The sequence below is a fragment of the Rhinopithecus roxellana genome, chromosome 21, assembly GCF_007565055.1.
Source record: "Rhinopithecus roxellana isolate Shanxi Qingling chromosome 21, ASM756505v1, whole genome shotgun sequence".
In the NCBI taxonomy this organism is placed as follows: domain Eukaryota; kingdom Metazoa; phylum Chordata; class Mammalia; order Primates; family Cercopithecidae; genus Rhinopithecus; species Rhinopithecus roxellana.
Window position 1 is genome coordinate 33,965,326 of NC_044569.1, and position 138,093 is coordinate 34,103,418.

The following is a 138,093-nucleotide window of genomic DNA, read 5'->3' on the forward strand; positions in this document are numbered from 1 at the left end:
AAGATGAAGGCAGAGACTGGAGCGATGCTGCCACAAGCCAGGGACACCAAGGGTGCCTGGAGCCACAGAAACTGGAAAGAGCCGAGGAAGGATCCCCCAGCCTGCAGCCTCCAGAGGGAAGCACTCTGCCAACCCCTTGATTTTGCACTTCTGGCCTCCAGAACTGTGGGAGAATAAATGTCTACCATGTTAAGCCACCCAGCTCCCGATCAAGTGTTATGGCAACCACAGTCAACTAACACAGAAACCAAAACATGAGTGGCATTGGGCAGTGACAGGAAAGCAGTGGCTTCTGCTTCAGAGGCATCCAGGATTGAAGAACAAAGCGGGCATTCCTGGAGACCATAAGGGGCATGTTCATGGAGCAGAGGAAGCGGCGTCATGAGGGATGGTGGGTGAAAATCCACATTAGCTGAAAGATCACCCTCCCAACAAGTTAGGCAACCAACAGGAGGAACCAGAAGGGACAGACGCCAGGAGTGTTTGGGAAAGTCAAGAAAAGGATTTTAAGGTAGCAAGACCTTTTTATACCTGAAGGCAGCAAAAAAGTCACACATACTTGCCCTAAGAATTGTAAAACTCATAGAATTGTCGGTTCAGATGGCCATATTCTTGGAGCAAAGATCAATTTACACTTCTCTACTGTACCATAAATTTTGTTAGGTTATAAAACCAAAGCCGTTTTCTTACTGTGGCCACACATGGTCGGCCCTCTCTGCATGACTGTTTTCTAATCTCCTTATTTTAAGGACACCCATCAGATTAGATTAGGGCACATCCTAATGATCTCATTTTTCCTTCGTTTCTTCTTTAAGGCACTATCTGTAAATACAGCCACTTTCTGAGGTACTAGAGAGGAGAACTTCAACACTCAACGTATAAATTTCACAGAGGAGGCCCAATTCGGCTCATCAAGTAGGAGAATGTCCTCGTTTGTAGAAAGTACACACTAAAGGATGCGGAAGTAATGTAGGATCATATCAGCCATTTATTTCCAGGTGATGTAGGAAAAAACGGGTTTTTATAATACACTTGCAATTTTCCTGTAAGTTGGAGATTGTTTTTTAAAAATTGTTTTTTTTTTTTAAAAAAGCAATCCGTGTGGGACAGTTAAAATGTGGGTCAGTTAAAATACTGGGTAGGTGAGTCGACCACATTTAATCAAAGGCTGTGACAGCGCTGTGAAATCTCAGCTCTGAATGTATTCGAGCTCTTTCTCTCCATCTTTGTCCTCGGCAAGCATGCCACTCAGCATGGCATTCCTCCCGCGATCCATTCTCAAATGTTGGCATGAATTCTTAATACTCTGAAAGAAAATGATCCTGGAAAGTATAAAATATTTACAGCCTGCTGTCTGTTCTGCCTCGCTTGAGGAAAATTCTCATCTGTACACAAATGTTCTTCAGCTTTTGAGACCAGATGGCAGAAAGTCATAAAAAGACTGAAAAATTAGAAGGCGGGAAGTGAAACGCGATGCCCATCAGAGAGCGGCCGTTCCCTGCGGGGCCAGCGTCTTCACGTTCTTCAGATGAAGGGCTTGCCCCGACGCGGCAGTCTCAGTCTATCGGGCTCTGTCCATTCCTCTTCGTAATTTCATATAAATCTCCTTTCTGTCCCCTGCACATGACCGATACCCAGGGAAAATGCCTCACTGCAAACGCTATCATCCGGTGGGGCCACTGGACAGGGGTGGGACGGCTGTCGCAGCACTGATCCCCCTGCAGGGAGGCTGACCTCATGAGGAGGTCTGTGAGCCTCCATCACCATCTTCTTCATGGGCTCTAGGCTAGGAACTGCCCACAACCTCACTGGAAGGCCTTCTGTCTCTCACTTTCCTCGGTCCATCTGACCTAATCATGCTACTGTGATCATCACAGGCACAGGCATCAGGAGACCCTGCCAGCACACAGCAGCCCTGCTTGGGGCCTCGTAGGTTCACCTCGGGCAGTGCTCCCAAGCACACGGGCCAGGCGATGCCCTTCAAGCCCGAGCCAGACGCCCTCCTGCTCTTCAACATCACCTGTCAGTCGCCAAGGCCCTCCACGTGAGATCCTCCAGAAGCGGACGCTTAGGCTATTGGGGAGGTGATCCCAGAAAACGCCAGGAAGGGCTGGGAAGCAAGACAGGAAAGGAGAGGAAGGCGACCCAGGGTGGGAAAGCAGGGGGGTCTCCTGGGCTGCTGAGCCTCAGCTCGGGGCCACGGGAAGACACCCTGGCACCTGCTTCTGAGCCATCCTCCCCAGAGCTGGGCTGGGCTCTCCAAGGGGCAGCCTTGCAGGGGCTCTGCAGGACCCTCCAGTCCTGGGGCCTGGGTCAGCGACTGCTCTACATGAAGGTTAGCTTATGCATCTGGAGCTTTCTCCCAGGAAAGATTTGTCCCTAAGCTTGATTCAGCTGCACTCACGCCTCAACCTGTGCCTGATTCACCTCTCATTACAGTTAATATAACTTAGAAAGGTTTTCTCCCAGGAGACGGTCTGCATAGATGACTTTCTGCTTAAAACAATCAGCTGGTCCATCAACCAGGAGGCTCACCTGGTGCCTCTGTGCTGCATCCTCCTGAGTGCCTAGGCTCCTGGAGGCTGTCCCTCCCCCTGCACCAGCTCCCTCCAACTCCCCTGCTCCTCTCCCCTGCCTCTCCGTGTATCTTCCCCACAGGTCCTCCACCACTTCTCTCCCTCTCCCCATCCTCTCCCCTCCTCTTCCCCACCTCTCCCCTACTCTTCCTGACCTGTCCCCCCGCCCTTCCCTCCTCTCCCCACCTCTCCCTTCCTCTCCTGGACCTCTCCCCTCTCATCGTCCCCCACTCTCCCTCCTCTCCCCAACTGCTCCCCCACCTCCTCCCCTCCTTCTCACCGTCCCCCCACCTCTCCCCTCCTCTCCCCAACCTGTCCCCCACCTCCCCCTCCTCTCCCAACCGTCCACCAACGTCTCCCCCATCCCCCCCCACCCATGTCCCCCACCTCTCCCTCCTCTCCCCAACATCCCTGTCCCCACCTCCTCCTTCCTTTCCTCAAACCTGTCCCCCGTGTCTCCCCTCTCTCTCCCCACACCTCTCCCCACCTCTACCTTCCTCTCCCTGACCTTCTCCCCGTCCTCTGCCCTTCTACCGACTCCTCTCCACTCTCCTCCCCCCCCCCCCACTTCTCCCTCCTGCTCCCGACCTGCCACACCGTTCCCTTCTCTCTCCACCTGTCCCCTCCTCTCCACTCCACGTGCCCAGCAGCCCTTCCTGTTCTACACACAGATCCTCCTTTCACTGGGCAATTCAATCCCTTCTACTCCCTGCTCTCGTCTTACACAGAGGAAACAAGAGCATCTGTGCTTCACAGTAGACATGAACTTCAAAGAATGAACCCCACACATGTGTACACTAACATTCCTCTGCTTATTAACACCAATAAAAAGTAGGCACACCCTAATACATTCACATTCCTTTTTGGTACATTTGAGATTAGCTTTTCTTTCCAAACATCCTTACAAATTCACAGGTCTGCAAAAACTGACCTTACCTGAACTAACGTCATTTTCTTTTTAAGCTCAAGTTACTGCAATGAGACCATCAAAAGTTTCTTTATGCCAGTTCCTTTGTCGTGATATCATTGAGAGGTCCGATATGTGGAATGCATTTCCTCCAAGAGCACTGTCTGGAGGGGTGGAGAATGATGCGGGAGAGAATCGTGACTCAGGCAGTGGGAGCACACAGGACCCGGAGAGGCAGTGCCATCATACTCCTTAGGCCACATTTCCCGAGGAAATCAGGGAAAAACATTTTTTTAAAGCTCATAATGTCACATTATGTTAATTAAAGTTAATAAAAATGGAAATGAAGTAATTTAATTTAAACAATTTAATTAAAATGTTTAAAATTTCTATTTTATTTCCACTACAACCTATCTGCTTTAATTTTTAAACCTGTCTTCAAACTGTAATTATGCCTCTTTCTCTTTAATAAGTTCCACATTACTCATTAACCATCTTTCTGTCTCAGTTTGTTGAGAGTTCCATTTAAGAAGCCCATAGTGTGTGTGTTTGGGAAATTCAGATCTTCAAAGTGCAGGAGCTTAGAACGTGACCTAGAAGGCACAAGCCAGTGGGTAGGGAGGTTTTTGGGGGCTAGGACCTTTCCATTTCCCTACATTATTACTCTGCCCACCACCACTTCAGAGAAAGGTTCCAAGCTCACCCCCTAAAGCTGCCATCTGACTTAAGAAGGTCAGTCTACAAGGTATTGTTTGTCTTACAGAAATTTAGCAATGGTCCTTTTCTTTGGTTTCCAGAAAGCCAATGTAGTAGGTTTCACTGCTCATGTTTTTTAATGAAGGGAAATGGCTTTAGGTTTTTGTAAGTCTTTGGTGACAAGGGGCTAAATTTCACTAGCAGTATTTCAGAAGACCTTAACCTGCCTCATTACTCTTTAGCGCATACCTATGAGCCTTGATTCTTACAATAGGAAGAAAACTGCTCTTCTGGGGTGTTGACAGCTGGCAGACTTGGAAAGGGCAATTTACTTTGCTTTATTTACCTCTTTTATTCACTGTTCTTCTATAAAGAAATACAAATGTGCCAATTAGGGAGAAAATACAAATGTGCCAGTTAGAGAGAAAAGATTTGCGACACAGGAGGATTCCTCCATTCACCAAAGATTCATCTCAGTTTCTTTTCAAGAGCAAGACCCTTAACTACATTTAATTATAATTTATATATTCTAGGACAATATTAATAATCATACAGACACACTAATCATACAGAGGTATTAATTTTTAAAGTTCCAATAACACAAAAGGTGGAAAATGCGGGTTTGACTGGTATCCCAGGTGGTACAGGGAGCAGCTGCCATCTCACCTTTGTCGAAGGCACTGGAAATCTCTCCAAGGGCCTCAAAGCTGGCCTGTAGTTTAGGGCTCTTTTGAGGCCCATGAGAACCAAGCGGGGGTGGGACAGGTGAAAATCGCATACCCTCCTGTGTGGGACAGTAAATGTAGGTAATCTGGAATTTTTGAGGTTTGGCCTCGGGCAACTAGTGAAGCAGTGTCATTGTCTGGGGTAAATACCAGAAGTTCGTTGTGTCACGCAAAGGGAATCAAGGACGTGGACACACTAGAAGTGAGTTTACAGCAGAGGTTCAATAGGCAAAAGAAAGAGAAAAGAGAATAGCTCTCTCTCTTGCAGAGAGAGACGGGCCTCCAAGTGGGACTTCTGGTCCACGGCAAAGTGCACCGGGTTTTATAGACTGCCTTGAAGAGGCAGTGTCTGATTTACATAGGACCCAAAGACTAGTTGGACCAGATGTGCTATTTACACAGTGTGCAAAGAAGCTGGCCACCCCACCTTAATCTTTTATTATGCAGATGGGTTCTCTACCGGGCCAGCACCATGTTGTCTGTTCCTTATTGTACATGTGGTTGACAAAGAAAAGGGAAGATGGAGCCTCCGTATTGAACATAGCTGCCCCCAGGTAGACTTTTCCTATTGGCACAGCTGCCAGTATTCACCTGTGCAAGCTTCCAGCTTGCTTATCTATGTCTGCAGCTTGATTTTAGAGGCTGCTCTCTGGTAGAAAAGAAATGATTTGAGGGCTGCTTTTCATTAAAAAGAAAACCTTACTGAGGACACTCCTACCCTCACTATTTGCCTAAATCATTTCCTTTCAACTCCTGTATCACTAGGGCTGCTTTGAAATACTGGAAGGATCATGAGCTCATCCTGGGACTGGAAGGGAAACTGAAACAGCAGGAAACACGAAAAAGTTTGGAAACAACTCGGAGTGAGGCTTGGGCAAGACTGTGTTTCCACAGGATTCTGCCAGGTAACCAAATGCTGTCTAACTGATTCCACAGCAATAAACAGCATATGTTGAACATTTAATACAGGTCAGCTGTTATGCTGACTTGCTTTTTATGCATCATCTCATACAATAGTTTTTTAAAACAGATGATGTCGGCACCATTATCATTTTACTTTACAGATGGAGAAATCAAGGCACCCAGTGGGAAAGCAGTCCATGCAAGGTCCTGGAGCAGCGATTGTAGAACACAGCCCAGGCTGTGGCTGTACCACGGGGACCAGAACCCATCCTCATCACTTTCACAATTGATGCAAATGTTACATAGGCCAAGGTGCTGACCATGCTGTTGAGATCTGCCGCATCTCTGCTGGACTTTGGTCTAGTTACTTTATCACTGTTTGAGAGAGGAATATTAAAACCTCAAATCATGGCGGTGGTAGTGTGTACCTCTCTCTTTAATTCTGTCATTTTTGCCTCATGGATTTTGAAAATCTGTTATGGGGCACGTATACATTTATGATTGCTATGTCTTCCTGCTGAACTGATCCTTTCCTCATTATGAAGTGCTTATTTGTCTCTCATGATTCATTTCACTTTGAAATGGACTTTATCTTACATTAATGCATCCACTCCAGCCTTCCTATTTGCCTCCTCTGTTTTTAATTCCTGTGTCTCTCCTTTCCTGCCTCTTTTGGCTTATTTTGATTGTTTTAGAGCATTTACTCAAGGCTGTTAATGGCGAGTCATGAAACAGATGCAGATTTTCTACAGGTGAGAGTCGCAATTGGCACAAGCTTCAAGGCAGAGCATCTCGTTATATATTAAGGGTGTTGAAACTCTTAACAATGCGCTTTTCCTTTATCCCAGCTGCACCACCTCTGCACATTTATGTTTTTAAAAAAAATCAGGCTGGGTGAGGTGGCTCATACCTGTAATCCCAGCACTTTGGGAGGCCAAAGCAGGAGGATCCCTTGAGCCCAGGAGTTCGAGGTTACAGTGAGCCATGATCTCAGCATTGCACTCCAGCCTGGGTGATAGAGCAAGACCTCCTCTCTTAAGTAAATAAGTAAATAGACAAATAAATCACTCGTGGCCCTCCCCACCCAGGCCCCAGACTTATTTTTCTTCTGCCAGAGTAGACAACAGTGCTCTTCCCACAACTTCTTGAGTCTTCAACACCCGGCCTCCCTTCCTCTCTCCTCCTTGCCACTTTACCTCTTTCCCTCTGTTCCTCATCTTACTGTCTGGTTGACGTAAAATTCACATTATACATTTTAAATTAATCTTCACCCTTAGAATTCCACACATTTAAAAAAACAAAGTTTTAGAATAAGTGATACATTATTTGTCTTCAAACTATTTCATTATGAAATCTTAAGGCATATAAAAATGTTATAACAAACACCCATGTGCCCATCATCTAGCTTAAATAAAATTATTCCTCAGTCCCTGCTCTTCTTGATCCACTCTATTTAGGTGTTTGTTTTTGACAGGGTCTCACTCTGTCACCTAGGCTGGAGTACGGTGGCTGAATCACAGCTCACTGCAGCCTCGACCTCCTGGCTCAAACAATCCTCCTGCCTCCAGTCTCCCAAGTAGCTGGGACTATTATGCACCACTACACTTGGCTAATTTTTTTTAAAAAGTTTTTGTGCAGACGGGGTCTCACTCTGTTGCCTAGGCTGATTTTGAACTCCTGGTCCTCAAGCTATCCTCCTGCCTTGCCCTCCCAAAGTGCTGGAATTACAGGCATAAGCCACTGCGCCCAGCCCCATTCAGTTTTCTTTCCTTGCCATTCCTGTCCCCAAAATCTCTTGTTATGGTCACCAGCACCCTCTGTGTAGTGAAATCCAGTTATCACCTGTCTGCTCACATTATACTTGATCTACTAGTGTTGACAGAGGCTGGTGACAACTTCTTGAGATGCCATATGCTCTTGGCCTCCAGGGTGCTACCCTCACGGCCTCCTCCTACCTCTCTACTGTCCTTGTTCATCACTCTGGCTGCTTTATTCTCTTCTCTCTGAACTTTAAAGGCTGAAAAACTTCATGCCTTGGCCCAAAGCCCTCTCTCTTCTTTGTCTGCACACTCTCCTTAGTTGATCTGTTTTGGTCCTGTGTCTTTTAATAACATCAATATATGACTTACCTTCAGCACTGAGGCTGCCTTTAACAGCAGATTATATGACATCTCTGCTTGGATATCTAATGGGCATCTTCAATCTTTGTACATCAAAGCAAAACATTGAATTTCTCTCACTCAGGAACTTCCCTCCTCCGGCCTTCTCCACCTTGAGAAGTAGTACCACCATCCTCCCTGTTTCTACCTCAGATCTAACATTTCCACAGGTTTTACCAGTTGTACCTTCCAAATCTCTTCCTCTCTCATTATCTCTGTTACAGGAAAGGGGTCCCAATCCAGACCCCAAGAGAGGCTTCTTAGATCTTGCACAAGAAAGAATTCAGGGCGAGTCCACAGTGTGAAGTGAAAGCGAATTTATTAAGAAAGTAAAAGAATGAAAGAACGGCTACTCCATAGACAGAGCAGCCCCGAGGGCTGCTGGTTGCCCATCTTTATGGTTATTTCTTGGTGATATGCTACACAAGGGGTGGAGTTTTTATGCCTCCCCCTTTTAGACCATATAGGGTAACTTCCTGACATCGCCATGGCATTTGTAAACTGTCACGGCGCTGGTAGGAGTGTAGTAGTGAGGACAACTGGAGGTCACTCTCGTTGCCATTTCGGTTTTGGCGGATTTTAGCCAGCTTCTTTACTACAAGTTGTTTTGTCAGCAAGGTCTTTATAACTTGTATTTTGTGCTGACCTCCTTTCTCATCCTGTGACTTAGAATGCCTTAACCATCTGGGAATGCAGCCCAGTAGGTTTCAGTCCTCATTTTACCCAGCTCCTATTTAAGATGGAGTTGCTCTGGTTCACATGCCTCTGACATCTCCACTGTGACCTCTCTGGGCCAAACCACCAACACCCTTTGTCTGCAGCAAGAGGGCACCTCTGGTCCTGCCTGCCTGGTCCTGCCTCTCTATCTGTTCTCCACACAGCGTTGGAAGGGATGCTTTTAAAGTGTAAATTAGACCACCATCCCCCCATTTAAAACCATGAAGTCAGACAGAAGCTACTAAAGAAATCACAGTCCGCCTGCCCCTCTGCTGCACCTCCGGTGAAGATTTAAAATTCCTGGACAGACTACCGTGGGTAATGACTCAGAGGAACAGTGAAGCATCCTAATTAGCAGCCCAGCTACTTGTCCAAGAGCCTCCTTTGCAAATTCACAGTTTGCCTCCTTATCTTCTGTGAGGAGTCCCTAATTGGTTCTTGTTAGGTAAAAATTAAGTTGCCATTCTGATTTGTGATGCAGCCTCTGGCAAGTCAAGCATTTTGTTTAAATTCTCTGCAATATGTTATTTTCCACTGTTCAACCTACTTTTGAGTATGCAACACAACAAAGTATTTCCTACAAAAAGAGAGTTACCTTTAAGGACTACCCTCAGGTTCAAACAGTCGTTATTTGTTGAGCTTAAGGAGTTGAAAATTTTTAGTATGGTTAGAATGGAATCTATAAACTTTAAGCATTTTCTAGTGGTTCCCAAAAGATAAACAACTTGCTTATTTTCCTTTTGAGTACGTTATTACCCTACTCAGAAATATGCTGTGGTACCAAATTGCCTCTCAAAGTCAATTTGCAACCCTTTACCTCATACTTCTAACATTCTCTAACTCCTTCTCCCCTACATAATCGTCTGTTTCCCACAATACTCTGTCTTGGAGTCAGCTATGATCCAGCCAGCACATTCATGCGCCTTCTCCATGCAGGAGAGAGCTGCCTTCTCCACCCCAGAATACCAGGCCTCCAGCCAGACTGAGCACCCTCTTTGCATTTTAAACAGAAAACTCATTCCAACTTTCAAATCTATGTTTCAAGAAGTGCCTTCCTTGGATAACCTCTCCTCTCAGGTTGCTTCAGCAGCCATTTTAGCATGTATACCTGCAAAAATGCCTTTGTCTCTGTCTGTGTCTCTGTCACACACATACACACGCACACACATGCGCACACGCACACACACACATCTCTAATATCTAAGACAAACACACATGCTCTACTCCAAAGAGTCAATTGTAAATCATCCAAAACTGGGGTCATGGGGTGGGGGAAATATAATGCTTCTATTTCCAAGATCATAGAATTCTTGATGTGGAAATAATTATGAAGTCATCATTCTATGCTATTTAACTCATCATCATAATAGAAGAAGGAGCAACAGAAATACCAACCAGAGCTTTTCCACTAATTTAGACTCTCACTCTGCAACCACAGGGCCCTTTGAGATGTGCTATTAATGTCTCCCTCCAGTCTGAGGAGGAAGCTGAGATTCAGAGATCTGGTGGAGTGGCTGTTCCAGGTTCCTCAGCAAGTAGCCCAGGTTTGTTGATCCTCCCAGTCCATGCTCTTCCTCGCCCTCAATGGATGGCAGTTTTTTTTGTTTGTTTGTTTTGTTTTTGAGATGGAGTCTCGCACTGCTGCCCAGGCTGGAGAGCAGTGGTGTGATCTCGGCTCACTGCAACCTCTACCTCCCGGGTTCACGCCATTCTCCCTCCTCAGCCTCCTAAGTAGCTGGGACTACAGGCACCTGCCACCACGCCCGGCTAATTTTTTGTATTTTTAGTAGAGATAAGGTTTCACTATGTTGGCCAGACTGGCCTCAAACTCCTGACCTGATGATCCACGTACCTCAGCCTCCCAAAGTGCTGGGATTACAGGTGTGAGCCACCGCGCTCGGCGATGGATGGCTCAATTTTAAAAACATACAGTTGCAATTCCAACAATCAAAATCAAGGAAAACATTTCACAATCGGAGAAGACTAAGAGGCTAAACACCAACATCCTCAAAAAATGGTGAAAATAACTAATAATAAAAGCCATTAATCAAAGTGAAGTTCTTTCTGGTGATGCCATAGACTGAAATTTCCTTCCTTCATTCCACGAACTTTGAGTTCCTACTTTGCACCAGGCTCTCGGTTAGGCCCAGGGGATAGGAAGCCGAGACTCAGTCTCCATCGTGGAGGAAACTGTACATTACGGTGGGGGCAACAGTTGGGCGCCTGGCAGCTACCGCCGAGTGTGACACATTCCCCAGGGCGGGCAGGGGAGTGAACACAGACAGGGTGCCGACAGCCAAGCTGCGTGTGCGAGAAGGAGCGGGGCAATGTGGGTGGCAGAAAGACGACATTTCGGGTGGGAGGTACGGCCTGTCCAAAGGCAGAGGGAAGGGAGCTGGAGCCAAGGCACACAGTGAGCGGCGCAGGCTGCAGGGCATGTGGCCTCCGCCCTGTACGCTCAGGCGCCATACCTGGAGGCACCACGCCTCTTAGGCGCCACCTTGTCATTACGATAATTTTTAATATTATTACTATCATTTTGTTAACCCCAAAGATGGCATTTTACAATATTTATAACAGTTTTCTGGCAGATGGCAGTAAAAGGTGTTGTTTTCACAAAAATTTAATGTATTATGACAAGTTTCTGATGATTGAAATAAAGCATATTATTCTAAGAGGATTGGTATACAATATATACATACATATACAAAGAGAAAAGTTCTGCTTCAAGTCACAAAAGATAACTTTGGCAAATCAAAAGATTTGATCAGCAAAATATTTTAATGATCATCAAAATGCTTTATTGGTATAGTAAGATCTAAAATTGCCCATGTTTCTAAACAAGAGCTGCTATTCTAGCTGATGTACTGATCAGCAAACATTTTAAAATTTAAAAAGGAACCCCCAGCCAGGCATAGTGGCTCATGCCTATAATCCTAGCATTTGGGAGGCCGAGGTGGCCTCCCAAATCACCTGAGGTCAGGAGTTCGAGACCAGCCTGGCTATCATATAGTGAAACCCCATCTCCACTAAAAACTACAAAAATTAGCTGGGCATGGTGGCACACGCCTGTAATCCCAGCTACTTCAGAAGCTGAGGCAGGAGAATAGCTTAAACCTGGGAGGCAGAGGTTGCAGTCAGCCAAGATCACACCACTGCACTCCAGCCTGGGCAACAGATCAAGCCTCTATCTCTCAAAAATAAAAATAAATAAATAAAAAGGAACTCCTATTGCTATTAGATCACTTGATAAAGTTAATGTTTGCCATTGTATTCCTTATGGGTATTTACCAGAATGGTATTGCTGAGATGACAATTTAAGCCTTCTACTTCTTTCACTGTGACATTTATTATTACTGTGCAATAATATATTTGTTTGCCATGATAACCCACAATGTAAGAATTGCATATAAATAAGTTTGATATATTACATAATAATGCAGAAATGTAGCAATTGTTTATAGTTACATAATTTTCATCAGAATGATAGATGCTGTTAAAATTTAGATGCTTCTTGCCTATTTTTATGTCACTATTTCTAAGACAAAATACTTCTCAGATGTCAGAAAATAAAACTTAGAGTCAGAAATAAAAACACTGAAACCTATGAGAGAAGAAAATGAGGGGAAAATGTACTATTGAATAAATTCTTGGAGGTAAATAAAATGTCAGAAACAGGGTACAGACTTAAAGCTCCTAGGTTTCCATGGAATGTCGCAGTCACCACACCAGGGACACAGAGTGTTGCATTTACTACCATCTACCTCCTTGTCAGCTGCAATTTCACAAGTTGCATGAAATACTGGAAAGGGTGCTATTATCGTAGACTTCAAAGCATACGGACTACTATTATTTTGACTTTTAACAGCACATAAAATAAATCAAAGGCTTTATTTTCTTTAGCTTTTCACCAGAAAAAACCATGAGCACATGGGGGTAGCAAAAGCAAAGCAACAGCTGTTCATTCAATGCATATTCTACGTTCACATCAGGCGTAGTATTCTATGCCAATTAGTGTGTAATAAATATGAAAAAAGTAGAGATAGCATTTGAAAAGCTATTTTTCAGCAACATCAAATGTCCCACTGCGTTGGCCGGCATGTAAAGAATATAGTGGAATCTAGGACAAGGATTCTCCAACTGAGCCCAGCAAACAGCATTAGTGCGCAGAGGCTACTCCAAGAGGCGCAGAGACAAGGAAGGTCACACGCACTACTGTCCCCTCCACCAGCCCCCCTCCATCATCCCCCTTCCTCCACCCCTCTTCCATCACCCCCACTCTGCCACCCCCCGTCCACCACCCTCCACCACCCCCCTTCACTACCCACCTCCATCATCCCCCCATCCACCCCCCTCCACCATTCCCCGCTCCACATGAATGGCTTCCATCCGTAGTTTCTCTCCTTCTTTGGAGGCGTTCCGTGCAAAGGCAAGCACGAAGGCTTCCTTTCTCCTTCTTGACTATACCCCCTCCTTGCCCCTTCCTTTTTTTCTTTGGATTGTTATTGGAGATCACTCCATGGAAGCTGTCCCATTCCCGTCACCAGCTGCTTCACGGTGCTTTGTCTGAACACATATCCTGGTCCCTATCAGAGGTCTTTGCCAGCCTTCTGCTGTTTGAACGAAGTTGCACTGGTTGTTTCAGCTTTGATTTCTCTGCAAACAGTGAGGCTGCCTGCTGCGCCAAGGCTCTGTTCCCGATGTCACCCACCAGCAGGTGCTTCCTCCAGGCCGTGGCCCTCTTGCTCCACCGGCTAATACCTAATCCTTAGTGTGGACTGAGGAGTCCTCGAGAGGAGGAGGCAGCACCACTGTACTCTGTTCTGCCACCTTAGCACTGAAAATGCCTGGGGAGGTTTAAAGACAATATGTCCTCTTCACCATAGTTGAAAACCTCTCACCTAAAGTCAGAATCATTTTGAGGAAAAAAAGAAATATTATAGTAAGATGAAATAATAATGTTCTTCACATTCCTTAATGAATTTTTTCATTGTAGATGGACAAAGACTTGGAAAATCTTTTCTTTCAAAAAGATTTGGAAGTGGCATAGAAATATTAACATCTGGGGGAGTGGCTGGGACTACTAAGGGAGATGGTAGAATGAGAAGAGGAAAAGATCAAAAAGAGAAGGAATCAAGGTGTCCACAGGGCTGAGAAACTCTGCAGGTTCTCGGAAAGGATCTGTTTCCTTGCTCATTTGGGTTACAGGTGAATTCGGTTCCTCGAGGTTGTAGGACTGAGGTCACTGGATATTCCTCTGGCTCTTTTACCATCTTTTTCTGCATCTGAAGGGATAGCTGATAGCAAACACCGTCTCTGTGGCAGGGGATCTGTATTTCTGCCCAGAAATGGGAGCTCATCAGGTGGGTGTGACCTGGAAGTGATTTCCTGTGGGACAAGGTCTAGTGAAGCCGATGACCCTTCGCCCACCTGCAGATCAAAGGAGCAAAACCAGACAGAGACACAAAGAACAGAGAAACACACAGAGAATGCAGTAAGAGAGAAAGAAAGGGACCTGTCTCAAGAATATCATTTTCCAGAGAAGTGCTGCACCACCCCACATGACAGGGATCTGTACTGTGGCAAATTAGGAATGAAGATAGACAGTCCTCTGTGACTAGAATAAAAGCTCTACTTCAGGGACACGCCCATCCCATGAACACAGCCAGTCTCCAGAGTTTCAGAGACATGGTTTGAAATTCAGTAAGGCATCATGTAAAGACTGCTGGACGACGCCTGGCAGGGGATGGGTTGAAGATGGTGGTGAATGTTCTTGCACACAAAGGCAGGGGCTCAGATTTTACCCTCTGGGAGACAGAGGAGTTGTTAACAGAGGAAATACATGATCAGATTTATTTGAGGAAGGTCATAAATCCTCACAGTGGAATCCATCATCTGTTACGGACCAAGAGCTCCCAGCTTTGAGATCTTTAAGAGACCTAATAATGCAACCTTCATCCTCATTTCTTATGAATATGTAACATGATATTCTAAAGAGTTTCAGTTTTATGGAGCACCACATGAGTTATTAAAGGTTACTAAAACTAAGAATTTAGAAACTAAAAATAGAACAGTGCTAGTGTATACTGAGTTCTTATTTCAGGAAGCTAATAATAAATTTGGGTTGGCAACTCTCCTATTTTTATAAGAATAAATTCAAATATTGGAAAACCCATACTTTCAGGAAAACTACTTTGATGACAACTCATACTTTTGTATTGCAATGAATATTTTAATTGCTTCATATTTTCCTTTTTTATTATAAAGTATAGTTATTTAATATTTTTCTTCACTTTTATCAGTTTAGTCATTTGATGCAGGGTAGGTGAGCCCAAAGTTGGGGCTTAGCCCAGGAGGGTTCTAGGCTTCACCCAGGAAAGAATTGAAGGGCAAGCCAGTGGTGTCAGACAGCAACTTTTACTGAAGCGGCCATGCACAGCAGCAGAGGTCCTGCTCCTTGCAGAGCAGGGCGACCCCATAGGCATGGTGTCCAGAGCAGCAGCTCAGGGGCAGGCCTGCAGTCACGTTTATACCCACTTTCAATTATATGCAAATTAAGGAGCAGATTATACAGACATTTCTAGAAAAAGGGTGGCAACTTTCCAGTTGTTGGGTCATTGCCATGGAAAGGGGTGGTAACTTCTGGCTGTTGCATGACAGTGTCAAATTGACATGGCACACTGGTGGGGGTGTCTTATGGAGAGCTGTTTCCACCCCATCTTTGAGTTAGCTAGTCCTCAATTTGGTTGGATGTCTAAGCCCCACCTTCAGAGTTGAGTCCTGCCTCCCACCTCAAGTTGTTAATTATTTGTAACCCTTTTCATATAGGGTTATTATAATCCTATATTAGTGCTGATGTCGATTTTTAGCAGTAGCACTCATTCTATAATGCATTCTACTTTGGATATATTGAGATACCTGTGGAATATTGAGATGGAAATGCTGAATTAAGAACAATATGTATGCTGGGCGTGGTGGCTCAAGCCTGTAATCCCAGCACTTTGGAAGGCCGAGACGGGCGGATCACGAGGCCAGGAGATCGAGACCATCCCGGCTAACACAGTGAAACCCCGTCTCTACTAAAAAATACAAAAAAAAAAAAAAAACTAGCCAGGCAAGGTGGCAGGCACCTGTAGTCTCAGCTACTCGGGAGGCTGAGGCAGGAGAATGGCGTGAACCCAGGAGGCGAAGCTTGCAGTGAGCCAAGATCCAGCCACTGCACTCCAGCCCGGGCGACAGAGCGAGACTCCGTCTCAAAAAAAAAAAAAAAAAAAAAGAACAATATGTAGGTTGGACAAAGACTTGGAAAGTCTTTTCTTTCAAAAAGATTTGGAAGTGGCATAGAAATATTAACATCTGGGGAGTGGCTGGGACTACTAAGGGAGATGGTAGAATGAGAAGAGGAGCAGATCAGAAAGGAAAGGAATCCAGGTGTCCACAGGGCTGAGAAACTCTCTGTAGGCTCTCAGGAAGGATCTGTTTCCTTGCTCATTAGGGTTACAGGCAAATTCAGTTCCTCAAGGTTGTAGGACTGAGGTCACTGCCTTCTCACTGGTTGTCATCTGGGGCCATTCCCAACTTCTAGAGGCTGCCACACTCCTGGGCTCATGGTCTCCTTCCTCCATCTTCAAAGCCAACAGCAGTTGGCTTTGAAGTTGAGTCTTTCACACTGAGAATCCCTCCTCCTCCTTTCATCTCATCTGCCCGACCCAGCCAGGAATGACTCTCTGCTTCTAAGGATTCACAATGATGATGAGATAAGGTATGAACTTTGCCAAGAATCAGGTTCTTGAGTAAGCAACAGCAGCATCTGTTTCAAAATCCAGCTCCCCCAGCTACGGAGGCTGGGCTCTGACCCATACAGAAGCACTGCTCGCTTGCTCTCTCTCTCTCTTCACCCTAACAGGTCTTGCTCTGTCACCTGGGTTGGAGTACAGTGGTGCCATCTCGACTCACTGATGCCTCGACCTCCCAGGCTCAAGCCATCCTCCCACCTCAGCCTCACAGGTAGCTGGACGGCAAGTGTGTGCCACCATGCCCAGCTATTTTTTATTTATTTATTTATTTTAGAGATGGGGTCTCACTCTGTTGCCCAGGCTGGTCTTAAACTCCTGGTATCAAGTAATCCTCCCACCCCAGCTTCCCAAAGTCCTGGGATTACAGGTGTGAGCAACTATGACTGGCCAACACTGCTCTCTTAATAAGCTCATTTTGAGCAAAGAGAAAACAGTGCCATGCCAGACCACAGTGAAGACTGGGGCACAGGAAAAACCAGTATCTCTGATCCTGTCTTTACTGGAAATGTTGACATTTTGTTAATCCTGGACATTCTGCATGGACTTTGATTTAAAAAATATTTCTTTAAAGTATTATTTATCTAGGCCAGGTGTGGTGGCTCATGCCTGTAATCCCAGCAATTTGAGAGGCCAATGCAGGTGGATCATTTGAGGTCAGGAGTTCGAAACTAGCCTGGCCAACATGGTGAAACCCTGTCTCTACTAAGAATACAAAAATTAACCAGGTGGTGGTGCGCACCTGTCATCCCAGCTACTTGGGAGGCTGAGTCAGGAGAATTGCTTGAGCTTGGGAGACAGGGGTTGCAGTGAACTGAGATTGCATCACTGCACTCCAGCCTGGGCGACAGAGCGAGACTCTGTCTCAGAAACTATATATATATGTGTGTGTAATTTATCTTGATGACTGAGTTTTTGTCACCCCCTTTAAATTGGGTGCCCAAAGTGAGTCCTCCTCTTGCCTCCTTCAGTCCCAGGGCCCTGAGAGAAAATAATCCATTGCTGAGGAATCCAGGTATACAACTTTCCCAAATCCAGATTTATATGCTGCTTACAATAGCAAAATCATTCTACCATATCAAAAATGGGGAACGGAACCAAAAATGTTCATAGTATTCTGAAACATACAGTTCTACATTGTGTCTTTGCATCTTCCATTGATCCAAAGGAGAGATGAGTAATGAAGATAAAGAAGACAGAACTCATTCTATTCCTTCCTGCCATGCGTTTAACTTTTCAGTAAATGGCAGCAAACGTGCTCAGAATGTTAGATTAATGCATTTCATCAAAAGAAGGAGCCCTAACCTTCATTTGCCCACACCTGAGGCTTTGGCTCTTTCGTTTGTTTTGGTAAATAGAGGAAGAATGTTAAGTATTCCATATGAAAGAATCAGGTATTGTTGAGTTGATTCTCCTGTTTACGTCTTTTGTTGTTTTGTTCTGTCTCCAAACCAATTCCCTCTGCTGAGTGGGTGAGAAGGCTTCTTGCTGGTTCTCAGCCATCATGACAGAAATTCAGGGTCTTCAGAGCCTAAATGACTCCTTACCCCTTCATGGCCACCAGAGGGCCACCGACACCACCATAATGAATTGATCCACCCAGCTTTATCATATTGACTAAATTGATGATTATTTACACTATAAAGGCATTCTTTTAAGACCGTTGTTCCTTTATAATATCCTTTTAAACATATTTGTCTCTTTAAGATTTATTTTATATAGTACTTATTTACATTTCGATATCCCCTAGTAAGTCCAATTAAATTTTTAAAAATCTGTACATAGCCTCCATGTATTCCACAAATATTTAAATATTACAGTTTGCATTCCATAAGCCTTTGTGCTGGACAATGAGGCCACAAGATTGAAAAAAGACTCAAACCTTGTTCTCAAGAATAGTTGAATGGGAAGCACAAATAATTAATTACAAGTATCAGAGCCGACAATTGCACAGGGTCAGGCAGCACGAGTAAGGGAGGAATTCACTCTTTGGTGGAGGGAGGGAATTCAGCTAAACTTGTGTTGTATTTTGCACAAAAGGGATATGGCCAGTATGTAAAGTAACATGCATTTAATAGGAAAAGTGAAGCAGTTGATATTCTCTTCAAGTGTTTATTACTTGAAATGTTGGAAGTTTGAAATCATCCCCATACTCTCCCAAAGGAAATATTTTGTTCATCACTGGATTTATCAGAGAAAAAAGCAAAAATTCCCCACGACCTAAGTGCATTAGAAATCCCAAAGGGACTATGAAACATTCCCGTGACGTTTTTGCCCCATAAGAAGCTTAATTTGTTAAAACCCTTTCATGCCTGTAATGCCAGCACTTTGGGAGGCCGAGGCAGGAGGATCACGAGGTCAGGAGATTGAGATCATCCTGGCGAACATGGTGAAACCCCGTCTCTATTAAAAATACAAAAAATTAGCCGGGTATGGTGGCGGCACCTGTAGTCCCAGCTACTCAGGAGGCTGAGGCAGGAGAATGGTGGGAACCCGGGAGGCGGAGCTTGCAGTCAGCTGAGATCCGGACACTGCACTCCAGCCTGGGCGACAGAGTGAGACTCCATCTCAAAAAAATAAAATAATATAAAATAAAACACCCTTTAAAAGATATATTTTAATTTGAGAAAGAGTTTTTTAAATGTATTTTCTCCAAAAGCCACGTTGTATATAGCCTGGTTCCAGAAACGCTCCTCCCCTCCCACTTGGAGAAGCCAGTAGGACAGGAAGCCGGCCTGGTGCATGCCTGTGGGCCTCCTGTTTCTGTGAAGTGGGGTATGGCTCCTCTGTTTTGCATAACTGGGGAGATGAAAGGCACATTAAACAAAAGGCAGAACATGAACCCGGAAATCCCTGCCAGGTCAACGATGCAGAGGCTGCCCTCTGTGCCACTTCCCCATGCCCTGGGCATGGAGCTCACGGGAGATTAACCCAGCTTCCCTGAGCCCGGGGGAACCTAGGTTCAGCACCACCACCCCCAGGAGCTTCCCTGGATTGTAAACCAGTGGCGTAAGTCAGCTGGGTGCAGAGAATGAGCTGGAAATCCTGGGTGACATGCATCCTAGCTTTGCCTGCAACAGTCAGAGCGAGGGGGCTGAGGAGGCACGGCCAGGGCAGGAGCAGTGGTTCAGTCTCCCTGGTCCCTGAACTGCCCAGGGTTCAGGCAGAGGGAAGGAGAGCAATCAGGCGGTGGATGGGGTCAAGGCCATGCTCAGTCACTGGGGCCATGCCACGTGGGGACGTCTAGCTCCTGGACACAGTGCGCTGGGACAATGCCAGAGCCTGCAGGTCATGCTGTGATGGGGCCTGGCTCCACTGCTCAGGCTTCAGGCAAAAGGGCATAAGGTTAGAACAGGAGCTGTTGATGGGACTCAGGGCTAGAAGAGGATGAGCAGGAAGAGAGAGGAAACAGAGAATGAGGGTATCCCCAAAGGAGGGTCCACTTGGATGACATGGCCAGCTCCAAGAGCCACCTCCAGGTCCTGGTCCTTACGTCCAAATCCTAGGTCCTAGGGAGCAGCATGCTTATGCCAGTGGGCTGTGCCCTGTGCCCCTCAGTGCTCAGACAACAGAGGTGGCACAGACGCACTGCACCCAGCACCACTGTGGCGCCCTGAGGCCTCAGATGTCTGGATGTTGCTCAGGTGCTCTGGTGGCTCAGGGGAGAGCAGACTCAGCCACAGTGGCTGGGCCTGGCAGGAAGTGGCTCCTGGGTGGACAACATGGGAGGCCAGCATCATCTGGCCAACAGACCCTGCTGAGATGGGACAGGGCCAGAAAGGAAGACAACAGGGCTTCCACGAACTACTCAGACTGCCTATGAGATGGCAACAGGCCCCAGGACTTAGCAGTGCTCTGACAGGGAGCTGGAGGTGGGGACAAGATGGACCTGAGGTCCGGGTGCTGGAGGTGGGGACAAGATGGACCTGAGGTCCGGGTGAGGGAGCTGGAGGTGGGGACAGGATAGACCGGAGGTCTGGGTGACTTGCTGAAGGGAGGCTTCTCAGGCCACAGTGCAGAGGAGGAAGAAAACGCTTTCAAAGCCCTGGTCAGGGGTGGGGAGGTTACAAGTGATGGCCAGCGGGTTAACAAGTCATGCCGGAAACTACTGGAAAACCTAAGACTGTAGACACCTTCTAAAAGTTCATTTGTAATTATTTCACCTTGGGTGATGAGGATAAGAAAAACTGGGAAGTTTGCTACATCAGCAGCCTAGTGGAGGTGAAGAGCTTGAAGCTTAGAGTCCTTATTAACTGTATAAGACTTTAAACAAATAACTGAAACTCTTCCTAGCTGTTTTCTCATCTGTGACACAAGGACACGTACACTCCTTTCCTCAAAATCCTTTTTCAAGGATAAAAATGAGTTACTGGATACACAGCACTCATAGCGGTGCCTGTATACAGCTCAGAGAGTGTTAGCAACTGTCATTATCATCATCTTCTCCCTGGGAAAGAGAGGAAAACAGCATGCCCATGATATGTTGGGGGCAATTAATAAATTGGGCCAGGTGCAGTGGCTCACATCTGTAACCCCAGAATTTTGGGAGGCCCAGGAAGGAGGACTACTTGAAGCCAGGGGTTCAAGACCAGCCTGGGCAACATAGCAAGACCCTATCTCTACACAAAAATTAAAAATTAGCAACCCTATCTCTCCAAAAATTTAAAAATTAGCTGGACCTGGTATCACAGGCACCTGTAGTCCCAGCTACTCTGGAGACTGAGACTGAGACAGGAGGATGGCTTGAGCCCAGGAGTTGAGACTGCAGTGAGCTATGATGGTGCCACTGCACTCCAGCCTGGGTGACAGGGTGAGACCCCATCTCTTGAAAAAAAAAGCAGGGACTTTGCAACAAAGTCATTTGAAAAAAAAAAATAAAACATGTTTCTGTAAAATCATCTTGTCTCCCAACAATCAAGTCTCAAGTTGTCTCCACAGGGTTATGGCTCTTGCTTCCCAGCCAGACTATGGAGGAGCAAAGCCTCTGTCCTTGGGAAGAGCAGGTGTGAGCCGGGCAGGATGGGCCCAAGGAGGGAGCCCCTTAGAAACTGTCCCGATGAAGGCTAGCGAGGTACAGCTCTGCCCAGCTCCCTCGGGCTCTGCAGTGAGCCTCTCACCTGCGACGGCCCCTCTCTCTCCTGGGTGCTGCAGGCGCTGGTCCTCGTGTGTTCTCCTCTGGGGGCTGGGGGCTGGGAGTGTAGGGCATAGACAGAAGGCACGATTTCTTCATTCACTAAACTCCAATGGATCCGCTTCCTGATTTTCTTCTTATGTGCCTGATGTGAAGAGTGCTTGATTTAGCCAAAATCCATGGGAAAAAATAAAAATTAAATGTTTTCCAGTTCATGGGAGAGGACAATTGTGATGCAGTGTGTAAGTTGCTCAGATGACTGCCACAAAGAACAGAAAAGGAGGTAGGAAGCCAATCACAAAACCTCGGCTTCCTTAGTTATTTGGGATAAAAATAATTTTGCTGCCAGCTTCCCTGGGAGGGCACCTGAGAAGGACAACTCAGAGGACCGGTTTGACTAAAACGTTTCTAACGTAAGTCACATAGGAGCCCTTCTTCATGCTCCTCTCCTACTTTGCCAAACATTGCACACAGGAAAATAAAAGACTCTTAGATTTCACAATCTCCTTTTGTTCTTTTATTTCCTCAAACAGCTTTCTGTTCAAAGGACATAAAATCTCCGTGTGTCCACTGGAATATCTGGGCAGGAGACAGAGCGGCAATGCCACAACTTGGGTCCTGTTTGTTCTGCTTCTGAACGCACACGATGTCTGAAGCGCTCCTTTCCCTTTTGTGGCCCTGGCTGGACTGTGGTTTGCAGAGTCCGTCCTTCCCCTCAGCCCCTGCGGGCAGTGCCCGGGGCCACGTGGGGAGAGCTGCACTCCCCAGCCAGGACTCCACTTGGGCATTGCTCTCCCACAGAGGGAGGATGCATTGGTGCTTCCATTCCAACACTGTGGGTGCTGCCCTAAGCTGCCTGGGAGGGACTTTGACTTATGCTCTGCACAACTCAAGGTCAATGACAGTGGTGCAGGAGGGGTCATGCCAGGGGCCCCAGGTGGGCTGCATAGCCCTGCAGAAGGGACACAGGCTCTGACTCTAACCGAATTGGCTGTGAACCCCAACTCTGCCCTCTTAAAAATGAAGGACGGTAGAACAGGCCACCCCAACACATGCCACTTTGGCATAAGGATTATTCTGAGCTCAGGGCACTTGAAAAAGAGTAAGCAGGGGACCCTGACCTTCCTTTTTCTTCCTGTAAGCAAGAGATGAAACCCTGTGTGAAAAACAGCCTCCCTCGACCAGGAGAAAGGAGGAGATCCTTGTCACCAGGGCCAAAGCCCAGGCAGTGCTCTACAAACAAACCTTGTGAAACCAACGCTTATCTTCCCGGTCTATTGCCCCCAATTAACTGCCCTACCCAAGCCCCTTTGTCTTGTCATGTTTTCACAATTTATGACTCTTTGTCCAACCTAGTGCATAAGTTCGTGGCCCCAACTGCTTCTTTGGGTCTTCATTTTTCCTGTGAGGTCTGCCATGTCCATGCAAAAATTACTTAATAAAATCTGCATACTTTTCTCCTATTAATAAAATCTGCATACTTTTCTCTGTCAGTGGATGCACTGGGCTCATCTAGCAACTCTCAAAGGGCTGGGGAGAAATTTTGCATTCCCAACACAAACTAAAACCTGAAAAATCACTTAGCTGCTCTAAATATTGACCTGGTCATCTATAAAATAAAGGTAAGTGTTGGAGGTTTGCTGCATCCCCCAAAAAAGATACGTAAATGTGACCTTGTGTGGAAATACAATCATTGCAGATATCATTAATGTGTGAATTAAGATAGGTCATACTGGATTTGGATGGGCCCTAAACCCAATGCTGGATATTCTTATGGGAAGAGGAGGGACACAGAGAGATACACAAGCAGAGGCCAGGCAAGGACAGAGGCAGCGACTGGAGTAATGCACCCACATGTCAAGGAACAGAGAGGATTGCCAACCACTACCAGAGGCTGGAGGAGGCAGGATGGACCCTCCTCTATCCTAGAGCCTTCAGAGGGAGCATGGCCCTGAGGACATCTTGATTTTGGACTTCTGGCCTCCAGAGCTGTGGGAGAGTAAATTTCTGTTATTACTACACCACCTAGTCTATGGTACTCGGTTACAGCAGCCCTGGGCAACTAATACAATGGGCTGGCTGTGAGGATTAAATTAGATTACATATGTAAATATTTGTTCAGTGTTATATATCATCCCCTTTTTTTTCCTCTTCCCTAGGAACTGGAAACAGAAATAAACCCAAGAAGGGCTTTGATAATGCTGCTGCCACCTGAGAACTTAAAGGCGAGTCCTGCTGTGCTTTGATCAATCCAACCAAAACGCACAACCAGATTATGCATTCAGAGGCTTAGAGATTTGGAGCTGAGGGCTTTGACCCCAAGATATGAGGGGTATTTGCATAAAGCCTTATGGGAAAGGGTCTCAGTCTGAGCTGGTGACTGGATGCCTCCATGGGCCCCAACCCTGGGCAGGGGGTCCCTTGGACATGGGAGGAGCAGAAGCTACCAAGTGGATTGTCCTGCTCTGTCAATCGGGCCAGTCAGCGCCCAGGCCCCCAGTGATGGGTCTGTAAGATGAGGGACACAGGTGATCTCCAAGTCCTCTCCAACCTCTCACTTCAGTAGCACAATATGTCCAAAATGTGGGGATCCAGGAATCCTAAGACACCAGCCCCTGAGGCAGTGATTCCATATGAGTTGTGCTATTCCAAAAGGACATCTCAAATCCATATGTATGCCTGACACCCAATTCTACTCAACCCTCTATACTTGTGAGAGTAACTCAGTTGCTGGAAATCATTTATTTGGTTGTGTTGAAGATTAATTGGCCTCGAAGCTCTGGTCTAGTTGAAGAGAAGTCAAGTGTTTGAATCGGATCATGGAAGATGGCTCTGGAGGAAGCTGATGTGCACATGTGTGGAGCCTGGGGTCACCAGCCCAGTCACAGCCATGGCCCACAGAGCACAGTCTTCCTGTGGCTGCAGCAGGAAGGGCTGGCCTCCCTGGCCATGATGGTGCTCTCAGCGCCCACGTGATGGAGACGGCACCATGTTCTTCCCCAGGACTACCATAATGAGGAACCACACGCAGGGAGACTTAGACACAGCTGTGAGGCTGGAAGTCTGAGATGAAGGTATCCAGAGGCTGGTTCCTTCCGAGGGCAGGGAGAGAGAAGCTGTTTTTGGCCTCTTTCCCTGCTTCTGGCAGCAGCTGGCAACCTTTGGTGCTCGTTGGCATGCAGAAGCATCACCTTGACCTCAGCCTCCATCTTCACAGGGCCTTCTCCCTGCATGCATGTCTGTCTCCGTGTCCACATTTCCCTCTTGATAAGGGCACAGTCATACTGGCTTAGGGCCCACTCTAATGAACACACTGGAATTTGATTGCCTCTATAAAGACCCTATCTCCAAATAAGGTCACATTCTGAGGTACTGGAGGTTAGGACTTCAACATATGAAATTTTAAGGGACACATTTCAACCCATAATCGGGTGCCCTTGCCCTGGGACTCCAGCTTCAGGGGAGCTGGCGGAAGGCCTTAAAGGCTATAACATACAGTAGCCACATGGACAGGTTTCTGTGGCTTGCCTTCCAGAACTCAAGGCTATGCAGCTGTCAGACTTTTTCAGCATCTACTGTCAGAAACACAACTCAAGCAAGCTTAGGCATAAAGGAAAGTTAACAACCCCTGGAATCCAAAAAAAAAAAAAAGTGGGTGGGGATTGCGTAGCCAAATGTAAGAAGGCCAGAGATGCAGCTGCCCTCAAGGATAGCTGGGCCAGGCCTTGACCCCACCAGGATCTCCTCTCTGCACGTCAGCTCCCTCCCTGCAGTGCAGCTGGCTTCCTTGGTGGGCCAGGAACAAGGCTGCACGGTGGCCTCACAGCCTGCATGTCAGGGATGGTCTCCTATTTAGCTCTGCTATAGAAAGTCCCAGGAGAGGCCACCCTGGACCAGCCAGCTGTGGGCTGGGAGGTGGGATACAGGGGAAGCTCAGCAGTCTCACCCAGGCCACGTGCCCAGGAGAGGCAGGGGAGTGAGGACAGTCCCAAAACAAGTGGTGTGAAAGGAACATATCGTGGGCCCCCGAAATCACTGAGCTAAAGGGAAAATTCAAGCTGGGAGCTGCTCAGAGCACATCTGCCTCTCATTCTATTCAGTCATCCCTCTGCTCACTGAGATAGATGCATGTTCTGATTGCCTCCTTGGAAAGGCTTATCAGAAGTTCAAAAGAATGCAACTGTTTGTGACCTGGAAGCCCTCTCCCTACTTTGAGTTGTCCCCGCCTTTCCGGCCAGAACCAATGTACTGCTTACATATATTGGTTGATATCTCATGTCTCCCTAAAATGTATAAAACCAAGCTGTGCCCGACCACCTTGGGCATGTGTCATCAGGACCGCCTGATGCTTTGTCACAGGTGTGTCCTCAACCTTGGCAAAATCAACTTTCTAAATTAACTGAGGCCTGTCCCAAATGTTGGGGATTCACAGTGGCAAGTTGTTTGGGTGAGGGTGGGAGAAGAAGGGGAGGAGTTACAATGCAAGTAGACATCCATCACACTGAGGTCTGGGTAGCTTGAGTTATTTCCTCAAGGCCTGGCCAGCACCAAGAAGCCAATGAGTCACATGATGGGTCTTAAGTGCTAAAAATGTAGTCTCTGGATAATGATAAAACTGCCAGGAACAATCCCACACCACCAAATCTGTCTTGAAACACCTTTGAGCCTTGCCTGTCATGTTATTAGCAAAATATGATCATGATCTCCCAACTTCAGCACCAAAACTATGAGAAGCTCCTCTTTCCTCAGTAAAATGACAAGTAAGTGAGCTGATTTAAGTAGCTTATTTCTTAAGAGTATTTCCTGGGGTCAGAACATGCATAACTTTGTTTTCTGTACCTTCTTCAGCAATAATATTCAATTTTGAGACCAGCTACTCAGGAACATCTTTCCTTCCACAGGTAGTAAAGGCCTGCCTAGGTGTTTCAGGGGTTAGGAAGAGCGTGGAGGGCTCAGGGATAAGGAAGCCTTCATCCTTCTCAAGGAGCCTTCGTAAGCTGTCAGTGGGCAAGTTGCTGAGCCTTTCAGAACCTCAGTTTCTTCATCAGAATAACTGAGATCACGAACACCTGCTTTCGCAGATGCAATCAGGAGACGCAGCCTAGTTAGTACCTGCCGTTCTATAAAACAACCAAGACTGGTTTTGTTTGTGAAAGGAAAATGTATCTTGAGGCCCCCACATCACTAAGCTAAAGGGGAAAGTCAAGCTGGGAGCTGCTTAGGGCCAACCTGCCTCCCATTCTGTTCAAAGTCACCCCTCTGCCCACTGGGATAAATGCACACCTGATTGCTTCCTTTGGAGAGGCTCATCAGAAACTCAAAACAGTGCAACCGTTGGTCTCTTACCTACCTCTGACCTGGAAGCCCCCTCCCGGCTCTGAATCTTCCACCTTTCCCTCCAGTTGTCCCGCCTTTCCAGACCGAACCACTGTTGATCTTGCATATGCTGATTGATGTCTCATGTCTCCCTAGAACGTATAAACCCAAACTGTGCTCTGACCACCTTGGGCACATGTCCTCAGGGCCTCCTGAGGCTAAGTCACAAGTGCACATCCTCAATCTTGGCCAAGTAAACTTTCTAAATTCACTGAGACCTGTCTCAGATTTCAGGGGTTCACATGTCTTATATCTTTTTAATGTTAAACATGCATTACCCTAATTTATTTTCATTTTGGAAACCCAACTAAAGCAAATATCATTTACTTTCAGTTTCTCACAATATTTAATTTTAAGCAACAATAATAATAATACTCAACATTTGAATTGTGCTTAATAGTCTAGGATGCTTTAAACTTTCTAATAAAACTAGTCAATAGTTCACCAAAAATGTCATGCTCCAGCTATTCTGATAACTAGAGGCTTATTACAGTAATAGCATGACAAGAAAATTAAGTCCTTGGAAATGACATTAGAGAGAGGGGAGTTTTAAAGTAATATTGAAAATATTTTCAAGTTTGCAGGTAAATAATGTCATTCACCAACAAGGAAATCTGTGTGAAGTGCAATGGGTCGACTTTGATCTTATGGATATATTTTTACTTTTTAGTCAAAACTTCATAAGAAGTAATCAGTCATATACTTCAGGTATTTCGTTTTGTTTTGAGGCAGAGTCTTGCTCTGTTGCCAGACTGGAGTGCAGTGGCACGAACTCCTCGGCTCACTGCAACCTCCGCCTCCTGGGTTCAAGCAATTCTCCTGCCTCAATCTCCTGAGTAGCTGGGACTACACGCGCGTGCCACCATGCCCAGATATTTTTTATATTTTCAGTAGAGATGGGGTTTCACCATGTTGCCTAGGAGGGTCTCGATTTCCCGACCTCGTGATCCACCCTACCTCAGCCTCCCAAAGTGCTGGGATTACAGGTGTGAAACACCCTACCCAGCCCATACTTCAGGTTTTAAGAGCACTTTTGAGCTTCCTGGAGACTCAAAGCTGCCACTCTTAACTGGCCTTGGAGTGAGCAAATCACTTGCTATCAGAGCAATGAGACCGGTGGGAACTGCATCCTTCACTGGCTGACTGAGCACCCAGGAAATCGTATAGAAAATTCCACCACCCAGAGAGTCAGCAGCAGTGGCAAGAGGAGCCGGAGTAAGAGGCACTGGGAAGTGAAGTTTCATGCAAAGTTTACATAAGGACAAGATCGACAGGAATGGAGTCATGAGACATTAAGTTCAGGGTTTTCTCCCCACAAAGAGCAAACGTTTTTAGATCTTCATGAGCGTTGTCAACTTTGAAATGAATTAGTGTGGAAGAATGAGAAACATCGTTTTGCCAGAAGAACTATACTATGTGTGTGATCTGGGAGAATTATATCTAAGTCCAGGAGGTACAAACAATAAACAACCAAAGGAGGAGGCTGCGACATTCTACTGGTAGAAATTAGAACGCCCAGAAAAGACAAGGTCAACTGTGTCCGCTGCAATAAACCATGAGTGACACTTATGCCTAAAACAGACTCAGTGCCGGAAGCAAAAGCTGCTGCAGAAAGCGGGACACTCACACTCAATCATAAAAACGTTGTTTTATAATATTTTACTGAGTCTCTTCTAAACAATAATCAGTAAAGTGATATAATTTCATTCTGCTACATGCATTAAGAATTAATTTGGCCAGGCAGAGTGGTTCATACCTGTAATCCCAGCACTTTGGGAGGCTAAGGCAGGCGTATCACCTGAGGTCAGGTGTTCGAGACCAGCCTGGCCAACATAGCGAAACCCCATCTCTGCTAAAAAAATACAAAAATTATCCAAGCATGGTGACAGGAACCTGTAACCCCAGCTACTCAGGAGGCCGAGGCACGAGAATTGCTTAAACCTGGGAGGCGGAGGTTGCAGTGAAAGGAGATCATGCCACTGCACTCCAGCACTCCAGCCTGGGCAACAAAACGAAACTCCGTCTCAAAAAAAAAAAAGGTGGCTCAAGCCTGTAATCCCAGCACTTTGGGAGGCCGAGACGGGCGGATCACGAGGTCAGGAGATCGAGACCATCCTGGCTAACACGGTGAAACCCCGTCTCTACTAAAAATACAAAAAAACTAGCCGGGCGAAGTGGCGGGCGCCTGTAGTCCCAGCTACTCGGGAGGCTGAGGCAGGAGAATGGCGTAAACCCGGGAGGCGGAGCTTGCAGTGAGCTGAGATCCGGCCACTGCACTCCAGCCCCGGCGACAGAGTGAGACTCTGCCTCAAAAAAAAAAAAAAAAAAAAAAAAAAAAAAAAAAAAAAAAAGGAGAATTAATTAAGTGTCTTCATAGGAGAAGCATGAGCCAAAATAACAGAATAATTGCAAAACGTTTAATTTGAGCTAGTGCCTGCTGTATAATTCCTATTACTTTTGAAAATGGAGTTATATATCAAAATAACCAGACATAGCTCTAACTGTGGGAAATAATGTATTTTTATATTATTTTAGGCTGACTATTTTTACACTATTTTTAGATTTGCATATCCAATAATGGCTTTATTATTTTGGTCTTAGCCAGTATTTCAGATTTAGAATATTTTCCACTCTCCAAATGGGGCATGTATTGCTATGTGAACTATATCTCAATAAAGCTGTTAAAAGAGTAGAGCATGTACAATCCCAGATAAAACATATATGCCTTCGGGGAGTGGACCCTAGACTATGGATCATTATTTAGGTTTCGCCAATCTAACATGTTAACATCCTGGCACAGAATATGCACCCAGATAAACTTTACCTTACTGCCAAAACCCTGCTAATAGCTAACACTTACTGAACACATACTAAGTGCCATGAAAAGCTCCAAACACTTCACATGAACTAACCATGTAATTCTCACAGTGACCTAGGAAGTAGATACCACCACTTTCTCCCTTCCAAAAAAAAGAAGCCAGGACACAGGATTTTTATAAATTGTCAGAAGTCACGCAGTTGGTGAGGAGCAAAGCCAGGATCTGCGCTCAGGCAGTGCGGCTCCAAGCGTGGTCACTGAAATCAGTGGAGCTCTCTGAGGTGAGGGTCTACAGCAGGACAGCCCTGCGGACGGGGTGCCAAGCGTCTGTGCTTTCTTTGGCACCCAAATCTGAGCCCTCCCAAAGGCCTCCTGGTGGACTGCTGGCCACATCCCTGTAACTCTGTGCACCCTTTCAAAGCTCAATGTAGAGACATCGTGGAAAGGCACTCAACAAGAAGCCAGAAGAAGAGCTCTGATGGTAAAGTAGCTTCACAATATTGGGGTTGGCCCTCAGGACAGTTTAAGACGAGTCCTAGCACTAACATCTTGAGAATTCTAGGGGACTGACTTCATTCCAGGGTTGACGCAGGTCTTAGTCAGCTCTGGGGGCTAAATTTGGACCAGGGACATCAGAGCCAACATCAAGCACTGCCTGTCTCTCAAGTCACCACTTGCCAGATGGGCTCCACGGTGTGGTCGATGCCATTGTTTCCCCGGGGCTGGAAAGCCAGGAGCCTCAGGATACGTGCAGGGCCTTCCCTGCCCTTTCCTGGACCCTAGGAGAGTGAATCCAAACCTCCCCTTCTGCATTCTTCTTCACTGGTGGTTTTCTCTCAAGATTGCAGCACTACTTGTAGTCCTGCTATGTGACTCTGAGAGGTTATAAACTGAGTACTCTGGGATCACCATTCTCCTGGTTAGTTATAAGAGGCTCAAGAGGTTACTCTACTGAACCCAAAGGACACACCAATGTTCAATGGGTAGAGAGATCTCTAACCAGCACTGAGCCTTCCTCAAAACTCTTATGGAAAATGGTGTGAATCGGCCGGGCGCGGTGGCTCAAGCCTGTAATCTCAGCACTTTGGGAGGCCGAGACGGGCGGATCACGAGGATCAGGAGATCGAGACCATCCTGGCTAACACGGTGAAACCCCGTCTCTACTAAAAAAAACTACAAAAAACTAGCCGGGCGAGGTGGCGGCGCCTGTAGTCCCAGCTACCCGGGAGGCGGAGCTTGAAGTGAGCTGAGATCCGGCCACAGCACTCCAGCCTGGGCGACAGAGCGAGACTCCGTCTCAAAAAAAAAAAAAAAAAAAAAGAAAAGAAAATGGTGTGAATCAACAGAAATGCCACCTCCTTCCCTCCTTCTGCTCTACATGTCCTGCTGCTATGCCCAATTATTGCTTTCTCCTTTCTGTTCAAATACCTTCATGCTCAGAGGTATTAAGAATTTACCTGATTTTGGCCAGGTGTGATGGCTCACGCCTATAATCCCAACATTTTGGGAGGCCGAGGCAGGCAGATCACTTGAGGTCAGGAATTTGAGACCAGCCTGGCCAACATGGTGAAACCCCAACTCTACTAAAAGTACAAAAACTAGCCGGGTCTGGTGGCATATGCCTGTATTCTCAGCTGCTCCGAAGGCCGAGGCAGGAGAATCGCTTGAACCCAGGAGGTGGAGGCTGCAGTAAGCCGAGATTGTGCCACTGCACTCCAGCCTAGGTGACAGAGCGAGACTCCATTTCAAAAAAAAAAAAAAAGAATTTATGTAATGTCAGCCTTTGGTAATCAAAATGTGGTGTGACCCCTCTAAAGCTGCTCAGTTGCCATAAAGCTAAACAAAGTTTGAAATACTACGTTATAAAACAAGAGTTTTGTATTAGTCCGTTCTCAGTCCGTTCTCGCATTGCATAAAGAATTACCTGAGACTGGGTAATTTATAAAGAAAAGAGTTTTAAATTGGCTCACGGTTCTGCAGGCTTTATAAGAAGCATGACTGTCAAGGCCTGAGGAAACTTACAATCATGGCAGAAGGCAAAGAGGAAGCAGGCATGTCTGACATGGCCAGAGCAGGAGGAAGAGAGAGCAAAGGGGGAGGTACCACACACTTCTAAACAACCAGATCTCCTGAGAACTCACTCTCACAAGAAGAGCAAAGGGGAAATCCACCCCCATGATCCAGTCACCTCCCACCAGACCCCTCCTCCAACACTGGGGATGACCATTGAACATGGGATTTAGGTAGGGACACAAATCCAAACCACATCAGGCTTCAAGGGAGCAAAGGGATTGAACTTCCCAAAGCTGAGTTTTGGGACACATGAAATGCTTCTGTAATTTTGTCCCTCCCCACAGAAATTATTTCATTGGCAATTCAGAAAGCTGTATTACAAGGCCAGAGCACAAAACCAGCTCTCTGGATAGTAGAACTTAGCAAAGAGTATGCCTTGTTTTGGCAACTTCTACAGACCATACTTAAAATTTATACATAGATATATAATAGGTCAACATAAAAGAAACCCCCTTTTGCTTCTTGACTTACTCCTGATCTCTTACTCGTAAACTATTAATTTAACAAGCCTCTTTTTTCATATGTAAAAGATGATGCAGGTGCAAATACCGGACTTAAAGAGACTTTTTGGCCATTAAATTGGCCTCCGGGATCTTAACCAAACAATGAGCAAAAAGAAATAAAAAGTGATTAACTTCAAAACAGTACCCAGATTCTTATCAGCTATATTGCTTATAGCCCTTTTCAGTGAAGAAATATCAATTTTAAAAAACATAAATAATTTAGGATAAATTTGGCAGGGGGGTATATAAAAACTTAAAACAAGAGAAAAATAATTTGGGATGACTTTTGTTTGATTGAACTAGGAATAAAAGACAGGATGCTCAATTTAACTTGAATGTCAGATAAACGACAAATGACATATTACTTTAAGTATTTCCCACCTATTGCATATTAAACAAATACTATATATGACATAATTATCCCAAAAAATATTGTTTATCTGCAATTCATCTTTAAGGGGAAGTGCTTTATTTTAATTTGCTAATTCTGGTAACTAAAGATTGTTGTTAAGTTTTGTCACAAAGTGTTCTTGACAGGTAAAAAAAATCATGTTTGAGAGCCTTGGAAACAAAACTGGCATATATCATAGTCAGAAAGCACAAATACCTTATTCTGAGCTCAAAATGTACTTTTACCAGCAAGGAAGAACATTCAGACAAGTTAGAGTGGAGAGCTAATCCAACAAATGTTTCCCAACTCAGTATGTAGGTGAATTACCACCTAACTGGAGTTGAGGAGATAGTTTAATATGGCTACAAAATTAATGACTAAATAATTGTCTTTTCTTTTTAAAATTTATTTTAAATTTTGAATGCTGTTTTTAAGGAGAGCCAGGCTTTCCTTATGAGATAGGAGAAGTAACGCTGAAGGCTTGAGGTTGGAGAAGAACTCAACTCAAAGTCAACGACCTCCTTTTTCTTCTGACTGGTTTGGTTCAAGGCATACATCATTCCCTAGTGAAGGCAGAGTAGCATTGCTCACAGCCATAATAATGTCACTGTCAAAAGAAGCAGGAGGAGCAGCATTCGCCTCCAAGGAGCCAGGGGAGAGGGGCTGGAAACAGGACCTGTGTGTTCAAGCAAGGGGAAGACCCCAGGAAGTGAAATTAGCTGAGCTGGGTCTAGAGGGGAGGCAGCAGAAATGACCTGTGTCTCATACTAACCACCAGATGTGGGGACAGACCTGGGCAGGTGGTCATCTGGGAGCTGAGGTGGCAAAAATAGCCTTGCCACGAGAATGAAGAATTAGATGAGATAACATGTTCAGAAGTTAAATTTCAACTCCAGGAAGTGATTCTATCTCATAGTCAGATTCAGTTCCTTGTCCTTTGTGACTTTTTCCATAAATATTCATTCGAAGCTAGCCTTTACTGATAAAGAAGGATGTGTCTACAATTCGCTTTCTACATTCCTCTCTATGTGATTGTTTTAAAAACCATGCAGGCCAGGCACGGTGGCTCACGCCTGAAATCCCAGCACTTTGGGAGGCTGAGACAGGTAGATCACTTGAGGTCAGGAGTCGGAGACCAGCCTGGACAACATGGTGAAACCCCAGTCTCAACTGAAAACCTAAAATTAGCCAGGTGTGGTGGTGGGCACCTGTAATCCCAGCTACTTGGGAGGTTGAGGTAGGAGAATCACTTGAACCCAGGAGGTGAAGGTTGCAGTGAGTCGAGATTGTGCCACTGCACTACAGCCCAGGCAACAAGACCAAACTCCATCCCAAAAAAAAAAAAAAATGTACAATGTGTCTAAACTAACACATTTGGAGTTTCCCCAGCCTGGGAAATGAGCCCTGCACAGGTGCCCCGTGACACAAGCAGAGCTGGGAGGGCAGGAGGCGGTATGACAGCAGACAGGCCCAGGGTCAGCCTGGCGACCCATTCAACTCCTTGGATCCAATTCACTCTCCCACCCACACATAGCTCCTATCGCCACAACACGGCGGGCTGCCCCGTGCAAAGGAAGGCACTCGCCCATCGCCTGATGGGGAACGGGACACGCACACTGCCTTTATCGGGTGCACAGGTGGCTCCTCGTGGTCAAGTGACCAATCGGTTACATTACACAGGCCAGCACCACTGAAATCATCAGAGGAGCAAACAATCAGAGGAACAAATCATCAGAGGAAAGGGCAGGCCAAGGGAAAATAAAAAGAAATCAGAAGGAAAGTGTGCGTAGCTGCTAGTAGTTTGACTTGGAACTGCCAAAGTTAATGCAGTCAGTCCTCACTCTTTGAGGATTCCTACTTGCAAATTTACCTACTCGCTAAAATTTATCGTTTGTGTATTTATTTATTTTTTGAGAGGGAGTTTTGCTCTTACTGCCCAGGCCGGAGTGCAGTGGCACAACATTGGCTCACGGCAACCTCACCTCCCGGGTTCAAACAATTTTCCTGCCTCAGCCTCCCGAGTAGCTGGGATTACAGATGCCCACCACTATGCCCGGCTAATTTTTTGTATTTTTTGTAAAGATGGGGTTTCACCATGTTGGCTAGGCTGGTCTCGAACTCCTGACCTCAGGTGATCCACCTGCCTCAGCCTCCCAAAGTGCTGGGATTACAGGTGTGAGCTACCACGTCTGGCCTAAAATTTACTTTTTCAAATTGGTGCTCACTGTGCTTTCATAGTCATTCGTGGACATGCCAGAATGGTGAAAATGTTGAGTTGTCCAACTCGCCCGTTCCATCTCCGCCTTTTTATTCCAGTTCTCATATTGTAAACAAGTGTTCTTCTTCAGTCTATTTAGCCATGTTTTAAACATTTTTGTGCTTTTTCTTGGTGATTTTGTTCCTTAAAATGGCCCCTAAGCACAGTGCTGAGGCTGTCCTGTGTTCCTAAGCACTAGAAGGGCTGTGATGTGCCTTATGGAGAACACACATGTGTCAGAGAAAAGCTTTATTTCAGCCGATGTTATAGTGCTGTTAGCCATGAGTGTCACATGAATAAATCGATAAAATATAGAATAAAGCGCCTTCAAGCAGACACACACATAAAACAAGCTGAGCAATAGATGATTGGCAAAAATGTCATCACAAAAGTTCAGAGGAACGTACCCTACGTTTTCCCTCTGAGCAATGTTCATTATCTGCTAACTCAGTGTTCCCAGTGACTTTCTACAACATAATTGCTGTGAGTAACAAAGGTCAATTGTACTTATCACTTTCTCTTTTTTCCCCCTTTTACCTTTCCTTCTTGCCTTAGCCAGCATCGGCGGCAGTCAGGGTTCTTTACCTGGTGGGGTGAACTACATCTTCTGGCCTGAGCTCTGAGCTCTTTGCAATCCTGTACTTATTGGGTTGCTAGACACGGAAGTACTACAATGCATCCCTGTAATTCCCAGGTCCTGGTCTTACTCCTCTCTGTCCCCACTGGGGAGAAACAACCTAATTTCTTCTTGAAAATGAGATTAATCAACCCAACCACATCAGAGCCTCCCCACTTTAGCCTGTGAGTTCAGAGGCATGAGGAATTCAAGGCAGTCTGGTGGCAATCTTAACCTCCAATCCACGGAACCATCATTGGAACGGACACTTTCCTCTCTTGAAACAAGAACTGAGACATCTACACCAGCAGCCTTCAAGGCTATGAAAATAGAAAGCAAAATCTCTTTAGACGGGTCCGTAGGTCCCACCCCATGGTTTCCAGACCCATGCATGTTGGCTGTGGGAGAAGGGACATCACCAGTTGTCCCTGGTCTAAGACATAGATCCTGTAGGCCAGCATCTCAGCTTCTCAGCATGCTGCCTCCCAGCCAACACAAGCTGCTCCTGTTCTTTCAGGCTACCTGGTAGGGTGTGGTGGGATATGAGGAGCCCGACACCGTACTTCTTTATTTGCACAGAGAACAGCTCCCTCACATAGGGTCCCATGACCATGCATTTCAGTCAGGGAAGGCAAATCCATACCCAGAACAAAGTCTTTCAGCTCAGGACACATAAGCCCTCATGAGATGAGTGTGATGTAATCAACTTACCACTGGCTTCTGGCAGCTCTGCCCAGCCTTAGGCCACTGGGCCACAGCATCCTGTCCTGGGCTCAATCTTAGCCTTGCTTAGGCAGATTGGGTCCTCAGCAGTGGTGGTACCAACACTGGCTTCAGAAGGAGGATGTCCATGCTGCTGAGCCTGTAGACAGCTCCATCCCTGCCACCACGAGCCCACTGAACAGACACTGCAGTGGCTGGTAGAAGACACGGTTCTCCATAGAGTAGGGCATCTTGTCTACTGGTTATATCATCTATGGTAGATTTTCTTTGGAGCTCACTCACAGTGAAACACTCTCCTTCTGTGCCCATTCCAGGAGCAGAATCCATATATCTCCTCTTCTGATCACCAAGTCACCCATCTTCTATTTTTTTCTTTCAAACTCCATAAAAACTGCAGAGCCTTGAGCCACTGCCCATGAATCAGGGAAAATCCACACCTGTGAGGATTTCTCCTCCCATGCAAAGTGAACAACCAGATACACTTCTGCTGGGAGTTCTCCCCACAGAGGATTTTCTTTTACCTTTTACTTTCAGGGACTTTTCTGTATGGGGCTATAATGGCACAGAAGTGCCAGCTGAGCAAAAAAAAAAAAAAAAAAAAAAAAAAAAAAATCAACCACCATGACACCCAAGGTTTTGTCATCCAACCAAGAAAGGAGTTAGAGCCACCTCCAGCTGCCACAGCTAGCCCATTAAATCTTGAGTCTTGAATAAGTGCACCCAAACCAATATACTTTTTGGTCCAATCCAAAGTTATATTTTATCCTATTATGTGTAAGAGCCATAGAATCTATTTCCTCACATATTCCCCAGGGTTAGAAATTAACAAACTAGTTTGTTGTAGAAACTGCCTGCTCAGGAAGCAAAACTTGAAGTTCCTCACCCTGCCCCATCCTGCTCAGAGAATAATGACACTCGACTCTGGTAATAGGTCTGGAGGCAAAGGTTGCAGGTACCACCGATGGTGAGAATGGGTCTTGAGGGCAACCAGCAGTCTTCACACAAGGAAAGCCTGCTTTCCTCAACCTAACAAATCTAGCAAAACAGGCTCCCAGGAATCAGGGGTGGGAGAGCCAAGGTTCTTGGATTACTTGAGTCTACTCAGATGTCTCTTTCCCAAGTCCCTGGACCCCACCTCTTCCCCACTAATGCCATGGATTTAATGCATGGATTTAGAGGCGTTGTCCTCTCTGTAACCCACACAGCTCAACACAGCTAGACATTGGACCTGACCCCCAGCCATGCCTGCCTTGTCCCTACAACAGATAAGTGATTGTTTTAAGGCTGATCTTTGGATGTATTTGTGCCTTGAACCAAGATTTCCGGCTCTGAACTTGCTACTGTTTTTCTGAAAAGTCTCCAATACCATCAGATACCCCCCAATCCTTGTGATCATCATCACTGGCACATCATTCAAATTCAGCCTCTATGTAATCTCCCTAAGCCTTGAACCCAACCAACACCTCACCTCCAGCAGCAACAGGTGATGATTTAGGCAATGATAATGCAACTTCATGCCACAGGTGACTAGTGTCTCATCTTCCCTCTGCCAGAACATCATCACTGCGTGCTCAGACAGATGAGCAATCCAGTTCCACGATCTTATCTTAAAGATCTGATTTTGGCACTAATTCTGGTACCAAGAACTTTATTATTCGGGGTCCAACTTGAAAAGATCATTCCAGTATTTAAAGCAGAGGAAATCTCGTGTAAGGAATTGGTTATACCAGTGGCAGAAGTTCAGAGAAACCAAATCAAGGATACCACCAGGGATAAGCAACACAAGGAGGTACTGCCATCCTGGGCTAGAGGGAAAAAGGGGTTCCTGGTACAGGATGCAGGATCACCTCAGTCAAGGTGGGAACCAGAGCAGGCCTGGCAGATAGAAGCTAGTACCACAGAGAAGACGCAGCCCCTGCCTGAGACCCCACACAAAACAAAGGGAAGCCCCTGGCTCCTCCCTTCCCCATCTCTCCAATCTCCTCCCATTGTCTCAATGGCCAAATCAACTGTTCTGAGAGTCTAGCAAGTTAAGCCTGCATTGAAGGCTGCAAAGAAGCCCGGGTGATACAGAGCTGAGCAGGGGACAGGTGAGGAATAGATCTGATAGCAGAAAATTCCAAGGACCAGAAGCCTGCATGGTAGGGTTAGGATAACCAAAGTCAATGTGCAGAAAGTAAGTTTCACTCAAAAAAATTAGCTGTGGCCTGTGTGGATTCTTTTGACTTTGCGTGACAGTTGGAATAAACTCCTGTGACTTGTAAACAGAAGTACTGAATGTGAGTCAACAACAGGCAGAAAGAAAACTGTGATGTCGGAAAAATCAAACAAGCAAATATTTATGTCAGATAAGAAGTTCATCACTCCCAATGTGATGTTCTGGACACACTGGGTCCCCTTACTATACAAAATAGAGGGACGTGGACTGGCTGGGTTTAAACTTGAAATGGGGACTGGGAGTCTCACCACCACCCTCACACCCACCATCCCTGAGAACGCTCTGAGTGCCAGCAGGTGTACTGAGAACCACACAAAAGTAAGCACAGATCAAGATTTAACACAACTCTGCAACCTTGTGCGTATCATTTTCAAGACACATGCAGTATCCCAAGAGATGTCAAATTCAACCCTCACTACTGCATGAGGTTAAAATAGTGCAAACCAAAATTAAAAAGCTGTAAGGGGTCTTAGAGATAAACTTGCCTGTTAAAGAGCCATCTGACTCCAAACCACTATCTAATTTCAGGAGGCGGAGGTCACAAATGTCCCTGATTTCAAGTTACTATTTCTTTCCTTTTTTAAAGGGATATCTGTCAACCTTGTTTTTCTTAAAACTGGCTGTTGTGCAATAGAATGTTGCTTGTCGCCGGTTCAATATTTTACTGTTGAATACGCTGGGGCCTAAAGAAGTTACGTGACTTGTTGTCCAAGGTCACACAGTAAGTTAAAGGCAAAATCGAAATTTAAAACCCACCCCCCAACTTCTAATTCAGCAGCAACCCTTCTGTTTCAGCAAAGGGTGGGTGTGGAGAAGCAGAGCTGTGCTGCCACCCACAACCCTTAGAGATGAGGCAACAGCCTGTTGCTTTCCAAAATGTCCCTTGAGGCCAGCCCTGCTGAGGGTGGTACCAGTCAAACCTGTGTTGCAAGATGGCTTCAAATATCAATTAAGATTGTAACACTCTGGACTGCAAATGAAAAATTCACGTGAGAAGAGATCTGAGTTTGGATAACTCTAGGTCTCATTCAGAAAGAAAGTATGTTGTGTTTCAAATATGACATTTTAAGTGCATTTACTTCTTTTTTGGATCAGCCTCTCATTCTGGGCTATCCTAGAATTTAGTGCAAACCACTGCCATAGCACACGGTCCACTTGATTGCCTTTTCTTCATGCAACTGCCTTCCACCTGGCCTTGGTGCTTGCAGCTCTGTATCTCTGGTGATTAGCATAGATTTCTACACATAGTAGTACCTCATCAATATTTACTCGACAAATGAGTAGATAAATGAGTAAATGATCAATCTTCACACCTTCTAGAGATTGACAGCTCCTATATTTGTCGATATGATGTGTCATGTATACATTTTTTGCTGATGTATTCCTTCAACCAGGTGATACATGTAAAGCAGTAACAAATTAGATTAACAGTTCTTATTAAAGATATCTAGCAAACTAAGAGCCAAGAAATAAATTCATAATTTCAAAAATATCTGCTTGAAGAGTATTTGTAGATAGTTGATCACCATATTATATCCCCTTTATCTGTGGTTTTTCTTTCTGTGGTTTTAGTTAACCACAGTCAATCACAGTCTAAAAATATTAAATGAAAATTTCCAGAAATAATTCACGTGTTAAATTGTGCACCATTCTGAGTAGTGTGATGAAATCGCTCGCCATCCCGCTCTGTCCTGCCCGGGATACGAATCACCCTTTGTCCAGCACATCCGTGCTGTATGCACTACCTGCCCCCATTTGTCATTTCGTAGCTGCCTTGGTTATGAGACTGAAGAAAACATGGTATAGATAGGGTTCAGTCAAGATTTCAAGCATCTGCTGTGGGTCTTGGAACATATACCCTGGTGATAGGGGGGCTACTGTATTCACTCCATATAAAGTGATAATATGAAAATGACTAATTTTAATTCAGAAATTTGTCTTAAGTGTTTTAATGTTGCCTTTGATATTTTGTTTTTAATTTATTAAGGCTTTATTGAGTGATTCATTTAGAAAATTATTTTTAAATAGAACAATGAAAAGATGAACTCCAATGAGAGCATTAGCACTAATCCCAATTTGATGGAGTCTAAATTAATGAGGTTGCATTGTTGCCAGACAAATATGAGCCTTTCAAACTCAGCACCCCCTGAAAGTAGACCCTGGGACAAGTCTGCAAGTGCAAATCGTTTATTTGGGAGGTGACCCCAGAGTGGGGATGTGAAACAGGGGAGGGAAGAGAGGCAGTGAAGCCTGGGACAGTACCACAGGCAGCTGGGGCTCACCCTAGCAGGGGCTCCAGAGAGGACATGGAGCCCGGGCATTGTCCAGAAGAAGGGAGGAAGCCAGGCTATTTACCCACCAACTCCTGCCCTTGTTGACCGAGATGACTCCCGGGGCTTCACCTCCCTGGCCCTCTGCGCCTGCCAGTGATCATTTCATGATGGAACCAGAGTGTGCCCTCCTTCAGGGAGAGATGCAGGAAGCCAACAGCCCCAAAGGGAATGCCCCAAGGTGACTTCCTGGTAAGGAGAGGACCTAGTTGGTGTACCGACCAAGGCTTGGGAACACTGGAGCAGCTACACATACTTAGGTGTCATCATTCCTCCTAGTTATTTTCTAGAACCCCAGTACCACAGAGCTATTCTCCCCTAGAACTTAAAAGGGCCCCAGTTTCCCTGAATGGCTCTGGCCACCCAAGGTGAAGTGAGGTGCATGGTCTCATGATGATAGTGTTTTTTGCTATATTATAATTAATGAAAACCACACATTCCAGTAATCTATACTGTTTTTTGTTTGTTTGTGTTTTGAGACGGAGTCTCACTCTGTCGCCCAGGCTGGAGTGCAGTGGCACGATCTCGGCTCACTGCAAGCTCTGCCTCCCAGGTTCATGCCATTCTCTTGCCTCAGCCTCCTGACTAGCTGGCACCACAGGCACCCGCCACCACGCCCGGCTCATTTTTTCTATTTTTAGTAGAGACGGGGTTTCACCATGTTAGCCAGGATGGTCTTGATCTCCTGACCCCATGACTCACCTGCCTCAGCCTCCCAAAGTGCTGGGATTACAGACGTGAGCCACCACACCCAGCCTACTTCTTTATTAGAATGCCATTTTGGAAACAGATATGAAAAATCCAAGAGACCAAAAGAACAGGCTCACGCTTCAAAACCAAAACAAGAAAAGCTGTTTATTATCTAATATACTTCATATAATTAGCTATTCAAATAATGTCAATTGTGCTAGAGAAAATATCCTTTAGGCCAGGTGCAGTGGCTCACACCTGTAATCCCAGAACTTTGGGAGGCCGAGGCAGGCAGATCACAAGATCAGGAGTTTGAGGCCAGCCTGACCAACATGGTGAAACTCCATCTCTACTAAAAATACAAAAATTAGCCAGGTGTGGTGGTGCACACCTGTAATCCCAGCTACTCAGGAGGCTGAGGCAGGAGAATTGCTTGAACTTGGGAGGCAGAGGTTGCAGTGAGCCGATATTGCGCCACTGCACTCCAGCCTGGGCGAGAGAGCAAGACTCTGTCTCAAAAAAAAAAAAAAAAAAAAAAAAAAACAAAGAAAAAATATCCTTTAGCTCAATCACTGGCTGCCTACCTACTAAGAATTACTGGTTTACCCCCTTTTGGCACTTCAGGGAAATCGAAAAGGAGAAAGAAATGCTGGTGATATGGTTTGGCTGTGTCCCCACCCAAATCTCATCTGGAATTTTTACATGTTGTGGGAGGGACCCGGTGGGAGGTGATTGATTCATGGGGGCAGGTTTTCCCGTGCTGTTCTCATGATAGTGAATAATTCTCACGAGATCTGATGGTTTTAGAAAATGGGAGTCTCCCTGAACAATCTCTCGTCTCCTGTCTGCCGCCACGTGAGACATGCCTTTCACCTTCTGCCATGATTGTGAGATGTCTCCAGCCACGTGGAACTGTAAGTCCATTCAACCATTTTTTAATTCCCAGTCTCGGGTATGTCTTTATCAGCGTGAACATGGACTAATACACCTGGCCTTCCCTGCTCAGGTGAGAAGGGGAGAAGGAGGGACCCAAGTGGGGCAGAGAGGGGAAGCAGCCCAATAGTACTGCCTGGGCGCACGTGAGAACCATGCCAGTCCCTTTCCATCTTCATACAGGCTGCAGGCGGGGGCTGCTGCCTGAGTTGGGAAGTAAGGCAAGTTTTGCTGAGAAGGAGGCTTGTGTACAGCAGCTATTTTGAGGCGCTCAGAGCTATTTTCGTTTCGTGCATTCACAGATATTTTCACAAATGGCCTACGGGAATATTGTGCTTACCTGAACATGTGGGTTTCCTGTTTTACGTACAGCTTTCAACTTGGTCTGTGCTGTGGTGAACATCCCCATGAGGCCCCCTTCCTCATCCTGAAGGCATCCCCCTGAAGGCCCCCTTCAGCACCCTGCAGTCAGCATGCTCCCCTTCCTCCCCCACGCTGGGCCTGAGACCCCCAACTCCTCCCGGGGCTCTCCCTTCTTCCCCACTTGGTACCCTTCTGGAAATCAGACCAAAAATACCCTTTCTAGGCCCCCATCAGGATCAGATGGCTTTAGATCCTGTTCTCCCCACTTGCTGCCTTTTCATTTAGGACTTTCACCTGCGACTGACTGTGAGGACGGGAATTCAGCGCGCGATGCAGGGGACTCACTAGGCCCCAGGTGGGAACCCCACACCCTCCTCAGGTGCTTTTGTTTCATGCTTAGATCTGTGTCACCACCGTGCCTCTTATGCTAGCATTTGGTTTTGTGTGTTCTCTCTTGCATAACAAACTCACTCCTAACAGTTTAAAGAAGTGGCCTCTCAATTTCTAGACAATCAAAACAGCAAGAAATCTCCTTCTTCTGAAAATGTATTCCAAAACGTTATTTGGTTATTCTCGTCTTTTCTGTGGTAAGAATGTAAACAGGACTCTACTTCACTCAGAGAGCAAAAGACTCAGGGAAGTTAAATGATTTCTGGAAATATTTAGAAAAGAAAAAGAAAGGTCCAGATCTGAGCTTTCTTCCAAGTTTTTTCTTTTTCTTTTTTTATTATAGGCCTTTATTGGCTCCAGACAGGGAGGTTCTGATAAGCCCAGGAAGGAAAGCTAATGAAAATCTCTTCCTTAGGGTACCAGTTTTCTCATTAGAAAGCATATCTCAAATATCAAAGATTCATTTTCACTTGTTTTTATGAAGAACTTGGAACCTTGGTGAAAGGTTGTTTTACACGTTTCAAATCTTACTTTAGAATAATTAATTTAGTCATTCAACAAATGTTTGAATGCATACCATATGATAGGCACTTGCTGGATCCTGCTGATGGAAACCTGAACAAGTCAGAGGATGCTACCCTTGTGGGGCTCAGAATACACCCATTTAATTGCAGTGTGATGTGTTATGTTTTCTTAACCACCTAGGGGCTCCTCTGTAAACGAGGTCCTATGCTTTTTCTAATCTACTGAAACATGTGGTCATTCATCGACCTCCAGGGATATAAAACAGAGGCAGGGAAATCAAGCCAATCCATTTACATAAGTTGTAAGTGCATAGAAAAATAAAAAAAGGAAACTTAGGCTATTGTCTAAAATGACCTCGGTGGGTCATCTTGGTCCAATACCCAAAACAATAGGATAGCACATAGCAGGTGTTCAACTTTTTTAACTTTTTCTTTGCAAATAATTTCAAACTTACAGAAGAGTCTCAAGAAAAACAATTGCTCAAAAAAACACCCCCACACCCATTACCCAGATTTCTTATGATTCACATTGTATCCCATTTGCTTTCTCACTTGCTATTACTGTGTATGTAATTTTTTCTGAACCATTTGAGAACACATTGCACACGTCACGGCCCTTTCCCCAAAAGTGCGTTTCCTCAGAGCAGAGACAGTCTTGCATGACGATAAAACAATCTTGTTTGGTAATTCTTCCAATTTTGTAATTGTTCCACTGATGTTCTTTATAGAATTTTGGCCTCCAGGGCAGGATACTATCCTGGATCTGGTCCTGCATCCATTGTCATGTCTCCTTCGTCATCTTTAATCTGAGACATTTGCACAGCCTTTATCTTTTAGGACGTTGCGTTTCTGAAGAACAACCCCCTCCTCCCGTTTTAAATAGAATTGCTTTCATGTGGAGTTTGTCTGATGCATTTCTGGCCAGTGAATGGCATAAGTGGTGCAGCATCTTTCCGGGGCGTCCTACCTGGAGAGGTTCACCATCCATCAGCCCTCCGGGGTGATGCTTATTCATAGCCCAACTCAAGGCATTTCTCCTCTGCACACTTGCTATGGGTTCCCTTGCAATGAGAAACCAGTCTATGGAGAGACATTAGGAGACCACACACATATATATATACTGCATAAAAATTCCCCCTAGAATTAGCATCCACCCACGATTCCTGCCTGAACCAGCCTTCATGGTGATGATGAAAATGATGATGGAAATGATTTTCCATCTCCCACACCACTCCGTGTTTACCATCAGCTCTTGCCATTCCTAGGCGCAAGAGCCCTCCTCTCTCCCCGCTTGATTTTTCCTTTTATTATCTTTGTGGACCCGAGGATTCCTATTTTTCCAGTGGCTTCTCAGGCACTCCGGGACTTCATTGGTCGAGTGCTCAAATTGTGCCCAACTCAGTCAATGGGAGACCTTCAAGTTGTCCCCCTGCCCACCAGCGTATCCTTCTGATGGGCCCCAGCTTTTTATATCACTCCTTGTGTTGTGGCATAAGGGATTCCATATTCACACTGTCTCTACCCTGTCCTAGCCGTAAAATCAGCCATTCTCTGAGGACCCCCGGCTCCTGTTAGTGGGGACAGAGCTAGAGACCAAGGTGCAGGCACTGGGTGTGCTCCTAGTCGCTGAGGGGCATTTGCTTCTGGGCCCTTTCAGGAGACATCGTGCTCAACAATTGCTGGAATGCATGAGCAAAGGCGTGCATTTTAGTGAGATGTCCTTACCAAGAGCTCATTTTGTCTGAACTAGCACTATGAAACAAGAGTATGTTCTCTCTTGGGAACAGAGTCCTGGAGGTTGGGATAACAGAAGAAAGTTGACCGGAATCTGCGATACAGGCTGTGGGTTCCCTGCACAGGCACTGATGCGAATGGCCTCCATGGAGGAAGCCAGTGAGAAGGGCTCCACTCAGGACAGAGGCTTCAACGACTGTTCCCTAGCTCTGCACACCTGGTTTTCATCTTTGTCGTGGTTTTGGACGGCAAGCCACCAGGTTGCTTTCACTAGAAAACACAGCAGTGCACTTTCTGGGACACTAGTGGAATCACGGGATCTACATGAATTCTCCATTTGCTGTTGTGACAATTACAAGAATTCAGCGACACTCCAGGATGCCCCATGCCCCACGTGTATTCCCAGGCACGAATCTGGATCTGCACCGGCACCAAAGAGCACAAAGTCTGTTTGTCCTTTTTTAAAAAACATGTTATGTGAACAATTTACATCATGGGAGAACATGTGGCCTCACCTGCCGTTCTTATTTCATCTACCACCCCTATCCCCACCCATGCTTTCGGCAAGAAAACATTAATGATAATTGTAAACACACATCTATTTGCATCTAACATTAAGTACAATACCGTTATTATGGCCCACAAAATTTAAAGTAATAGTCTAATTATCTAATATAATTAATTATAGTACTGTTAACCTTAAAAGAAAACCTATAATATATACATTTAGCAAAGGAGAAATTTTATTTATTTTTTATAAAGGGTTTCAGCCTGCAAGGTGGCCATTCTTCTGCCTGGGAAGATGTCTCCAGCTAAGACCAGAGACAGGTACTTCCAGGAGGGTTTGGGGTAGGAGCTTTATGTTTAGGGTTAACTAGACATACATATTCAGCAGGATATAGGAGGAGCTATGAATACGCATGAAGGCGGTCCTGACACATGCATATGTAACAAACATGCATGCAACATATGACCCACGTTCACTTTGGGCTGGAGATGTAACGTTCACATTTATTACAATTAGGCCGTATGTGTGAAAAGAGCTGTTCAGGACCAGAGGTTCTCTGGTGTGCAGCCTCCGTAAACTTATCAGGAGAAAGTTACTGAAATCAGTCTCTTGTCCAATCAGAGCTGTAGCGGTGACTGGTGGAACAGGGGTAAATTAGTCAGCCTCTGTTGCAACTGTTTTAACACTGCTTATCTCAAGGCCAGTGCTTGTTTGGCTGCTAGAGAAAGAGAAAAACCTGTAGCAGTGAGAACATAGTTTGTACTTTCAGCATAAGGAGTGTGACTTAACCCTTGCCTGGCAGGGCCCTAGGTCCTATGTCTAATTTGGTATCTTACTGCATGGTGTCCTGTCAGTCTTTCTGATCTCCATTTTAGCATTAATGCTGATTGGCTGTTGTGTCTAAACTGCAAAAGAAAGTGGTTATAAGAAGGCACGTCTGCCTTGTCCTGTAGTCATGGCTGGACATGTTTTAACGATTTTTCTGGGGTCCCCTTGGCCAAGACGGGGTCCATTCAGTTAGGTGAGTTAGGAGTTTATTTTTAGTTTATAGTGTCCAGCCCATGCTTAACGTTCTTCAATTATCTCAAAAAATGTCTTTTTATACTTTGTTTAAATTGGGATCTAAACAAACAAGACATATACATAATACTGGATGGACACACAGCTTGAGTATTTCAACCCATAATAGTTTCCCTTTCATGTAGAGCCATTTATTTGTTGAAGAGACTGGGGCGGGGGGGGGCGCTTATCAAATTTCCCACAGCCTTGACATGGCTGGTTGTCAAGTAGCTCTTCATATATAAGGGAGGTTTAGGTCAGGAAAAATTGGCCAGTGGCAAACCTGGATAGATAAATAAATGAATGGTGAACCTGGTGGGTGACGTGGTGACAAGAAACATGGTGATAAAAATCCATAGGAATGGGAAGGAAGGAAGGGGAGAGGCAGACTACATTTCTGACCAAGGAAAAGCCTCTAGGAACTATGACACAAGGGTCTGCTGAAAAAAAGCTGGTAGCTGATGGCCGGGCACCAGTGGGCTGGTGCACACTGATTACAAGAAAATCGAAGTCCTTCCTGTGAAGGTTGTGGAAGGAGGTCAGGCTTTCTACAGGCACTATGTTCAGCATCAACATGGTGACCTCCAAGGAGTAGGGGACCACCAGGTTGCCTACGGAGGGGTGAATCGGCCCAGGTCAGAAACAGACCAGGTCAGAAACAGAGCAGGTCAAAACTCCCATGCTGATCAATAGTGGGATTGTGTCTGTGAATAGCCAATGTACTCTAGCTTGGGCAAGATAATGAGATCTTGTCTCCAAAAGAAAAACGGAAAAGTAGCAGCAACAGCAGCAGCAGCAGCAAGGTGACAAGAGTGAAGAGGTAAGAATTAGAGACAACTGGGCCAACACGCTAGCATGTCCTGCTGAGTCACCTTCACCAAGTTACTTAACTCTTCGGAAGTTCCATTTCCTTATCTGTAACAATGAGGCAACCACAGGAGCCTGGCAGAGCTGCTGTCAGGATTAAGTGACGTGATGAATGAATGATGCTTACTTAGCACGTAGTGCTCGGGAAATGGCAGGGCTTGTTACCCACGTTGGGTCCACCCCAGACAGTCACAAAGGGATGGTTGGAACCCGATCCACAGGGGATGCATTCCCTGGGGGAATATCTGCTCCCCCACTTCCTGCCAGGCTTTTTGGGGTACACTGAGGTGGTGAGTGCACACTAGAGACAAGCTTAGCAGGGACGCTGTTCCTGCTCATGGACAGAGCGATGAACAGGAGAGCAGCCTCATTCAGCCCAGCGGCAGGTGAGTCACGGGTAGCACAGAGAAGCAATCGTCATGTGGTTTGTGTGAACTGAAGACCAGCACATGAGAACCCTGGTGGACCTAATCGCCTCCATCCTGTGGATTTAAACTCTGCCTCCATCAGGTGCCCATGGAGCCAACTGTGGATCTAAACTCTGCTCCGCTGGATAGCTATGGGAGCAACAACAGAAGGGCACACCTGTGGCATTCACAGCCCCTGTGAGATCACCCGCCAGTGCATGTGTAAGATGTCTGCGAAAGGTGAAGTGCCTCATCACCTGAAATAAGAAAGTCTAGAAGACTCTACTAATACTTCCTGTGTATGAGGACATAGAGACAAGGTCATTGGCCATGAGTGCAACATAAAGGATGTTAGAAAGGGGAGATCTTTCTGAATATATTGGAGCACAAAAGCATGTTAACCCATACAGCAATTGCCCTAAATGCATGCAAAAATGAGCAAGCAGCCAGGTGCGGTGGCTCACGCCTGTAATACCAGCACTTTGGGAGGTTGAGGTGGGCGGATCACCTGAGGCCAGGAGTTCGAGACCAGCCTGGCCAACACAGTGAAACCCTGCCTCTTCTAAAAATACCAAAATTAACTGGGTGTGGTGGCGGGCGCCTGTAATCCCAGCTACTCGGGAGGCTGAGGCAGGAGAGTCACTTGAACCCGGGAGGCAGAGGTTGCAATGAGCTGAGATCATGCCACTGCACTCCAGCCTGGGAGACAAGAGTGAGACTCCATCTCAAAACAAAAAAACAAAAAACAAAAACAAAGAAAAAGAGCATGTATGCAGATGTTTCATGGTCTATTTCCCCACCCAAAATATTGGACACTCTGAACTAGAGTTTGTGACAAAGTGTGACCAACCGTTGTATCAAAGGTCTAAATTACAGTGCAGGAATCAAAAGCAAATAAATAACCAGGACACAGATAAAAAATAACAAGAAAACAGTCATGGCCAGATGCCTTCCGCCAGCCATGCCTCACTCACTCCAATACACTCTTAGACACATGCGACTTCCCCAGCTAGGTTTTGCTCAGCGGCTTAATGGGCCTCACCTTGCATTCAGCACCTGTGACTTACAGGCTTCTCGTAGATTCTAGTGGAAGAGTCTCCTCCAAATGTTGTACATTTTTAAAAAGTTAGGGGCCAGCTGGGCACAGTGGCTCATGCCTATAATCCCAGCACTTTGGGAGGCCGAGGCGGGTGGATCACCTGAGGTCAGGAGTTAAAGACCAGCTTAACCAACATGGTGAAATCCCATCTCTACTAAAAATACAAAAAATTAGCTGAGCATGGTGGCGCATGCCTGTAATCCTGGCTACTTGGGAGACTGAGGCAGGAGAATCACTTGAACCCAGAAGTGGGAGGTTGCAGTGAGCCAAGATTGTGCCGTCACACTCCAGCCTGGGCAACAAGAGCAAAACTCCGTCTCAAAAAGAAAAAAAAGAAAAAGGAAAAAGAAAAAGCTAGGGGCCACTGCATTCCAGCTAGGCAACAGAATGAAACCCTGTCTCAGAAGAAGACTAATATAATACATCTTAATCAGAAATAAGGTTCATAGATGATATAGATTATCAAAAGAATCATCATAATGACTAAACCTAATATAAGGAGAAAATAAAGTGAAAGCAATTTATAATTAACTCACACTATTTGTTTCAATCTGTAAATGCTTGGGTAGAATTATGCCAGAAGACAAAAGGTTGCCACACATTTCCAAATCAGCCCTGTTTTTGGAAGACAGTGTCACCCTCACTGGGCTGGCTCTGTGACAGGCCCACTGACTGCACCTCAGAGATCACCCGACCAGGACAGCGCATTTCGGAGGCACGAAGTCTCCAGTGGCTAATTTGCCAAGCCAGAAAGACCAGCTCTGCCGGCATCTGTGCTGGACAATGCCAAGGCTGCTGGCCAGTCAGAAGGAAGGAGGGGAAAGGCCACCTCACTGAGGAAGTACGGCAGGCAGAGCACAGTAGAGAAACAGGGAGACCCAGTGCCTGGAGACAGTTCTGCCCCTGCCGGCTTCCAGCTCCAACCCCATGCACTGTCCACTTCTCTGCCTTTTCTTTAAGATGTACTGAGTCCAGTTCTGTGCCTTAAAATCAACATGGCCAAAATTTTGGAGTGAGGTTGGGCACAATGACTCACACTTGTAATCCCAGCAATTTGGAAGGCCAAATCAGGAGGATCCCTTGAGCGAGTTCAAGACCAGCCTGGGCAATATAGTGAGATCCCAGCTCTTTAAAAACATAAAAATAGGCCAGGCGCAGTGGCTCACACCTGTAATCCTAGCACTTTGGGAGGCCAAGGAGGGTGGATCACGAGGTCAGGAGTTTGAGACCAGCCTGACCAACATGGTGAAACCCTGTCTCTACTAAAAATACAAAAATTAGCCAGGCATGGTGGCGCACGCCTATAATTCCAGCTACTTAGGAGGCTGAGGCAGGAGAATCACTTGAACCTGGGAGGCATAGATTGCAGTAAGTCAAGATTGCACCACTGCACTCCAGCCTGGGCAACAAAGTGAGACTCCACCTCAAAAAAAAAAAAAAAACCCATAAAAATAAAAATTACAGTGAAAAGGAATTTTTGAAGAGTTTCTCTTTAAACTGTTAGAAAGCTAACCCCATCACTGTCTTGGGGGAAGTAAGCACTAGTTGTGGAGAGTTGTAATTTTCTTTTTTTAGAGACAGGATCTTGCTCTATTGCCCAGGCTGCAGTACAGTGGTGCAATCATGGTTCACTGCAGCCTTGAACTCCTGGACTCGAGCAATCCTCCTGCCTCAGCTTCCTATCTGGGACTACAGTCATGCACCACCACATAGGACTAATTTTTAAATCTTTTGTAGAGATAGGGTCTTGCTGTGTTGCCCAGGCTAGTCTCGAACTCCTGGGCTCAAGTGATCCTCCACCTTGGCCTCCCAAAACGCTGGGATTACAGGTATGAGCCACCACAACCATTCCACAGCTGTCGTTTTTAATTCTTTGCCTGTCACAAACTCAATACAGGCAAATGTATGTAACATTCCATCCATTGCAAATATCCCTTCCGCCAATTAAAGACTGAAAGTCTGAATTCAGGTGACCCCAGGGATAGGAGCTGCTTAACCCCAACCTACATGCCCACCTGCACAGAGAAAGTGGCTCCCACAGGCCTGGCTTGCTTGTGCCTGTTAGCCACATGGTACGTTTCTGGCAAGGTTCTGCTCCCAGCTAACTGCTGAGTCACCTGCATGGGACTGCCAAGTAGGTACAGGGTTGTCAACTTAGAAATGGCAGAGCCAGGTGAAGCTACCTCTGGCCTGAACCATGGTGCGAGGTTTAACAATGTGGAGGAATGGGGTCCTGTCTGGGCGTCATTCTGCCAAGTTCTAGTGCTCTTCAGTCTGTGGAACAGGGCACCCACTCTTACAGTACTGCTGAGGTTGCCTTTTGTTCGCTTCACCTTTATACCTGCTCCCTCTCTGTTTTCCTTTTTTTGTTTGTTTTTGTTTTTTGTGAGGACAACATTGTAGGGCCAGACAGAGCCCAGGGAGCTGGGGGGCTCCAGAGTGCCCTGCCCTTGAGCAGCTCCATCCTGCGTCCTCCAAGGCAACCAGGATGTGGGTGCCACTCAGGCCGTGCCCTCTGGCCCTCTGCAGCGAGCAGATCCAGACTGTCGTCAAGATGCCACTTTGCCAGAACAGAAGCCACAGTCTGGATTTGGGCATGTTTCCTCCTCACTGTTTTGCTTCCCCCACTATGCGTGGTAGAACCTATGCCTGGTGCAGCACCTTTCTGCTTTAAACAACTAATTCATTTAAAAATGGGCCCAGGATACATTGTCCCTGAATATCTGGTCCAAAATTAGGTTTACTTGTTATGGCTTGAACTGTGCCCCAACCAATTCATATGTTGAAGTTTTAACCTTTAGTATCTCAGAAGACGACCTGCTTTAGAAATAGGGTCCTCAGCCAGGCACAGGTGCTTTTGCCTGTAATCCCAGCACTTTGGGAGGCCAAGCGGGGAGGATCACATAAGCCCTGGAGTTCAAGACCAGCCTGGGCAACATTATGAGACCCAATTTCTATAAAAAATACAAAAATTAGCCAGGTGTTAGCTAGGTGTGATGGCGCATGATTGTAATCCCAAGTACTTGGGAGGCTGAAGCAGGAGGATCACTTGAGGTTGGGAGGTCAAGGCTGCAGTGAGCTGTTATTATGTCACTGCAGTCCAGCCTGGGTGACAGACAGAGACCCTGTCTCAGAAAAAGAAAAAAAGAAGGAAGGAAGGAAGGAAGGAAGGAAGGAAGGAAGGAAGGAAGGAAGGAAGGAAGGAAGGAGAGAGAGAGAGAGACAGAGAGAGGGAAAGAAGGAAGGAAGGAAAGAAAGAAAAGAAAAGAAAAGAAAAGAAAAGAAAAGAAAAGAAAAGAAAAGAAAAGAAAAGGGTCCTTGAAGACGTTATTAGTTAAGATGAGGTCATACTGGAGTAGGACAGGCCCTAATTCAATACGGCCGGTGCCCCCATAAAAAAAAAGGGGGGGTGGCCAGGCGTGGTGGCTCATGTCTGTAATCCCAACATTTTGGGAGGCCGAGACAGGCAGATCATTTGAGGTCAGGAGTTCCAGACCAGCCTGGCCAACATGGTGAAAACCCGTATCTACTAAAAATACAAAAATTAGCTGGGCATGGTGGTGCGTGCCTGTAATCCCAGCTACTTGGGAGGCTGAGGCAGAAAAATTGCTTGAGCCTGGGAGGCAGAGGTCGCAGTGAGCTGAGATCGCGCCACTGCACTCCGGCCTGGGCAGCAAGAGTGAAACTCTATCTCAAATAAATAAATAAAAATAAATAAAAACGGGGCATTTGGACACAGGTACACCCTGGGTAGATAAAGGAAGAGATTAGGGTGCTGCTACAAGCTCCGAACACCACAGATCACCAGCAACCCCCAGACGCCGGGAGCGAGACCTGGGATGCTGCTCCCTCTCTGCCCTCAGGAGGGAACAATCCTGACTGCACCTTGATCCCAGCCAGCTCTCTCCAGAACTGTGAAAAAGTCAATCTCTGTTGCTTAAGCCACCCAGTTTGTGCTACTTTATTACGGCAGTCCTAGCAAACTAATACATTCCTTTGAATAGAGCTTTTAATTTAAACATTGACCCTGTAATAAACTGTAACAAACTGGTAGTATTTAATACATAAAATTCATAATGAGGGTCCTTTCTCATCACAATGCTTACAGTTTGTATTTAAGAGGAAGAGGAAAGTATTGTCTACCAGAAACGCCACCATATGCCTGCTCATCACAACCCGATTCTTTTCTAGTCATTTCCCTGGCACCCCGAATATGCCCATTCAGTGGGTTGTAAACAGACACAACGGAAAGGCCACCCAGCTGCACTTCCACTGTAAGAAATAACCCCCTGACTTTGACTCAATATAAACAGTGGGCTAGAGTAGCTGCCATTTAACTACATGGTGTCCAAATCAATGAATATGATATCGGAAGATTTCTTCCTTGTCCTCTGTTCCTGGACTCTCCAAAGAAGGTTGATGACAACATGGGTCTGTCTCACATCAGTTCCCCAAATATCTTACTGAATCCATTTGGCATGTAGCCTTTGTTGTTTATTAGCTATTTTAGTATTATATGTTTTATTTTACTGATGACTGGTGGTTGTTAAAGCATTAGGTTCTAGGTTACCATTCCAGCTTGCATGATTTTGAGAAATGGTTTCCTGAAGGGCTTTCTAGCACATTCCCCGCCCCCCCGAGAAAAAGCTGACTTGATTCTTTCCTGATTGCAACAGATGAAAGCTTTATGTCATAAGAAATCACAGTAATATTTTAGTGGCAACATGTACAAAATTATTATACAAATCTTGCTTATTACATAATCCTTTGGCTCTACTTAAGGACAGCTCTTAAGGCAGGCACACTGGGGGGCACATGGCATTAAACAGATCATTTTTCTTTCACGCCTACACAAGAATCAAAAGCAGTGCCAATAAAGTGTTCATTCAACCTTTAATCTCCAAGGGGAAGAGGTTACAATGAGAATAATTTCTTCACCTGAGTATCAAACAGTCACAATTCTGGGGAACCCAATTTCCACCTCAGAAAGGCACATGTTAAGGAATTCTCACCATCTGACTCTCACAGTAAAATCCCATGCATTTCTTTATGTTTCACCCTTGAGGAAAAAAAGGTGCACCAACTTTAACAGCTCCTTGAACTTCGGCCCTTGCAATGAAAGTGATTGCATAACACGGTGCAAGTGAGGCTGTTCTTTATATGTTTTGACTCAGGAAAGAGCATGTGAACTTTTTTCTGGGGTCAGCATTTGGAACAGACAAACCAGTGGGAGGAACAGAGGGTGACAATGTTTAACCAATAAACTGAGCTGAACTCAATCTCCCGCCTTGACAGTGGAACCAGGCAAGGTCCTTCGCTTTGAAAGGCTTGGACTCTGAGCCTTTGTCAGCAATGGGTTGCGCCATATCATTGTGCTGAAGTTATTCAATGATTGGGAAAATGAGAAATGCTTGGAGGCCACCACTGACTTTTGTCAGACTGAAAAAAGCCAGAGTTTCTTCTTTGATGGCTTATGAAGCAAGTCCTTGTTTAGCCTGGGGGTTAGTGCCTGTTCCAGCAAGAGCTGGCGAGGGGTACAGGGAGGTAAAGGCTTAAGCATAGGGGAAGTCATCTGACTGGGGAAGTCATGCTGGCTATGCAGTGACATGTCGGAGACTCTCAGTCAATATGAATGAATAAGCATACATTACACACAGGAAGAGTTTGTATGCAAACTCTAGTATGACTCCTCCAAAAAAAGCAAAAGTCTATTACCTGATGAGACATGATGTGTTAATACTACTTAATTATGACTTCAAGGCTGGGCGCAGTAGTTCACGCCTGTAAGCCAAGGGAGGCCAAGGCAGGTGGATCACTTGAGGTCAGGAGTTCTAGACCAGCGTGGCCAACATGGTGAAACCCTGTCTCGACTAAAAATGCAAAAATGAGCTCGGTGTCATGTCACACACTTGTAATCCCAGCTACTCAGAAGGCTGAGGTAGGAGAATCTCTTAGACTGGGGAGGCAGAGGTTGCAGTGAGCCAAGATGGTGCTAAAGCACTCCAGTCTGGGCAGAGTGAGACTCCATCTCAAAAAAAAAAAAAAAAAAAAAAAAAAAATATATATATATATATATATATATATATACACACACACACACACACACACATATATATATATGGCTTCAAGTTCAGGCCATAGTTACTTTAGAGAAAAAGAAACCAGTTGAGCAACATGAGCAGAAAAGTTAACTGTTTACATCTTGTGCATTCTAACCTAGAAAACCTCCCTTCAGTCTATAAAATTGGCACTGGTCTGACTTACCTCACCATATCCAAGTCCTTGCTGGCCATTTCCAAATACTAGCTTGAGATTTTTTAAAAATTCAAATATCTCTTTGCAACTTGAGGTCCCTTCAATCTATTCTCTAACAAATGTTGGGAAGGCATTGAGTTTAGGCCATGCCGATGTTTAAGGTGAGGGAATGTCCACCTTGGGTGCAGCTGATAGCTGAGGCTGCTGTCATACCCCACATGGAGTGGGGCTCTGAGGGCTAACCCACTTCCATTTGCTGAACTCAGCTGGATTTTGCACAGAATTATAATTTATTCAGGCTGGGGCAGAATCCCCAGAGACTCTCAGTTCTGTTGGAAACCTGAGGCCGGTTGATCTGACCCCTCGGGCAGGGCCATAGGAGCCAGCAGTGGTCCAGCAGCAGCAAACTTTTGCATCTCTGTGCATCACCTGAGCTTTGCAGCAAGAGCAGTGAGGGGCAGCGGCAGCTGCGCAGAGGCAGGTTCTGGAGCAATTAGTTCCCGGGACCTAGGAATGCACCACTCCTTCCTCAGGAACAGGATTCTAAGTTCCATGTTATATTTGCTAGAAGTCTTTGAGTTGATGAACCCCACCCACCTAAAATTGTCTTAGAAAATCAAAGGAATTTATGAGTTTCAACATTCAAGTTGAACCACAAGAGATTTCCATTCTTGTAGGTCAGCACTTGCCAAATTATCAGCAATATCAGACGCTTCCAACCTTCTTATTAGAAGTTCGCAATAGGTGTGGCTTCTAGAGAGGGATGATCCAGCAGCTCAGACAGCATCTCCAAGGACTCAAAGAGTTTCCCAGTCTTTCCAATCCACCTTCCATGTTGACAGACTCAGCCTCAATTTCTGTGAGTCCCCACCCCAGAAGGACCCAAGATACCTCATGATGTCAACGTGGCCATGGCAGCTCCAGACACGTGCCTTTACCTCCCACCGCCACGGGAGGAAAGCAGCCTCTCCTGAACACACACACAGCAGGGAAGCAGGTCCACGTTCCAAGGAACACTGGCGAAATTCCTTCTGCCTCCTTGGTTCTCATAGAGTGGAATCATTTCCCACTAGGCCAGGAGATGGGATGTTCTTTAAGCTCAAGTGAATCCTAACTCAGCCTGGAGTTAGGTGAGGGGTCGATCCCACCTATGTCCCATAGCTGAGGACGAGGGAAGCAGATCTCCCGGAGTTAAATCTGGGTGCTGTTACCAGAAGGGGAGTGGATATTCAGTGGCAAAAAAAAAAAAAAAAAATGCCTACTGCCCACTTCAAATACAGAGATGGGTGTCAACTGAACAGGCGTTTAAACTTAGTGAGCCCCCGGGGCTAGACTTCCTCAAGGAGGAATCTTTCAGGGACAAAAGGACCTAACCTTCTCCTCATGGGGCATGCAAGGCCTCGAGCTGGTCTTTGAACGGACACTGGATAAGGGCATTTATGCCCAAGCTGCAGAGGCCAAGCACATGCCCACACAGTGGTCTCGGAGCCAGCCAGCCTCCCAGTGCTATTCCATGTCCTTCCATAGGCCTGGTCACTCCCTATTTTGTTCTTATGGCACTTGTTGCAAACCTCTCCTTTCTCTCCACCACCTCCCTCTCCCTCTCAGTGGGTGGCTTCAGGAATAGGTGGCAATAGGCAGGAAATTTAAATTTCCCTTTTTCCTCCCCTTCCCCTACTCCCAATGTCAGGGACATTCTTGCCTCCTTGGTCCTTCTAGGAAGGAGGGCTCCCCTCCTGCTAAGACTCCCAGGACCTTGGCTGTCTGCTAGCCCCGTCCCCCACAGCCTCTGCCCATACACAGCTCTTGCAGCATTGAAACACCCATTAGTATCTTCCACCTTTAAAATGAAAATGAAATGAAGAGCCACCACTCCCTGCCCATCTCTTTCCCCCAGATCACAGCCAGGGTTCCTGAAACGGCAAGAAGTCCCCGCTCTTCTCGTCCACTGCGCACCTCCTGGCCTTCCTCTGCCCTGGGGGTGCCCTGGATCTGCCCGTGGGTGGAGGCTGGTGTTATTCCTCCAGAGGACACATTCTGTCCTAATCTCTGCATCACCGGGTAAGCACAGGGACCTTAGAGACCAACAACAGGAGCTGAATCTCGCTCCAGCACCCACTTTTCTGGGATCTTGGCTGCCGCATTTTTAAAATGGAGATACTGATCACTTTCTACTCCTGTGTGTGCCATGAGGATGAGATGAGGTCACCCACGTCACACCCTCTGAGGGTGCCTGGGCCCTGGTGAACCCTGCACACATGCTATCATGGTGGCCTTGCTCTCCCTGGCCCTACAGCCCAGGGCACTGCCCAGCACGCGCTGCCATCTGTGGCTGCATCTCCCATGGGTTCCCATCCCCGGCTTTCTGATCTTATCCCACATACTCTCCCCAAGGACCGCAGTACTCAGGTGGCCTCAGTGACTTCCGTGAGCTGATGACCCTCCAGCCATATCTCCCACCCAGACATCCTCGTCCACTTTCAGAACATTCTCTGAGGAAGACATAGCACCTTGATCATTATGTATCCCCAGTGCTTTCTACAAAAACTGACATAGGAAAGTGTCTCCCAGTCCCAAGTGATTGGATGGATAAGAGATTTGGAATGAAAGCAGAGTGTCACACGATCGTGCTTGAAGTTGTAACAGGAATCGATTTTGGCCAAGGAATGTGAATGGAGAAAAGCAGATGGCACAAGAGAATACAGAGGCTTGAGGAGCAGCCCGAGCAGAGGGGTGGGAGGAAAAGCCCTCCCACCTTGCAGACCTCCTGCAGACTCTGGTTGGGTCAGGGCTCCTCCTCCTTCAGGGCCCACGATTCTGTCCCTCAAAAGCTGCTAGAGATCTCACTGCTGTGGGTCTCCCAGGACACACTGAGGAGCTGGGGTTTAGAGGCCACTAATTCCCCTCAAAAAAAATGCATGTATATTTTATCACAATAAAAAAAATGGTACATATGGATTACATTTAATAACAATGTAGCCCTTTGCTTGTTGATATGGATGGATTTCTGCAATAAACTGTTAGGTGAAAAACAGTCTTTCCAATAGGATTCCATTTTTATAAGGGAATATGAGAAATAATTCTGAAAGGATATACATTAAAATGCCAGTTGCCCCAAAACAAAATCAAATAAATGGAACCTATTTAAACTAAAAAGCTTCTGCACAGCCAAAGAAAGTGTCAGCAGAGTAAACAGACAACCCGCAGAGCGGGAGAAAATATTTGCAAACTATGCATGTGACAAAGGACTAACATCCAGAATTTACAAGGAACTCAAACAAATCAGCAAGAAAAAAACAACCCCATCAAAAAGTGAGCAAAGGACATGAATAGACAGTTCTCAAAATAAGACATACAGACATCCAACAAACATATGAAAAAATGTTCAACATCACTAATCATGAGACAATCGCAAATTAAGACCACAATGAAATACCACCTTACCCTGTAAGAATGACCATAATTAAAAATCAAAAAATAATAGCTGTTGGCATGGATGTGGTGAAAAGGGAACACTTTTACGCCGCTGGTGGGAATGTAACTAGTACAACAACTGTAGGAAACAGTGTAGAGATTCCTTAAAGAACTACAAGTAGAACTACCATTTGATCCAGCAATCCCACTGCTGGGTATCTACCCAGGGGAAAAGAAAACATTACATGAAAGACATTGTCACATGCATGTTTACAGCAGCACAATTCACAATTGCAAAGATACGGAACCAACCTAAGTGCCCATCAACCAATGAGTAGATAAAGAAAATGTGGTATACATACACCATAAAATACTACTCAGCCATAAAATGGAACAAAACAATGACCTTTGCAGCTACTTGGATGGAGCTAGAGGCCCTTATTCTAAGTGAAGTAACTCTGGAATGGAAAAGCAAACACTGCATATTCTCACTTATAAGTAGGAGCTAAGCTATGAGGATGCAAAAGCATAAGAATGAAATAATGGACTTTGGAGACTCCGGGGGAAGGGTGGGAGGGGGGTGAGGGATAAAAGGGTATATACTGGGTATAGTGTACACTGTTTGGATGACAGGTGCACCAAAATCTCAGAAATTACCACTAAAGAACTTATCCATGTAACCAAAAACCACCTGTATCCCAAAAACTATTGAAATAAAAAATTAAAAATATAAAATAAAATGCTATTGTCATTATTTTTAGGTGGCCACCAAGCTACTGTTATGATTTAAATTTATTTTTACACATTTCTGATTTGTATGTCCTCTTTTGTTAATAAATGAATATATAAGTAATAATTCTTATTAATAATTTAAATGCAAATTCCATTTAAGTAATTTAAATGCCTGGAAAACAAATTTCTTTATAAACACATGCATTTTGATAGGCTTAGGAAGTGGCCTTCCTAAACCTATCCATAAATTCGTGTATTTATAAAGAGGCCCAGAGGCCTCCCTGCACCTTCCCTTGGCCATCTGCCGTCTATAGTCTCTGACACACCTCTCCAAATGTAAATCAGATCCTGTCTGTTGCAGCCATGCTGGCCTCCTTGTTCTTCAAACATGCCAGGCACATGGCTGCCTCAGAGCGTTTGCACACTTATTTCCCTCTCTCGGGAATGCTTTCATCAAATATTTTCAAGCTCATTCCTACACTTCATGCAGGTGGCCACCCAGATGTTCCCAATTCACAGATGAGCGTCTAACCACCCTAATTAAAATCACATGGCTTTCCAAGCCTCTCCACTTTACTCTTTCCATAACACCTTTCCACTGACTGGCGTTCCACACATGTCTTTTACTTACCCGTGGTTTGCAGATGTCCCCATGGAACGCAGCTTCCCAAGGGCTGGGACGGTGGACACTTGTTCAGGGCTGTACCCCCAGGCTGAGAGACGTGGTGCTGCTCAGTGCATGGGTGGGGGATGAATTTTGGGAACTGTTGTGTAAACTACGCAGGGATCTTCTTTTCCTTCATTCTTAATAAACTCTTCTCAAGGGCTTCTGCCAGTTGGAAAAAGCAGCTTAGCAGTTAAAGATGTCATTTGCTGAGATCACCAAGTACTTTTCTTCCCCTGAGGGAACAAAGCCACATGTAAGTACTGATTCTTGATCTTTAGGGGATCACAGACCCCTTAAGGATTTTGGAAAAGTTATTTCTTCTCAGAAAGATGCACACAGGAACAGAATGCTTCATGTAATTTCTGGAGGTCTAAGGACTCCCTGGAGCTGCATTTTGAAGTAGAGATCAGCTACTCTGAATTTCAGATGCCGCTCATTTAAGCCTAATTGTTATTCGGCTGGGCCAGAAGCTACTAGAAAGACCTTTGCTTTGGGTGTCTCTCACTGAGAGACAGGTAACTCCTACTCATACAATGGCAGTTGTTTCTGAGAGAATACACAGGAACCAAGAATTATAAACGGAAATTTATAATGTGAGCTCGAGATAGGGGAGAACAAAGCAAGTCTAGATTCAGCAGCATAAACTTTAGAAGAAGCTCCATCAATTCAGCTCAGCCTACTCACCAGATTACCTGTCTCTCTCCACGTCCTCTGAAATGCAAATAATCAATGCCCACAGCGTACTGACCTGCACAGTTGCCTGCCTTCTTGACTACCTGCACACTCCTGCTCCAACTCCCTTATCAGTGTCCTTGTTCCCACTCTGCTTATATTAGCTTTATTTCTTATTTTATTGTTTTTAGAGATGGAGTCTCACTCTGTCACCCAGGCTGGAGTGCAGTGGCATGATCTCAGCTCACTGCAACCTCCAACCCCTGAGTTCAAGCAATTCTCCTGCCTTAGCCTCCCAAGTAGCTGGGATTACAGGCGCCCACCACCATGTTCAGCTAATTTTTGTATTTTTAGTAGAGACAGGGATGTTGACCAGGCTGATCTCGAACTCCTGACCTCGTGATCCGCCTGCCTTGGCCTCCCAAAGTGCTGGGATTACAGGCGTGAGCCACCGTGCCCAATATTATATTAGCTTTAAATGTAATTACAATTACACTAATTGAATATGATGTAACCTGAGGAAAAATACAAGTTCAAACAGAGAGATGTCCCCATAAAGACTACGTTGGATGCCGTTAAAAGCTTTGATAAAGGGATTGTTAAAATGACTAATTAGGCATGTGCAAGGCAGCTGTAAAAGACCAGGGAGAAAAATTCTAAGACTCTAGGAATTCTACGGTATGGAGATAGCTTTGGAAGCCTCTTTATGTTCTCATTCCACATGAAAGAGAAAGGGACATTTTAGATGCATCATGGTTACAGAACTCCTCTCAGAGGATCCAGACCCAAAAGACAAATAAACAAAGCTCTTGGCAAATGAACTTAAAGTGAGCTAGAATATAACCATTATAATTTTCCACTTTACCTGACTTTGAGTAATCAACCATCCACCCATATAGTTAAGGGCATTCTATCTACTACATTCTAAAACTAGGGAGCGGAGACAGCCAACCTGAAATCATGAAAGGAATTAAGGCAATCTATGAGCACCACTGAATTAATTTTTTATGAAGTTGTAATGCCATCAGACCTGTATTGTTTTTTCTTTGCAAAGTCATGGCTCAGGAAACTGCCAAATACTAGATTCTCTGTAATCCCAAAGAGCAGAGAGCTTTAAAGCTGTGGAGGACCCCAGGGAGAGAGGCACGTGCTACAGGTTTGCTTGGGTGAGAAGGGTTTCACGAGGACAGAAATGAAAGTTACGGAATCCAGTTTGAACTCGAAACATACAGGGAACCAGCCACAAAAGGCACGACTCTCAGGAGAGAGAGCTCTGAAAAAAGTATTAAAGGAAACATGAAGAACCATTGGAGAAAAGGGGCAAAAATCGACTCCATGGTTTCCCTAAAAGGATTTTGTTTTCTCTAACACATGAAAACTTCAATCAGAAACATTTAGCCGCTCTAAATCGCATCTGTGAATTCTGCAAGCTACTGCGAGTGTAGGAGTAAATCAGTAACCAAGCCGGCACAAAGAGGAGAGAGAAAAGTGCCTTCTTTAGTTATCGCTAGGTCTCAGTCGTAAGTCTTGGATGCTGAAATAATATTTTCCCAGGAGGAAAATATTGGGGGTGTCACTTGGGGGTGCGTAACGCCAATAGATTCTTAGTTAAAAGGAAAGGCTGTTAGGCACTGGCCATAGTGCCAAACATGTGAACTTGATCAGCACCGAAGTCTACAGACTCAGGGTGGGGGCGAGTGTGCTGAAGTTATGAGATACTGCAGCTCAGCAGAGATAAAGAGGAACTGAGGTTATCAAACTCAGGTCCGAATGCACAGAACTCCCCTGACCTCCGAGAATGAGCCGGCCCTGCCCTCTTACATGTTTGCTGTTGATAATCTTCTGCCCTCCCTCGCCCTCAGTCTTTTGGGCTGACACCAAGATCTAGGCACTAGCTTGACCTTCCAGGGTATTTCACAAGCTTCCAGGATCTGGTGTACTAACAATATGACGAACTTTGTCAGATAACATCTGTCTCTGCCTCTTGCCACATTGACAAACTGTTGGAGTCTGAATGTTCCTGTGCTCCAATATGCACAGCCCGGACATCCTGCAGTTCTCAAAACCCCCTGCCTCTAAAGGCCAAGGAGCAGTTTGTAGGGTGCTTCAGAGCTGCCTGGCACTGGGGAGCAAGAGTGATATCAAAGTGGTGTTTTAGTAAGAATAATCTCATCATGATGGGCACAAGAGATTGAAAATAGAGACTGGAAGAGGGAGACCAGTTAGGGAACTTTAGACATCTATTTATTTAGTTATGCAGTTAACAAACGCCCCCTTTGTCTTGGGAACTCGGTGAGACTCAGCGAATACAGTGCAGAACAGAAATAATGGCCTGGGCAGATCCAGATGAGAGTAGGAAGTGAGCTTTTGTGGCAGTAACTCAGAGCAGCCCAGGTGCAGCCCAGACGAGGGCCGTGGCACTGGAGGTGGAGAGGAGGGATGGACGCTAGCAAGAGAGCAGACAGAGCGGCCACTGAGGCTATCTAGAAACAAACATTATACATCAGCGATCAGTTTATCTTCAGCTGCAAAAGTTATATATTTAATTCCAACAATATGTAAGTGAACAAAGTATAGAGTGAAACAGTAAAAGCCCCTCCTCTGGCTTCACATCTCACCCTTTGAAAGAGGCCACTCTTAACCGAGTGGTGATCGTAGGAAGCGATGCCAAAGGTGAGGGGTGTGAAGGAGAAACCCTGTTTCTGGCATGACCTGGGTGGATGCTCCCGAGATAAGAAACGCTGAGGCCAGGCACGATGGCTCACACCTGTAATCCCAGTACTTAGAGAGGCTCAGGTGGGCAGATCAGCTAGCATGCACCTGTAATCCCAGCTACTTGGGAGGCCGAGGGAGGAGAATCACTTGAACCTGGGAGGCGGAGGTTGCAGTGAGCCGAGATCGCACCACTACACTCCAGCCTAGGCAACAAGAGTGAAATTCCATCTCAAAAGAGAGAAAGAGAGAAAGAGAGAAAGAGGAAGGAAGGAAGGAAGGAGGGAAGGAGGGAAGGAAGGAAGGAAGGAAGGAAGGAAGGAAGGAAGGAAGGAAGGAAGGAAGGAAGGAAGGAAGGAAGGAAGGAAGGAAGGAAGGAAGGAAGGAAGGAAGGAAGGAAGGAAGGAAGGAAACGATGGACGGGACAATTTCTTGGGCATAAAGAATGAGTTCATCTTGACTATGTTGAATTTTTTTATACAATAGCTTTGTTGAAATATAATTCCAATACCACACAGTTCACCCATTGAAAGTGTATAGTTCAATGGTTTTTAGTACATTTAGAGTTATGAAACCATCACTATAATCCATTTCAGAACATGTTTATCATTCCTCAAAGAAATTCTGCACTCGTTATCAGTCACTCGTCAATTTTCTTCAGCCTTCTTCCCAGCCCTAGGTAACCACTTTCTGTCTCTATGGGTTTGCCTATTCTGAACATTTCGTATCAATTGAATCATACCACATGGAGCCTGTTATGAATGGCTTCTTTCATTTAGCAAATGTCTTCAAAGGTTCAGCCATGTTCTAGCATGGATAGTACGTTTTACTGCAGAGTAATATTCCACTGCACAGGCATAATGCAACTTGTTTATCTACGCATCTACTGATGAACTTTTGGGTTGTTTCCAGCTTGGGGCTATTATAAATAATACTATGAGCATTCACTTAACAAGTTTTTGTCTAAACACATGTTTTTCCTTCTTTTCGATATATACCTAGCAGTGGAATTGTTAAGTCATGTAGGAATTCTGTTTAACTTTTTGAGGAACTGCCATGCTGTTTTCCATAGAGGTTGAACCATTTTACATTCTCATCAGCAATGCACAAGGGTTACAATTTCTCCCCCTTTGTCAAACCTTGTTAGTGTCTGACTTTTTGATTATAACCTTCCCCATGGGTGTGATTCCCCAAGTGGCATCCTGTGGTTTTGATTTATATTTCCCTAATGACTAATGATGCTGAGCATGTAATCGTGTTTATCAGCCATTCATGCATTTTCATCTGGAGAACTATCCATTCAGATCTTTTGCCCATTTTTAACTTGAATTGTCTTGTGTTGTCAGAGTTCCTTATGTATTCTAGATACAGGTCCCTCAGATACATGATTTGTAAGTATTTTCTCACATCCTGTGTCATCTTTTCAGTTACTTGCTGGCGTCCTTTGAAACAAAAGTTTGTAGTTGTGATGAAGTTCAGTTCATCTATTTCTTCTTTTGCTGTGTGTGCTTTTGTTATCTAAGAAACCATTTCCTAATCGGAAGTCATTAAGATTTATGCCTATGTTTTCTTCCAAGACAAATATGGATTTTTGTGTGCATGTTTAAGAACTGGCGGACTAAGAAAAGAAATGCGAAGTAATGCTACCATTACTTATAACAAGGTTAAATTTTTCTTTTTCTTTTTTTTGAGATGGATCTCACCTGCTGCCCAGACTAGAGTGCAGTTACCCGATCTTGGCTCACTGCAACCTCCGCCTCCCAGGTTCAAGATTCTTCTCCTGAGTAGCTGGGATTACCGGCACGCACCACCACACCCGGCTAATTTTTGTATTTTTAGTAAAGATGGGGTTTCACCATATTGGTCAGGCTGGTCTTGAACTCTTGACCTCAGGTGATCCGCCTGCCTTGGCCTCCCAAAGTGCTGGGATTACAGGCATGAGCCACTGTCCCTGCTGATGTTAAATGTTTCCATGTGACAATTCTCAAATGATCTCTCCTTAAATATCTATTGACTTATAAAAATGACAAGCATAATCATAATGGTAAAATAAATTCAGCTGAGCAATAGCATATTAAGATAATGAAACAATAATTCTCAAAGTTGGTGAAGATTCTCCATATGATGTTACTTAAAATTATCATGTGAATTTCAAATTCTTTCTACTACAACTTCAAAATGCTCTTTTATTTCCAGAATTCCCTCATAGCTACAAGAATATTAAAAACAAGTCAAACTTTCTAATCTAAAAATGACAACATGGCATTTTAATGGTTTCTTAAATTATCTGGACTAGAGGGAACATTCTTGCAATTGCATGTTTTGCATTGTTTTTTTTCGGGAGACCTAAGGTTTTCAAAAAGCAAATTTGTTTCACTTGCTTCTTTCTTCTTTAAAAGGAGTAGAGATGGTGGAACGAACAGCATCCCACCTCTGGTTGTATATTTGTTTCTAGGCCAGTCCTGAAGCCCTTGGTCAAATTCAGCCTGGTCCTACAGATTCCAGATACAACCAGATGCAGAGCTGGATGCATGCCACCAGAGACCACGCCTGGGACCACTCAGCCACCCTCAAGCTAGAAATTATACTGTGGGTCTTCATGGAGGCTGTGGTCCATGTCCAACTTCATGGCTATTGGACTCTGTGCCTTCAGCAGGAAGGAGCAGTGACCAGAAAGATATCCAGGCTAGAGAGAAGAACAGAGAAAGAAGCTTCACTATTTCTTCATTTTTAAGGACTTTTCGTGACAGATGTCTCCTTCCCACCCACAACTTGGGTTTGTTTTTTCCATCTTGATGAAAATACTCGCATTTCAGTCAAAAAACAAGGAAGAGTGTGATTTATGTTTCAGGATTTACATAATGATTTAGCGATCTCTTAATAGTCAGACATTGTTGATTGATTACAAAATATGACTCCTCACAGAACCCCTTCAACACCCCCATCCCTATTGGACAACCTCGTGGCCTTTTCTATTGCTTCTGAGCTTCCCTGGCAGGTGCTGAGTGCCCAGCACACTTCTTTCTGCTGGCCTCTGCCGGCCATGCCTCTGCTAAGTAGCTGAGCACCAGACTTGACATCAATCTGTGCCCCCATTGTCTTCCCACCTCCCCATAGTCTCCCCATTCCCCGACTATCTCCATGTCCCCCCATAGTCTCTCCATCCCCCCACTACCTCCCCATCTCCCCACTAATTCCCCATCCTCCTGCTATCTCCCCGACCCCTTGTTATCTCCCCATCCCCATTATCTCCCCATCCCCCACTATCTCCCCATCCCCCAACTCCCCACACCCTATCTCCCCATCCTCCCACTATCCCCCCATCCCCCACTATCTCCCCATCCCACCACTATCTCCCCATATCCCCGCTATCTCCCCATCCCCCACTATCTTCCCATCCCCCTGTATCTCCCCATCCTCTGCTATCTCCCCATCCCACCACTATCTCCCCATACCCCCACTATCTCCCCATACCCCCGCTATCTCCCCATCCCACCACTATCTCCCCATCCCCCTCTATCTCCCCATCCTCCCACTATCTCCCCATCTCCCCACTATCTCCCCATCTCCCCACTATCTCCCCATCCCCCACTATCTCCCCACACTCCCGCTATCTCCCCATCCCACCACTATCTCCCCATCCCCCTCTATCTCCCCATCCCCCTCTATCACCCCATCCCTCTCTCCCCATCCCCCCACTATCTCCCCATCCCCCCACTATCTCCCCATCCCCCCGCTATCTCCCCATCCCCCCGCTATCTCCCCATCCCCCCGCTATCTCCCCATCCCCCTGCTATATTCCCATCCCCCTCTATGTCCCCATGCCCCTATCTCCCCATCCTCCCACTATCTACCCATCCCCTACTATCTCCCCATCCTCCCATTGTCCCCCCATTGTCTCCTGGCTTCTGTGTCCGCTCCTCCCAGGAGATGGCAGAGCTCTCAGCAGGGGCCCCGCCACTCCTCTTCCCTTGCCTTTGGTAATGCTGATGACCAAGGAGTGACACTCACCTTCCAGGGTGACAGCACGACCCCAAATGCCAGTGCTCCCCACCCTGATGTGGAGCCAAACCAAATGGTGCCTTCAGATAAGGCGACAGAGTGGACAACAGTGATCACAGGAGAGAGAAAGGGGAGCTTGGTGCACTGGGCCAGCCTAGCCCTCTAGGGATTTCTGTACATTGATGTGATTATTAGCTGCAATTACTGCAATCAGCTTTGTTTTCTTCAAATTTTATACACCAAACACCTCATCTTAACATAGAGAATCTTTAAGAGGTCCGGATGGGGAAGTGCAAGCGTGCATTAGACGCATGGGCTGCTCAGTGGTCGTTTCAACCTTCACCCACTGAAGAGCCACCGTCCCCTCCCATCTGTGGGGCAGGAGCAGCACACATTGTGTGTCCGAGTGTTTTAATGTGCAGCCACCGACAAGTCTTAAAATACACCCCATCCGCCTGCCTTGACAAATGGCCTGAAAGGTCAGGTTTGAAGTTAGGATTTCAGATTCATCAAAGTTCTGTGCCAGATGGTGGTGGCATTGGAAGAGTCAGCTCCCAGCTCCCCGCTTCCCTTCCCAGCGCCAGTCCACCAACACGCAGAGTCCAAGTGCACACATGAAGATCCTACCTGCAGACCCCACCTGCTCATCCAGGGTGTCCATCCTCTCTGCAGGGTGTCCATCCTCTCTGCAGACCGCCAGCCCTCGGTGACTCTCGGCCTGATGTGCACCCCCCACAGCCTGGTGACACTCGGGAGGATGAGCTGGGGAGACCCAGACCTACAGGCAGGATTGAGCCGTGTGTGTAGGGTACTAGGGTTTGGACGGGAACAGGCTCCAGGTGGGCACATCTTTGACCCATGGGGAAGCCCACAGCCAGTGGACCAGATGGGGTCCTTCAAGTGGGCAGGACCTCTAGTCGAGGTCTAAGGGAAGCATTGCTCATGAATTATATCAATGGGAAAGTAAGATTCCACAAGGATGAGTAACTCACTTAAAGCGATGCAGCTAGCAAGCGGGAGGGCCAGGTTTCCAACCGCAGTCTCCAAGCCTCCCAAGCCTTCCTTTCTGCCCGAGAGTGACTTCAGATTTCAGTACAACAGATGTCTTCCTGAAAGAGAAGGTGTTTTGCATTTTGTCCCTGCTTTATAGTATCAAAGATGCCTTACCTTTGTTTTAAAACAAGACTCAGATTTAGTAATTCCAATTTACAGTTAGGAGTAAAGGGTCTTAAAAAAATCAAATCAAAGACTTCTAAGCCATGGAAAATATTAAAACAATTCACCATTTAGTTTCAACTCAAAACCTCGAATGTTTCTGTGAGCCAGGCTATGTGCTGAGGCCTTGGACTGTTGAGCTAACTACAAATAAAAAGCAATTTTTAAAATATTTTGCAAGAAAAACATTCAGGCAGCCTGATGTCAAAATTAAGCATGTAGTGCATAACCTCACTCAACATACACTATCAATGCTTGAAAGTTATGTTTTGATTTCACGGTGTGGCCAAGTCATGGAGAAAGGATGTGGGGACAGGTGCGTGAGGTGGTGCTGGGGAGAGACAGTGAGTGAGAACCAGCTCCTGCCGCAGGGCAGTGCTCTTCACTTGTTCTACTTAAATTACCCTTACACTTTCTACTTAAATCACCCTTACAAGAATGTTGAAAAACACCTTCAGTTGCCGTTTAAAATATTTCATCATGAGTTTAAATATTCACAAAGGGCATTGTTATGCAACATTTGAAAGATTGACATTTTAAAATAAAGATGAAATGTCACTCTTTAAAATTTGCTAAGTGGAATTTAAATATCAATGCAATTTGCCATCATTACCCTTTTGTAAAAGATGCCGAAACGCTCTTTCTTAGCAGAAATTGTACATTGTTCCTTTTTCTCCTTGACCTCATAGATCTATTTCTTCTCCCTAGTTTTATCCTAATGAAAAATAGTTATGACAGTCTTTTGCCTCCCAATCATATTGTCTATAATAGAAATGTACACATACCAGTGAAATTAAAAACTTGATTTTTTCTGTGGACCCATATCACAAGATGATTTCATATTTTGTCTGACCAGTCTCCCAGGGCACTCCTGAGGGAGGGAGGCCTTCATCGAAGACAGTAAAGGCATGGTAAAACAGATACTGCTCAATGCAATGTCATCACCCCTGCTGCTGACTGTCCATCTGAACTGCAACCCCCCTCCAGAAGGCTGAATCGCCCTGTTCCTATTCTATGATTCACCGTCAGCAGAGCACATGCCAGACAAGGAAAGCACAAAGCCTGACTTGGGGTGGGGTACCTTGATTAAAGAAGTGTCTTGATTACAGAGACTCACAGACTCCACTATGTACCACATTTGACAGTAGTTTTAGCATCCAATAGTAAAATTCAGGATGGGTGAGAAATAGGTCTCTGTCACAGATGAAATGTCTCCCTCCAAATTCCCATATGGAATCCCTGTCCCCTAATGTGTGGGTATGAGGAGGTGGGGTAGTATCGTGTCATCATAAGAGTCCCGAGACAGCTTGCTTCCTCTCCCTACCATGTGAGTACGCCGAATCTGCTGGCACCTTGATCTTGGACGTCCAGCCTCTAGAACTGTGAGAAACAAATGTTTGCTTTTTAAGCCACCCAGTCCAAGGTATATTGTTGGAGTGGCCTGAGCTAAGATCGCTTCTTTCCTGAAAAGTGGGAGAAGAGGAATTAAGTTGAAAGAGAGTAAAGGAAGAAGCACCAGCATGAACATCAGGTCACTTTTAGAAAAGAATGTGCTATGGGCTGAGCTGTGTCCCCCAAAAACCTATGTTGAAGTCCTAACCCCAGCACCTCAGAGTGTGACTATTTGGAAACAGGATCATGAAAATGTAATTAGTTAAGATGAGGTCATGCTGGGGTAGGTAATCCAATGTGTCCTTATGACAGAGACACAAGGGGAGAAAAACGTCAGTGACAATAGAGGCAGAGCCCTGGGCAATGCAGCTGCAAGCCAAGGACCGTGAGGTGAGGACTGCCAGATGAGGACTACGAGGTGGGGACCACCAGGTGAGGACTGTGAGGTGAGGACCGCCAGGTGAGGACTGCCAGCCACCAGTGGCAGCTGGAAGAGGTGAGGAAGGCTTCCACCCAGAGTGTTGGAGGGCAAGTGGCCTGGCTGAAACCTTCATGTACAACGTCTGGCCCCTAAATCATGAGAACAAATTTCTGTTGTTCTAAGCCACGCAGCTGTGGTATGCTTGGTTACAGCAGCCTAAGGAAACTTGCACAATCTAGGTAGAAGCTGACGATCTGGAAACTGGTTCCCTGACGCCATCTGTGTCTGCACACCCCTTAGAAAGGCTACACTGCAAAGGAAAATCTGCTTCCAGAACTTCCACTTGCCTTCGTCTAGACACCTCCAGAGGAAGGGAGATACCTCTTCCAACCAGAGCCCTAATCGACTCAAACCCAGGAGGTGAGCAATTGACACATGTGCACCCAACACAGTCAGGTGTTACAGGAAGGGGGTCCCAATCTAGACCCCAGGAGAGGGTTCTTGGATCTCGCGCATGAAAGAATTCAGGGCGAGTCCGCAGTGCAAAGTAAAAACAACTTTATTAAGAAAGTCAAGGAATAGGCCGGACGCAGTGGCTCACGCCTGTAATTCCAGCCTGAGGCGGGTGGATTGCCTGAGGTCAGGAGCTCGAGACCAGCCTGGCTAACGTGGTAAAACCCCATCTCTACTAAAAATAAAAAAAAAAAATTAGTCAGGCGTGGTGGCACACGCCTGTAGTCTCAGCTACTCAGGAGGCTGGGGCAGGAGAATCACTTGAACCCGGGAGTCGGAGGTTGCAGTGAGCCAAGATCGCGCCACTGCACTCCAGCCTGGTGACAGAGCAAGAGTCCGTCTCAAAATAAATAATAATTAATTAATTAATTAAATAAATAAATAAATAAAAGTTTACTTTGCCAAGGTTGAGGACATGCCCGTGACAAAGCATCAGGAGGTCCTAACGACATGTCTCCAAGGTGGTCTGGGCACAGCTTGGTTTTACGCATTTTAGGGAGACATGAGACATCAATCAATATATGTAAGAAGTCCACCGGTTCTGTCTGGAAAGGCGGGACGTCTTGAAGCAAAGACAGGAAGACTCAAAGTGGGAGGGCACTTCCAGGTCACCGACAGGTGAGACAGAAAGGGTTGCATTCTTCTGAGTTTCTGATTAGCTTTTCCAAAGGGAGCAATCAGATATGCCTCTATCTCAGTGAGCAGAGGGGTGACTGAGTAGAACGGGAGGCAGGTTGGCCCTAAGCAGTTTCCAGCTTGAGTTTTCCTTAGTGATTTTGGAGGCCCAAGATGTTTTCCTTTCACAACCAGCAGATGAAGAGAAGGGCAGCCTCTGAAGTCACTCACCTCTCTGAAGGGAAAGCAACAGAGAAAAAAATGTCAAATATCTTTCCTTGAGATTCTGGACTGCACAAACTGTAAATGTGAAAAATAGGAAGTAAACTCTCTCTCCTTTACTCCACATGTTGTTCCCAAAACACATGAAGAAAAATTGCCAGCCACGGCAGCAAATTGCTGAGTCACTGATAAAAATGTCAAAGTTCAACTGTTATGCTTCTTAACGATAAACAGATACTATTAGTCAACATCTTAAAAATGATTTACAAGTTAACCCTTTAATGTCATCTAAGGTATGACAGACCCACTTCGACTCACCCCCTGGTCGATTTAGGAGCAATGTTTTAAAAAGTACTAAGATGTGAAGCTTTATAGCTAAAAATCACAACCAAAAATATTGAAATATTTACACAGGTCCCTTAACAAGTGCTGTAATTTATTTTGAAATAGAAACTGCTTGTCAACCTTGAGTGACTGAAGAAGGCAAAGGCAGTGCATGCTATTTGATTATAAAGGTTGTACTCTATAAGAACAACACAATCCTCTCCACTGCGTGCAGTCACTTCTGAAGAAGCTTGTGGTTTGTCAGCTCACGCCAGTGCAAACGCAGTCACAGCCAACGACACAAGTACTGGGGTCTAACAAACTCAGCTTTCAAGTTTCCACATTTAAAAGAATAACACATAAGGAAGAGAATAATAAATGGGAAGTAAAATGACTGAATCAGCCCCTTAGAGCCCCAAGGAGGAGACAGAGCCACATCAGAACTCTTCAGAGCTCAACCCTAGCCGCTAAATTTCTTCAAAGATCAGATTCCAATGTCCCATAATCTCCTTATAAATTAGAAAACCAGCCTTTCCTTAGAAGAGTTTATAAACAACTCTCCCCTCTGAATGAGGAATTCTTAAGATTTCAGAACCTATGACGCCGAGAATGTCTTTGCAATGATACCTGGAAGCTGAGAGAACGGACACTTGCGATGCCCGCCCCTGGCTCATGCGTTTATGCCCACTCCTGGTTCATGCGTTTTTAAGTTGCTGATGTTTTTCAATCAGTGAGGATAAGAAGTCTCTTTCATAGGCCCTGTAGGCTACTTTCTCTTTTCCCTTTTTTTTTTTTGAGATGGAGTTTTGCTCTTGTTGCCCTGCTGGAGTGCAATGGTGCGATGTCGGCTCACTATAACCTCAGCCTCCTGGGTTCAAGCAATTCTCCTGCCTCAGCCTCCCAAGCAGCTGGGATTACAGGCATGCACCACCGTGCCCTGCTAATTTTGTATTTTTAGTAGAGACAGGGTTTCACCATGTTGGTCAGGCTGATCTTGAACTCCTGACCTCAAGTGATCTACCCATCTTGGCCTCCCAAAGTGCTGGGATAACAGGTGTGAGCCACGATGCCCGGCCACTACTTTCTTTTTAAGATCTATTTCAAGTAGAACAATTATTAGAAATCCTTCAACTATAATTTCTGGCCTTTCTTAATTTCCTTGAAAACAGAAACTACATCAGAAGCATACAATACATGGTTACTCAATGAGATGTGACGATGTGAAAGGAGACACTCAAACCTATTTCCCCCGCGCAAGTCCTATGGCCTCCCTGGATCTGAATGAGTAACACATTGAAGGATTCCTCTAAATAATCAGATTCTAAACATTAAAGACAATTATACACCAAACAGGCAAACACACTGCATACTTTAAAAGCCAGATATATTTTTACAAGATCATGCTTACAATAAGTAAATTACAGATTAAGGAAACATCAAAATAAAGTAGATGAATAAAAAGGAACACTCGAAAAATGTGAGCGCAGAAAGGACGGTTCTTTTTGTTTTGTTTCTAATGTCAGAAGAAAGAGAAAGAGATATATTAAAATCATTGCTTTCAAGTGAAGGTTTCTGTCAGCTGAAGTAGTTAGCAATGGCTTCTTTTCTCCTGTGTCCAAAGCAGGCTTTTCCTGTGCTGGCTTCTGAGGAGGTGTTCAGTCTTCTGCCATGTATAGGCGATACATGAAAGCGACGGCCACCGCAGAGATGGCAGGGATCACCCAGTTGGTCCACCAACTAGAAAGACACAAAAAGCAATGATGCGACATCATGTGCACTGTGGTGAACTCAAAATCTTTGCCTTTTCTAACAGAAAATTACCAGGGCATGTTTTTCTTAACTCTGTAACCAATTTTGCTGAGAAGGCAACCTGGATTTGCTAAAAGTGACATGAGTGTAATGCATGCCCTGCTATATGTAGGGTAGGAATCACTCTGCCCTACTGGCTTTATGAGAAAACTCATGCCCCACTTGGCCGGGAGCGGTGGCTCATGCCTGTAATCCCAGCACTTTGGGAGGCCAAGGAGGACAGATCACTTGAGGTCAGGAGTTCGGGACTAGCCTGGCCAACATGGTAAAACCCTCTACCAAACAATATAAAAATTAGCTGGGTGTGGTGGCAGTAGCTAATTTGTAATCTCAGCTACTGGGGAGGAGGCTGGGGCAGGAGAATCGCTTGAACCTGGGAGGCAGAGGTTGCAGTGAGCCGAGATGACCCCATTGCATTCCAGCCTGGGCTATAGAGCGAGACTCTGTCTCAAAAACAAACTAACAAAAATAAACCAACAAAAATAAACAAACCAAAAAATGAATGCCCCACCAGCTGTAAAGTTGAAGAGTATGGGCCCTGTGATTATTAAGGCTGCCATTAACATCACAGCTTTAAGCTTAGGTTTGGAAAATTGAATCTTTGCAACCTGTGCTGAAGTGCATTTAAAGGGTTAAGAAACGGAATGGCCAAACTACTTCGTGTGTGGTCCACAGGTCTATATTCACGCCCCCACCAAAAAAACGCCTAATTTACAGTCCTGATGCATAGAAGTTCGATCTGTAAATTTTACAGATTACAAATCAAATCAGAGACAAAGGAGGGATGAGCTATAATTTCTAACTGAATCTTTAAATTAGATTTGAATCTTTAGATTTCGATCTTTGACTTGATTTCTTAGAAAATGGAAATTAATGTGTAGGCTTCAGAAACAGACTAGGTCTACATATGTGTTTCATAGGGATTGTAAGTACAACCGTTTCATAAGGATTACAAGTGTCACTTTCATAAGAATTACAAGCATAACTTTTGTCTTAGTGGGGTTTGGTGGGGTTTTTCAATTTCACTTTAGAAAGAAACTGGCTTGTTAATGAAGAGTAGGGTGAAATACTGCCTGAGGGCAGGGAATATTTCAAAACACCAACAGACTGAGGCAGTTAAATTTGACAGGATGAAATACAAATGTGTGGTTTTGAGCTTGGGTCCAAAAAAGTGGCTATTGCGGAAGTCAATATGGTAGAGCTGCCATAAATGTGAATATGCACTTGGACTCTCATAAACAAATCTGGTGCCTAGAACAATTGAGTCATGCTACACGCAGATTACCAGCTTCAACTTTAAAGCTAACAAAAATGACAAAGGAAAACTGACCCGTGCTTAGGGAAATGTAATCACTAGAGTTTAAGAAACAGACATGGATTGAAAGGAAGCAAATGGAATGTCTGCCTGGATGAGCCAGGGAGGTGCTGTGGGACTGGCCGCCTAAGATGCTGCCCTGGGGGAAAAGGAAATGCAATTGTTCTGTTTGTTCCTTGGGGTGGATGCAGCCAGCCAGTGAGATCACGTGGTGAGATCACGTGGCTGTGGATGGTGTTCACTGTCCCCTGCCTGAAAGCTTGGGGCTGAGCGCTCTGAACAGTCTGGCCTTCAGTGGAAAATTGCAGAGACAGCACAGTGTCAGGCCCAGGAACCCAGCAGGTGGGGGACGCACCTTATCCAACCTGGACCCATGAGCCTTCCCATCCACCACTGCTTTAAAAGAAAGCTCCCACATACCTGGAACTAGAATCAACAGTAGTGATAAGAGTTTCCTGAAACACGAGAGGAAAAAGTAAAGTAAGTTCAAGGGAATGCTGAACTTATTCCATTGACTCAAATCCTGTCTGAAAATAAGAACACAATATTTTATGAAATGCATTCTTCAGAAGATGTCAAAAAGGAAAATTATAAACTTTTCACTAAAATGCCTCACTTTGTTTTTTTCCAGAATAAAACATTTTAATCATCATCTATATGTACTTAAGGACATAACCTCAATAATTTAAAAACATTCAAAATCAGTATGCTACATAAAATATCTTGCACACGCTAGGCATCTAAATACTTTAATGCAGAAACTGAAAAGAGACATTCATGTTCACATACACCTAATCCCATGTCACCTTTAGAAAAAGCAGTTTAATTCTTCAAAAGCATGAACAACACAATGTTCAATAAAAAAAATCAGTTATTTTATTCAAATCTGACGGATGTAAAAAAAGTGTACCTATATTACATTAAATACATGTGAACCAAAAAGAACGGCCATTTTAAATTCTACACTCTAGGCCAACTTTCCCGGGGTGCTGCTTTAATTCTCACCAGACGGTACCAGCAAGACACCAAACCAGCCTCACAGGACTGCTCTGCTGGCGTCACACTTGTCACCAGCTGGTCACTGTCAGCCTAACAGCAAATCCCCAAATAAGAAAGCCCTGTTTTTATCCTCCAGGGCTTTCTGGGAGCCGCTCCTTTGAGCGGCTAGCACTAAAGTGAATGGATAATGATCCTCTTCTCCACACAGCGGAAGAGCTAAGGTCTAGTGAAATATAAACTTTTGGGGGCTTGAGAATGGGTTAAGAAGCATTCTTTTGATGTTCCACACCAATATAAGCATTAGTGCCTCAAACAGAAGTTGCCATAAATAAGACAGCTTCAGATCTGCAGTTTCCCAAAGCACAGATAAAAAAGCATTAGCAAAACCATCAGCGGCCTGCAGTAAGGCAAAGCATCACTCTGCAAAGCACGTTAGAGAAACTCCCGTGAAAAGACAGACGCCTTTCAGGGAAACGCAAGCAAAGCAGTTATGAGACCCACCAACCTTGAAACATTGCCTTTAAGGTTCCTGACACAGTAGGGGAAAAAAAGGTAAGTCATTTTAAAAAAAAAAATTGCAAATGTATTATCTATTCCAGCAATTTTAAAATCTTAGCATCTATAAAACGTATTCATAACTACGGCAAGAGGATTTTCCAAATTTTGTATATATGAATAAAATTAACAAAGATTACTAGAAATAATCAAAATATACAAAAATGTTAGTTAGCTATTAGAGGACACAATCAGTTCTGAAACAAAAGAATCACTGAAGGTAAAATATGATTGTCAAACTAGAAAGTTAAGCTTCAAACAACCAATGGAAGGCAAACACAAACATCCATGGCATTGTTAAAATGAGCACAGGCATTTCACCAACTGCTGACAACTCTGGAACCTCCCACCTGCCCTCCTGCTGCCTTCGTGGTTACCATGGGTGAGCGCTAAGGTTAAAACACTACTCTCGCACCAGCAACACCAGCAACAGCCACGAATTCTAAAGAGGGGAACCTGAAATAATCCTATCATCTTTTGATTGTTGATTATCTTCTTGGCTCTGTAGCCCAGGATGCTTGACAGTTAGAGGAAGTTTGAATTACCACTTCGCACTTTGATGAAAAAGTAATTGGTCTTTAGTGGTCAATGTTCTGAGGGCCTCACTTGGGTTTAGGGATGTGACTATCAAAGTATGTCAGCAATGAACAAGGAGAAAGACGATGGTTTTTATGATTGGCTCTGCCACCTGTTCACTCCATGACTTTGAGGGTTCAACTTCAGTAAAAAGAGGTTAACAATCAAATCAGTGTGTCAAATCTGGGTGTGGCAGCGCATGCCTGTAATCCCAGCACTTTGGGAGGCCGAGACTGGTGGGTTGCTTGAGTCCAGCAGTTCAACACCAGTCTGGGCAACATGGCGAAACCCAAATACAAAAATTAGCTGGGCACCGTGCTGTGTCTATGGTCCAGCTACTCGGGAGGCTGAGGTGGGAGGATTGCTTGACCCCGGGAGGTGGATGTTGCAGTGAGTCGAGATCCATACCACTGCACTCCAGCCTGGGCAACAGAGTGAGATCCCGTCTCAAAAAAATAAAACAAGTATGTCATGGATAATGACTTATGAAAGTCATGTGAATCCGTGTAAATTATAAGCTCCATAAATTATTAAAAGCATGCAAAGCCCAACAAGCTTTTGTGCATCACAGTCATCTCATTTATAAGTTCATCTAACATAACCCACTCTTTAGTTGGAAGCCTCTCTCTTCAGATACTGACAGAGTGATGTCTAACACGGCAAGCCCAGAACCTAGAGAAGAAGCTTAAGGGACTGCAACTGACCAGCCTGAGATGGGTGCTGGATGGTTCTGGAGCATGTCTGTGAGTCGGGTGCTTAACACTTTCCAACTGCAATGTACTCACCTCCCTTGGCAGGTCTAACATGGAGATACTGTGAGGACCAAACAATTTCTATCAGAATGCTTTAAAAACTATAACCAAGAAAGGGTATTGCTACGACTAATATTCTCTATGTAAGCAAATGTGATAGAAACATTTATGTTCCATTAAAATGCATGCTTTCTAAGTCTACAAACATCTTAATCTGGTAACTTAACACGATGCTTTCCTTAGGGCAAGTTCAAGCTAATAATCTTTACTGCATTTTATTTCACTATTCAACTAGATATTTTAAGCAGACAACATTTCAAAAATTCAGACCACAGTGTACATTCTTCAACCTCTCGGAGATAGGTGGATGGGTTATACAGACACATGACAAAAGAAATACCTAAGGACACTCTTTACTTCTGCTAAACCAAAAGCACAAGAAAGATAAATCCAGAAAAGTGCTCATGTATTTCCTTTCGTTTCATCTGCTTATGGCCTCTCAAAAAGGCCAGCAAGCTCTTGTCCCACATTCTTCCAGTTCTGCTCTCACTGAAGCAAAGTCACAATAAAGAAGAGTTGTTTAAAAAAAAATACTCAGAAGTTAGTTAATCCGTAAAAATCTCTGAAGAGATTAAAACGTCTACTTTAGGCTGGGTGTCATGGCTCACACCTGTAATCCCAGCACTTTGGGAGGCTGAAGTGGGTGAATGCCTGAGGTCAGGAGTTCAAGACCAGCCTGGCCAACATGGTGAAACCCCATCTCTACTAAAAATATAAAAAATTAGCTAGGCATGGTGGCAGGCATCTATAATTCCAGCTACTTGGAAGGCTGAGGCAGGAGAATTGCTTGAACCCAGCAGGTGGAGGTTGCAGTGAGCCGAGATCACGCCATTGCACTCCAGCCTGGGTGACAAGAGCAAAACTCCGTCTCAAAAATAAGCAAGCAGCCGGGCGCAGTGGCTCACACCTGTAATCCCAGCACTTTGGGAGGCCGAGGCGGGTGGATCACCTGAGGTTGGGAGTTCAAGACCAGCCGAACCAACATGGAGAAACCCGTCTCTACTAAAAATACAAAAATTAGCCAGGCATGGTGGTGCATGCCTGTAATCCCAGCTACTCGAGAGGCTGAGGCAGGAGAATCGCTTGAACCCAGGAGGCGGAGGTTGCGGTGAGTTGAGATCACACCATTGCACTCCAGCCTGGGCGAAAAGAGTGAAACTCTGTCTCAAAACAAAAAACAAAAAACAAAAAACAAAAAACAAACAAACAAAAAAAACAAGCAAGCAAGCAAACAAACAAAAATCTACTTTAAAAAGTTAGTGTGATTCTCAAACTTCAGTGAGACCTTCCACACCTAACAAGCTGATCAAATATCAACTGCTAATGCTGGAATGAAGTAAACCACGTCTTAACACACAAAGGGCTGTCACTCAGTGTTGTCAGGAGAGCTTTCTTTGATGCTAAAAGCTAAAGCCCCGGAATTTACCCCATAAACTTGCTCTGTTCCCAAAATATTCTCAGTATCAAAGTAATGGCCACTTTAAAATAGAAAATAAGAACAATAAATAGTAACGGGCAACTAATTCAACAGTATAGGTTGTAATACATGTGTTCTAAAAGCAAATAAAGAAGGAAAGGCTTTGTCCTTCAAACTGAAAGCAGTAATGGCAGGAGACATGGGTATAGTCTTACACCTACAAGTGTTTTCTGCTTGTAATCTTTATGGTTAGGGAAGCGGCTGGCCCTGCGGCCATCTAAGTTCATCTAATGAATCTTAAACCTTTGTTTTGCTATAGCTAAATGACTTATACCAAAATGATTACCATGCTGAACGCATGATAAAAAAATATACATTCTTCCCTTAAAAGACTTCAGAGCAAAAGGAAAAACTTCATGCATCACAGAATTTCAGCTGTCCAAAAAGTAGCCTCAAAAAAGGTGCTAATGTCAAATGAACTCACAGCAAGGGTTCTGAGCAATTGTCACAGAGGCCATTCAAATTCTGAAGTCAATTTTTTATCTTCTGGAAGTACTCATATCATTAACATTGAACTTGAGTCTTTCTTGAATAAGGAGAGAATATACAAATAAAATTGCTTTGTACTAAACAGCATTACACAAGACTTTTATTGTACTATCAGGGATGTTGAGGTAAATGTGGCCTTTAAGCTTATATTATTGGATTAACTGCTTTGATCCTTTTGTAGATTAAAGACGATGTCTTGGCAGCAACAACTCAAAAAATCAGCTCACCAGTTCTTGACACAAGCTCAGTGGGGTCTTGTTGTTGCACTTTCTCTAATAAAACCAAAAATTTACACTAAAACAAAAAATCATACTTTCTTTTTTGTCGTGTGTTTTAAGCAAAACTTTCCCCCATAGTCCTTTAATTAGACACTAGAAACTACTTTGCCTACTTGTACTTTTCAGGAACTTAGGCTGTGCTCTTCCATTGTCACCCTACATTTATCTTCAGATATCAGTGAGACGGTCAGTTGAAAGAGAAAGGCTAGTGAATCATAACATAAAACTAGTATTGCCAGAGTTATTTTCCTTTCCCAAGGAAAAGTAAGTCAAAAGGGTACTATTTAATTTCATTAAATTCACCTGACAAATATTTATGACCACCTACTATGTCCAAGAGACTTACAGATGAAGAAGACATGAGATATACCCTTAAAGATTTAAGTAATAAAACCACTGTCCATCCAGATTTTAAGTTCTCTGAAAATAAGGCTTGTGTCAAATCTGTTAGATCACAAGCACAGTGCTACTACAAAACGTAGCTCTTCAAAGGGTATATATTGATAATTATGACGAAGAAAGTAGTTTAAGTATTGACAGCCTTAAAAAAATTACACACAAGCCATCCTAACAAATCATACTGACAGGTTTCCATAAATAAAAAATATTTGCTGAGCCAGTAGGTTACATATTCATTTATCTAGAAAGACCTGTGCTGGCCTCAGTCAGGTAAATAAAACACCTCTGCCTTCAGTTTGACAAGTATTAAATACAATGAGAACATCCAGAGACATTAGAGATGGTCACACTCACCGGAGGCTTGTTTAACTTCGCTCTGTCATCCTGCAAGGAAAAAATAAGGCATATTATGGAATTTAAAAATCTACAAAAGTACCACTTCCAAAATGTTGACTTTGAGATTTTTTTTTAATTACAACTCAGTAATTACCATTTCAGATTCAACATTTAGCTATTAAACACAAAGTTTGATCCATCTGATTTAACAGCAAAAATTAGTAGCAGATTAAGTGCCAAGAGATATTTTCTATCTAGAGTTCCGAAGTTTAGAACGGCAGCCATGACAGTCCTCTGCACATGTTGATGTGCACACACCTTTATTAGACTCAGATTGTGATATGTAATTTAGGAGCAGCTGAAGACTAATTCTTCCCTTCTGTCCTCTCAAATTCCATTTGAGATTGTGCATGTGTCTCTTATGTGTGTGACCTCTTCAGTTAAGCCCTGCCATCTCCCAGGTTTAGAGTCATAAACTATTTCAACTTCAGGCTGAAGTTGTCAAAAAGACAGTGTGTTTAAAGGCTGGCCAGGGGGAAGCCCAGGGGGCAGATGAAGTAGAAATGCCACAGTCAGAGCCTGAAACCTAACCCACAGTTGGAAACAAGGATGGGATCAGGCACGTGTAAGGGCAGGCCTCCCTGCTGACCTCAAAACAACTTAGCCTTTGTGAAGTATGGGATGAAAATATAGGGGCAAATAAACTTGTCAGATAAATGAAGTTTCCTCCCTCAAAGTACATCTCCCCTACCACCAAAAACAAAATCAAACGAACCTCCCCACTCAATGAAGCTGTTCTCAAATGGATTTCCTACTTTTGAGCCTTCTACAAAGAACCTAATGTAACCTTTCCTTCATTCACAGTCATTACAGGAAGCATCAGTGGTATATGATAAGGCTTTTCCTATATTTCTAAGAGTTTCTCAGTTTGCTCACTTGGAATGAGGCTATTTGCCTTTCCATTTTTTTCTGAGAGAGCAGAACTGGCTCCTAGCAGGCCTCTGTCCCCTTCTGGTGGGCTGCTCACCATGCACAAGTGGGAAGGCAGGACGGAGCCAGGCACTCCCAGAGGTGGACAGGGCAGCTGTGTGTGCGGCCCTGGGATCCACTCCAGATGCTCAGAGCGCTTGGAGACTTCTTTCCAAGTTTTCAGCGATTTTCCTGACAACTTAGGTTGATAGACTAGTGACATTTAACATGGTCATTTACAACTGCCACAGAAGGGTCTAAAATCATAACACAGCCCAACATGCCTGATCCCATCCTTGTTCATAGAAAAGCCAAATTAGGGCCAGGCGCGGTGACTCACACCTGTAATCCCAGCACTTTGGGAGGCCGAGGTGGGTGGATTACCTGAGGTCAGGAGTTCGAGCCCAACTTGGCCAATATAGTGAAACCCTGTCTCTATTAAAAATACAAAAACATTGGCCAGGCACAGTGGCAGGAGCCTGTAATCCCAGCTACTTGGGAGGCTGAGGCAGGAGAATTGCCTGGACCCGGGAGGTGGAGGTTGCAGTGAGCTGAGATTGCACCACTGCACTCCAGCCTGAGCAACAGAGCGAGACTCTATCTCAAAAAAAAAAAAGAAAAGAAAGAAAGAAAGAAAAGCCAAATTAAGCCAGTGTTTTCCAAAAGTTGGTCAACGGACTGGTCCAGAGCTGACATCCTCGAAGGTCTGGAGTACAGTAAGCAGAATACGGACAATGCACTAGTTCTACAGAAGGCAGAGCTTATTCATTCATTTCACATAGCTCCGTTTTTATATTTTTTTAATCATTTTTTAGAACTAAAATATCCTTGGTCTGATGAAAGTAGAAGTGGGATTCTTAATAAAAATATTGCGGTCAGAAAAGGAAAGAAAGCAATGCTGGGTTGATTCTCCCACCCTGTAAAAGGTGCCGTCCCATGGAACTTCTAGGACTGAGCAGCACTCCACTCCCCGGGCGTGGCTGTGGGGTGTGGCATGCTGACTAAAACGAAGTGCCAGTAAAAAATGCAACCAGGCTGGGCACAGGGGCTCATGCCTGTAATCCCGGCACTTTGAGAGGCTGAGATGGGCAGATGGCTTGAGCCCAGGAGTTTGAGACCAGCCTGGGCAACACAGTGAAACCCCATCTCTACAAAAAATATGAAATTTATCAGGTGTGGTGGTGTGTGCCTGTAGTCCCAGCTACCAAGAGGCTGAGGCAGGAGGACGGCTTGAGCCCAGGAGGTTGAGGCTGCAGTGAGCCATGATCGTGCCACTGCAATCCCGCCTGGGTGACAGAGTAAGACCTGTCTCAAAAAAAAAAAAAAAAAAAAAAAAAAAGCAACAGTGAAATGCAAAGACATTTTTGGTCAATTTATTTGCCACAAAAATGGTGTCCTAAAATCAGGAGTTGTTTTTGCTTTACTCCTTTTGAAATGTGTATACCTGCAAGCTTACAGACTTGGGTAAGGTCATCTGATAGCCTTAAATACATATAAGAAAAGGCCCCCAAAATGTACTTACCGGATGGAGCTCCCCAATGATGTATGTTTTGGACAGTTCCCTGGCATCTGTAGAGTGCCCGACATCCTCAAAGTTCTCAGTCGCGTCACCTCCAGCTTGTTCCCTTAAGACTTCTTCCCCACCAGGATGCTGTTCAAAGGAGAGGGAGAACAAATTTTTTTTCAGGTAAATGAATTAAGAGAAAATGGCCAGAATTTATTTAACCAAACAGGTGACTGCTTCAGAAGACACAGATGACAACAGGAGACTGTAACTTGTACATAAACATGGATTAAAACAACACAGGCCTTTATATTCAATTTCCATCATGTAAGTACAATAAGCCTAGGCAGCAGCATTGCCTGGGCCCAAGTTCAAGGCCAGCCTGGGCAACACTGTGAAACCCTGTACTAGAAAATACAATTTAAAATAATTAGCCGGGCATGGTGGCACACCCCTGCAGTCCCAGCTACATGAGAGGCCGAGGTGGGAGGATGGCATAAGCTCAAGGGGCTGAGGCTTCAGTGAACAGTGACTGCACCTCTGTACTCCAGCCTGGGTAACAGACGGTCAAAAAGATAGAAGTAAAAAAAAAAAATGTAAAAACAACCTTTTCCGGCCGGGCACAGTAGCTCACGCCTGTAATCCCAGGCAGATCACTTGAGTTCAGGAGTTTGAGACCAACCTGACCAACATGGCGAAACCCTGTCTACCAAAAAATACAAAAATTAGCCAGCCGTGGTGGCGGGCACCTGTAGTCCCAGCTATTCAGGAGGCTGAGTCTTAAGAATCCCTTGAATCCAGGAGGCAGAGGTTGCAGTGAGCTGAGATTGCGCCACTGCATTCCAGCCTAGGCGACAATGCGAGACTGTCTCAAAAAAAAAAAAAAAAAAAAAGAGAGAGAAAGAAGGAAAGAAAGAACCTTTCACCAATACCATATGTTGCTTCCCCATGTCATTCGTACAGCTTAGAAAAAGCATGAGGCTCGTGTCCTTCATCCTTTGGTAATGTCTGTTTTGTTTTTCCATAAGGCTCTCAAAATTGCTCTTATTCTCTACCCAATCTATTTTTTCTTGACTCCTGCACCTGAGACTGACTACTCTGACTTCTTAGTCTAAGTGTGGCCTCAAGAGCTGGCATGCCTGAGATGGCGATTCACAAGAGGCACGTGTGTGTCACTTCCCTCTGGAAAGCACCCTGCGTGCCCGTGCCAGCAATGCACAGACAGCACAGCCTGTCAGACAGATAAGTCTCTGCCTTTGCAGAACTCACTTTCTGGTAGGAAAAAAGAAAAAAACAAGTAACTTGCTGAAGACGCTGTCACCAGATCACAGTGCTGCCAGGACACAGTGGAGGCACAGAGGCAGGGGCTTGACTCCGCACTGGGGAGAGGCGGGAAGAGCGTCTTGTGGAATAAAGGAGTTTTAATGCTTTCAGCTGCTTTAATTAGTGAACCAAGATGGTCATGATGCAGGGAGGGAAATTTTTTCTCCAAGATGATTGACAAGTGGGGCTTAGTCACAGGACAGAGGTAAGGAGGTCTAGAGATTCTCGGGCAAGGGAAGCAGCTCTCAGAGTAATAAAAAAGGAAATGGAGCTTGGGCAAGGCATCCTAAATATGTACTTTTGTAGAAAGAAAAAGAAAAACCTTCTTTAACTGAGCTTGAATGTTATCTTAGATTCATCCTGACCTTGGGCAAGTCACCTGCAAGTGTCCAACAACTGGACAAAAACCAGTCTCCCTTGCAGAGTTGACTGTGGTCAGTCCTTAATTTCTCTCAGTAATGAAGACATCAGGGCACATAACATTGTAGGAAGGTGGATCATTGTTCTGTTTTGAAACCGTTTCTCTTCCTACTTTGTCTAAACATACCTAGTGCTAAGGAAAGCCACTCTTTTGTTTTTTCTTTTTATAACGTTTATCCATCTATGCTGCAGAAAAATTGGGAAGTACAAAGAAGAACATTAAAATCACCTATCATCTTGCCTCCAGAGAGCTGGACATACACTCACACATATGTGTATATAATGTTTGATAGAAACTGTGATCATTATCCTGTGCATTGTTTTAGAAACTAAAAAGGAGGTAATACATGATACAGAGGCAGGGGTGCCTACTGGTTACCACTCACTCTGTGAACTTGGGAAAATCCATATACAGTTTTTGAGGATGAAATGTATTAATATATGTATCTGGCACATCATTCATGCTCAATAACTATTACCCAGCATTTTTATTAAACACTTTCCAGTGTCACTACGTTAGTCTGTTTTGTACTAACGTAGTACCTGAGACTGGATCATTTACAAAGAAATACCTGAGACTGGATCATTTACAAAAAAAAAGAGGTTACTTTGGCCCTCAGTTCTGCAGCCTGCATGAGCATGGCACCATCATCTGCTCAGCCTCTGGTGAGGCCTCGGGAAGCTTTTACGCACAGTGGAAGGCACGGAGGAGCTCACGCATCTCATGGCGAGAGAGGAGGTGGTCCCAGGCTCTTTCAAACAACCAACTCTGCCTGAACTAACAAAGTGAGAAGTCACTCACTACTGCGAGGACAGCACAAAGCCATTCATAAGGGATCTGTCCCCATGACCCAAACATTCCTGCTCGGCCACCTCCAATCCTGGAGGCCACATTTCAACAGAGGTTTGGAGGGAACATGTACAAACCATGTCAGTCACTAAGTATTCTTCCTCAATGGGACTCTGACATGGCTACATGCTGTTACATTGTATAGGCATTCCCCCAATTTATTAAAATGTCTTCTACTGGGGCCATTTAGATGATTAAAAGTCCACCTTAAACAGGCATGGGAATGCATGCCAGACAGAATGGCTACCTCAAAGCCAACCTCAAGCTTCTGGATTCCTCTCCAAGGCTGCGGCAATAAAAACATGGTTTTGTTGATTCTGGAAAAGTCTGCCTAAGGTTGGGCACTTCCACTCACCTACTGAGTAGAGAGAAGCCACATGGTGAGATACAAAATGACGCAGGCGGCACCCACAGCTATGTAAACTCACAGACTGCCGTTACTCGCATGGGGACTGCTTAACCCAGGAGCTGCCATAACTTTTGATTCCTGTTAAGGATACGTCAGTGGAGACAAATCTCCCAGAGTCAATCACTGTTTGCCAGGGACAGCCAATGTTCAGAGGACGACTTCAAGTGAGGTTAAAAGCATGGACTTGGCCGTTTGTAAAGAATCGCAGACTTAGACAAGTTTTTAGATACAGAATTCTGATCTTTAAAGCGCTAAAATGGAGAAAATAAACATTAGATTTCATGGGGTAATTTGACAGTCTTAATCTGAAACAGAATTACAACAGGGTAACTCCTCACCTTAATTTTTGACCAAGAACAGGAACAAGGGATAAGTATGTATGAATCTACCTATCAACCTCTGGTTTTTACCTTGCCTAAACCATTTGTGGGGCAATTTTCTAACAAAAAAAAAAAAAAAAAAAAGAGAGAGAGAGAAAAAGAGAAACATCTTGGATTATATTCGTTTCTCTGGTAACACATGTAAAATTTTAAAGATTTAAAAAACTAAGAAAAAAGCATAGCTTAACGAACTGACACTAAAATATTTTCACTCTATCCTAAAGGTCTATCTTAATAATTAGTAGGAAAATCAAATCCTAAAAATTGATATTTTGGAAAAAATAACTCATCTTGATAATACAGTAAAAGATGAGGGTGGCTTTTTGAAATATCTAATATTTTCCTTGAAATATATGTATTATGGAGAGACACTTTGCCAAGTAAACTGAATCTAAATCATGTTTTGAAACTTGTCAATCCTGTCAAAGTCTTCTCACTCTTGTTAGCAAATATATGCAGCAATTTTAATATGCACACATCACTTTTTGTGGGGGGACGGAATCTCGCTCTGTCACCCAGGCTGGAGTGCAGTGGTGCGATTTCAGCTCACTGCAACCTCCGCCTCCCAGGTTCAAGCGATTCTTCTCTCTCAGTCTCCGGAGTAGCTGGGACTACAGGCGCCCACCACCACGCCTGGCTGCTTTTTGTATTTTTAGTAGAGATGGGATTTCACCAGATTGGTCAGGCTGGTCTTGAACTCCTGACCTCAGGTGATCCACCTGCCTCAGCCTCACAAAGTGTTGGGATTACAGGTGTGAGCCACACATTTGGAGACTAAAGAAAATGCTCTTCTTTGTCTGTCAGCATTCTGAAGAGACAACGAGAAACTGGGAATGCTGCTGGTTATGCCATCTTGGTTATGCCCAGAGATCCATGTGCGGCAGCGGTATATGTCCTAACCTTTAGGCAGGTTATAGCCCTTGGCGGTGGCCTGAAGAAAAGGCAAGGTAGAAAGTGGTAGAATAACAGGTAAGTAAAATTATCTGATGATTATCTAAAAGATTTAAGAAGACCACCAAAATGTGTGGTTACACATAGGTAAGATTAGAGGTAACAAAAGAGGTGAAATTCTCCCAAAGAACCTGAGCCTAATGGAAGCTGTGCTCCCACTTCGGTGAAGCGGGTAGCAGAAATCCGTCCTCCATAACGCACTCCTTGCTAAGCCTCTACTCATGCGACCATGCGTGGGAAGTGACCAGCTGCAGAACCCGGGAAGAGGATGTCGCGGGACAGTAAGGAGGAACCAGAAGTGGGGATGGGCACGGAGATGCAAAGCTGTTTCCACGTGAGCTGCCCCCAACAGTCTTCCGTCTTTCTAGAGGAAGATTTCCATTTGTTTTTGTTATTATGCACTTGAGTTAATTCACCCAACAAACACGTATAAGGTCTCCATGTGGCAGCCACAGTTGGAGCCAAGATAGCAATGGCTCCCGCCTCAGGGAGTTCACAGCCGGAGGGATGAAACAGAAGTAACTATAGGAGTAACTACCACGATGCCACTGCAAGTGAGAGGAAGTGTCCTGAGATGAACAAGTTTAGTGCCATGAAGAATATGATAGAGGAATGTCACCCACACAAAAGGGTCAAGACAGGCCCTGCTGAGCTGTACCACAAGGCAGGAGTGGCAGTCAACAGGGGCCAAGGGGTGTCCGGGGAAGGTGTAGCAGGGGTGGGGAACGGCGAGTTCAGGGTCTGGAAGGGAAGGACTCATAGGATCCCAGGGTAGGAGAAAAGGCCAGGCCGTGTGCTGCTTTGTGCCAGGCTGTGTGCTGCTTTTGGGCCTCTCAAAGGATTCTGATCTTTGTCCTGTGAGCAATGAGATGCCATGGTAAGGATCTAAGTTGAGGAGGTAACGCAATCAGATTTAATTTTAAAATATAACCCAGGCTTCAGAGTGGACAGCAGACAAAAGGGCAAGGGAGGGTGAGGGAAGGCTGTTCTCTGCAGCCATGTCAGAGGGTAGGGTGTAGGGTGGGGGCAGCTGCAGGTGCCAGGGTGTGCACGGTGTGAGGCAGAGTGGATGAGAGGGCTTCCGGACAGTAAGGATGGCGGGGGAGACAGGAAGCGCCACTGGAGCCAATGTTTGGTTTGCATAACTGAATGGAAGATGGGGCCAAATGCTGAGAACAGGTGTCAGGGAGAGAGATCACGTTTAAGGCTAAACCGGTTACTGGAACTCACTCATCATGCCCACATATCTTGTGGCTCCTAATGTCTCCCACATGCTTTTGTGAAATCTCCACTTTGTAAGTTACCCAAATATACCTTGTTCTCGACAGCATATGAGAATCCCCAGATACAACCCAGGGAATACCAATAACTGGAAATGGCTTTTGCTTTTTGCATCTATAATTTAAAGGTTAGCTATGGGAAAATAAACAGGAAATACACTTTAAAAGATTGAAGGTCGACACAGTCTAAATTCAGAAGACATTAACTGCCACACCCCTACCCAATACAATACTAAAGGACTTTCAGGAAGACACAGCACACCCCTGCATTGTAAACAGCAATGTCAGCTCCCAGCTCCTGTTGCTCCATGGCTTTAGACAGCTCACATATAAAAGTTCGCAGCAGAATTTTGCACAGCGGTTCTCTCGTCCTTGAACTGCCTTCTTTATTTGCCTTCCAGGGGAACAGGCTCTGCTTGTATTCTTCCAACCTTCTCAGCCACCACAGTCTCCTGATGTCTACGTGTCTAAACGCAGGAGCACCCTGGGGCTCAGTCCCTGGCCCTCACCCCTCCTCCATCTGCGTTGGCTTTCCTAATGATCTTATCAAGTCTCCCCACTTAGAGTATCATCTGTCAGCCAAGGAAAGCAGTGGAAGAGCCCCAGGTCCCTCCCACATGCAGAAGCTACTCAGCACTTCCACTCCACAGCTAACGCACACCCCAGCACAACAGGACCAAATGGCATGTCTCACTTTCTCCCCAAAACACACTCTTTCCGGTCTTTCATTCACAGGAAATGCTGCCGCCACACACCCAGATGCTGCAGTCAAAAGCCTAGGAGTCAAGTTTTATTCCTCTTTCTTTCTTCATCTACTCCATCAGCCAATCCAGTTGGCAATCTTCAAAACGGACTGAGAATCTAACCACCTCTCACCACTTCCCCTGCCACCACCCAGAACAACGGCAATTGTCACCGAGCTGGTCTCCCACCCTCCTAGCATCAGTTCCCCTGAGACTGCCATGCCATGAAGACTTTTAGAAGCTGATCATGGTACCTTGGGAAAGCATCATGCTGCGATAGTCTAGAGGGGGGCAGTAATGGTGGTGCAGAGATAGAAGGTAAAGTAGAGGAGTTTCAGAGATGAAACAGATGCTTCCAGTGATGTTCTAACGGTAACAGGTTCCCACTGCTGTTCCCACAAACATGTTCCCACAAACATCCAGTATTTGCCATGTCCTACAAGGCCCTTGCTCATGGGCATGGCCACATAGCCTCTGGCAGGCCCTCCAGCTGGCCACCCTTGGTCCCCATCTCAGAACCCAACATCTGCCTTCTGCTTGGGATGCTGGTCTCCTAGACCTTTACAAGATTTCATCCATCACCTCACTTATGCTCTGCTCAAATGTCAACACCTCAGAGCCCTCCCCTGATTTCCCCATCTAAAGCAGCCTGCCTGGGTGTGGTGGCTCACGCCGGTAATCCCAACACTTTGGGAGACCAATGTGGGAGGACTGCTTGAGGCAAGAAGTTCAACGTTGCAGTGAGCTATGACTGCATCATTGCACCCCAGCCTAGGCAACAGAGCAAGACCCCATTATTCACGAAGTTAAAAAATTAATTAAAGCAGCCTGCCTGTGTCCCTACACTATTACCTTTATCCTTTACTGCTGTATTTCCCTCTCAGTATTTGTCACTACCTACAATTATTGTCAGCCCTCATATCCACGGGTTCCTTACCCGTAGATTCAACCAACCATGAATGGAAAATATCCAGGAAAAAAAACTGCTTCCGTACTGAACATGAACAGGCTTCTTTTCTTGTCAATACTTTCTAAACCATACAGTCTAATAACTGTTTATCTAACATTTACATTACATTAGGTATTATAAGTAATCTAGATTTAAAATATTCAGGAGGATGCCTCTAGGTTATATGCAAATACTACATCATTCTATATCAGGAACTTGAGCACCCTCGGGGTTTGGTATTGAGGGAGGTCCCAGAGCTCCTCCCTGGAGCATACCTAGTGACAGCGACATTTCATATCAGTTTGTTTCTAAGATTCATGGATCTGTCTTGTTCATCACTGTTTCTCTAACTCTTAGTTCAATACCCATAAGTATTCATTGGATAAATAAATGAGATAAGCACGGATCATTCTTACACACTGGTTTTGTAATTATTATATATAACCAGTTCAGTGGCTGATGGGAACTTTCCCTCTCATTCCAACTCCTTTCATAGCACTCTACTTTTTCTGAGCTCTAACAGTTCTTCCCATTCAAATCATATGATTTCATACTTAACTGCTGTCTGATTCAGTTCATCAAAACATTTTACTGTCTACTTTGTGCAAGGCATTGTGTGGCACAGAAAAAAGTACATGAAACATCAACGTGATCCAAGCTTGAAGAAGCATGCAGTTCATCTGGGGATAAAGAAATAGCACAGAAGAGACTTCTGGCCTTCCCTGACACAGCTTCATAGTTCTGACTGTCTACAGATGACCCAATGGGACCTAAACTCATAGTAGCTGAAATATCACTGAAGTGTGGATTTGGGTGACTTTCCCTGAAGGCAGGAATGAATGAGCCCCATAGCTACCACGGGTACCTCTCTGACTCTCCAGCCCTCATCCCACAGTGCAGTTTGATGATTCTCACCTTCTAATTTTTAAAAATGTTCCCCAGATTTATCAAGGTATATTTAAGAAATAAAAATTAAAATTGTATATATGTAATGTATACAGTGTAAGGCTTTGATACACATATGCATTGTGAAATGATTCAATCAAGCTAATCACCATATCCACCACCTCATGTACTTTCCGTGTGTGTGTGTGTGTGTGTGTGGTGAGATCACTTAAGATTTTCCCAACAATCTTCAAGTACACAATACATTAACTGTAGTTACCTTGTGTGCAAACTATCTCCAGAACAACAGTTTGCCACAAACTGAACTACTCTGGCAGAATACGCTGCTATCAACTGACTCATGCAAGGGGAGGCCAATATAAAAGTTGAAGATGGCCAAGGACCAAATGAGTCTCCGATGACTCTGTGGCAGGTTTTAGGATCAAGCCTGACCTGTTTCACCATCTTGCCAACCCTAAGGCATAAAGAGGTATAGAAAGTAAAAAGTTTCCTCTTCAAAGCTCCCCTTCTTGTTAAAGAATAAATCCTAAGTGTTAGAAATAATAGATTCTTTTAAAGACTAACTTTCTTCAAGCCTCCTTGCTTTGTGCTAGTAACTCTTTGTTAAGCCCTATCCTATGTAATTGTTGGACATGCTCACGGACACATTCCAGCTCACAGCCTAGGCCCCTTTCTCATTTGGAATTGTTATTGCTTCCTTAAACCTTTCCTAAGCAACTTCTTTGTTCTTCTTTGCACTTACCTATTTAGGAAAGTTTTAGGCTATTAGCAAACTGGGTATCAGTTTAAGAGTGTGAGGTCCTGCTCCAGCCAAGGGATGCAGGACGTAGCAGTAAGGACGAACCAAATGTGTAAGGGATAAATATGTCTGCTTTTCCTTTGTTCAGGTGTGCTCTCGCCATTGTTCCATCTGCCACTGAGCACCCTTTCTGCAGAAAGTAAAGACTGTTTTGCTGAGAGATCTTTTGTCTCCATGCTGACATTTCCTTACAATACCAATTACCTATTTCTAACAATTTTGGTATTTCTAACAAGAGGTGAAGTGAAGAAGTTCCTGTCTGGATAATGACAAGGCAAAGAAGGCTTGCACAGCAGCGTTTCTTTTATTTGCATTAATTTAATATAAATTAAGAGTTTAATGGTGGCCAGGCACAGTGCCTCATGCCTGTAATCCCAGTACTTTGGGAGGCTGAGGTGGGTGGATCACCTGAGGTCAGGAGTTCAAGACCAGCCTGGCCAACATGGTGAAACCCTGTCTCTACTAAAAATACAAAAATATTAGACAGGTGTAGTGGTGGGCGCTTGTAATCTCAGCTACTTGGGAGGATGAGGCAGGAGAATTGCTTGAACCCAGGAGGCAGAGGTTGCAGTGAGCTGAGATCATGCCACTGCACTCCAGCCTGGGTGACAAAAGTGAGACTCCATCTCAAAAACAAAAAAAAAAAAAAAAAAAGAGTTTTATGACTTTAGTCCTTGTTTTTACTATCACTAAAAATCTGGTGTCTTAACCTTTTCAGTTATACTTCATGTAATGTGAGAAACACAGTTGTAATTGTACTTGTAAAGCTGAGGATTTATCAAGGTCAAGGGTCCACCAAATACGTATGCACAAAAATGAAAGGAATGCAAATATGGCAGAAAATGAAGTGCTAGCTGAATGGTATCAATAACTTCAAGGAAAGCCTAGGTCATCTCAGCTAGAAGGACAGTCAAGGGAAGAAGCCCCTGTGTGCTGAGTGACCGACTGGAGGGTAAGGTCACCCCTCTGCCCAACACCAGTCATCCCAACAAACGGCACTTCCTGCACCTCTGCGCTATTCAAGGATCTAAGAGGTACAGCCTTGGTTTCCTAAGAAATAAAAGAGTTTAAAAAGGAAGAAAATACTGTTTTTACAAACTTGGTAAATTATTCTTCACTGGGCATCAAATATCCATAATGAATTAAGCACTATTTACAGTCCTTTGGACAATGCTAACACACAGAAACAAGCTTTTCATTTCATCCTTAATTAATAGCACCAAGCCAGTATTTTCAGATAGACACTGCTGAGTGACCAGCTGTAAAAAAGCAACACACTTAAGGCTGATGGGCAACATACAGCTCATCACCTATGAGGCCGGCCTAGCCATGGCCCTTGCCATGCCTCTTTCTAAATATACTCTAAGCAGTAAGGATTTGCTCTAAACTGAAAGACGCTCAATGCAGGTGGGATTCACCTGCTCCTGGGATTCTTCCTGCAGGAGAGATGCCAAGGCTATCAGGACCAGGTCTACACTCACAGTTCCCCCAGGGATCACAGGGCTTCCTTCCTTCATACCTACATTGTAAGAACCTCGCTGGGAAGACACGTGGCCTGTTTAATGCCATGTTGCTCAGTGGTTTCCACCAAGGTCACACAAAAAAGAAGCTGACCCAAACCTTCCGGGCAATATTGGCAGGCCCCATGGATGGCACACCCAGGACTGTTCACATGGCACAGCCAGTCCCTAGAAGGCCTTCTTCATTTGCACGCCGTTCTCCAGTTCTCAAATGCTCCCCACTTCAGTAATAAGTAACAGTGAGAGAGTGCACACATGGCTGCTTCCACATGAAAATAAGGAGTCCAATTTCCCATACAAGAAAACATGAGTATCAGAGTAAAATAGGAGAAGGTGATTTATAATAGCACAATAGTGCAAATATGTCACAAGTCAGCTGTAAAGTAAGTACAATCAATAAAGACATGATCTTGAGATAACTTCGTATGTTAAGAGGCCAAGAATGAGAAAATATACACAAGTGATGCTTCCACTTCTTTTTAGAATGAGTCCAAAGAGAAATGCTAAATAAATGTATTATTAGAGATTCCACAGTATAAAGGAGTTTTAAAACTGCAAGAAAATTATATTTTCTACTTAAGAGTGTACACTAAAAGCGGATCTATAAAAACTGGCAAGATAAAATAAATCTGATGCGACGATACAGATGATTTCAATAAATAATAAATTCTTAGTGTGAAGGCAATAATCTTAAGGAGAAAGAAAATGCTGTGGGTAAAATCAGTCACTCTAGGTTTGAATGTGCAGTCTGTAACTGTTACTTATTCAGAAACTGGTCACTGGGTGAAAACGATTACCAGGCCTATTCTTCATTCCTGTTGTTTCTAGGGCCATTTTATAGTTCCTTACTCTACCCAGAAAGTAAAAATGGGTATAAACTATATTTTTGGAATTATCTTTGCCAGCTATATTCCTCAAATAACTAGGTCCAACGAGATTGTCTTAAGCTTGATACAGAATAATAGTTTTGTTTAATGTTGCCCTTAACTCCTAAAATTGCTACATTTTAGTGGCCTTGGAGAAACAAGTTATAAAATCTCAAAGTCAAAGGTTTAACAGTCTGGCTCACTTGACAGCAGATAAAGGAAACTACGGAGGGCCTCTGGCTGCAGCTGCCAGCTGCTCTTCCTCAGTCCAATCCTTATCCCACTTTTGTCCCTTGCGTATACTGCTGCTGGGATCTCAACCTCAAATATTGTTTTCACCATTTCTTGTACCCTCCTCAAAAACCTACGGTGGTGAATTTCTGCAGCTAAATCAAACGCCTCTGGAACTTCTCAAAGAGAGCGTCAACACCCATGCATCACAGGAGGTGCCCTTAGTTGAACAAATCAGGTGAGGGGGAGGGAGGCGGAATTGTTCGTTGCTCCAATGTCTGTTTCTCCTTTCCTCCCTAACACTGAAAACTCTGAGCTGGGAATGGCCAACAAAGAAAGATGTTAGAACTACTTCCCAGCCTCCTTGCAGCTGCGTATCTCAGGTGGTTAAACTCTGGCTCATGGAATGGAAGAACCTTCCAGAAGTCTTCCCTCTGGAGTGCTGGATCCCCTGTGCCCTGTCTTCCTTCATCCTGCTGCCTGGAGTGAAGATACCGCCTCCGAGCACGAGGATGAGGCTGTCCCCAGGACTGGCCAAGAAGGGAGTGCGACGCAGCTATCACACAGCTCTGGTGGCAAAGCTTACTTCTTTAGGGCAAATAAACTCCTGTCCTGCTTAAGCCAGTATCAGGGGATCTCCTGAGCCTAATTCTTATTACAACATCAATCATTTAGTCAAGAAACGCCACCTGTGTGAACATGCAGAAGCATCTGAAACTCATGAATACACAGTCTGGAGCCTCGAGAAGCTTCCTACCAATCAGGGACTGACATGCACCAAGCAGCAAGAGGAACATGAAGGGGCATCTGAATTGTTGCCTGAACACAGTAGAGTCTGGAAAAGTGGGACGTATTAAAAAATAACCTCAGCCCCTTTAGAATAGTTAGGATGTGGATCCACAGAGCAGATACATAAAGATGAAGAAACTGAAAAGGGGAGGCTTGAAGAACATGCTGGAGGAGCCATCGCCACAGAGTAGGGTGGCCGGGGAGGACCTGGCGGTGCGCAGATCAGACACTCCAACACCAGCGCAGCACCGGGATCTGACCCAGCTCGGAGGCTTCTCCAACCCCATCTCTCCCCTTCGACCCATCACAAGCGCCAGCCTTAATACTTAACTCCTCTCAGCTTCCTGCACAGCCCACTATCCTCCACCTCCTCTGTGAGCCCGGCATCAAAACCAGACAACTGAGCTGGAGATCTGGACTCAAAACCGTGGGGTGAAGGTGAAAAATCCCAGAGGCTTAGAGGTGCAAAGGACCTTCAGAGACTCAACATCCTAAATTTTCAGACAGAAAATGGGACGCAGAGGAATGAAGCCCAGTGCCACACTGAAAGCTCACGAGGGAGGTGGAATGGGAACCCTGCTTTCTGACTTTGAGAGTTCAGTTCCCCCCACCTTTTTTTTGAACATGCAAATAAAATGACCATTTTTACATTTCTGAACAAAGTGTCTTTAAATATAAAAAGATGTCTTAAAAATAAAGTTTCTTCATAAATTTCCCTTTTGAGAATTTGGGAGAAAATTTCACATACTTCTAAACCTCAAGAAATGTTGTCATCTGCCCTGCCTTTCTGGGCCTTACCAAGTACAAAAGATTCACAAAACACACACGTGTGCACACACACCCTACTGTTAGGGTTCCACTTGACTACAAGGTTGTCCCTATTAAACAGTCAAAAGCGTATGCAAAACGACACTACAATATGACAATCTGCAGCAGGTCAAAGTCATGCCTTCGGAGGGTTTGCATAACCAAGCAAAAATGAACCCAGGGGAATGAACGCAGGCCGCCTGACTCCACAACAGGTCTCCTAACCACTGTGTGTACTGAGAGGAGAGCCACTTTCCTGACATCTGCTAACAGGGGTCTAAGTCCAGATGATTCCTGCGTCCCTCAGGCACAGTCTGTCTGGTAGCTACCCATGTGCAGGATTAAGTCATACAATTAATTAGCAGACTCCTTGGCAAGTAAGAGATGTTCGAAAAGGACAACCGTAACAAAAAACCCTTTTCACCTAAATGCAATGCTAAGTGACTGAAGTCCATCCATTCTGGAGTTTTAAACAGGATCTTTCATTCCAAATGCTTGACACTACCAAAAAAGGTGGGGTAAAGAGATGGTCCATAAACCATGACTAGGCAAAAATTAACTTATTTAAAGAGCTTATCTGCAATAGTTAAGCCAAAAATGAAAACAACTCGAAAGAGTTTGGAGAATGAACACTTGATGCAAGATTTAGAATACGATAACAAGATGCCCTGACCAAACGTTTCCTCTCACTTCCGGATGCTGTTTTTCTAAGACGGGAAAGGGTGATGGCCTCCAAGTTGGTTTGAGCTCATCAGACTTCTGTCCTGCTCCATTCTGGACTCTGTGGAGGGGCCAGCGTCTGCACGGGGCACCAACTCAGGGCTTCATATCCACCTTCTCACTGAATCCCCACAAGCACTGTTGGAATTACTTCCCATTTCACCTTGAAGGTCACGGCACGAAACTAAAGAGGCCCCTCTGGCCGTCACCCAGCTTGCCTACGGGACCCACAAACTCATTCAAACATCTGACAAATGCCAAGCCATGCTCTGTTGCTACCAAAATGGCAAAGTCATGGCCACACCCTCAAGAAGTTAGAGACTAGTAAGGAAACAGATATGTAGACAAATAGCTAAATGTGGTGAGCATCAGGTGCGGGAGTCATGGCACAAAAGATGGAGGGATTAACTCTCCCAGGAGTGTGAGGCAGATAAAGGGCCCAGGAGGGGTCACTCAGGAGGCAACGCTTGGACTCTGTGTGAACATTTCAGCAGGAATTCACCAAGTGAGCAAGGGGAGGCATCCCAAGCCTGGGACACAGACACAGGGAGGCCCTGAGGCAGAACACAATGGTGTCATGGAGGATACAGGGGTAACTTTATATGGCTCAGGTGAGGGCTTGGGTCTCCAGTGAGAAATTAGCCCAGACTGGAAGACAGCACCTGGAGTTTCTGCCGAAGAGCTCTGCATTTCACAGCCTGAAAAAATGCCTTCAACTTCTGTCCTTTCCACTCTAGCAGCCAGGGAACAAGTCTAGGGACAAATAATGGCAAATATCAGTGGGTAACATTTAACAAACGCTCACTGTGTATAGGGAAGTGCTCTGAGCACTTGTGTGGACCCTTCCAAAGTTCACAAGCCCAAGAGGCAGGCATTACCATTACTATTATCCCCACTTTACAGACAGAGGTGATGGAGTCAGTTAGGGGAGGCCCTGGGAAATGAACGTAGGCCGCCTGACTCCACACCAGGTCTCCTAACCACTGTGTGTACTGAGAGGAGAGCCACTTCCCTGAGATCTGCTAACAGAGGTCTAAGTCCAGATGATTCCTGAGTCCCTCAGGCACAGTCTATCTAGCAGCTAACCATCTGCAGGATTAAGTGAATTAATTAGTAGACTCCTTGGCAAGTAGAGATGTTCAAGAAAGATCAATTCACTTTCCCTTCTTCCTCATCCCCATTTTATATTGCCACAGAGACTGTGTATAGTCCCTGGCACAGTTCCTGGCCTTTGTAAATTACTGAAGGCCAATTCCAGCACCAAACCCAAGGGACCCCTTTCTCACCACCTCTCCTTCAACCTCAAAAGTTTTCTCTGGATTTAATCAACTGGCTGGATTCTACTGAACCACAGAACCAAATGGCACACATTCATAGAAACATGGAAAGAACAATAGACATTTCTACATGAGATGGTTCTTAAAGGTTAGTTAGGCCAAGGGCAGACAGGTCTCACAGACAGACTGTGAGCTGGCAACCATCCTGCAGAATGCTGTTAGAATTTCCCCTTCTTGAAAAAGATAAGCAAAATTCTTCTTAATTACTTTTAGAACTGAATTAGTAAATGTGTGGTCTAAAACGTACTGGGAACCAAATTTTGGTCACTATGCCCTGACCAATATTTCAACTTCTACCATTACTACACTTGTCTCACTGGATAAAATAAAGCAGGTGTGCTAACTCTTCCTCTAGTCTCTGAAGGGTACATAAGCCACCAATTCTGACATGATGACCTTGGGGTACAGGGAAGGACCAGGGACAGGCCTGCTTCTGAGGGACAAGAGCAGGAGGGCACTGTGGGACCAGTCCTGCCAGGCCCAGAGCCAGGCCCAAAGCTACCACAGCTTACCTCCTGCTTTGTAACCCAATGCAACCCAATGTCCTCAGAAGAATATGCAAGCCACCAAAATGGGGGCCCAGTTGATGAGTGATGACCTAAGAGAGGCTGTTATTCTAACCACGATCTATCTTAAGCTGGAATAGCCAACAGATGAGACAAGGCCGGGGGCGGTGGCTCACACCTATAACCCCAGCACTTTGGGAAGCCAAGGCAGGCGGATCACCTGAGGTCAGGAGTTTGAAATCAGCCTGGCCAACAACACAAAACCCCGTCTCTACTAAAAAATACAAAAATTAGCCGGGCATGGTGTCAGTCACCTGTAATCCCAGCTACTCAGGAGGCTGAGGCAGGGAGAACTGCTTGGACCCGGGAGGCCGAGGTTGCAGTGAGTCGAGATTGTGCCACTGTACTCCAGCCTGGGCGACAGAGTAAGACTTAAATAAATAATAATTAAAAATAAATAAAAACAAAAGAAGAGATAACAGAACAGCCTACGCTGAGCCCAGAGGTGGAAGAAAGCAGGACTGACAGTGGCATGTGCCCATCTCTCTCTTTTGTTGTTTTTCCTGTCAATACCAAATAACTAGGTCTCTCTTTCATGTTTAATCATAATAAACTGGGTTGAAATATGCAGGTGAGACAAAGGAGAAATAAAATAAAGTATCAGAAAATTATTCAATGTCACCCAACAGTCATTTCACATCAGCTTTCTGGTATTTTATATTTATAAAGTTTTAATTCTTCATTCAATCAATAAATATTTAGCCCTTTCTATGTGCCAGCATTGTTCTAAGAACTGGATTTATCAGTGAATAAAAGAGAAAAAGTCCTGCATTCACAGAGCATACATTTCTAGTGGAAGGGCACAGAGAAGCAAAAACTAATAAATGAGTAAATTATACTGTATGTTACAAGGTAATACATGCTACAGGGGGAAAACTCAGCAGCATAACTGGGCTCAGGAGTGCAGGGGGCTGCAGTAATATCCAGGCTTAAATACGGTGGTCAGGATATGCCTCATTGAGGTGACTGTGAGTGAGTTCTCAAAGGAGGTGAGGCAGGGAGCCATATGTTATTTGGGGGGAATAACCTTCTAGTGCAAAGAACTGAAAATGGATAACAGTTCTACTATGTCTAAGAATTCTTTGCCTAATCCTAAGTCACTTTTAAAAGTTTTACATGTTGGCCAGGTGCAGTGGCTCATGCCTGTAATCCCATCACTTTGGGAGGTCAAGGCAGGTAGACCACTTGAGCCTCAGGAGTTTGAGACCAGCTGGCAGCTGGGCAACATGGCAAAACCCTGTGTCTACAAAAAAAAAAAAAAAAAAAAGGGAAAATTAGCCGGGTGTGGTGGTGCATGCCTGCAGTCCTCACTACTCGGGAGGCAGAGGCTGGAGAATCACCTGAGTTGAGTCCAGGTGGTGGAGGCTGCAGTGAACTGTAATCACGCCATTAGACTCCAGCCTGAGTTGCAGAGAAAGACCCTATCTCAAAAAAAACCAAAAAACAAAAACCTTTTACATTTTATATTTAGATCTATGCTCCATTCTGAGTTAATTTTGGCATAAGGTGTGAGGTTTAAGTCAAGGTTTATATTCTTGGTTATTGATGTCCAATTGTTCCAGAATTACGTGCTGAAAAGGCTATCCTTCCTCTATGGAATTGCTTTTCCATCTCTGTCAATGAGGTGGAAATCTCTGTGTGAGTCTATCTCTGGCCTCTCTATTCTGCTACATGGACATGTATGTGTCCCTTTGCCAGAACTACACTTTCCTGATGACTGCAGCCATATCCTAAGTCTTAAAAACGGGCAGTGTAATCAGTCCTTGAAGGGTTTAAACAGAGTATACTGACCCAATTTGACTTTAAAATGTCACTCTATTATAGTGAGAATACACTGTTGGGGGCAAAAGGGGACCAGGCGAGAGAAGATGGAGGCTCCAACCAGGGGAACAGCAGTAGAGATGGTAAAAAATGGGTGAGATTCTGACATCATGAAAGTTAAGCCCACAGAACATCCTGGTGGACAGGATGTGGGTATGAGAGAACGGAAGAGAGGAGTACGACCCCCAGGCTTTTGGCCTGAGCAGCTGGGGGAATGGAACTGCCATCTGCTAAGATGGAGACATGCGGAGGGAGCAGGTGTGGGACAGGAAACCACTTCAGTGTTTCCCACCTTAGGGTGAGAAGCCTACTGGACATCTAACTGTGATGTAGCCTCAGGGATACAACAGCCAGTTCAGGACAGAGGTCTTTCTGGCCAGGATGTGATGTGACAATCCAGGATTCATTAGCACATTAAAGCCATGCTACTGTGTGAGCCTGCCAAAGCGGAAAAGCCCAGGCCCCAGGGGGGTCCTCCAGTAAGGAGGTCAGACAGAAGAGAAGTGGGAAAAGGAGACAGGAGGTAGAGGGAGGAGGGAACCAGGAGAGGATGGCAACCCAGAGGGGTTAGCATCTGTGTCAGAGTCTGCTGAGCCACTGTGTTGGAGAACTGAGAGCTGACACAAGGCACCCTGGGAGATCTTGGCAAGAGAAGTTGTGGTGAATGGGTGTGGTTTAAAAGGGAATGGAGGAGGTGGAGACCAGGCTTAACAACCCTTTCAGAGCGTTCTACTATTCAGGGGAGCAGAAAAATGAGTAAATCCTGGAGGGGGCAGGAGAGTCAAAGGAGGCTCTGTGTGTGTGTTTGTGTGTGTGTGTTTCAGGGGAGAAGCGAGTGTGTGTGTTTCTGCAGGAGAGGAGGGTGTGTGTGTGTGTGTCCGTGTGTGTGTTTTGCAGGAAAGGAGAAAAAACAGCAGGAACACTGACGAGAATAACCCAGCGGGGTGCGGCCCAGAGGGGCCTGGTTTACACCAGGGAACATTGGGTGGTTTAGGGAGCGTCTGTGAGTGCAAAGGGGAATAGGATTTCAGGCACAGGTGGGGGCCCGGGCTCTGGGCAGGAAGAGACTGGAAAATGCAGACCAAAGTGCTCCCCTCACCTTTAATTCTCCTCATCCTTTCTACTGACTGCATGGGAGCCTCCCTCGATGCCATTCTTGTGTTCCATGCCCTGAGACTATGTCACAATCCAGACTTTCACAATAGAGTCCCACTAGTTTCTAAGTGCGCAATCCTCAGGGATAAAATCCCAGGCCAAGGCCTACAGAGTAAGAAGAGATCACACTAGTATGTGCCCTGCGTGGAAAAAGGTGGAAAAAATAAGACAGTCACAGAGCAGCGGCTTGTGTCTGTTCTTCCACCAGGCTCTCCTCTTCCGTCCTAGGAAGTTACTTCCTGGCACCGGACAAGGGCCGCAGAGTAAGAAGGGATCACACTAGTATGTGTTATGTATGAAAAAGGAGGAAAAAAAAGATAGTCACAGGGCAGGGGCTCGTGTCTGTTCCTCTCCTCTTCCATCCCGGGAAGAGTGACTTCCTGGCACCAGACATGGGCCAGGTGCACAGCAGCCAGACAGGCAGGAGCCCTCATCGTGTGCAGAAAGCAGCAGACAGGCAGCATATCACAGTCAGGTGGGTCTAACTGCTAGCAGAGGCGCAAAACGGGACGGGACACCATGCTGAGACCTGAACAGGGTCGAGACTGACACAGGGGAAAAGAGAGAAAAGGTTTTAAGGCAAAAACAAGTTTGCCTTGTTTGAGAAACAGAGAGAAAGGGTCAATGTGATCAGGTGTGGGCATTAGCAGTGAGGACACAGTGTTATCTGCTGAGGTGGGGGAGGTAGGTAAGGGCCGGATCACTCAGAGCTTTCCAAACCAGGGCAAAGAGATACGATTTTATTCTAAATGCAACAGGAAGCCGTTGAAAGGAAATAAACAGAGAAATGACAATCTGTTTCCAAAAGATGAAGTTTGTTTGTATGTGCTTCTTCTAGAAATCATACTTTTTAAAGAAGTAAATAGCATTTATTACTCAAGCTGAAAACTAATAAAACCACCACCCATTTGAGGGAACCAATGAAATCCTGAGAATTGACTGCCCAGTGGCCACCATGAGAGGTGGAAAAGATATAAGAGAGGCCATGCCAGGGCATCTGCTCTCAGCTTAGAAGAGAAAGATGTTCTAACCACCCTGCAACCAGCCGTGTGGCAGATGCAGAGGGGATACGGACCCGGAAGGGGCGGGCGAGAGATGAGCGGGACCCACTGAGGGATTTATCGGAGCAGGAACCTCCTCGGATTTCCATTTAAACAATCCTTCCCAGGGCAGTTATTTAAGAGGCCTTTTCCCAAACAACACATGCCTCCTCACACATACCCACCACATGTGTAAACGATCTCTCTCCAAACCAAAACCACACCGATGATGCAGCCCCTGCCAGGTGAGAGCAGCATCTGGGTCACGAACAAACTGAGGTCGTAAAGACTCCGCCCCGACTCCGTCTATTTAAAAACTCCTCTACAAGAAACAAGAATGGCTGTTTCCTTCACCTCCTAGAAGGCAACATAGTCAACTGACAACAGATGGAAAGAAAGGCATATTTTTGCCCATTAACCTTCCAAGGGTTTTGGTTTTGTTCAGATCTTTGCATCACAAATCCCCTTTGCTTTCTGCCTCGTTCCTACAGAGAACTCTCCAGTGATGGAGGTCTCCAGCAAATGATAGCAACTCTGTATCAGTGGGATGGACTTCTGCTTTTAAAGCTACACTAGGTTCTCTTCAACACTCTTTGGGTCTCAAGCCTCAGCAGCAGACTCAGCACTGAAGACACTGGGCCGCAGTGCCCGCAGCCTGGACTGAAGCCCTGGCTTTGCTCCTTATTGTCTGTGGGACTTGCTGAGAAAGTTGCAAAATCTCCCTAAGACACAGCATCTTACCTTTAAAAGGGAGGACACCATCACCACTGACCCCATAGGGTTGTTTTGAAGATTAAAAGCACAGGCTGGGCACAGTGGCTCACACCACTTTGAGAGATTACCTCCCAAAGTAATCTTAGCACTTTGGGAGGCCGAGGCGAGTGGATCACCTGAGGTCAGGAGTTCGAGACCAACCTGACCAACATGGTGAAACCCCATCTCTACTGAAAATACAAAATTAGTCAGCATGGTGGCGCATGCCTGTAAATCCCAGCTACTTGGGAGGCTGAGGCAAGAGAATCGCTGGAAGCTGGGAGGTGGAAGGTTGCAGTGAGCCAAGATAGAACTCCAGCCTGGGCAAGAAGAGCAAAACTCCATCTCAAAAAAAAAAAAAGAAAAAGAAAGAAAGAAAGATTAAAAGCACAAACGCAAAGAAGGTTTTATGTGCAAAAAGCACTTGGCGTACTCCCTAGCACATACTGAATGTCCATAAACATTCAGCCAATGTCCACTGCTATCACTTTTCTTATTAGCTCACTAGGGATTGTTGGGGAGGGGAGGATTCAAGAATAGCATTTACTTGGGGAGAGTTCATGAATGGCATTTACTTAACACTTTCTGAGGAAGATGAGGGAAAGAAGGCTGGATATATTCTGTGGCCTGGCTAATTCTGGACATAGCTGCACAAAGCTTGAGGACTAGGTCTGCCAAGAACAAACAATAGCAGGCAGTGAAAGAAACAAGCTAGAAACTGACACTCCCGAGGCCCTCCACTACAGAAGAGTTCAAGTGATTCCATTTCAAACAGGCTCCTGTGCCCACCAGCCAGGCAGAGGGGGCCCTTAACTGAGCCTAGAGGTTAGGAATCACTCCACCCCTTCCCCTAAGTCCACATCCCTTATCCCTCGACCCCTCCAGAACCTCCCCAGCATCAGTGCTGACTCAGAGGCCATCATTTTGGCATGGGCCTGCTAGAGAGAATTCTATGGATGTAAGAAAGTAACTTCTTGCCATTATCCACAGAGATGTCAGCTCTAAGCTAACAGGCAGCACAGGCCAGATTCTATCAACAGCAAGAACTGAGTTGTCCGTACCCTATCTTCAGCTCACCCTCCCGGTCCCCATGTTGGAATTCAGTAAAAGGCGCAGATACCCAGTTACCATATACACTCAAGACCATGTTCCCAAGAAAACTAGGTCCAAGGGTAATAGGGAAGAAAGCACACTTGATTAAAATATTCTGTTTTTCAGAATTAAGCGCAATGAATTTCAACACCCATACTCTCTTCCCCGATCCCCAAGCCTTGGAAGCGCTGGTCTATGCAATGTAGGCAGCCGTGTTCAATGGAAAATAACAAAGAGCAAGTCCCTACAACAAAACCTGCTAGAAAGGACTCTCTTGAGACTCCAAAAATGGCTCTGAGCCCGCTACTCAGCTTCCCATGTAGGCAGCTGCTGCCTCCGGTCACTTTTCTGATGTTTTGAGCCTTCAAACAATGAAATGCTTTCATAGAATAGACAAGGTATTACTTGCCACAGCTGCACTTTTAAGAGAATTTATAAGCTAAAGGGGCTAAAAAAGTATTCCATACATTTCCCTTTTCAACAGAAGTACACAGCCAAATAATTCAGGAAGGGAGCTGAATGAGGTGCAACCAAGTTTCTCCACTCCTAAGAACCGAGAAGCGCACACACTGGCGTGCCACCCCAGGGCACTCTGGTAACATCCATCCAAATTTAGAGTGGCTCATGCCTGTAATCCCAGCACTTTGGGAGGCCAAAGCGGGCAGAGTACTTGAGCCCAGGAGTTCGAGACCAGCCTGAGCAACAACAGACTCCATTTCTACAAAAAATATAAAAATTAGCTGGGCATGGTGGCTCATGCCTGTGGTCTCAGCTACTCCAGAGGGAGGATCACTTGAGCCCAGGAGGTCGAGGCTACAGTGAGCTGAGATTGCACCACTGCCCTCCAGCCTGAGCAACAGAGCAAGACTCCATCTCAAAAAAAAAAAAAAAAAAAAAAGTAGAAGTGTACATCCTTTCACCCAAGAATCCCACTTACAAAGATCTACCATAAGGAGGTAATTGCAAGTGGGAAACTAAAAACATGGAAGGAGAGAGGATTCCGTACATTAGGATCCCTCTATACAGTAAGGAGGCAGCCTGGGAATAGGAGTTACTTAAATTCAGGACTGGTCCCTCAACACCTAGTCCAGTAGAGAAAAAGGGAGATTACAGAGCATGCAGAGCATATTTCCATGGACGCAAAGCACATCCACGAGCAGGACATTGTAGTAGTGAGTGTGCAACTGCTCATGTTGGCCACCTTCGGAGAGCAGAGCTCCAGGCAGCTTTGTTTTTCTGCTTTGCAGTTTTCCACACTGTCCACTTCCTTAACATGATCATGTATTATTTTGCCTTACACAATAAAGTCGTATGTTTAAAAGCTCCCGAAATGGGATGATTTCCAATCGTGCAAAGCACACATTCCTGAAAATTGTTTCAAGTGAATTATTTGTATTTTGAGTCATTTTGTTTACTAGTAAACACTGTAATTTCTGAGATATGTTCCTACTAAATAATGGACCTTTCACATAAAAACAATTTATTTTAAAATTTTTATTCAATCAAAATATAGTCACTTAAATGCCTTCTCTTTACATACTTTTTCCAGTGTTTTCACACATATCATTTCTCCCAATGCAGACGCCAGTGACACAAGAGTCCCCACTTCAGAACAAGGAAAGTGACTGAAAGAACTACCTGACCTGCCCAAGGTCACCTCCATGATAGGTCTAAGACCAGGTCCAGTTTTCCTAACCCCAGCCCAATGCTTTCCCGTGAATGCCCAGCGGGACAGGGTTGTTCAGACTCCACTCAACTACAAAGGCACTTATCAGCCATCTTCACCGGGAGGACTTGTCAGAATACCAGAGATTCACATTCAGTAGAATTGTGCGTATTATTTATTCCTTGATTTACCAAAGCTGGCTTGCATGTGTTTTCCCTTCCTTATTTACAATTTTCAACTACCTTTAAGATCATCAAAAAGCAAAAGTTAATTCGGTGTTTCTTTAGTTTTTTTTTTTTACTGTTTCAAAACAAAGTTGCCTCTTGGAATCTCTTTTCAAAAGTAGCAACAGGTTACCAAAAAATACAGAGATATACGTAGAAATATATAAAAGACTTACGGGTTCACGTTCCCCAGGTGGCCTTCTAAGATGTGGTTTTGCTATCACTTTACCCAAGATGCCTAAGCCACCAACACTACCAACAATACCTTTATGTTTCCCTCCTATGGACTCCATAATTTCTAAGTTTTATTTACCTAACGGTATATATTAAATAATAACAATGTTCCCATTTTACAAGCATCAAAGGCATATTTGCCAACTGCAGCCATTTAGTAACATAAGATTCAGAATACTATCAAATTTTCTTGCAAAAAGCAAAAGCCTTTAGCATTTTAGCCCTAAATATGGTAGCTTTAACAAGGGTAAAGATACATGTTCTATGTTTTTCAGAATTAAGGGCAATGAATTTCAACACCCACACTCTCTTCCTCAATCCCCAAGCTTTGGAAGCACCGGTCTACGCAACGTAGGCAGCCATGTTCAACGGAAAATATCAAACAGCAAGTCCCTACAACAAAACTTGCTAGAAAGAACACTCTTAAGACTCCAAAAATCAAAGTGAGTCAGGAGCCAATAGCTTCTATGAGGCAGAATGCTGTAAAGAACATTTAAGCCTCAGGTCCAAGACTATCAGAATTCCAGGATCACTAGAAAATGTTCTACAGAAACAAGTTTCCATTTTTATGATGTAAAGGGAGAGGAGACAACTTGACAAAAAGACATTACATTCTGCTTTATAAAGTTTTCCAGGACAACATCTATGTCACAAATCAAACACCCACTGACTTGAACCAAAAGCAACATCTAAGGCAACTGTTGTTAATTACAGGATACTGTTCTCTCTCCCTTCCATGTAACTGTTGTTAGTTACAGGATACCTTTCTCTCTCCCTTCCACAGCTCTTTTAAAACCTGAATAGATGCTGCTGCCCAAATCACAGAAAGGGAAACGCAAACATTTCTCCCCCAGCCCTAAATGCCTAAGTTTTCATTTCAAAGAACTGTCCCTTGAAGTTCTATGATCCAGCAGACTCAGTTTCACTAATATAAACTCAAAAACTATAACTCAGGATTGAAAAAAAATCTAGTTCAAAATATGTAGGCAATAAAGCTCAAAATCTTTTAAGTATCAGACAGTAACTAAGCACCTGCTGCTATGTAGACTGCCATTAGTAATAAACCAGTCTTCCCTCTTAGGTTTCTACCCCTCTTCCTGAACAGCAAAAACAGCTTTAGAGGCCATTATTTCAGGAGGTCGGAGCGCACACTACACAGCTGAGCTTCAACCTGTGTTCTTGGCTTGTACCTGCCAGCAGAGCAGGATCCCTCCACCATCTCACCACACACCTTCTCAACATGAACGCAGACATGCACATAAATCTAGGACATTCTGAACGAAGGGGAAATAGTCATGAGAAATCTTGTCCATACGGATGGGGGATCTCACAGTAGACAAAGGTCTAGCCCATAATGACTGAAAGCTCATTTGAGAGTTAGGAGGGGAAGAAAAATCTTTCATATTTAGGTAAATTAGGTGAGATAAAATATTTTTTAGTTAACACACAAAGGCTGCATGAAATTCTGGAGCCTTTCAACAACAGAAGACAGGAAGGAGGACCGGGCAAGCAGGGAAGAAAGAGACATTCTGCACTCATTTCTGTTTTAAAAGTAGGTTTGAGATGTTTAAACAGACTGGCCTCATAAAAGAACTACCTGGCAGGGCAGTGTGCTGAAGAGCTCTGAGCGAGAAGATGCATGCTTGAGATGTAATCCCAGGAGCACAGGAAGTCACCTGCAAGGAATCCTGGTTAGAATCTCAGGTAGAACCTGAGGCCTTGCCGGAGGCTGGGAAGCCAATGACCAGGATATGCAATAAGCAAGAGATGGTCATAGAAAGTCAAAGCAAATAATATAAAGACAGCAAATGGAAAAATACGTCCATAAAAGGTCGAATCGGGACGAGCCGACAGGGCAGGCATAATCCAGGGAAAGGCTAAGTGGCCTTGCTTTTTCCCAGAACCACATGCTGGCAGACAGCGGAGGCAGAAGCGCATGCAGTTCTCCCGACGCCTGAAGATCTCTCCAACCCCTTCAAGTCCACAGGACGAAACCAAACTCCTTGTGTTTCTCCCACACCCCAGCCTCCTCACTCACGCCATCCTCCTAGCCGTTCCTGGGGTCAGCCACCCTCCTGTTCATTTTATTTGAGATGCATTCTCCACAAAAACTTTGAGTAAGAAAAAATAAAGGAATTTGTTTTCAGCTAATTTACGCACTCAAGAGCTTGTTCTCATCTCTGTTTTTCTCTGAAAATTTTTGCACAATCCCTCCTTTCCTGACTCACAGGAATGAAATGTGAAAGTAAATGGTTTTGAGGACATTTTAACAATAATCTTCACTTCCTTGTTATCTTCTCTGAAAATCAACCCCTAAAGTCAAGCACAGTAACCTTAGTAATTTTTAAATTGGAGAGATTATGTCCCCTAGGGGACCTCTGGCAATATCTGGAGACATTTTTCATTGCTATAAATAGGGGAGGTAGGGCCAGGAGCGGTGGCTCACGCCTGTAATCCCCAGCACTTTGGGAAGCCAAGGTGGGTGGATCACCTGAGGTCAGGAGTTCGAGACCAGCTTGGCCAACATGGTGAAACCCTGTCTCTACTAAAAATACAAAAAATAGCTGGGCATGGTGGTGCACGCCTGTAATCCCAGCTACTTGGGAGGCTGAGGCAGAAGAATTGGTTGAACCCAGGAAGCAGAGGTTGCAGTGAGTCGAGATCAAGCCATTGCACTCCAGCCTGGGCCACAAGAGCAAAACTCCGTCTCAAAAACAAAAAAAATAGGGGAGGTGGTGGTACCGGTCATCTAGTGGGTAGAACTCAGGGAGGTGGCTCAACATCCTACAATGCCCAGGACAGACGCCACAACAAAGATCAGCTGGCCCAAAATGTCAACAGTGCCAGGGTTGAAAAAACTCGTTTTAGGAAAAAAGAAAACAAAAGAAAGAAAATGCTTCATAATATAAAATATCCTAATATTCTCTTATGCTACTTTTTTTATAAACACAAACAGACAAAGCACACACTGTGTCTTAAAATTCCACATTTAGAGTTAATGAGAACTGATGTTTGTTATATGCCAGGATCTGCAGCTGGGCAGGAGGGAGAGGGCAGGTCAGCTCTGATTCCCTAATATAAACCCCTCCTTACTAAATGGTAACACGACTTTATCTTTGGGTACTGCTCCAGAGTGAAACACCTTACCAATAAACATCAACTCCAGCCTTATTTTTTATTTAATTCTATTTATTTATTTAGAGATAGGGTCTCACTCCGTCCTCTAGGCTGGAGTAAAGTTGTGCGATTTCTGCTAACTGCAACCTCTCCCAGGTTCAAGGGATTCTCCTGTCTCAGTCTCCCAAGTAGCTGGGACTACAGGCGTGCGCCGCCAGGTCTGGCTAATTTTGGTATTTTGGGGGTTAGAGATGGGGTTTCGCCATGTTGGTTCAGCTGGTCTCGAACTCCTAAATTCAAGTGATCCACCCGCCTCAGCCTCCCAAAGTGCTGGGATTACAGATGTGAGCCACCGTGCTTGGCCCAGCCTCGTTTTTTAAAACAGGCCTTTTGATTTTAACATTTTCTGCAAAACCAAAGTCCTCTGATGTAAACTGTGATCCAGCTCAGACCAGGCATCTCTCTTTGTCTCCCTGCTCCTGGACTATATAAAAAATTCCCATCACTAAACCTTCTCATTATTTATTGGTAGAGGGGCGTGAGCATGCGTTAAGATTCATGATTCAGACTCCCCAAAAGTGGTAAAACACTTCCAGAGGATCTAAGACAACCACCAAAAACGCCCCTTAGCGTGTGTGGCAAAAATTATATTCGAATGCAAATAATCTTATCAAAGGAATGTCTTCCTTTAAGTTAACGAACGTTCCCTATTACACCTTCCAAAGCTGTTAGGGGCGAGTCCGACAGCAGAACGTACGCTGCTCTGCCTGGCCTCTTGCTGTGTTCTTGCTCGAGCCACACACCGCGGTCTCAGGACTCAAGCAGGGCACCTGGCTGCCAAAGCCAGGAAAAGGTTAATTAACACCGGGCCTCTTCCAGGTGAACGCGAGTGGATGTGGGCCCCAAGGTCGGCCAGTAGCTGCCAAGGGAAGGGCGGGCCCGGACCACACCCGACCTCCGCACTCGGGGTCCCCTTCGGCGGGATCCGCAGCTCTCGGGGTGGGTGGTCTCCAGCCGGCCACTCCGGGTATGCCGCCGGTCGTGGAAGGACACCCTTCTATTCAAACTCAAGGGAGAAAGGGATCATTTAAATCCCCCGCATAGCTGCGCGCTCTCCCCGGAAGGCTGCTCCAGCACCGCCACAGGGCCCGAGCGCCAGCTCCTGCCTAGTGCGCCCCCCCGGACCACGTAGCGATGATGCCACCGTGCCCGGGCGCTCCCAGGTGTGCACGCGCAGGTGTGCGGATTCGGGGAGCGCTCCCAGGTGTGCACGCGCAGGTGTGCGGATTCGGGGAGCGCTCCCAGGTGTGCACGCGCAGGTGTATGGACTCGAGGAGACCTCGCAGGTGTACACGAGCACATGTGCGGACTCGGGGAGGGCTCCCAAGTGTGCGCGCGCAGGTGTGCGGAATGGGGGTGGTGGGGGGCACCCAAGTGTGCACGTGCAGGTGTGCGGACTCGGAAGCGCGCCCAGGCGTACACGCGCAGGTGAGCGAACTCGGGGAAGGGGCGCGCCCAGGCGTACGTATGCGGACTCGGGGCCGCGAAAGACAGGTCATGCCAGTGAACCCCCAAACCCGGCCCACGCTCCCTGCGCCCCAAACCGCTCATCCCCAACTCACCTCTTCCAGAAATTTGGTCACATCGTACACCTTGTGGTGCAGGATCAGCCAGGTGCTCTTGCTGTTGTTGTGCTTCTGAATCTCCTCTAGGGTGTAGTACTTCACGGCCTCGTCCGACTGCTCTGCCATCTCGGTTCGCCGCGAGCCAGGCCTAGAACACACAGCCGCGTCGGGTGGAGCAGAGCGCGCGACTCCGCCAGCTCCACCCGGGACATTCCCCGAGCCGGGCACAGCTCCGGGGGCTGGGCGGCCGGCTCAGGGGCGGGGCGCAGTAAAAGAACCCCCGACGGTTGGCCGTCATCCTTGTCATTCAAAAGTCCCCGCCTTTGGTCGACCCCCTCCGCCTGCCCAAGCGTGGTCCCGCCCAGTGTGCGGGTGTTAATTGGCTGCCGGAGGTGCCCTTCACAATCTCCCGACCGCCGCAGCGCGCAGACTCCACGGAGTCTGCACGGAAGGGCGGGACGAACTGTGGCTAGGGAGGAGGTGGGAGGTCGGGGGCGTCCCGGCGGGTTAAGCGTGCGAGTGAGCGAGGTGTACCAGCGGGCATGGATGGCAGGTGCAGAGTCCATTCTTGGGAGGGCGGCGACCTGGGCAGCGAATCGCGGGAGTTTCCTATTCGCAGCAGCCCGAGTCCCAGACGTTAATTTGTAACAAAAGTAGCCATGGCCAAGTCCATAAAGGGGGCGTCTCGGGTAGCCCTTCGCATGCACGGAAGAGTTGAAAGCCCCGTGCGCGCTAGAAAACGGTTTCGCAACTGACTTCGGGAAGCAAATGCCCTGGGCCCCAAAAAATAAAGTTGGCGAACTGTGCTTGACCTCGCTGGGTTTTGGAATCCCTCGTCCTCACAGGAAAAAAATCCAGGGAAATCATCTTTTCCTTAAAAAGCAGAAGTGTCCTAATTATTTCTGTGACTGAAGTAGTTTGGCTGCGGTTGGCCAGTGACGTGGCAAGGCCTTGGTTGTGCATTTAAGCTAAATCAGATTCTCTTCTAGGAGTCTGGAAGAGAACCTCCCCAAAAGGCACCCTCTTTCCCTTCTGAGGCAGGGAAAATACCACATATAAAGAGCTACAAATGTTTGAAGGAGGAAAAAAAGAGAAAAATTCCAGCATGTTAAAATTTAGTATTTTATTTAGGCCCTTTTGAGCATAGTAGTTAATTCCAAAAAGAACCACACTAGAGGTTTCACATGTGGGGTTGTCCACCCTTCCAGGGACACATAAGGTTTCCTATACATAGTAGGTGTCTGATGAATGTGAGCTCCCTTCCCCCTGCTTACCCCTTCCATAGGAAAGAATGCCTATCCAGAAAAACACAAAACACACACGTCAGGCCTCTGAGCCCAAGCCTGCACATATACATCCAGATGGCCTGAAGCACCTGAAGAATCACAAAAGAAGTGAAAATGACCGGTTCCTGCCTTAACTGATAAGACAATCCCCTGTCCTCCTGCTCATTGCTCCGTGAAAAAGATCCGCCTACGACCTGGGTCCTCAGACCAACCAGCCCAAGGAACATCTCACCGATTTTAAATTGGGTAAGCAGCTTCTTTTTACTCTCTTCTCCAACCTCTCTCACTGTCCTTCAACCTCTTTCCCCTTTCAATTTTGGCACCACCCTTCAATCTATCCCTTCCCTTAATTTCAGTTCCTTTCCTTTTCTGGTAGAGACAGAGGAGATGCGTTTTATCCATGAACCCAAAACTCCAGCACTGGTCACAGACTGGAGAAGACAGTGTTCCCTTGGTGTTTAATCACTGCAGGGACGCCTGCCTGATTATTCACCCATATTTCAGAGGTGTCTGATCACCACAGGGACGCCTACCTTGATCCTTCACCTTGGTGGCAAGCACCACCTCCCTTGGGTGGCAAGTTCCACCCCCAACCCTCTGTGTCTCTACTCTCTCTTTTCTCTGGGCTTGCCTCCTTCACTATGGGCAATCTTCCACCCTCCATTCCTCCTTCTTCTCCCTTAGCCTGTGTTCTCAAGAACTTAAAACCTCTTCAACTCTCACCTGACCTAAAACGTAAACACCTTATTTTCTTCTGCAATACCACCTGACCCCAATACAAACTTGACAGAGGTTCCAAATTGCCAGAAAATGGCACTTTCAATTTCTCCACCCTACAAGATCTAGATAATTCTTGTCGTAAAATGGGCAAATGGTCTGAGGTGCCTGATATCCAGGCATTCTTTTACACATCAGTCCCTCCCTAGTCTCTGCTCCCAATGCGACTCATCCCAAATCTTTCTTCTTTCTCTCCTGTCTGTTCCTTCGGTCTCCACCCCAAGCTCTGAGTACTTTGAATGCTCCTTTTCTACGGACCCATCTGACTTCTCCCCTACTCCCCAGGCTGAGCCAGGTCCCAATTCTTCCTCAGTCTCTGCTCCCCAACCCTATAATCCTTCTATCACCTCCCCTCCTCACACCCAGTCTGGCTTACAGTTTCATTCTGTGACGAGCCCTCCCCCACCTGCCCAACAATTTCCTCAAAAAGAGGTGGCTGGAGCTAAAGGCGTAGTCAAGGTTAATGCTCCTTTTTTCTTTATCTGACCTCTCCCAAAACAGTTAGGCTCTTTTTCATCAAATATAAAACCCCAGCCCAGTTCATGGCCCATTTGGCAACAACACTTTAAAGGCTTTACCGCCCTAGACCCAGAGGGGCCAAAAGGCCATCTTATTCTCAATATGCATTTTATTACCCAACCCGCTCCCAGCATTAGAAAAAGCTCCTAAAAATAGATTCCAGCCCTCAAACCCCACAACAGGACTTAATTAACCTTGCCTTCAAGGTGTACAATAATAGAGAAGAGTGGCAATTACTTGCCTCCACTGTGAGAGAAACCTCAGCCACATCTCCAGCACACAAGAACTTCAAAACTCCTAAACCACAGTGGCTAGGCATTCCTCCAAGACCTCCTCCCCCAGGATCTTGCTTCAAATGCTGAAAATCTGGTCACTGGGCCAAGGAATGCCTGCAGCCTGGGATTCCTCCTAAGTTATGTCCCATCTGTGCGGGACCCCACTGGAAATTGGACTGTCCAACTCGCCTGGCAGCCATTCCCAGAGTCCCTGGAACTCTGGCCCAAGGCTTGCTGACTGACTCCTTCCCAGATCTTTTTGGCTTAGTAACTGAAGACTGACACTGCCTGATCACCTTGGACGCCTCCTGGACCATCACAGATGCTTTAGGTAACTCTTACAGTGGAGGGTAAGTCCGTCCCCTTCTTAATCAATACAGAGGCTACCCACTCCACATTACCTTCTTTTCAAGGGCCTCTTTCCCTTGCCTCCATAACAGTTGTGGTTATTGACGGCCAGGCTTCTAAACCTCTTAAAACTTCCCAATTCTGGTACCAACTGGGACAGTATTCTTTTATGCACTCCTTTATAGTTATCCCTGCCTGCCTAGTTCTCTTATTAGGTTGAGGCATTTTCACTAAATTATCTGCTTCCCCGACTACTCCTAGGCAACAGCCACACCTCATTGTCACCCTTTTCCCCAGTTCAAAGCCTCCTTCACATCCTCCTCTTGTATCTCCCCACCTTAATCCGGAAGTATGAGACACCTCTACTCCCTCCTTGGCAAGTGATCATGCACCCCTTACCATCCCATTAAAACCTAATCACCCTTACCCCACTCAATGCCAATATCCCATCCCACAGCACGCTTTAAAAGAATTAAAGCCTGTTTTCACTCACCTGTTTCAGCATGGCCTTATAAAGCCTATAAACTCTCCTTACAATTCCCGCATTTTACCCCTCCACAACCCATTAATCTGTTGTGGATCTCAAAGATGCTTTCTTTACTATTCCTTTGCACCCTTCATCCCAGCCTCTCTTTGCTTTCCCTTAGACTGACCCTGACACCCATCAGCCTCAGCAACTTACCTGGGCTGTACTGCCACAAGGCTTCAGGGACAGCCCCCATTACTTCAGTCAAACCCAAATTTCTTCCTTATCTGTACCTGTCTCAGCATAATTCTTCATAAAAACACATGTGCTCTCCCTGCTAATCATGTCCAGCTAATATCCCATACCCCAACCCCTTCTACAAAACAACAACTCCTTTCCTTCCTAGGCATGGTTAGGCACTTTCACCTTTAGATACCTGGTTTTGCCATCCTAACTAAATCATTCATTCTCCCCATTTCCCCATATTTACCTCTTTCCTATTCCCCACCCAGACCACACTTGGTTTATTGAGGATAGTTCTTCCAGGCCCAATCGCCAATCACTGGCAAAGGCAGGCTATGCTATAGTGTCTTCCACATCTATCACTGAAGCTACCGCTCTGCCCCACTCCACTACCTCTCAGCAAGCCAAACTCATTGCCTTAACCCAGGCCCTCACTCTTGCAAAGGGACTACATGTCAATATTTACACTGACTCTAAATATACCTTCCATATCCCACCCACCATGCTGTTATATGGACTGAAAGAGGTTTCCTCACTACGCAAGGGTCCTCCATCATTAATGCCTCTTTAATAAAAACTCTTCTCAAGGCCACTTTACTTCCAAAGGAAGCTGGAGTCATTCACTGCAAGGGCCATCAAAAGGCATCAGATCCCATTGCTCAGGGCAATGCTTATGCTGATAAGGTAGCTAAAGAAGCAGCTAACATTCCTACTTCTGTCCCTTACAGCCAGTTTTTCTCCTCCTCAGTCACTGCTACTTACTCTCCCACTGAAGTTTCCACCTATCAACCGTCCCCACTCAAGGTAAATGGTTTTTGGACCAAGGAAAATCTCTCCTTCCAGCCTCACAGGCCCATTCTATTCTGTCATCACTTCATAACCTCTTCCATGTAGGTTATAAGCTGCTAGCCTGTCTCTGAAAACCTCTCATTTCCTTTCCATCATGGAAATCTATCCTCAAGGAAATCGCTTCTCAGTGCTCCAGTGCTCCAGTGCTCCATCTGCTCTTCTACTCCTCAGAGATTGTTCAAGCCTCCTCCCTTCCCTACACATCAAGCTCGGGGATTTGCCTCTGCCAAGGACTGGCAAATTGACTTTACTCACATGCCCTGAGTCAGGAAACTAAAATACCTCTTGGCCTTTCCCACAGGGTCTGAGAAGGCCACCATGGTCATTTCTTCTCTTCTGTCAGATGTAATTCCTCAGTTTGGCCTTCCCACCCCTATACAGTCTGATAGCGGACCAGCCTTTATTGGTCAAATCACCCAAGCAGTTTCTCAGGCTCTTGGTATTCAGTGGAACCTTCATACCCTTTATCATCCTCAATCTTCGGGAAAGGTAGAATGGACTAATGGTCTTTTAAAGACACACCTCACTAAGCTCAGCCTCCAACTTAAAAAGGACTGGACAGTACTTTTACCTCTTGCCCTTCTCAGAATTAAAGCTTGTCCTCGAGATGCTACAGGGTACTGTCCATTTGAACTTTTATATGGATGCACTTTCTTGCTCGGCCCCAACCTCATCCCAGACACCAGCCCTCTAGGTGACTATCTTCCAGTCCTCCAGCAGGCCAGACAGGAAATTTGCCAGGCTGCTAATCTTCTCTTGCCTATTCCAGATTCCCAGCCTTATAAAGACACCCTAGCTGGATGATCAGTTCTTGTTAAGAATCTGACCCCTCAAACTCTACAACCTTGATGGACTGGACTCTACTTAGTCATCTGTAATACCCCAACTGCTGTCCTCCTGCAGGACCCTCCCCATTGGGTTCACCGTTCCAGAATAAAGCTGTGTCCATTGGACAGCCAGCCGGATCTCTCCTCTTCCTCTTCCTCTTAGAAGTCACAAGTACTCACCCCTACTTCCCTTAAACTCACCCACATTTCTGAAGAACATAGTAACCCTTATGAGCCTAATACATCCTTTCATTTTGTTAGGTCTATTCTTCCTTACCAGACTCTTTGCAACAGGGCTTTACGCAGTCACCCCCACTACTTAGACTACATCCCAAAAACTTTTCATCCCCGCTATCTTCTGTCTAGTCATACTCCTATTCTTCGTTTTCACCTATCCATAAATGCCCTGCCCTTGTCTACACTGCCGGCTTATACTTTTTCTCCAAACCATCATAGCTGGTCTTGGTCTTATCCCCTAACCACCACTGTTAACTCCCTCTTGGAATGGATACATGACCCCTGTGGAAAAGCACACTCCAATTTTTTCACCCACTTTACATTTCCAGTTTTGCCTTACACAAGGTCTCATCTTCCTTTGTGGCTCCTCCACCTACATGTGTCTGCCTGTTAATTAAACAGGCACATGTACACTAGTTTTCCTTACCCCCAAAAATCGATTTGCAAATAAGACTGAACAGCTTCCTGTTCCCCTCATGACACCAACACTTCACTAGTATTTTATTTTGTTTTTCTTATTATTAATATAAGAAGACAGGAATAGGCTTTGACTTACTCACTACTGAAAAAGGAGGGCTCTGTATATTTTTAAATGAAGAGCGTTGTTTTTACCTAAATCAATCTGGCCTGGTATATGACAACAAAAAAACTCAAGGATAGAGCCCCAAAACTGGCCAACCAAGCAAATAATCATGCTGAACCCTGTTAGGCACTCTCCAATTTGAAGTCCTGGGTTCTCCCAATTCTTACTCCTTTAATACTTGTTTTTCTCCTCTTATTCAGACCTTGTGTCTTCCGTTTAGTTTCTGAGTTCATACAAAACCATATCCAGGCCATCACCAATCATCCTATATGACAAATGCTCCTTCTGACAACCCCAGAATATCACCCCTTACCATAAAATCTTCCTTCTGCTTAATCTCTCCCACTCTAGGTTCCCATGCCACCCCTAATCCTGCTCGAAGCAGCCCTGAGAAACATTGCCCATTATCTTTCCATACCACCCCCCCCAAATTTTCCCCTCCCCAACACTTCACCACTATCTTGTTTTGTTTTTCTTATTGACATAAGAAGACAGGAATGTCAGGCCTCTGAGCCCAGGCCTGCACACATACATCCAGATGGCCTGAAGCAACTGAAGAATCACTAAAGAAGTGAAAGTGGCTGGTTCCTGCCTTAACTGATGACATTACCTTGTGAAATTCCTCCTCCTGGCTCAGAAGCTCCCCGACTGAGCACCTTGTGACCCCCGCCCCTGCCCGCAAGAGAACAACCCCCTTTGACTGTAATTTTCCACAACCTACCCAAATCCTATAAAACTGCCCCCGTCCTAACTCCCTTTGCTGACTCTCTTTTCGGACTCAGCCCACCTGCGCCCATATGATTAAAAAGCTTTATTGCTCACACAAAGCCTGTTGGTGGTCTCTTCACACAGACGCATGTGACAACATACACACACATTTTTTAAGTATTCCAAAATGATCACTTTTTTTTTCATATCAAGCAAACATTTCCAAGTGTAACATTTTGTTATTCAGAGATATTTTTAAGGACTAAGTAGTGTTAAGAAGGTAAATTATTTGTATTATACTAATCAGTCGTGGTTCATATACAATATACAAATATTTTATTTCATGTTAACCAACAAAAATATGTTGAAATGATTCCCAGCCTTTAATTGTGAAATAATTGTAGGTTCACAGGAAGTTGCAAATATAGTAGAGGTGCTGTGTACCCTTCACCCAGTTTCCCCCGATGGTTACATCTTTTTGTAACTGCAGTACAATATCAAAACCAGGAAATTGGCATTGGCACAATGTATGAGCCCACAGTAGACCCCTCTTATTCTCAGGGAATAGTTCTAAGACTCCAGTTGATGTTGGAACCCACCAATAGTACCAAACCTGATTGCCACTGTGAAATTTGATCATATAAATTGGGTCATTCTTATCATGCCCAATTAAAATAAAGTCAAGAGGCCAGGGGGGAAAAGCACTCAGGGGAAACATCATATATTATCCTAAGAATGTAGTTCTCTGCAACCCTACCCACAGAAACTGGCTACTGTTAACTTAAAACCAGTTTTATCTAATAGCTGTTGAAACAACCTGCTTCTACTGTAAGACTTTCTACCCACCATCAACACTCACCAATCAGAACTTGCCAGCTCCCCACAACTTTACTAGTGCTAATGAACTTTCAGAACAATACATGTGACTCCTTTTTATAAAACCTCAAACTTTCTCTTTGTTCCTTGGACATAGACCAATGTCCAATGTCGTGTATGCTTGAACTTGCGATTCTTGCTTCCCAAATAAAATGTTTTAGATTCACCTCTGGATTGTATTTCACTTGGACATACTTGGTATCAGAAGTGGGATTCCAAAGCTAACTCATCTTGGCTTCAAGGTTTGGATGAGGGAATTTTCCTCTTCATTTAGAGAAGGCAGTCATCTCTCTTGGTAAATATGTACTTTGTTTTCTATCCGTTCTTGCGTTTACTTGCCCTTTGTTTATTAGCACTTGCATCTAATTGGCGAGTGCTAAATCACCTAGATAAATTTAGTCACAAATGGGCTCTCAAAGTTCAACGGCATGGCAAGATTTTTTTTTTTAAATTCCACCTGGTAACATGTTTAAACATCACAGAGATCATTCAAACAGTCTAAACTAAAAGACCACAGCTATAAAATCATATACCACAAATAAGACTTAGATTTCAATTGATAACCTTGAGGCAAAAAAAAAAAAAAAAAAAAAAAATCAGCACTCAAAGATTGTCTAACTACAAAATACTGTCTCAAAGCTAGCTGGGAGGCTTTCCTCTCTGGAGCTTCCCCTCCCCTTCTTACAATTCCTCCTCTTCACCCTTTTGTAACCTAAACTCTCTTTTTCTAAAACACTTAAGTTATTCTGGCATACTAATTATTTAAGTAAAAACACTTGAAACCAGCAGATATAAAATCAAATTGTTTTGACCTTTGTGCTGTTTCTTAAAAGCTAAAGATTAAATTCTCATGTAAAACACTATAATATAAGGAGTGGCAGCATTCTTATCTTCAAGGACAAATATTTGAGAACAAGAAAACACTGTACAGACCTCATTAGAGTAACTCTTATCTCCTACCCCTCCTCACATAATTCAGACACATTTCCACAGTTATTCTTTGTCCAGTCCACTATATTGGTAACTGCCTCAAACTGCTTTACTAAAAATTGGTTTCACAGCCTTTATAGGACTACAAACAAAAAGTTAAAAGCTTAGCCTTCTCTCATTTTGTCAGAAAATAATTTCAACTGCTTTTTAAGAAACCAGTATGTATGTTTCACTATCTCATGACTAAAATTCTAAAATAAAATCTGTAAGATCTTTATTTACATGTATGTGTATGTGTTTAGATGTGTTTATGCATATATACATGTATTGTGTGGTGTGTTGCATCTACATGATAAAACCTGGTGTAGTCGGCCAGAAATCCCTTAAGGAATTCTATTTAGATAAAATATGTACTCATATAAAATATGTAACAACCCTAAATATTTTTACTTTGCCTTACTTAGACAAATTCTTGATAAATTAATTGGTTTTTAAATTGTTGATAAAATAAAAATAGAAAAGTCTTCAAAATTGTCAACACTTTTGGCTGGGTTTACTGGTCGTATATTTGCCTCTGCTAGAGTTCTTAAGGTTATAAAGCTATAAACCCAGCCTAAAACAAAATAATGTTTGTGTATGCAGTTCTTTGATTGATAAGGTTTAATATTGTTGATTTAATAAAAACAGCTGTATTTTCTGAGTTATCAACGGGATACCCATGTATTAAACTTTAAGGTTCTACCTTAGGTAAACACTTGATATTAACAGGCTATGAAATTGGTTAATAAAAAATAAAATAGTGACTAGCTCTAATATTTTAATTTTCATAAGTAATCTAGGTATAATTAGTTAAAAATAAATTAGGTAATTGGAAATGAAATTAACATTTATAAATGAAGCTTCCATGCAATTTAAAATTTTAAAGTTGTATTAAGTAATAAATATTAAATGACAAAGTTATATCCAAAACTGAGCCAAACTGGTAAATACTTAAAAGTTCTTTCTTGGCTTCTTAAATTTTATAAAAAATACTAAATATATTTAGGTCTATTAATCACAATATGAATTTAGGGAAAAATAATTTTGTATGAGAAAAAATCTTAAGTGATACATTTTTGTCCTGAGATACAGTAATTAGTTATTCCAAAATTTATAAAAAAGAAAAACTACAGGACTAAGAATGCGGGCTTGGGAAAATAATGTAAGTTCTAAACAAGTTGAAGAGGACTTATAGAAGGTGGGCTTTGTGAAGGAAGTTTTACTTGCGATTGGATTGGCTGGAATTAGAAAGAAATTGTTTATGTGTTTTTCTAAAAATTAAACACTGGTGTCAGGAGTTGCTGATACTGGACCAGAGTGTAGTCCTCTGTATTTAAAATAACAAATACTTCCTGAAGTACTGATCTGTCCTTAATAAAACTGCAAGAGGTTTTGATTTTTAATTCTAAAATCTGTTTAACAGCCATGTTCTGAACTGCACAATTTTTGTTTCTGCCATTTCTTCCTGAGATCTATTTAATTTCTCTAGTTTCAGGTTTAAAATGCTGTTCTTTTCATTGAAAATGGTAATTTAATTTCCTGAGGTAAAGTTTTCCTTTTGACATTTCTCAGATTCACATCTCAGAGATTCAACTTTTGCTATATCTCGCTACACATGACTTGTAGGTCCGACATCCCTGCCTTCACCTTTTTCCTCCCCTTGTGAAGGCCTGGGGTAACAATGCTCTTCTCCAACTTTGTTATCAGCTCCTATAACTTTTTTTTCTAGTTCTAACTCTGCTTTTTTGGCCTGACATCAAAATATTTATCTTAAAGGCCTAGAAAAGCAATATTTTCCTTCAGTATAACTTGATTCTGTACTCTTAGCTTTTCTTGATGTATATGAATTGTTACATTCATAACTTTGGACATAGTCTTCATATGTCTGCATCAGGTTTGACTTCCAGGTTATCTAAATGAGCTTCCATAAGGAGAAACGCTCACCCTGCAGAAGGTTTTTCTCTACTTTTTTGGTAGCGGGTCCAAGAAAGAAAGATTTTACATTTTGTCAAGATAACTTTCTATGTTGCCTTTATTAGATTTTTTATTACTTAGCAAAACTAAGCCGTAAAAGGGTTACGGTTTTTATATCTATGTAACTTTCTGGACTGCTTGTAGAGTCTTGACTATCATTCTTTTTAAATTAATAACTATTATTTTACAGTGACTTGTTATTCTGTTTTGATCTAGTGTTTTGAGCTTTTTAACATCTTTGAAAAACTTCCCTAAAATCAAATCCTAAATTAAGTCTTTTTGATCTAGAATTAACTTTAGAATTTTTCAGTTGAGCCCATGGAAAGCCTCAAAAGATATATGTCATCTTGTAGAGATATTAGTTAGGCTTATTTGGTAAACTGTGTAGGAAACACTGTCAAATAAGTGATACTAGATCTTTTAGTTACATTTATGGGTATGTCGTTGATAATCACGTTTCAAAAATTACATAAATTCACAGAAATCTCATAAGTTAGACATATTAGATAGGTTCATCCTGTCACTGAGGAGCAGTGAAGCCTTACTGTGTAATGGCTGGTCCCTGATGTTCTCAAAGAAAAATCTTGATCAGAAAAGGGAACTGTGAAAGGTGATCATACAAACTGGGTCATTTCTTATATTCAACGAAAACAAAGTTGAGAGTCCGGGAGAAAAAGCACTTGGAGCACATAATATAATGACATTGCACTGAGAATGTAATTATCTGCCAGGCTGGCTTCAGAAATCGCCTGTTGTAATCTGAAATCAGTTTTATCTACTAACTACTGAAACAAACTGCTGCAACTCTAAGACCAGTTTTACCCACCACTGTCACTCACCAAACTTTCTAGTGCCAATGAACTTTCAGAATAACACGTAACAGTTCTCCTTTTTATAAAACCTCCAACCTTCTTTGTTCTTCAGACATCCTAAAGACTGAAGACTAAAATAAAATGTTCTGTGTGTGGCCAGAATTGCAATTCTTGCTTCCCAAATAAAGTGTTTTAAATTTAGAGATTCATCTCTATATTTTGATGTCAACATTATCAATAAAAACATGTTTCTGTTCATGTCTTCCACTGAGAACCATAATGCCTTTTGCATCTTAACTAAGCACTTATCACACACTGTGGCCATAACTTTTGCAGTTTTAGGTGCAATGGCAAAACTAACATGAATTTTTCTTTCTTCACAATTGCACAGGTTGAAGATCTTTCTTACTTTAGATCTTAGAAGTCTCAACCTATTTTTTTCTTTCCTTATCAAGTTGAGAACTTTCATTTTTTTCACTTCAAGGAAGCACTTCACAGCTTCTCACTGGCATATCTGAATTGCCAGCATCACTACTCTTGCACTTTGGGGCCATTATTAAGTAAAACAAAGTTCACTGGAACACACACCCACTGATAGCCAAGAAGGCCACCAAGTGGCTAAGTAATGGGTGTGGAATGCCTACAGTGTGGGCATTTTGGATGAAGGGATGATTCATATGCTGGGATGTGAGGACAAAGCAGGAAGGTGCTAGATTTAATCATGTTACTCAGAATGTTGCACAATTTTAAACCTAAGAATTATTTATTTCTAGAAATTTTTACTTAATATTTTTGGACTGTGATTGACAGTTGGTAAATGAAATCACGGAAAATGAAACTGTGGATAAGGAGGACTATGTTAGTTCCATCCTGTCTTAGGACTTCTGTAGATTTGTGGCAACCACCACAAACAAGATATAGACTGTTCTATCACCACAAAGGTCTCTCTGTTGCTACCCCCTTATAGTTATACCCACCACCTTTCCCATACCACCCCAGCCCCTCATAACCAGCAATGTTTCCCATCTATATAATTTTTTCATTTAAAACATGTTATATGAATGGAACCATATAAAATATGACCTTTTAGATTGGCTTTTTTCACTTAACATAATGCCTCTGACATCCATCCAAGTTTTTAAATGTATCGATAGTCAGTGCCTTTTCATTACTGAGTATTATTGCATGGTATGGATGCACAAGAGTATCACAGTTTATTTGGCCATTCCCCTATTGAGGGACATTTTGGTTGTTTCCAGTGTTTGGATATTACAGCTAAGCTGCTATGAACAATTAGTGTATAGGTTTTTGTGTGAACATAAGTTTTTATTTTCTCTAGGATAAATGCCCAGAAGTGTGACTGTTGGGACATATGGTAAGCGTATGTTTAGTTTTTTTGGAAACTGCTAAACAGTCTTCCAGAGTGGTTGTACCATTTTATATTCCTACCAGCAGTGTATGAGAGATCCAATTTTTCCATATCCTCACCAACATCGGTATTGTCACTATTTTTTATTTTCGATTTTCTAATAGGTATGCAGTGATATCTTATTGTGGTTTTAATTTGGGACATCTTTTCATATACCTGTACTTACTTGTTACCTGGATATCCTCTTCGGTGAAAGGTCTTTTCATGTCTTTTGCCCATTTTAAAATTTGCCCATTTAAAATTTTAAAATGTTGAGTTTTGAGAGTTCTTTTTTATACTAGACATGGATCCATTGTTAGACATGTGGTTTGGGAACATTTTATCCCAGTTTGTAGCTTGTATTTTCATCCTCTTACTCTTCCTCAAAGCAAAAGTTTTTAATTTTAAAGAGGTCCAATTTATCACTTTTTTTCTTGTATGCATCGTGTTTTTGGCGTCATGTCTAAGAACTTTACCAACCCCTATATTTTCTCCTATGCTATCTTCTAAAAATTTTATAGTATTACATTAATTCTATAATTTATTTTGAGTCACTTACACTGGGGTTCATTTTTCTTGTATCTAGTTGCTCAAGCACCATTTGTTTAAAAAGACTATCTTTCCTTCATTGAATTGCTTTTGCACCTCTGTCAAAAATTAGTTCATTGTACTTGTATGAAGCTATTTCTGAGCTCTCTATTCTGCTCCATTGATCTATATATCTATCCTTCCACCAATATCATCTAGTCTTGATTAGTGTAACTAGGCAATAAGTCCTGAAATAAGGTAGAATGATTCTTTCCACTTTTTGTCCAGAATTGTTTCAGCTATTCTAGTTTGTCTTTCCATATACATTTTAGAATAATCTTGTCTGTATCTATTGATGCATTGGAGATTTTGATAGGAATTGCTTTAAACTTGTATGCCAGTTTGGGAAGAACTGCTGTCATTACTACATTGACTTTTCCAATCCATGCATACAGAATATCTCTCTACTTATTTAGAAATCTCTCTTAATATTTTTATTAGCATTCTGTAATTTCAGCATATAAGTCCTGTACATGTTTTGTTAGACTTACAGCTAAACATTTCTTTTTTTGAGTAACTGTAAATGGTATTGTAGTTTTTATCTGTTTCTATGAGTTCACTGATAATATATAAAAATACAATTGATTTTTATGTTTGTCTTATACCCTGCAACCTTGCTGAACTCAGTTTTTTTGTAAATTTCTTGGCATTTTCTACATAGATCATTATGTCACCTATAAATGATGTGTGCCTTTTGTTTACTTTTCTTATCTTTTCACACAGGCTAGACCATCCAGTACTAAGTTAAAGAGCAGTGGTAAATGTACACCCTTGTCTTATTCTTGTTCTTAAACAGAAAGTATTCAGTCTCTCACCAGTACGTATAATGTTGTATGTCTTTCTAGATGCTCTTTATGAAACTGAGGAAGCTCTCCACTGTACTCAGTTTTCTGAGAGTTTTTATCATAAATGGGTGTGAATTTTATCTAATTATTTTTCTGTATCACTCAATGTTGTTTCTTCTAGACTTTCACATGATGGAATACATTTATTGATTTTCAAATATTCAAATAGACTTGCCTCTCTGGAATAAAGCCCACTTGTTTATGTTGTATAATTCTTTTTATATATTGCTGAATTCCATTTTTAATGTTTTGTTAAGAATTTTGTATTCCATTTTTAATGTTTTGTTAAGAATTTTTGTATCTATACTTATGAGAGATATTGGTGTATAGTTTTCTTTTTATGTACTGTAATGGTCTGGTTTTGATGTTAGATTAATAGTGACTTCATAGAATAAACTGGGACCTTCTTTTCTATTTTTTCTGTTTTTCTGAAAAAGAATTCGTGAAATTAATGTTAGACTTCTTTAAAGGTTTGGTAGAATTCTCCAGTGAGACCATATGGGTCTAGAGATTTCTTTTTGAGATTTTAAGCTATCAATTAAGTTTCTTTAATAGTTACAGGACTATTCAAATTACCCATTTCATATGGGGTGTGTTGTAACAGTTGTTACTCTTTCAGAGAATTGGTCTGCTTCATTGAAGTTCTCAAGTCTATGTGTGTGGAGTTGTTTATAGTAGTCCTTTATTATCCTCTTCATGTCTGCAGGGTCTGTAATGGTATCTTCAGCTTAATTCCTGATATTTGTAATTTGTGACTTTCGTCTTTTTATTTCTTTGTCAACATTTCCGGAGATTTACTGATATTTTAAAAGGGACAGTTTTTCGTTTCACTGATTTTTTCTATTGTTTTTCTTTCTTCAATTTCATTAACTTTCTGCTTTTTTCTTTATTACTTCCTTCCTTCTGCTTGCTTTGGGTTTACTTTTCTCTTTTTCTCTAGTTTCTTGAAGTAGGAGTTTAGATTGTTGATTTGACATGTCTTCAACATGATCCCATAGTTCCACATCTAACGTTCCCTTTTCAGGAAACCAAGGACAGTGTTCTTCCACTGCCCTGAATAGGGTGACCATATTTTCCATGGGCACCCGAACTCCTCCCTGTTTTAACAGGAGTTTAATATAGCAGAGATGGCATAATGTTTAGACTCCGTGTGACCCATAGTTACCCCAGACAATACACAGACAACTCACCAATCGTTAGGGAGCTGAACAAGCATTTCTGTGGACCCAACCGATGAACGTTTCTACGCACCTACCAAAAGGAATCGGGTTCCCGCAAGCACTTAGGAAAAAGAAAACCACGTTGGTGTGCCAGATATTGAGGGAACCCGCCCCCAGTATTTCAACGTATGTTCTTTCTATTTTCCGTAAGTGTCGGCCGGCTGAGAAATAAAGAGAGACAGTACAAAGAGAGGAATTTTACAGCTGGGCTGCCAGGGGTGACATCACATATTGGTAGGACCATGCCGCCCACCTGAGTCTCAGACCAGCAAGTTTTTATTAAGGATTTCAAAAGGGGAAGGGGTGTAAGAACAGGGAGTAGGTACAAAGATCACATGCTTCAAAAGGCAAAAAGCAGAACCACTGATAAGGGTCTAACAAAACCTAAGTGTCCATCAACAGATGAATAAAGAAAATGTGGTGCATATACACAATGGAGTACTATTCAGCCACAAAAAGAATGAGATCCTGTCATTTGCAACAACATGGATGAAAATGGAGGTCCTTAAGTGAAATAAGCCAGTCACAGAAAGACAAACTTCACATGTTCTTAGTTACTTGTGGGAGCTAAAAATTTAGAACAACTGAATTCATGGAGACAGATAGGATAATGATGGTTACCAGAGGCTGGAAAGGGTAATAACAGGGAATAGGGGAAAGTGGGGATGGTTAATGGGTACAAAAACAATAGAAAGAATGAATAAGACCTAGTATGTGTTAGCACAACAGGGTGACTATAGTAAAAAATAATTTAATTGTACATTTTAAAATAACTAGAAGAGTGTAATTGAATTGTTTGTAACACAAAAGGTAAATACTTGAGGGGACAGACACCCATTCACCCTGACATGATTATTACGCATTGCAAGCCTGTATCAAAATATCTCATGGAACCCATAAATATATACATCTTCTATGTACCCCCCAAAATTAAAAATAAAACATTAAAAAAATAAATTTTAGCTTGTGCTATTATTATTATTACTCAAAAGATTTCCTTATTCTCAAACAAAGATGAACAAGCATCCTATTTGGCAGTTAGTCCAATGTGAAGTTAATCTAGGGGCAAATTTAGAGACAAACATAACAGAGAAAGGAACACAAATGTTTATAAACTCCTCCTGACTTTTCATACAGTAAAGACAGTTTTATACATATTTAGAAAAGCGATACTACTCTTAAAGTTCCTCAGGTAAAAATATAAAGTAAAAAGCACTCATTATTCTCTTCTATTATAATACCGAAAAGTAGCATTGTTACTTTTTGAATTATTTTTTCTAATTCCTTCTGTCACTCATCCACAAGACCTACTTGAGCAGATCTTTCCTGCCCATAGGCAAATAGTTATATCAACAATAGAGAGCTGGTTCCCTCAGCAAATGAGCACTTCTATGCAAATGAAATCTTTAAATATCTACACAGATCATCTGTAGTATATCCATGTCTTTTAAATATCATGTTAGCACAGGTTAATTTTTTCCTTCCAAAAATATTTCTATTACTAGTGGACATACCATATTTAGTTGATTTCTAAACGATTCCCTATCTATTAGCAGTAATTCCCAAACTTTACTAAATTTTTAAAGGTTTTATTCATTTTAAAATAAAGCATTTATGACTCAAAGTTGTTTTTCCCTCATGTACATTTATAACCCACCAGCACGTCTGCTGAGAGCCTCTGATCATTTGGATTGCCAAGGCAGAACAAGGAGCAGAGAGCAACGGATAATATCTTACCATAAACCCAAAACAAATGTCTGAAGTTCATTGCTCACATAGTGCAATTTTCCTCAGTAACTTCAATGACAAGTTAATTATGTAGGGCATCTTACTGTAAATATGTCCTTAGACACATTTTTCTTGTAGGTCCATCTTTAAGTAGGAGAAGGTCAATAAGGACAGTAAATGTTTAATTGTAGGACATGGTTGAAATATAAAATTTATTTTTTAAATCTCTTTTTGTCTCCAGCATAAATTGAACAAGGGTAAAATGGTAAAAAGGAAATTCCAGATATCATATTTAACTTTGTAAAGTGTCCAGGGTTCTACACAGTTCCATGAAATAGTTGATGCTGCCATTTTCATAAGGTCACTGTATTAATTCGTTCTCACACTGCTCTGAAGATACTACCTGAGACTGGGTAATACATAAAGAAAAGAAAAGGTTTAATTGACTCAGTTCTGCATGGCTGGGGAAGCCGTGGGAAACTTACAATCATGACAGAAGGCACCTCTTCTCAGGGTGGCAGGAGAGAGAAGCAGCAAGCAAGAGAGGAACTATCAAACACTTATAAATACATCAGATGTCGTGAGAACTCACTCGCTATCACGAGAACGGCATGAGGGAACTGCCCCCATGATCCAATCACCACCAGGTCTCTCCCTCAACACCTGGGGATTACAAGTCAAGATGAGATTTGGGTGGGGACACAAAGGCTAACCTTCTCAGTGATCCAAGTCAGAAGCTTGGGAATCATCCACATCATCATCAAAACTGAATTCATCACCAAGTCCTATAGATTTTACCTGTTAAACATCTCTCCAATCAGTGCTCTTCTCTTTCTTCCTACAGTCTTTGCTCCAGATCTTCCTTCCAGGATTACCTGCATACCCTGCATTCAATAACTTCAATTATTCTCACCTGTAGTCCTGACCTCTTCAGATCCATCCTCTATACAGGACTGGACTCAAAATTAAAATCTGATCATATCACAACTTGCCTAAGACTTTCCCATGTCTCTTGATAACCAAAATCCAAATTGCTTACCACAACATACAAGATCACTCAAAATCTGGTACCTGCCTATCTCTCTAGCTTTATCCTTTGTCATTTCTGCTTCACACCTTAGAACCCAGCAAGAATTAGCTATTTTTAGTTCTCCACACAGCACACTTTCCTCATTTCCATACCCTTGCTCAAGTCCTCTCCCTTGCCAGAGTACTCTCTTTACCTCCTTTCTCCCACTTTCTCTGTATTGGCCAAGGGTTGAGGACTCTTTATGACTCAGCTTAGGAGTCATTTCCTGGAGGAGGCATGTGCTGACCACACCCGTCCCTCCCATTAGGTGCCCTCTCAGTGCTTCCTTGATTCTTTGGTCATATCACACACACCAACTACATCGTCCATCTACATGGCTGTCTCTCTCATTGGGCCATGGGTTCTTTGGGACAATGATGGTTAATCACATTGCTATCTCCAGCACCTAGCACAGTGCCTAGCACTCAGCAGATGTTCAATAAATGTTTTTGAATGAATAAGGGCGTAAATGTGATCCAGAAGATAGATTTTAAGAACATGGAAAATCATAATTACATTGTAACCACACTGAGAAATGTGGATTTACTTACTTATGTATCACTAGCAAGAGTACCAGCAAAGTTTTAAATTTTTTTCCATGACCTCTACTAAAGTTGAAATATTGTTTTATTTCTTTTCCAGTATAGAAAACAAGGAAAGGGAGGCTAACATCAGCAGCAGCGTGAAAATAGTTTACAACGAAAATGTGTGCTGTAATCAACTTGGACTTGATTAAGTCCAAGTCTGAGATGCTTGATAAGTAACACAACTGGAACAATGGAGATGGCAATGGCATTTTCATACCCTACGCTGCTGGGAGTCACATGTCAGATACACAGCTATCTACCTTGATTAAAATAGTCTAAGAACTCTAAGGTTGATTCTAGAAGAAACTAAACCCTGGATGTTAGTGTCCAAGTATGCAACTGCATCCCTTGGATCCTTCTTTCCCTCAATTCCCTCAGTGATTACCAATATCACTCCTTGCCACCCACCACTACTCTTCTCTTTTCATTACTGTGGCACAAGTGGGGATGCATAGCCTTTACTTTGCTTTCTTATAGCACTGTCAGAATATTCAAGTGAACTTCGCTAAAGGATAGCAAAAAAGGAATTATGCATAAAGTACAATGATTCAGTTACAGGATATTTGGGGTGTCACTTTTCTGGCAGGAAACCTCTGTGGCTGGTGGCACCTTTGCCTGAGATTTGCTCAGGTCCCCTGGGCTTATTCCACTCACTTGGCCTGGCAGGCAGCACTCGGCTCACACTACTGGTCTGGATCCCATGCCTGCCAATGGTGAGCCAGGTGTGGAGGGACAAGGGGTGTGTGAGCGAGCAAGCATGGGGTTGGGCATGGATGGTGGGTGCAGCAGGGTGGGCAGCTCCAGGTGCTGACACAGGCGCCAGCTCTCTGCAAGGCTACAGCTGCACCAGGCACCCTGCAAGCAGCTTCCACGGCTGCCACCAGGGAATGTGGTGTTGCCCAGAAGCTTGGAGACTCCAGGAACCGCAGGGCCCCAAAGAAGGAGTCACAACCCTAGCTTGGGGAGCTCACAGGTCTTGGGTCCTGAAGGGCTACAGTTCTTTCCTTTTCACCTGCAACGTGGTGAGCAAGGGGTGTGTTTCAGCCCTGTTTGTCTTACAGCTTTTTCAGCCCTGCCATTCAGTAGGTCCTGAGTTCTTCTGCATCCAGGAAGAATGAGGTATGTGGATACGAGAAGGGTGAGCAAAGCAAAGGAGGTTTATTGAGTGACACAATAGCTCAGAGGAGGCCTTGGAGTGTGTAGCTCCTCTCTGCAGACAGGTCCTCCTGATGTCTCTGCAGCTTTCCACAGAAAGGAGGCCCTGGAGTGGGTAGCTCCTCTAGCTTGTCCTCCTGACATATGCTCAGCCCCATCCTTATGATCTCATTAATCTTAATTACCTCTTTGTAGGCCCTGTCTCCAAATATAGTCACATGTAAGGGGGTTAAGCTTCAACATATGAATTGGGGAAGACACATGACTCAATCTATAGCAGATAAAAACCAAAGCAAAGGAAAACCAAGGTGGTAAAGTAAGATAAAACAAGAGTAAAGTTAATAAGAAGATGAACTAACATTCAGTAAGTGTTAATTATGTAGAAGTATTTCCAAACATTTTATATACATATATACATTATCTCATTTAATCCTAACAAGAAGACTCTGAGCTAGTGACTATCATTTCCATGTGTCATATGGTCAAACAGCATCTTAGAGAAGCAAACTATCAGGCCGAAGGACACATAGTAGATGTGACGAGTATTAAAACCAGAGCCTCCATAGCCTGTTTTATACTTCTTCCCATGGTTTTAGTATCAACTATAACTGACACTTAAATTGTCCTTATATCAAGTACTGATGTAAGTATGTTATGTATTTAATGTGCATTAACTCCTTTATTATGTTAAGGGGTATATTATCACCCTAAAAAGTACTATTAGAATCCCTATTTTTAAGGTAATGAAACTGCAGTACAGAGAGGCTAAGTTTCACCTTAACATCACATAGCTAGTAATTGGCAGAACCAGGATTCAAATCCAGGCAGCCTGGCCCCAAAGACCATGCTCTTAATCACTAAACAACAGCTCCTCTTATGCATATATAAAGATGCATTTCCTCAAGTCCTGCACAATTGCTCAAAGTGAATCTCAAATTTGGTTTTGAGCATATCAGCTAAATCAAAGATGGTAGCAAGATTCAGAATTCATGACATAAAATCGTACCAGTTTCTCACAGGCATAACATAAAAGCTTGGGAGACATCTGTCTGTGAATCCATTCAATAAATATTTGTTAAGCACCTTTTATGTGATTAGAAATGGCCTATTTGGTATTTGGTAATGTGAACATAATTTAAAACTTCATACCAGGCACTGTGACTCACGTCTGTAATCCCAGCACTTTGGGAGGCTGAGGCGGGCAGATCACAAGGTCAGGAGTTCAAGACCAGCCTGGTCAATATGGTGAAACCCCATCTCTACTAAAAAGTACAAAAATTAACCAGGCGTGGTGGTGCACACCTGTAGTCCCAGCTACTTGGGAGGCAGAGGCAGGAGAAATGCAGGAACCTGGGAGGCAGAGGTTGCAGTGAGCCAAGATCGTGCCACCGCACTCCAGCCTGGGAGACAGGGCAAGACTCCATCTCAAAACAAACAAACAAACAAACAAACTTCAAACGTTTTTAATTCTGCCTTGGTTAAAATTATTGTTAAAACCAGGGGCCATAAGTTCAATAGCACAGAGATTAAGAACAGAAAGTGTTGATACATGTGCTTTTTGGAATAAAGAACACTTGGCTTCCCTTTGTTTAGATACATAGGAAAGGCTAGTGAATATCCACAGTTATCACAAAATTTAAATTGAATCTATATTTACTTTTTACCTGTCTTCATAGAACAGAGGGGTTTCTTTCCCCATGTGTATATACCAAGTAGGACAAAGAGATTTTCTGGCTTGATTAAAAGGTTTGTTTTAATAATTCCAAGGACTGTGACATAAAACCTTCAGATTGTAAGTGTTAAAATTTGAGACATTACATTTGTTAGACTATTTCAGAAGACTGTGTTTTGTTCAATTAATGTCAAGTGTATTTGTCTTAGGAGGCTGATTTGTCTAAACAACCTTGTGATAATCATTTACTATGATCTCACATAAGTAACCAATTATAAATATTGAACACATTCTTATTGATAGGAGGATATCTAAAAACATTCCTCTTTGCCAAAAATTATTTTGCAAATAAAATAGGTAAATGACTCTGATTAGACATTAAACACAATATAAAATCTCATTCTTTCACAATACCACATCTGGGAGCTGGGAAGATGTGGGATTGAAAAGTAGCAAATCTCTGACTTAATGAAAATTTCCTGAAATTCCACCCATGAGGTTCCTTGTCATCTCCCCGACCTCATACTGGGGTGTCCGGGATCCAGTGTGAGGGTTCCTTTTCTTCCTACATGAACTCTCTTGGAGATCCAATCTGGTCTAGGGTTTTAAATAACATCTATTAGATGCAGATCTTTCCCCAGAACTCTTATTGTTCCTCTTCATTTCTCAATGTCAACAACTCCAAACTTGCTCCTCTTAGTCTTCCCCTTTGTAATTAATGGCAACCCAATCCTTCTGAATTCTTAGTATAAAAACCCGGGAGTGACGCTTGATTCCTCTCCCTCTCTCTCAGACCCCACATCAATCCATATCCAAATCCTATTAAATCTAATTTCAAAGTATATCCAGAATCCAATTCCATCCCATCCCATCCTCTCCACTGCCACTGCTCTGATCCAAGCCACCTCTCTCCTTATTGCCATTGCCTCCTAACTGCTTTTCATCCTTTCTCTGTCCCCTTCAGTCCATTCCAGCACAGTAGGCTGGATGCACCTTTAATGCTTTCATGGCTTATCGGGCCTAACCCTGTCTGGCTCTCTGTATCTCCTCTGGTCTCAGGGAGCCACTTCTTTCCTGCTCTACTGCAGCCAGCTGGTGCCCCTCCTGCCCTGGCCTTTTGTAGGATTCCCTCTCTCCTAACAAACATTCCCCCCTGAGACATGCAGGAGGCTGCCCACTCTCAACGCCTTCATGTCTTTCTCAAACATCCTCTTCTCCACAAGGCCTTCCTGACCATGCTATTAAACCTAATGACTTCTCCTTGGCACTCCCCGCCTCCCTAACCTACTTAATTTTTTTCCAATGCACCTATCGCCATCTGCCGTACTAAGATTTTGCGCATTTATCTTGCTTATCTGTTTTCCTCCAACTCCCACGTAAAATGTGCGTCCCACAAAGACTGGGAATGCTGTTTGCGTAGTGCTCTAGCAGCAGCCCCTAGAAATGCATCTGCACGACGGTAGGCGCTTCGGGCATTTGCTCCCACGAGCTTGCACCACCACGCTTCCCCTCCACACAGGCATGAAGATGTTCCAGTCATGGAGATTCCCACCACTAAAGGAACTGCAGAAGCTGTAAAGTCAAGCATGAGAATCTGGGGGGAAACGTGCGGAGGCCAGAGGCTGGGCAGCCCTGTGCGGCACGCAGTTAGCCGGGGCTTCAGCGCTGGAGCTCCCGATTGGACGTGTTGCGCTGATTCAGCTTTCCCTTCTTGGAGGGCGTCCAGAACCTTGTGTCCCGGCCTCACCCACACCTGCGTGGGCTGAGAGACGCTCTCAGGGATTCGCTGAGTCATCCATGGCCGGCTTTGATCGGTTCCTGCGTTGGCGGGAAAAGTTGACCTGCATTGTGTGCCAGGAGCACAAGGCTTGCAGGGCATGCTGGGAGAGCGCAGGGCACGCTGGGAAAGCACAGGGAATGCTGGGATTGGCTCCTGAGGGCCGTGAGGAAAGCCAGGAGCCGGGAGCGTCTCCTGAGGGTGGCGAGGAGGGAGCTGAGGTGCGCGGGCTCTCAGTCGACGCCTCGCAGAAGCCAGGAGGCCTGGCCTGGGGGGCAGCTGCTTGAAGGAGGCAGAGCGGAAGCGAGGGAGGCCGCTGGAGGCCTTGCCGCCCACCCGCCCTTTCCTGCCCCTGAGGAGAAAGCCGGCACATCTGCAGTGCCGGAGGCCGTGGGCGTTGGAAGCGTTGCGTTTCCCGTTTGTAAGACCATTTTCCTGATTCTCTTCCCCACGGTCGCGGAGGAGCAGGTCTGGGCCGCTCTGAGGGCAGATCCGGGTGCCGGCGCCCTGAGGACGCTGGTTTGGAGCAGGAAAAAAATTGTATTCATCTGTAAAGACCCGTGAGTCCCGGTTTTTCGGGCATTTTATTATATTGGAAATTTATAGAAAAACCTTTTGAAATGGATTCAGCCGAACAAAGACCTTAGATTGGTTTCCACTCACGGCCATTGCTGCGGACACAGAAGCCAGGCCGGATGGGGGGTGGGCGCTCGCCTGGGGGCAGCGGGAAGCCGGGTCTGGGGCCGCCCTGAACCCCGCGTCCCAGAGTGACTTTTAGGAAGGGTCCCTCGTAGGCAGAGGCCTGTGGAGCTCCCGAGGGGCCCGCGGGCCCCAGGCTTCGTGCACGGCCCTGCACGAGCTGCCGGGCGCTCCCAGAGTGTTGGTTCTTTGGGGTTCTCCGAGTCCTCACGTGTGTAGCATTGTGCAGGTTCCTGTCGCGTGCTCCTGGCGCTTGTTCCTTGCCCTGCTGGGGACTGGGAACAAAGATGAACTCCTGGGACAGAAGCGTAGCGGAGCGACTCCCTGGACGGGGTGTTAATAGCACATCCGTAGATCAGAATAAGGCTTGGCCTACGTTTTGAGTTCACGATACAGTTCTTCTACAGCCTAGCCAAAGAAAACATCATTCTTTTTGAATCTGCAAGTTTTGCCAACCAGGAACTCCCCAAATTAAAAAATAGTGATAATTCTAATAAATTCATGCTTATCCTTGAACAGATCACTCTTGTTTACATACAGTGTTGCAATCCATGAGTATTTGAGGGTTGGCAGAACGGGAGGACTTGCACCCAGGAATTTTTTGGTGACCTGGAATTTACATTCCTACTGTGATTTAGAGGAAAAACGAGAGAGAAAGTAATTTTAGGCCGGGCGCAGTGGCTCATGCCTGTAATCCCAGCACTTTGGGAGGCGGAGGTGGGTGGATCGCTTGAGCCCAGGAGTTTGAGACCAGCCTGGCCACCATGGCGAAGTCCCGTTTCTACTAAAATACAAAAATTAGCTGGGCATGGTGGCACACATCTGTAATCCCAGCTACTTGGGGGGCTGAGGCACAAGAATCG

At 44.5% G+C, this 138,093-nt stretch overlaps 1 protein-coding gene and 1 long non-coding RNA gene across 2 annotated transcripts; both read right to left on the bottom strand.

Moving 5' to 3' along the window:
* Positions 1-68,582: 68,582 nt before the first annotated feature.
* On the bottom strand, positions 68,583-73,496 carry LOC115895509. The gene is made up of 3 exons (XR_004055709.1): positions 71,879-73,496; positions 68,933-69,049; positions 68,583-68,718 (listed from the first exon to the last, which is right to left on the bottom strand). It is a non-coding gene; the product is annotated as an uncharacterized LOC115895509 (long non-coding RNA).
* Positions 73,497-74,009: 513 nt separating this feature from the next.
* LOC104656984 (cytochrome b5) lies at positions 74,010-112,968 on the bottom strand. The gene is made up of 5 exons (XM_010356703.2): positions 112,731-112,968; positions 84,179-84,307; positions 81,706-81,735; positions 76,187-76,221; positions 74,010-74,379 (listed from the first exon to the last, which is right to left on the bottom strand). Exons 1-5 carry the CDS (start codon positions 112,857-112,859, stop codon positions 74,298-74,300), a joined length of 405 nt encoding a protein of 134 aa, XP_010355005.1. The 5' UTR covers positions 112,860-112,968; the 3' UTR covers positions 74,010-74,297.
* Between the last annotated feature and the right edge of the window lie 25,125 nt (positions 112,969-138,093).

Excerpts from the sequence above, each read along its gene's own strand:
- LOC104656984 (XM_010356703.2), bottom strand. The coding sequence starts at position 112,859 with ATGGCAGAGCAGTCGGACGAGGCCGTGAAGTACTACACCCTAGAGGAG. Across the intron at positions 84,308-112,730 it reads TGACCAAATTTCTGGAAGAG|CATCCTGGTGGGGAAGAAGT; the intron begins GTGAGTTGGGGA and ends TCCTTTGAACAG. Across the intron at positions 74,380-76,186 it reads ACTGTTGATTCTAGTTCCAG|TTGGTGGACCAACTGGGTGA; the intron begins GTATGTGGGAGC and ends GTGTCTTTCTAG.